Source organism: Takifugu flavidus, chromosome 1 (assembly GCF_003711565.1).
Source record: "Takifugu flavidus isolate HTHZ2018 chromosome 1, ASM371156v2, whole genome shotgun sequence".
NCBI lineage: Eukaryota > Metazoa > Chordata > Actinopteri > Tetraodontiformes > Tetraodontidae > Takifugu > Takifugu flavidus.
In genome coordinates this window covers 19,631,186-19,764,709 of record NC_079520.1, presented here as the reverse complement: position 1 = coordinate 19,764,709, position 133,524 = coordinate 19,631,186, and the positions used below count along the sequence as shown (strand labels likewise).

The 133,524-nt window shown below is 41.8% G+C and overlaps 10 protein-coding genes across 15 annotated transcripts in view; 5 read left to right on the top strand and 5 right to left on the bottom strand.

The window, feature by feature from the left end:
- Positions 1–22,809: 22,809 nt before the first annotated feature.
- Positions 22,810–66,057, bottom strand: LOC130532628 (ras-related protein Rab-26). The gene is made up of 9 exons (XM_057045364.1): positions 65,566–66,057; positions 64,736–64,846; positions 49,515–49,556; positions 49,066–49,132; positions 40,428–40,480; positions 26,678–26,743; positions 26,163–26,219; positions 25,520–25,596; positions 22,810–24,036 (listed from the first exon to the last, which is right to left on the bottom strand). Exons 1-9 carry the CDS (start codon positions 66,046–66,048, stop codon positions 23,934–23,936), a joined length of 1,059 nt encoding a protein of 352 aa, XP_056901344.1. The 5' UTR covers positions 66,049–66,057; the 3' UTR covers positions 22,810–23,933.
- Positions 29,799–32,244, top strand: LOC130532639 (uncharacterized). Of its 2 annotated transcripts, none has more exons than XM_057045381.1 (3): positions 29,799–29,940; positions 30,501–31,497; positions 32,027–32,244. In XM_057045381.1, the coding sequence occupies exons 2-3, from the start codon at positions 30,540–30,542 to the stop codon at positions 32,083–32,085; spliced, it is 1,017 nt and encodes a 338-aa protein (XP_056901361.1). In that variant the 5' UTR covers positions 29,799–29,940; positions 30,501–30,539; the 3' UTR covers positions 32,086–32,244. The 2 variants fall into 2 exon arrangements, with proteins under 2 accessions (XP_056901361.1, XP_056901354.1); XM_057045374.1 differs by having other exon boundaries at positions 32,024–32,244.
- A 2,365-nt stretch (positions 66,058–68,422) lies between the features above and the next one.
- On the bottom strand, positions 68,423–76,628 carry lmf1 (lipase maturation factor 1). Of its 2 annotated transcripts, XM_057045287.1 has the most exons (11): positions 76,377–76,628; positions 75,462–75,771; positions 75,206–75,216; positions 74,257–74,405; positions 72,874–72,939; positions 71,152–71,319; positions 70,528–70,702; positions 70,211–70,364; positions 69,938–70,121; positions 69,388–69,500; positions 68,423–69,283 (listed from the first exon to the last, which is right to left on the bottom strand). In XM_057045287.1, exons 1-11 carry the CDS (start codon positions 76,588–76,590, stop codon positions 69,097–69,099), a joined length of 1,731 nt encoding a protein of 576 aa, XP_056901267.1. In that variant the 5' UTR covers positions 76,591–76,628; the 3' UTR covers positions 68,423–69,096. The 2 variants fall into 2 exon arrangements, with proteins under 2 accessions (XP_056901267.1, XP_056901276.1); XM_057045296.1 differs by lacking the exon at positions 75,206–75,216 and having other exon boundaries at positions 74,257–74,416; positions 76,377–76,626.
- Positions 76,629–77,225: 597 nt separating this feature from the next.
- Positions 77,226–81,189, top strand: LOC130532592 (transcription factor Sox-8-like). The gene is made up of 3 exons (XM_057045319.1): positions 77,226–77,742; positions 78,466–78,707; positions 78,793–81,189. Exons 1-3 carry the CDS (start codon positions 77,354–77,356, stop codon positions 79,545–79,547), a joined length of 1,386 nt encoding a protein of 461 aa, XP_056901299.1. The 5' UTR covers positions 77,226–77,353; the 3' UTR covers positions 79,548–81,189.
- On the bottom strand, positions 81,125–95,547 carry LOC130532601 (arf-GAP with dual PH domain-containing protein 1-like). Of its 2 annotated transcripts, XM_057045330.1 has the most exons (11): positions 95,223–95,547; positions 89,144–89,271; positions 87,209–87,300; positions 86,348–86,430; positions 83,945–84,057; positions 83,719–83,865; positions 82,767–82,850; positions 82,574–82,636; positions 82,315–82,386; positions 81,928–82,156; positions 81,125–81,848 (listed from the first exon to the last, which is right to left on the bottom strand). In XM_057045330.1, exons 1-11 carry the CDS (start codon positions 95,317–95,319, stop codon positions 81,820–81,822), a joined length of 1,137 nt encoding a protein of 378 aa, XP_056901310.1. In that variant the 5' UTR covers positions 95,320–95,547; the 3' UTR covers positions 81,125–81,819. The 2 variants fall into 2 exon arrangements, with proteins under 2 accessions (XP_056901310.1, XP_056901317.1); XM_057045337.1 differs by lacking the exons at positions 89,144–89,271; positions 95,223–95,547 and adding an exon at positions 87,644–89,107.
- Positions 95,548–96,563: 1,016 nt separating this feature from the next.
- LOC130532695 (cytochrome c oxidase assembly protein COX19) lies at positions 96,564–98,576 on the top strand. Its single transcript, XM_057045470.1, has 3 exons — positions 96,564–96,760; positions 97,248–97,359; positions 97,444–98,576. Exons 1-3 carry the CDS (start codon positions 96,679–96,681, stop codon positions 97,535–97,537), a joined length of 288 nt encoding a protein of 95 aa, XP_056901450.1. The 5' UTR covers positions 96,564–96,678; the 3' UTR covers positions 97,538–98,576.
- A 941-nt stretch (positions 98,577–99,517) lies between these two features.
- On the bottom strand, positions 99,518–102,880 carry LOC130532613 (RNA-binding protein with serine-rich domain 1-like). 2 transcript variants are annotated; one of them, XM_057045348.1, is made up of 7 exons: positions 102,571–102,880; positions 101,394–101,540; positions 101,116–101,277; positions 100,908–101,010; positions 100,413–100,566; positions 100,180–100,321; positions 99,518–100,110 (listed from the first exon to the last, which is right to left on the bottom strand). In XM_057045348.1, exons 1-7 carry the CDS (start codon positions 102,861–102,863, stop codon positions 100,011–100,013), a joined length of 1,101 nt encoding a protein of 366 aa, XP_056901328.1. In that variant the 5' UTR covers positions 102,864–102,880; the 3' UTR covers positions 99,518–100,010. The 2 variants fall into 2 exon arrangements, with proteins under 2 accessions (XP_056901328.1, XP_056901336.1); XM_057045356.1 differs by lacking the exon at positions 102,571–102,880 and adding an exon at positions 101,934–102,058.
- LOC130534052 (solute carrier family 2, facilitated glucose transporter member 11-like) lies at positions 102,862–104,013 on the top strand. Its single transcript, XM_057047925.1, has one exon. The coding sequence runs from the start codon at positions 102,862–102,864 to the stop codon at positions 104,011–104,013; it is 1,152 nt and encodes a 383-aa protein (XP_056903905.1).
- Positions 104,014–106,574: 2,561 nt separating this feature from the next.
- On the top strand, positions 106,575–108,433 carry LOC130532586 (solute carrier family 2, facilitated glucose transporter member 11-like). The gene has a single exon (XM_057045306.1). It carries the CDS (start codon positions 106,617–106,619, stop codon positions 108,120–108,122), a length of 1,506 nt encoding a protein of 501 aa, XP_056901286.1. The 5' UTR covers positions 106,575–106,616; the 3' UTR covers positions 108,123–108,433.
- Positions 108,434–131,501: 23,068 nt separating this feature from the next.
- LOC130532675 (transmembrane protein 100-like) overlaps positions 131,502–133,524 on the bottom strand; it is a 2,589-nt gene continuing 566 nt past the window's right edge. For both annotated transcript variants that reach the window (XM_057045441.1, XM_057045448.1), the window contains exon 2: positions 131,502–133,524. This exon is cut by the window's right edge and continues 264 nt beyond it. In XM_057045441.1, the coding sequence (XP_056901421.1) occupies positions 133,139–133,524 (386 nt within the window). In that variant the 3' untranslated portion in view covers positions 131,502–133,138.

Here is a 133,524-nt window from a genome sequence, read left to right as displayed (position 1 = left end):
TGTCCTGGGATGTCCCCTGGACTCAGTGGAGGTGGTGGGAAATGGGAGGATGATGGCTAAGCTGTCATCCATGTTGAACAACACGTCCCACCCCCGACAGGACACCCTGACAGCACTGGGCAGCTCCTTCAGTGAGCGGCTGCTCCACCCTCGCTGTGTGAAGGAGAGGTATCGTAGATCTTTCCTGCCGGCTGCTGTCAGACTGCACAATAAACAGAACACCCGCTAACACAATCTGAATATTATATATTCTGATATGTATATTGTATTCACCCTCTGTACTATGTACAGGTACACAGAGGCCGAGTATCCATTTATCTGGATTATTGTAAATATACATCCTCTTTGTATATTCCATTTGATTTCTATTTGATTTTATCTTATTTTTCTCTGAGTGCTCTTGTTGCTGTTGTTGCACTGTAAATTTCCCCGTGTGGGACAATAAAGGATCTGAATCTGAATCTGAATCTGAATATATGCATATTTATTAATAATATTGTGTGTACTTCTAAAACAAAGAATTTGAGCAATTTGCTGTGGTTAGATAACTTGCTTAACAGTGACGCATCATTGATTTCCTAGTGATAACATTTGTGTGATTTTACAGTTTAAAAGAAAAACAGTGTAAACAAACAAAACAGCAGCTTAGCCACATAATTTCCTCCAGCTTCCTGTTGTGCTTGTTTAGTCCTTCCTCTCTTTTTGCTATCAGATGATTTAGAAGATGAGAGATTGAAAAACAACCAATAGGAGGCTTTTTGTCTGGTTTCCCATGATGCCTTGGTCTCTGCTGAAAGCATTGACACAACAGAGAACTAGAACAAATATGCTAAAAGACTGTGGCTGTCACGAGAGATGAAAAACATCTGATTACATGTTAGGAGAGAAAACTCATTCATTCATCAGAGGATATTGCTCTGAACATAACAGTATTTGAAATTAAAGTCAGAACAGTGGCATAGCACGGCAGCTCCAGTGAGTAGGGTACAGATGCATTTAAACTTGTGACATTTTAAAGAATGCACCTTAATGGGGAAGTATTTAAATTGTTTGTTACATGAGACTTAAGATCAAATGCACAAATGATCCTGGTGTTATTGTTGCCAGTACTACCATGTTAGTATTGTTAAGTGGGTCCCATTGGGTTCTGCACTGACATAGATATACAAGTGGGTATTTCTTCCAGATCTTGGCCTGTCCTGGACTTTAGGCACCACCGGCCATGCTGCTGAACCATATTGACGTGTCAGCATTTCAGCCTGTCCCGCTGGACTTATTTAACAGAAAGAGCAAAAAAAAATTTGTTTAGCTCTTTATTACCTTATACTAAGAATAAAAACACAGAAGAAATTAAAGGATGGTGTCAGAAAAGAAGGATAAATAAAGAGGAAATGACAAATGTTACATATAAAGTGAAAACACAGGCAAATATGAAGATCTGCCAGGACGGGAAGTTTGGGGACATGTATAAAGGTGGGGGAGCGATGCTGCATAGCATGAGCAGGAAGGAGACACAACAGTACAAGATAAACATAGATAAACACAAACCACAGTTCCTATAGTTTATTTTATGAATTGTGGTTTTTGCAATGAATGCATTGCAACATTCACCATCTTTTATAGGGGAGAGCTAACAGAAGTTCATGCACTCATGAAGCCTCGGCCTGTTGGCGTCTGAGTGATTACTTTTAGCCTGTCAGAGTCAGACAGGAGAACTGCAACACAGTGAAATCAGATAACACAGAACAGGAAATTGATAAGAATAGCATATTTATCAGGGGAAACAATGAGGATGTTCCTCTTGTTTACATCTCGGAGAGACGCTGCTTGTTGTCATCACAGATGACCAGACAGCACTTTGCACGTGTCACAAGTCGTCAAAGTGGCTGTAGCTTACGTAATAAGCCTGTTTGCATCAGGAATTAACCCACAGAACACAAGGATCCCCACTCACAAGTGACGGTAACAATGATATTCGAATTTGTGGTATTTCCCAAAGAGATGTACTGATAGCATGTGCATTCTGGAGCGTATGCTAATTATAGGAGGAAGGGCGTCATTGGCTTAAGCAGATCCTGATTATAATGTGTTGTAATGGATGTTGTTGTTGTTTGATGCACAAGGTGGACGCACGTGCTGCCCACTCCGACGCTGTTTGGTTGGCAAGTAAACAAAGGGTTCAAGTTGGGTTTAAATTGCTTCTTGCAATTTAATCAGCTTTTTAAATTTATTCAGAGGCTAATTCATCTTCCCACTTTCAATTTGAGGAAACTCTCATGTCAATATCAGTAGTAGTATCCCTTTCACACAGAGGGCATGGAGTGTTGACAACAGTTATTGCAGATAAGTATAAAGATGTGTAAAAAAAAAAAAACTGCTACTGTTGAAATAATTTAAATACTATTCTAATTGTAAAATGATCCATCATAAGTGTAAATTGCAACATAACTGTGTATCTATATTTCAGATCTATTTGCTGTAATAATTTATTAACTGAATTAAATTCAGCCATCAACATGTGATGAATGGGTGGACCATGTCCATATGAGGACATCTGAAGATGCACCTCTTAATGTGACATCTACTGCACATCTGTCCATCCAAGGAAGAGGATCCCTCATCTGCAGTTAAAAAAATGGTTTCTCGATGAAAACTTAAATTAACTGACTTAAAGCAAGAAAAATAAAGTTTCCCTCAACTGTTACTGATGCATCTCTGAACCAAGCCTGTGAGTAAAGAAACCTGGACAGAAAGTCTATATAGTTTTTTAAAATCATTTTTTAAGGAGAGATTCTCATTAAGAAAACTTTTGAAAAACTTTTATCTATTAACAGTTCTCCTAAAAAAAATGACAAACCTGAGAAATCTGAGATTAAACCAAAGTACTAAGATGACACTTGGCTATAACCAAGTGTCATACAGTACGTATATGTATACATGTACACGGAGATTAGGACCAAATGTAAGAAAAATAGTGACTTTTCCATTCTCAGCTTGCAACACATTGTCAGCAGAAAACCTGCGTCACCCCACTTTTTCACTCTCCCGATGAAGGGAGATTAACACGTTTTTTTTTCGAATATAATCATAGTGATCTTATGAGTCCGTCAAAGTCTGTCAATAATAGATGTGACAACAAAGAGGCTCTTTAATCTTGACTGCCAATCTGAGATGCAGAATGAGTCATACCAAGCAAAGGGCAGCATTTTTTATTTTTTTTTATAATGAAAGCTTTAGGTAATTTGAAAGTGAGGCGATGGCACTTAGAGCAGACACAATAAATTAAACCTATATTTATGCTTACCATAATCCTCAACATCAAATGCATGTTTATCAAGTTGTAGTATAAGTTTTGTATTATATTACACCTCCATAAGCCTTAATGAGTCAAACTGAGCTGCCTGTGCGCTGCAGGTCAAAGCCACTGGTGACATCAAATCAAATCAATCTTTATTTATATAGCGTCTTTTACAATCAAAACTGTTTCAAGGCGCTTTACAGAATCCCAGGACCTAACCCCAGACAAGCAACAGTGGCAAGGAAAAACTCCCCTTTAACAGGAAGAAACCTTGAGCAGGACTAGGCTCATGTAGGGGGACCCTCATGCTAATGGCCGGCTGGGTAGAGAGAGAGGAGAGGGGGGAGGACAGGTAGAGGATAGAGAGAGAGGAGAGGGGGGAGGACAGGTAGATGATAGAATGGAGAGGAGAGGAGAGAGGAGAGGAGAGGAGAGGAGAGGAGAGGAGAGGAGAGGAGAGGAGAGGAGACCATTTCCCAGTGGGGTGACAGAGGCCTGTCAGGTGATCATGTTTCTGGACCCCGGCAGCCTATAGCAGCATAGTTAAGATGTTAACCTAATGATTAGACGACCCTTTAAGTATGATAATTAGTCTGTCTATGATAATCACTTGAACTACAGAATTAGTAACAATAAGCTTTTTCAAAGAGGAAGGTTTTAAGTCTGATCTTAAAAGTAGAGATGGAGTCAGCCTCCTGTACCTGGACAGGGAGCTGGTTCCATAGCAGGGGGGCCTGATAGCTAAATGCTCGCCCCCCCATTCTACTCCTAGAGACTCTGGGAACCACAAGTAGACCAGCATTCTGAGAGCGGAGCGGTCTATTGGGCTGGTAAGGTGTCACCTTACATGAACAGTTGGACACTGTATAACTGTGGTAATGTTGCATTCTACTAGAGTGGGGTTAAACACTCACAGCCACAAAACACACTGATCACCTTTGCGCAACAACATGCCCTCACTTGCTGAGAGAGAGAGAGAGAGAGAGAGAGAGAGAGAGAGAGAGAGAGGGGGGGGGTGGGTGGGGATGAATGTCATTTTTGTTTATTAAAAATAATATGTGATAAAGTTTGAGTCCCCTGGGGGTGAGTTGAAGTTGCATGCTCTGCCTGTGCCCGCACAAGGACCCTCTAGGTTCTCCGGCTTTCTCCCACAGACACTAACTTGTCCTCAGGTGTAAATGTGAGTGGGAATGCTCGTCTGTCTGTGGATGTTGGCTTCTGACATGACTAACGCCCACACACTGCCTCATTGTTAACACAATCTAACACAATCTGAATATTATATATTCTGATATGTATATTGTATTCACCCTCTGTACTATGTACAGGTACACAGAGGCCGAGTATCCATTTATCTGGATTATTGTAAATATTCACCCTCTTGTATATTCCATTTGATTTCTATTTGATTCTATCTTATTTTTCTCTGAGTGCTCTTGTTGCTGTTGTTGCACTGTTAATTTCCCCGTGTGGGACAATAAAGGATCTGAATCCGAATCCGAATCTGAATTGTTAGATGTGCAGCATAGAAAAACCTTAAATATGAATCCAGAACAGATCAGTGAAGTCTGATGGAGGACTGCGTAACAACTGCTTTAAGGGATATACTCATGACGGGAAACCACACTTCTTATGATCTGTTGCACAGTGTGAATATTGTCATCAAAGCCTCACATGCCAAATATACAAAACAGCATATCATCACACTGTATCCTCAAGGGAAACCGCACAGAGTGAGCCATCACCAAACACAGATAGAATAAATGTGCAAGTCCACAGCGTTGCAAGTAAAACTTACATGTGGCAGAACTGTTCGGAGCTCAGCCTGTGTTAGCACAGTTGACCACCTGTAGAGCAGGGCCAATGTGAGATGAGAACAACAAATATAAAAATAATGATGTGGTCTCAAGAACAAAATGGAAAAAACATAATCCTTTTTTTTTCTCTCCAACAATATTTATTACTATCACAGACACCATTGTCTTTAATAAGAATAGACTGAGAAAGCCAGACATAGCACACACACACACACACACACACACACACACACACACACACACACACACACACACACACACACACACACACACACACACACATTCCTTCTTCAACTCTCAAATCAACAGGCTGATAACGAGTGCTTATCTGACTCCATGCAACAATTTGCAATTGGGAATCTGCAGTAAATTTGCAGCTTTGATATTAAATAGGAAAAGGGGAAGCTGTGGCAAAGGAGCTAATTGGTTGTGAATGGTTACTGATTATTGCAATGAGAAGTAAATTATGTTAAAATGTGCTCTTTTCCTTCCTAAACTTAAGTGATCACATCTGCTGACTGATGCTGCAGAGGTTAGCTTTACATTTAATATACAGTACCTGCAGCCAATGATTAAAATGCCATGATGACTAATTATCTCATTAGCTGGGAGGTCACACCATTATTACTAAAAACATGCTTTGAAGTGGACATTTCTCAATTTTTTTGCAGTTCTACAAAACTGTGGGAGAATAATTCACATGCAATATTCTTGGAGGCGCTACATTGGCTCTCATTAAATGACAACATTTTCACCTCGCTCTAAGTGTTTCTTTCATTACCGCAAATTCCAATGGGAAAAAATATGTTAGAATGCTAAAATGTCTGATCACTTACAATAAAAGAACTTGATGTCAAGCCTCAGCTTGAATGTCAGCATTATTTTTCCACTTTTTCTTATTTTTCTTGTGACAAAGCTGACTAGATATCTAATCATCGGGATGACCTCAGTACCTAGATGCAATATGTAATTTCTTTGTTGATTGAGTTTTCTTGAATTCTATTCGGCCTTCTTTAATTCTTCATGGATAATGATGTAATAACGATTTAGTGCTGGAAAAAAGGTTTCGTTTTAAAAAAAAAAAAAAGACCAGACTCAGTGTACAGTTAAAACAGAGAGGTTCCTGGCTGGTGGGATCTGCTCAACATGCACCAGTGTGTTTACCTTAACATGAGTGGAAACAAATCTTCAGCAGGATCATCAGCCCCAGTTACTGTGGTGCGCTGCCTTGTGGAAAACTGGTCCTGCACACAACTCTGACCCAAATCACTGGGACTAGTATTGTTGAGTGTTTAGGTAACAGAATCGTAACAAGTTCTGTTAAATTGGGCTTAGGTAAGAATCATTTCTACATACAGCATTTTAAATGCATCTGATGTCATGTTTAAAGCCCTGAATGCAAGAAAGCCAGTTTCCAATTTTCTGAAAACAAACAACAAAAGACCCTCTGCACATATCTCGTGTAGGGCGACATAAAAGGCAGGACAACATAAAAGGCAGGACAACATAAAAGGCAGGGCAACATAAAAAACTGACACGTAAAGCACAGATTTTATTTATTAAACTCCCCTACAAACCTGAATACCTATTCAGCGAGTCAAGGGCAAGTTTAAATGTACCACAAGAAAAGACTTGGGCTTATCATCAATAATTTAGACTTCTAATCATGCCCACAGTCAAGGATGGATGGACAGACAATTTTTAACTTGTGTTTAACAAAACACCACAAAACCATGAAAGAATAAGATAAACTGTTGCAAATTTAACCTGAAGTGTGTTTTTATATTATTTTTGAGGAGTCTGCTGAAAGCTAAAGTTTTGTGGTGGTTTTTGTGGTGGGAGTCTAATTACAGCTCACGCATTATGTTCGGGTTTGACTGTGTGGGTGTATATTTCAGTTCTATTGTGCAGATGGATTTTTCTTTTTGGTTTGTGGGTGGCTGGGATGCAGTAACACTCTCGCACAGACCCTGCGTGAACGTGAAATCCAGAAGCCCAGCAACAGAAAGGATTTTGGTTTGAGGTGTTTGATCGGGCAGAATGATGTCATTTTCTCAGATTATTATCCAACATCGAGCACTTGTAACAGAGGTATGGCGTCGCAACATTAGTGATTCTCTCCAAATGCAGAAGGAAATGCTGAAAATAAATTTTACTCAGGTGCAAATACACAATAAAAAAAAGCCTTGTGTTTACTTTGCAGTGCCATTAACATACAGTGCAGTTTGCAATGGTGCACTGGGAAGGGGATTACATTTCCTCTCTGAAGAGTCAGGGTCAATCCTCAATAGTTGCATCAGAAGCTAGTCTGATATCAGAATGTTTCATAAGGTGGCCTCCAGGAAAAAGACACCAGGGGAGGTCTTCCTGGGCATTTCACGCTACAATGCATGTCTACCTCAGTCTCGCCAACAGAAAGAAAAAAAAATTCAAGAGAGAGGCATTGAGTCCACTCTGCAAACATGAGCTGAGAATCATTGATCATTCACCACAGTGCATGGTGTCACCTGAAAAACCTGTTGCCAGGATCTCCTTCCAAAATTTGGCAAACCAGGGAATTGATGTTTTTGTACATATTCCAACTTTTGAGACCAAAAAATAGCTAAAAGTCTTTGTTCCTACAACATAAGATGCATTCTATGAATGCTGTCTTTCACACAGGCATAGTAAAAGCAGAAAGCCACATCGCAGAGAAGAGGTTACTGTTGCCACAATTCCATTAGGTTTTCATCTTTATTTGACTCCCACGTTTGGCTCATTTTTCCTGGCAAATGACTGGAAATGAATAAATATTCAATAGAAAAGAAACACTCTTATGGGTCATGAGCACATTGCATATATGTAGGTAATTATGTTCAATGTATTCCACTTTGTTCTCACTCCTGTGTTCTCTGTGTTCTGTATGAATATTAGTTTGGCTTCAAGACTGACCGAGCTGCTTCTGAACAGTATTATCATTGGCACATAGACACGCTTTCATTCAGGGACGTGACCGGAAAAGCATCGCAGACAATTTGCTGCATGTTAAGTGATCATGTGTCCATCAGTCTAGCCTGGTGAACCATTCTTGGTTTGAACAGTATTGTATTTTAATTAGTAACGTTTTTTTGTTGTTGTTGTCATTGTTGGACCAATGGAAAGAGTGGGGATTAAATAAATAAGAAAGTGGCATTAGCGCAGATGCAGCGCATTTATTCTTCACATGTGTTTCGAAGTACCTCATGTGCACACTTAGTCCTTGCTGGTAATTAGGCAGGATCTCGTCACTTCTGTAAAATGCTTCATGATTCCACAAAAACGGCAGTCAGAACAATGATATGCCGGTTCATTCCCAGAAAGTTCAGTGCAAACAAGACCGTCAAATGCAGTCCATGGAATCCACAGCTAAAGCTCCACAGCTGTCCTCTGTGAAGCCCAGCAGACCAAGCGTGTCGGCCATAATGGTTGCGCACAATGCTGCATATGAGAGTTTTTGCACTCGCTGATCTCAAAGAATAAGCTTCTGCCATGATGCAATAGCTGACCGCTGGAAAGTCTGTGAGTGATTTATATTCAGTTATGTGATGGACACATGAATCAGAACAGCGTTGTTTTCCAGGTCAACAGGTTTACTGTGTTCTCACAGGGTAATCCCTCTCTGACTGTGTGGCATCTTCTCTCTTAATATGAATGCAACAACCTCCAGTTGTGATGTCCCTGTGATACACACTTTCTAAGTGACCATCTCACATTTATAGTAACGCTCCTGGATAAATGAATCCATTCCATATTTATACCACTGGTAACTCCAGCAGCTGTTACACTGTGTTTTATTTTATGATTTAGCTGCAAAATCAGCAAACAAATTGCCAACCTCCTTCTGGTAATTTAGTGCTTTAGGACCAGCAGAAGGCAATTTCCCGTAGTGTGGATTATTCCTTGTTTGCTGTGTCAACTTATCAACTACCAACAAAACAGAATCTAGAGTTGTTATTTTACCAGACATACCATGCAGATTATTGAACTAGGTGATATCGCCTGGGCAAGATGAGAAACTAAAGCCAATGTTGCTTAACATATAGTATAAAACTGTTTTAGGAAACAGTCATATATAAAGTTTTAAAGTCAATCATTTTACTGTGTATTTGATCCTTGTTACATATTTAGTAATTATTTTCTCTAAGTAGATGATGATAAGCTCTATCCTGCCACAAAAGAGACACAATAAACATCATCATTTATTTGGGGTTTCAAAACGGCAGACACAAAAATGCCAGACTAATTACCAGAATGACTGACAAAAGCTGGTGCCAACAGGTGTTACTATAGCAACTGTTGATTTATTTATATCTGTGGCAGGGTGAAAGCAGGAGGTTTCAAAAAAAGCGGTCACTACCTGCGTGAATCAGAAGCAGATGTGTGCAGCCGCCATGTGTCTGTCCTAGGTGACTCATCTGAATCAGATCAGGCCTGCAACCCAAGGTGAACATCACCTTTGCGTCACCTTTCGACTGTGGTTGACCTGAAGACACGCCGACTTACGAGGCATTCATTTATCGATTCAGGTTTTATCTTTAAGTGTTAATTCATTTTTTTACGTATTCTGATGCAGTTTAAACATTAATTAGGTGAAAGATTATTGTTACTTGACCGCTTTATCCCTATTTGGGTCATGGGGATGGTGCTGGTATCCAGCAGCATATGGGAAAAGGCAGGGTAATAAGCTGGCGACTCATTCAGGGCCATATGTGACCATTTTGGTGGTTTGGCACCTTGCTCAAGGGTACCTCTGCATTGCCCTGAACATTGTTATTGTTATGTACAAGATGGCAACAGACCCCCCCAGGGCTGAGATGGAACAATACTGGAAGAGTATCTGGGAGAAAGAGGCAACGCACAACACTACTGCCCAATGGCTGCAAGACCTACAAGATGAGCACAGCAACTCCCAGAACAAGACCCAGACCCATCACCTTAGCAGACATCCAAACAAGAGTGTCCAAAATGAAGAGCTGGACAGCACCAGGGCCCGATAATATCCACGCCTACTGGCTTAAGAAGCTAACTGCACTCCATGAACGCCTGGCAGCACAGATGAACCAGCTGCTAACATCAGGGGACCACCCAGAGTGGCTAACCCAAGGCCGGACAGTCCTCATAATAAAGGACCCCCAGAAGGGCAAAATACTGTCCAACTACCGGCCCATAACCTGCCTCAGCACCACATGGAAGCTCCTATCAGGCATCATAGTGGCTAAGATCAGGCAGGCACATGGACCAATACATGAGCAGGGCACAGAAAGGCATAGGCACTAACACCAGAGCCAAACACCAGCTACTGGTCGACAGGGCAATCGCCCAGGACTGTAGGATGCGGCACACCAACCTGTGCACTGCCTGGATTGATTAGATTGAGTGCCTAAAGCCGTATAACATCAACAGGACACTAAGAGAGTTCATCCAGAACTCCATGAAGCTGTGGAACACGACTCTGGAGGCCAACTCAAAGCCAATTGCGCGGGTGAGCATCAGATGTGGCATATATCAAGGAGGTGCTCTGTCCCCCCTACTGCTCTGCATAGGCCTAAACCCCCCCAGCCAGATCATCACCAAGAGTGGCTATGGGTACCAGTTCAGAAGTGGAACAACCGTCAGCCACCTCCTCTACATGGATGACATCAAACTGTATGCCAAGAACGAGCGTGACATTGACTCTCTGATTCACCTCACTAGGATCTACAGCAAGGACATTGAGATGTCATTCAGACATCCTCCAAGAATACATCAAGAAGATGGCCCCCACTGACCCACTGCTGAGTGAATGCCTCAGGCAACAAAAGCCCATCAAGGAGGAGGAACCTGAGGGGCTATCATGGAAGGACAAGCCCATGCATGGAATGCACCACTGACAAATTGAGGAAGTGGCTGAATCAAGAAAACATACCAGTGGCTGACAGGACCAGACTGAAAGACAGCATAGAGACACAACTCATGGCTGCACAAGAACAGGCCCTGAGCACCAGAGCAATAGAGGCCAGGGTCTACCATACCAGACAAGACCCCAGGTGTAGACTGTGTGGAGATGCCCCTGAGACAGTCCAGCACATCACAGCAGGGTGCAAGATGTTAGCAGGCAAGGCATACATGGAGCGGCATAACCAGGTGGCTGGCATAGTATACAGGAACATCTGCACTAAGTATGGACTGGAGGTCCAGGTGGGAGACACCCCCGAAATTGCTGGAGAACAAGCAGGCCAAGATCCTGTGGGGCTTCCAGATCCAGACTGACAAGATGGTGGTGGCCAACCAGCCTGACATAGTGGTGGTGATAGATATAGCAATCCCAAGTGATAGCAACATCAGGAAGAAGGAACACGAGAAGCTGGAGAAGTACCAAGGGCTGAAGGAGGAGATGGAGAGAATGTGGGCCATGAAGGCAACAGTGGTCCCAGTAGTGATTGGGACAATACGGGCAGTAACACCCACCCAGTAAAACCTGAGTAGATGGCTCCAACAGATACCAGGAACCACATCAGAGATCTCAGACAGACAGACAGACAGACAGACAGACAGACAGACAGACAGACAGACAGACAGACAGACAGTCTTTGTTCTGTCAAATTCTTAAAGAAACTGTTCATTGGTCTCTTTTACAATTTTCTGTCTGAAAGTCTTACAGTCAGTAATAGAAATAGACCACATTTCATCCACTAACTTTCATCCACTAAATTTATGTCATTATTAATATTTGGCTTTTTATCTGTTTAACTGATGATATAGTTTTTAAGATATCAATTAAGAACATAAACTTGATCAATTAAGTACATAAACTTCATTTTTTAATAAAACTTTCAATTTAAAAAAAAAAAAAGCCAACTACAATTCGAATAATAAATTAAAGGAAATGAAACAGTAGTGTTTGTAACAGTCATCGCTGTTGTCTCCCTCTCGGTTACATTGATCATTTTAATTCCTCTTGAGAAATTCATTGGATTCTATTTATTGACAGAGACCACAGAGGAGTGTTTTGTGGACATGAGGAAATGGTGATAAGCATATCAACATTTAGATGTTGCTTTTTTTGGATTTTTTTGTATTCAAATTGTGTGCATTGACAGCGCATACTATTGTTACCTGTGTCAACGACTTCAAAAATTGAATCAAGATGAAAAGAAAGCATTTAAAATGAAAACCTTACGAAGGATAATTTTGTGACGTGTTCCAACTCTGTTTTCTGTAGCCATGACGATAAAGTCGCCTGTTAGCTGAGTATGAATTTGGCTAGCTTGAATTACAGAAAAGATACAGCACAGCAGAAAGTTGAAACACTATTTAACATTTATTTAACATTGGCAGGCAGAATACTTCCTTATATAAGGGAAGACATCTTTATACTTTTGGGCTTTGAACATTTTGCAGCCCCCCCACAATCAATTACACCATATGTTCAGCTCTTGGTGACCAATTCTCACATCCTGCCAGCACTTCACAGCAAGACATATCTCGACCTATTTAACTTTAGCTGCTGAGTCTTGACGGCGACCCTGACAATTGGATGCAGCTGCTTGGAAAAGAGGTCAAGGCTCTCTGCAGATTCACTCCCCGCTGGTGTGTATCCATGTAACTGGAAATTTCGGCCAAACACATGTGACATAACAGAGATTCTGACTCAAATAGATAAATCCAACTTCTGTTCCACATTACAGGAAGTGCTGGAGACCATCTGAGCTTTCAGTGGGTGAGAGGTAGTAATATAGGCCAGCCAAGTCAGCATGGAGCAAAGGTGAGTCAGCAGTTAGGCCTAGAAGAAGCCCTAACAGACATCATAAGAAGATGTACGCTCCAACCAGAAAGAATTCAGTCAGGACAAAAATACTTATATTTCGATATACAATTCGAATCAATGTCTGTTTAAATAGTTAATTGATTTAAAAACTTATGGAAATGTTGAAACCTACTGCTTCTAAGGTCTTTGTAGATGTCCTGTCATAACTCTCACGATCACTTTACTTAATATAATGTATTTCTGTATGTATTTTCTATGATCTATGCCTATTCTCTCCTCTCCTCTCCTCTCTCTCCTCTCCTCTCCTCTCCTCTCCTCTCCTCTCCTCTCTCACCTATTCTCTCATCTACCTGTCCTCTCCCTTCTCCTCTCTCTCTATCCAGCCATCAGCAGGAGGGTCCCCCTACAGGACCCTGGTCCTGCTCAAGGTTTCTTCCTTTTAAAGGGGAGTTTTTCCTTGCCACTGTCGCTTGTTGAGGGTTAGGCCCTGGGATTCTGTGAAGCGCCTAGAAACAATTTTGATTGTAAAAGATGCTATATAAATAAAGATTGATTGATTGACCGTAAATATGATTATTGCAAATGTTGACATCCTGCTGAAGTGAATTTTGACATACTCTCTCTGTATCTGTGGTCTATGTCTGTCTGTCCATCCCATGGAGGGAGACCACTCGTCTGTAGTTCTCCTTTCTTCTTTAATCAAAGGTATGTTTTCCTGACCTCGTTCAAGGGTCTAAGGACATCTGCACAGATTGGCATACATATTGATAAATACATGTATGATCCTACCCCTTGCTGATGCATTTACATCCTTCTCCATTTTTAACTTGTAAATTACATGTAAATAATGCACGTGGAACTTTATGTTCAACATAAAGGTTATTAGGCAGTATTCATGACTATAAGTCATGAATATTTGATTTTCTTGATTGAAGATGCTGATGCTTCTCCCAAACTGCAGTTTACAATGGACACCTTATGCTTAAATGACGGAAGCATCATTGTTTTATTATTTCTATTTGTTTGTTTGTTTTTTGTAAATGCCATAAGTATTTGAAATTAATTAAAAAGATTTGAAGACAACCTCTCATGGCCCACCTGCAGAACCATCAGGGGGCTGTGGCCCAAACTTTGGACTCCACTGTCTTAAAAGATTTAGTTGAAGCAACTAAGCAACTACAGCCTTCATGGCTGTGATGCAAGAACTGGACCTGGAGATTCTGATATGTTTCTCTGCAGATTTTCCTAACTTCTGTCTGGTCAGGTAGAGTTTGTTAGTGTTTAGCCTTTTTCAGGTCGAGATGTTTGGAGTCAGGACACTGGCTGGGCCACTAAAGGGCATTCACAAAGGACTGTGACCTTTGCTCAGAGTCATGACCTTGATGGAAGACAAACCTTTAACCTAGTCTGAAATCCTGAAAACAGGATCAGCTTTCTTTGAACCCTTACCACTTACCTCGCCCTGTCTCTAAAAACACCCCCATGTTCCACATTTAGTATGTGTCTGACAGGCGTTGATCTGTTCCAGATTTTATTTCAAAAGTGATGCTGACAATTAGGCCAAAATTACCGTATGTCTGTCACGGGTGCAGTTAGGACCCAAATGCAGCACTCTGAAAAGCTGGACCGTAGTAAAGACTTTTATTAACCCACGGGCAAACAGGAACTCAGGCAGACCAGGAAACACAGAAAATAGTCCGTTCCTCCGGCTCTGGGCCTGCACAAAGTCTAGGAGTTGCAGGCTCGGGGAGTGGGGCGAGCAGCAGCCAAGTCGGGGCCGGGCGGAGAAGTCTAAACCAGGTGAGCAGACAGGAACCAGAGACGCTGAGGCAGAAGTCGTAGTCAGGGGCAGAAAGCAGGTAGGTTGTCCGGGGAACAGGCAAGGCAGGCAGAACGAAGACAGGCAGGGTCGGCAACGGGCAAACCGGCAGAGAAACAACGCTGGAAAGTCTTGCATGGACGCAGAGGAACAATCTAGCACCGAGTGAGTGTGAGGCTGGAGAATATATACACTGGTAGGTGAGCTGATTGATGAGTGAGGGCAGGTGTGTGATCAGTGACTGAGAGCAGGTGTGTGATCCGTGACTGAGAGCAGGTGTGTGATCCGTGACTGAGAGCAGGTGTGTGATCCGTGACTGAGAGCAGGTGTGGTGATCAGAGGGTGTGGTGTGAGCAGGGCAGTGGAAAAGTACTGGGACAGGAGGGAACTGGAGAAAAGGGGCTGTGACAATGTCAAGTAGTAGGAAAACTTAATTAACCCAAAAACTACTTTGTAATTCTGATGTATTTTGTGGGGAGAGATCAGCCCCCTTAAGCACAGTTTCTTCAATGAAGTCTGAAGGCACTGATCTATCCTTTCATGCATGACTCATTATCTAAGAAGACGTGTGTCAGTATTTTTCTTTTGCCTGTTTTATTTTGCTTAGGAAAGCAAACATCTGTGAGGCCTGTGAGGCCATATTAACAATTATTTGCACTCAATGTGCAAAAAGAATTCCAATTATTGAGAACATATAGTCAATAATTGGAATTTTGTTATACCGAGAGAGAATAGAAAAAAGGAAGCACCAGGCACAAAGACGCATCATCAGTCCTCAATTATCAGGAGGCCAAATCAATCTTGGAATTCAAAGAGAGCTTAAAATAAAATCCTCAACCAGAAAGAGGGTCTCTGTAATATCACTGCACTGTTAGAACCACAATGGCACAATCAATCTCTGAATGGTGCTTTTAAGGTCCAAGCACGGCCCTTTTTTTCGCTACGGCTACAAGATATGTTAAATGTAATCCCGATTGGTAGGATCGTCGACTGAGCGCAGCAGGGTGGCTCCATCTTTGGGGGACTGGGGGACAGGTACTGTCGTTCCAGAGAGGAAATCAAAGGAGCCAACTGGAGCTGATTCAAAGAACAATTTGAACTGCAGCAGGTAGATTTGATTTCTTCTTATTACCGCTCATCAACGTTTGGAAGCAGGAAACATCTGGCAGCCTTGTTCCCATCGTTTTGACTTTTCACTCTGGTAGTTTGCTTTACCAGTCAGGGTAGATCAAATGTCACTCTCACAGGTGTGTATATAACATATTCTAATACTTCTTTAGTATTATTCTACTGTTATACGTAGATGGGTGGTATGTATTTTTCACTGTTTTGTTAAAGTGGAATTTATTGATTAATTAATTAATATTATGAAGTACTACTGATGTCGTTAAAAGGATCATGCGGTATTTAATTTGGTACGAAATTACAATATTATTGATAATTTATTTACAGAATAATGGTTTTGCCCAAAGGTCCCCTGTATGATATTTTTATTACCGGTAATCTCTTTTCAGTAATATAGTAGAGGTACTTTTCTTTCATGGTGTAGATATTTCAGTGCTAACTTCTAAATACAGCCCCAAAAAATGAACCCTTCCTAGTTGTAAAAGAGAATTTGAATGAATTAATACAAAATCAAAGGTCTGAAATAATGATGCTGGGGCTCTGACATAACTCATGTATTGTTTAATTTTCTGTTGATTATGGAAACGTGGTGAATCCCAGGAAAATATCTGAGGCAAAATGTGATGTGCTGATAAAATACTTGCTCTCGAAGGTTTGTAGTAAATACTGTGCCGCCCTGTCTGCTCAATTTTACCTTTTTTTTACCCATTATCTTCAAGTAATGTAAATGTCAGTGAGGGTGGAACCTGTAGATGAATCCTCCCAATACAGCTCTCACACATGGCTTATTATGTCTTCTCAGAAAGGTAAACAAACGTGTGTGTGTGTGTGTGTGTGTGTGTGTGCTGTTTGTTGACGTTTGGCTGAGTGGAGAGCAGGCTTATCTTAATGGGGCTGCATAACTGAAAGGCCATCCGTGTCCACAACACAAAGCACATGATGACTGTGCACGTGCAGACAAGGATACAAACTGTGGAAAGCTAGTGCACTATCTGGACAGCAGAAGGCTGGGCGTTCATTGGACAAAGATTAGCCAAGGAAATATTTCCAATATTAAAAAGTAGTGGTCACCTGAGTGTCGTTGGCAGAGTCGTTGGTAGGGTGACTCAGATCATTAACATGCCAATGGTCCACAGGGGCTATATTTTCAAGTTCTGTCCCCAGTGAGTTCAGAACTGAAGAAGCCTTCTGGATAGAAGGCGAAACATCTTCAAAAGAGAAAAAACACAGTCCAGTTGACAGAGAAAACTACCTTGAATACGATGACCTGGATGATTGAGACTCTACATAGAAATTACATGACAAATCAATTCATCGTTCCCTCCTTTACGCATAAGCAAAGAATGTGAGAAGTGCTAGTAAGGGCTTCAATCCTAAACCAGAGCAGAGATTGAAGTAGAAAAACTAGATTGTTCCAAATTTTCTTATATATTGTATATTTACATGGGGAAAAAAATGTAAAGTATATACTTTTGTTATTTGTTACATATTGGATACAATCTATATTTACACAAATGCCTATATATATATAATTTATTTATATGGACACTGAATAGAATGTTGCAAATAATATACAGATGTATCGTCATCCAATTAAAACAACACACGAGCACACATGCTCAAACCTGCTGATCCCTGTGACAAAGCTTCTCATTGAATTTAGAAAAGATATTGAGAAACAGATTGTTGCACAATTATCACAGGCAGACAATATTAAAAAATAAGTCAGACAGCTAGCAACAGCACCCAAACAAAAGGATAACAGCATCCTTTAGTCATACCATGTCTCATATTAGTCAACTCCAATCTGTCATTGTTCCAGGTTTCATGTGTATCAAACTCACTTTTACTGAATTAATGTGTTCATTAGTCAGTCTTCTGCATGTGGGGTCCGGCCTCCAGCTGGACAACCCATTACAACTTTTTTTTTCGCAGACAAAAGAAAATGATGGCACAGATGTCAGCAAAAGAAATTTGCATTTCTACACATGCGTGCACACGTGGACATTTACGCTTTGTTTGGGGTTCCTGCTGACTTTATCCCCGTGGAGTGGATTGCTTGGAAACCAGTGACAGATGAACGCATGGACACACAGTCATACACACACAACCTGACCGCTAGAGGAGGGCTATAGGAGTTATGGTGCCCTCAGGTTGGGTTAATGACACACGGAGCAAGTGGTACGACAGATGGCCCCTCGCTAAGTCATATGAGGGCCTGTGCTAGCAAGCGTTGTGAATGTGAGTCTCTATTATTTGCTTGTTCACGCCATTGCACACATTTACACATATCCCTGCAGCATGGGCACTCTGGGAGCCATTCTTTGCCCTTGCAATTGTTTCTTTTTGTGTCAGTGGAAAGAAAAATGAACCATGTTAGCAATTAGTGTAAAGCTAATAAGAAGCTCAGTGAAAAGCCCAATATCAGTAGCTACAAAGCTACAAGTAAGAGATCTAAAAAGTTTCATTTTCTTTTTAGATTTAAATCCCCTTCTCCTGCACAAGGTTCAACCTCTTTGCACCCTGTCACCTCTGGTTTCCATTATGTGCACCCACCAGATGGCACTAATCCATAGAGAGCTAAAAATGCCCACCCCCAAGCAGTGTTTTATTGTTCTTTATTGAACTCTGAAAATGACAACAGCATGTGTCAAATCAACAAAAGCACTTAAAACTATTGTCACATGCCCTCATGTTAGCGTCATTCACAAATGAGTCATTCAAGTCACGTTTGCAGGGAAGGTTAGAATCAGGAAAGTATTTATCCAGAGTATTCTCCACTCTGGTAAATAGAGTTATTCATTTTTTTTAAAAAAAACAATTACTACCTGCATCCTCCAGAAAAACAACTCCAACAACCCAAACTTGTGCCATTGCATTTAGCTCTATGGGCAGCAACTTCATCACAGAAGATAAATGTTCACATCATTTAAAAACCGATGATGCAACATTGGGAGATAATTGCCCGGGTGACCTTTCACATGTGGCCACACTCAGCTACTTGTCTTGCTCAAGTTTCCTACTTTGCTAAAATAAGTCTTGACAAGGCAAATGACCCCATCCCCTCTGGAGCTGGGGTCAACCTGAAGGTTCTGCCCTCTAGAAGAAGCTTTACCCTGTTGCTCTTTGTTCCCAATTGAAGACCACAAAATATATTTTCTAAAATGATGCCCAGTAAAATAAGCATCAACCCCAAGCAACAAATGTATTACTAAGAAAATTTAATAACATTTTGCACATGAATCCAGTTTTGCACGAATGGAGGCACACATTCCTCTCTTCACAAGCAGATGGCCAAAAGTCAGGTTGGTGTGTGAAGATCCTTTAAGATTGCTCTTTGCACTTTCAGCACATGACTTGACGTTTGCAGACACGTGTCTTATTTATACTGAGGCACATTCACAGCACTCAAGTCATCCCACCCTTTGCTCATAACAGCATTATACAGTCTTCTTTCTTCCCCCCTCTATTTATTTGTTTGTTTGTTTGAAATTCAAGTGACATTCAAGCTTCAAGCCCAGATAAACGCAGGAGTGATGGATGGATTCAAACAATCATACGCCCATCTTGTAAAAAATTAGACCGTGTAGAAACGGAACCTGTGAACCATCTGTATCATTATTTTATATTTGCATATATGCTTCCATTGCATATTTTGCCAATATGCAATGGAAGCCTGACACCTGCTGGTTATAAAAAGACCTGCTTAATTGTAGAGACAATATATTTTGTATGAAAATTGTTATATAATGGATTTGAAAGTACATGTCAATTATATGATACATGTAATTGTTTATTATGTAATGTGCTTATTCTGGGTCTTTTATTATGCACTTTTTGAACAAGCAGAAAGTTATGGATTCAAATAAAAAGTTCAAAATGCGGCTGTGTAGCGCTGCGTTTTCATTGAATTATCTTTCATTTGATACCCATGATTCAATATGTAACCTTTTCAGGTCAATTCAAATGAAAAGATGTAGCAATAGCTCCTTCTTCGTGTGGTTATTTATTTATACATTTATTGAGCAAGGAGATAGCAATTGTTTTCATAGCCTGTTCTGTTCCAGATTTTTTTTAACCTTATAAGTAGAAATGATCACTTGTCATCATTTGCATCACAGCCTGCCATGGTGGACACTGCAGATGTCTGTATTACAATGCTTCCCACTCGTGACATGGGACGCTCTAGCCCGAAAAGAGAAGACACAAGATTGAGTACAAGAGGAACAGAACATAGTGTAAACTGCCTCTGTCTGCATCATCTTCTGTACCAGCATGGCAAGTGGAAAAAAGCACTTCCAATCAAAACCTTTGTGATTATTTCATTGGGTTCTGGGCACAGACATTCTTGGACAAAGTCTTCATGAAAGAGTTTGTGCTGTAAAATATATAAGACCTAAATTTGAAAGAAGAAGAACCCAAATTCTTAATTCACATGCCAATATCTGAATATATACTCAAATCATATGTTGGATTCCACCTCACAAATCATGTGTTATTTTAGAGTAACAAAATTATCAAGTAAATTTTGCCACTTCACTTTGGTCATTTCCAATTTACATTTTGCTATAAATGTACACTTTCTTTTTTGGTGATTTTTTTTTTTTTTTTTTTGTCAGTTGCAACAATGTCTGATAATTTTCTTTGGATAACCTTTGAATTAATTCTCTTCTATTGGGAGAGGCAGGATCTCATCTATACAGCCACACTGAATTCCTTTTACTCATATCATCATATAGAAAACATTGGCATCGTAATTTATCAAAAACCTTTAAATAGCTAAAAAGGTGTGACAGCAGCAGTTTCACCAATTGCAAAAAAAAACAAAACAGGTTATATCTGAGCTTTAATGGATATATATTATATGTTATATCCACTAACTTTGTCCTGTGTTGAAATTACCTGTGGATGATGGAAACTAATCATCCAATTGCCTTCATTACTGCGGTAAATGATACTCAACAAGTTTATGTTTGATTATATTATTTTCTTGCCTTGCCAAAAAGCTTAAAGTTGGTTTCTCAGTCACTCCCACATAGTTCATGTTAATAATACCAAAATGTTCAGATTCTGATTTTGATGCCTCGATAGCGCCTTCTGCTGGGAACAGGAAGTGTCTTCTTTCATCCTGGAATGTATTATTCTTATATAGATGATCCGATATTTTTAATTTTTCCTCTCAAACATGCTCAACAAGTTGTGGAAGCTACATTATGAAGGCTGTGTTTGCTGTAATGGCGTCGGTGTGCAGGAGCCTCATATGCCATAACCAAACCATTTTGTTGTTCCTTCAATTTGTAACACTCTTATCATCATGACAGTTCACACATGCTTGAAGACTGACAGTACTTCCATCTGATATGAGCCGGACACGTGTCTAAACCGCATCCACCAAAAACAAAAAATCTTTTTTTTTTTCTTTTTGAGTAGGCAGATGAAAATGAGCAGTTATAGAACATCTCCAGACACATCAAAAAGTCTCTGGCACCGATGGTATGAAACAAACAGGAAATATGCCATTTTGATTCAAGTGATTAATCAATTTGTAGATCATCAGGTTGTCATTAAATCCAGGCTGGGGCCTCATTGATAATCAGTTGGATATTAATTTGGGTTTAGGTCTATTTTAGGCAGTTGAAAAATGTCAGACATTGCACACATAGAAAAGTCTTTGGAACCCAAATAAAATAAATAATATAACAAAATAAGTAAAATACAAGCACAAAAAAGAAATATTTATAATTGAATAATTCCTTTACTTTTTACACTATGTATAATCTATACATAACAACAAAAAGACCCAAAAAGAAAGATTTAAGATTTGACAGCGCAACACTTTAAGAACAGGACTCACACGACTCCTCCACAGAGGCACATGGTGATGACCTCTCTGACTCCTGATTGGTTGACTTTGTGGTACATTTGTAGCTCTGTACCATGTGGAGCCAGTGTAAAAGCAGATTTGAGTGAACAGGAAGCGAGAGCGAGAGAGTGTTTAGTATTTACAATCACTTTATTTTGCATTTTGCTTGTCATTAATAGGAATATTTCTCCCATCTTATCGGTTGCTGTTATTTTTCTCCCTGCTAAAGTCACACTTGACCTGCTCCAGCATGATCGGCTTGTTACTCAGTCCTGGACCTGCTGTCCACACTTTTCAAATCAACATGTCTACATGTCTGTTAGTAAAATGTAATCAGAGTGAAGCTAAATTGTAAATTGGAATTCCAGAGCAGGGATGGGAAGATAAATCGATACGCTCTGATACATGGACACATGTCGGAATTGGTAAAACTCGATATTTTGATCTTTGAGTGGATGTTGTATGTGCGCCAGAAGCATATTGATGGATGTTGGGATGCACTGGTTAAAACATGCATGGCAGAGAAACACAATCATTCATACTGAAATTACACTGGGGAACAATTTTTTTTAAAAAATCTGTTGAGTTAGATTTGTATGATGATTGGCATGCTGAACCCAAAATTTCTAGCTTGTCAAGTTTTTTCTCCACAGCTTACCCTTCAGATAAGCAAAACTAGTGATTTTACAGACTTGCCAGCTGATTACAATGGAACTCATTGACAGCTATGTGGCAACTAGTTTTTGCAGTTACAATTGAGAAAGGGTGGTGAGGTGTATGCAGCGCTCACCACACTATACGATATCCCTATAGATACTCTCAAACCATCAGCTTTTCCATCATGTTTAAGCACATACAGTGGCGTATCATTTTTGACTGTTGCACATGTTGACTCAGCTTTTACGTGTTGCTGGTCATTAGATTGTCTTTAACTGTTTCTGTCTCGACTGTCGCTGTACACCCTAGATTGTCATATTCTATTTATTATTTGTATCGTGGTTTCTTGATTCATATTGTGTTTGTTTTTTGTCTTTTTGCTGGGACTTCTCGCCTGGTCAAATGAGATGCTTGTCAACTGCTTTAGCAGAATGAGGTCAAAATAAGGCGAGTGAGAGCATGATATCCGAAGTTTGAGCTTCAGAGACTGGCTCTTTATTGGGAACACTGAGACATTTCACAGTACAAATGCTTTCTATTTTCATACAGCAAACAGAGCAAAAGTTGATAAGTTTATACAAAATAGACTTACAGCAGTTTATCACAACAACCACCAGAATGTAGTCTCACAAAATCAAAACAACCAAACAGCATTACCCTGCAGCGTTCCTGTAGTGGCGCTGCACAAACACCTTCTTGACGTCGGCACAGAAAAGGAAATGGCATGTCAGGTATCCGTGGAGTCCCGAGGATTCGTTTAGCTGCACCGTAGAGCTATCCATCGGTATTAGATGACATGAAGATGGCACAAATTTACATGTGACAGTGATCAAATCGAACTGACTCTAATCTAACTTGAACGGCACAGGTCACAGATATCAACATACTTTATAAACACGTTATTATAGTGCCAAACTAAACATGTAAAATTCAGATATTCATTTTCAATTTTTATTTTTCAAAATGCTTCCTGACCATCCAGAAATCAATATTTTCCAATCATAAAAAACAATTATTATTGATCTCACATCGGTAAACCAACTGCATGCTGCCAGGTTTGACCATCTTTTTCTGGACATAAAGCTGATCACAGCTATGTACAAGAGCGTTACAGCCACCAGTTTTAGCTGTTGAGGTGCAACACCGTGCACATAACAGGTAAAGAACTCGACCCTGATGGCAGAAACAGAGGCAGTAAACAGCCATGCTCATCTACGAAGAGCACGCAGGTGTAATACAGTGTTTAACATTCAGCAGGTTTTGTTTTCATATAACACAAAATCAGTATTACAGCATTTTAAATATGTACAGCACATTTATTATGAAATGGATCACTCAGGTTTACAACAGCATACAGTTGTACAAACCCATGTGTGGTTGTGTCTGTCCATGCACGGACAGGTGAAATGATGTCATAGAAGAGATATTTTACATTCACAGTTGCAGAGAAGAGGTGGGCTGGCAGAAAGAGCAAGTCAGACACATTTTTGGGACAGTTGCAAATCTCTTTCTCTGAAAGAAACACACACACACACACACACACACACACACACACACACACACACACACACACACACACACATGCTCATCTATGAACGGCAGCAGCCGGCCACCCTCATTTCCCTGTCAACATACTCTTTCAGCTCAAACTTTGGCTCGTCGGGTTCCTTCATGGTCCTGTGCTTCAGCTCTCTGACAGAGAAAGAAAAGACAAAGTGGACTGTGATCACAGGCAGCCAATAGATGGCGGTATAACATCAATATTTCTGATTTGATGCTCTGGCAGCGTGTGTGTGTGTGTGTGTGTGTGTGTGTGTGTGTGTGTGTGTGTGTGTGTGTGTGTGTGTGTGTATATATATATATATAAACCATCAAAGGCATCCTGGCAACTGTACACTATCTGTGGGTTTCTGTGCCAGACTGCGGCTCTATTCCTGTCAACGTTCCCACCATGCACACCCGTTACCATAACGAAGCGTTGACCAAATCCCACACAATCTGTCCAACTCTTATTTACCTTAAGCATAGGCTGAAAATAGCAACCAGGATGTCCAAAAAAAAAAAAAAAAAAAGGGAATTTTCATATTTTAGGATTATGTGCCGACATTGACGACACCTTTTTGCGTTTTCTATCATCATGTTGTGGCAGAAGAGTAGGCACATAAAAAAGCCTCAGGAAAAAAGAAAATGACTTTTCAGTGTCACTGTCAAGCAAACAACAACAGCCCAGTTATTGTCACATCTGTGAGCGTTCATGTTCTGGGACATCCGTGTGTCAGAAGCTGGTCATGAGTCAACAAAAGAAGTGGCTGAAGGACGTCAATCACGTCTTTGCTAACCTCTGAGAGGACAGGCTAGGTTCTAATTAGTGATGCAAGATAAGAAAGACTATTTTTGCTTTACAGAGGACTATAATTACCTGCTCCTGGGGGCCGTGCCACTAAGAATGCAGAAAATATTTTATTCACATTGATAGATTGGAAAAGAAAGGTGATAAAATGTAGTAACATGGCTTGAGGGTAAGAGACGCTATGATGTGCTGAGCATACGGGCATGTTTACTAACAGTTCTAATCATTATAAATAGTTCATTTGACAACAAATTTCGTTGGAGGCTGGATTGAACCTGTACAGCACTGACCGACCTGATTTTAATGTTTTTCCAATTCCTCACGTTACATAAACTCTAGAGAGTCTCTAGAGCGTCTTAAAGACTGACACCTACAGTTCTTGCAGGTTGAAAAGATTAAGATTAATATTTTAACATAGCAGCCAATAAGAGAACTGGAATTTCAAAAGAACCCCGGAAGACCTTGCGGGGTCCTGAAATATCTCTGATGTACAGACAAAAGATGGCAGCACGACACAGACGTCTCCTCTTAATTGGGGCGGCCGAAGCTCAGTCTGCAGGGGACTGAGTTGGGGATCGGACAGTTTCTGGTTGAAGTCCTGGTTGCTGGCCAAAAACGTAATGTACACTGAGGATCTCAGTTATATACTGTATACTGGCATGCAAAAAACGAACATCAAGGTGGAGTCTATATTGGTAATTGTTGGCTAACTTTAAGGAGCATTGTGGACGATGTATAAGGGTTTAATCCCAGCCCAAAATGTACTGACGCCTAGTCTTTTTTCCCAGAGACTAAAGCTACAGTCAGGCGTGCTGCTTGACTCACTTGGCCACCGCAGTGAAGGCCAGCTCCACGTTCAGTCCAGACTTAGCACTGGTCTCCATGAAGGGCACTCCAAACTCCTGCACAGAGGGACATTTTGTTACCACGCATACTTGTCATGCAGATATGGACGATGGTAACTTAGTTTTATAGCCGAAAAGGTCGTGATTGTTGGAGAAGGTTTACATTCAGAACAATAAATGTCATTCAGCTATTTTCTCCCTTAATTCTTCCAATTTATAGCATTGAAAGATATATTAAGATAATGAAAGGTACCCTCAGGTATCGCTAATGTCATTCTGTGAGTGTGTAAATGTCAATGTTGCTGCTGTGTATCTCCACTTTGACAGTTGCTGTGGTTCTTCTGCATTTCTAATCACCACTTGTGCTGCTCTAACACATCTCAGAGCTTATCTGTGAGAAACGGCCTGGAAAATTGAGTTAGCTTGCCCTAGTCATCTATTCAAAATAAAAACTATGTGACTGTGTGATTACAAACACTAATCAATGAGAGGTGCAGCAGGTACATGAGGGGACTTTGAAAGCCCGTGTGCGAGCTTGGGCTGATTATGTGCAGTTTGTATTTCACCCTTGTTAAATGTGTAGAATCGCAAGTAAATGTGTTTGTTGGTTTTATGTAGCTTACCTTTGCCAGTTTCTCTCCCTCCTCTCGCCTCACCACTCGGTTATGAGTGGAGTCGGCCTGAAAAACAACGGACAGGCAAATATGCATTAGGCTCACTTGCCAACCCCCCCACCCCCCCACCCCCCAACGTAAGTGGAGGTTAGTGCTGACTAATGAGGAACTTGGAGTAATTTGTGTTGTTTTTTTGTGTTTTAAATGATTGATAACATGCTAGCAAACAAAAGCTAGATTTTACCTTTAAAACATTGATTTTCTGATTGTTGGAACCCATTCACTTATTACCTGTCCAATAATATCTTCAGAACTGCCATGGATAGCCACTGTTTCATCATAGGTTTTGTTATTTAATTCTGTTAAAACTAATTGTAGCATCATGTGTTTTGTTTTCTAATGCATAAGCCTAAATAAAGGTAAATAAATGTTGGCTTTATCCAAAAACCACAATGCCTTCTTTCTCTCCTCCCTCTGAGTCCATCTGTCTGTACATCTGCCCACTTTGGCGAGAGGGTCCTCACCTTGTTACCCAGCAGCATGACGACCACGTCCTGCTGGGCGTACTCATGGATCTCAGTCAGCCATGCCTGGAAAAAGCACCAAATTGGTGAAGGAATGCAAAACATGGACGGGAAGAGAAAAAGATAAAGGCTCAGAAAACATTAGCAAGAGATGTTGCTGATATGTACAAAAATACACTAAAATTTTTAAAAATTGAATGTAATTAGTTAAGAACATTATACTGTTAGAATCCTCAACACAAACCCAAATCCCAACCTAAAACCAATTTAGAACTGTTTTAGAATCAAATTGGGGGAAAATAATTACATGAAAAACTTCATGAGAACTTGCATTTTGTCACGACAACTCCTAGTGGTGCTCAAGAGTGTTCATGGCCCCCATGTGCCTGTAAGCCTTCTATAAAACATCTGGGCACCTTCCTGGTTCTGATGATGGATGGGCCACCGGGGGCTCTCCTCCCAGGGATGTAAGCGTACCCACAAGGATTTTGGATCCCTCTAATGATAGCCCCCTTCCCTTGCAGTGCTGATGTTCTTTAATTAAAGTAATTCTTTAATTACATCAAACCACAGAACCAAAGTTTCGATTCTGCATTTCCTCATAATATTTCATTAAAATTACACATTGGAGTAAACTCATTTTCTTATTTAGCAGTATGCAGCTCTGAAGAAAGAAAAAAGTCACTGCTTTGTTTATTTTTCCTAATCAGCCCAGAACATGAAGGAAATTATTATATATCTCCATAATCAACAATCTTTCACGTTCACTGGGCAGATATTGACACATCTGCTCTTGTGTCTGTGATTGGAAGATGGAGAGGACACGAAGAAACAACTCCCATCTAAGAACTTTCTACGAGCTCTTCAGTCGACCATTTTCTTGTTTGCAGGGTACCGCGAAGGACAGATTGGCTTTTCTGGGATTCCATTTAATAAGCCCAGAGAAACGCGTGGAAATGATGGTGAAAGGTGTGATGAAATGCAGCTCTTATGCAATCGCTCCAAAAGGGCGGTTCAAGGTGGTGTCAACACTCTCACTGGCAGGAAGGTGTAACAGGAAGGCTGTGACATAAGCTAACAAAGGCTCGACAACCAGGCTCTGAAACGGGAATTGTTATGCTAACGACAAGAGAAATGGCATCACGAATGGTTCTTCACTAAATAAAAAAGTCCAAAGCACAAATGCAAGATGGCAAAGGGCAGCTGTAATTATACATCATTTGTGATTAAGCCATGTGACATGTGAAGCTTCCTGATATCCAACAGCACTGCGTAACTAATTCAGGAGCGCAATATGCATCCCTGAACAATAAAAAATCCATCAAATGCTAACTATTCACAGCACGGACAACCAGAGCTCAGTTTATTAGATTAGCCGTGAAGCATTTATCATTTCTAGGGATGTGTCCTTTGAGACGGGAACTACTGTGAGTTACCAAGCTCACACAGGAAATAAAAAGAATTCAACGCAGTAGCAGTAGGAAGGTCAATTTTGGGACCGATTTAGCTCTGAATGGAGGATAACAATGCCATAAACATAAAAACAATCCCACTTCCACAGAGCTCCGCATCTCTAGATTTGTGAGCTACCCATTATGAGCATATCCACGCGCGCCATCTGAAAAAGAATCACAAGGCCCTCATCTAACATTTACAAACCCATTTCTTGAATTGTAGCACTACAACAGAACCTCTGCCACGTGGACACAATCTCACATGTACAGATCTGTAACTTTCTTCTTTAATTGATGAAATCGAAGCATGGATACAACAATTTGCAGGCAGACCCAACTGAGCTGCTGTCTCATGCCTCAATGAGCACACATCCATCGATCAATCCGACTAGTGTGGAGCAGAGAGATTCTTTAATACTTCTGAATTAAAAATGGTAGAACGATCATTTCTCTCCGACACACATGCTGTCTACCTTCCTTGTATTGCCAAAGACGCTCAGATTAGCTGTAATCCCATTGTGAGGTATAAAAGTTAACAGTATTTAATGCTCCCACCCTTCATTACAAGGAGAGCGACATAAATCCGCCAGGCAGAGCAGCACCAGCAGACCTGCCAATTAGGCCGCCTTGACACATCTCATGTTGTGGGTGGATTCATGAGGGAAAAGGAAAGCTGCTGAGTTCAAAGGGTTCCCAGGCCACACGGCACTGGGAGCATGGTGGGAAGACACGTGTACGTGTCTGCATGTGGCAGCTGGAGGGGGGCGCGTCGAGTATGTGCGCAGCAGCGGGTCCTCAGTGCCTCACCACATCCTCCAAGCAGTATAACAAAAGGTTCCACCAGACAGATGTGCGCACCTGAAAGGTCCCTGAAGAACACTGGGGCCACATTTACACAACAACGTTGTCACCAGAAACGCAAAAGAGTTTCCATTTCAAAATCGTTTCAAAATTTGTTTACACGGAAACAGTGTGTAAAAGATGTGTGTACAAAGAAAAGACTGTAGTGAACATGCCGGGCCACTAGTTGGCGTTGCTGGACGGAACGTTAGTCATTGACTATATAACAAACTGGTCAGAGTATTGACACGGCAAAGACACAATTTGTTGGAGGAGTGTTTTCATCACTACCGTCTGCTACTACTGTTTACCAAAATTATATAGTACAAATGAGATAATAAGATGGTTTTTGATGCTTATTTGTCAAATTTATGGAACATGACACATCATCCACATCAAAACTGTATTCTCTATCTAAAAAAAATGAATAAAAATGCACTCAAAAACTGCCTATCCTGAGAAGGCACCTTTTAAATGCTAAAAATCTGTGTTGTAATTATGAGGAATTAATATGTAGTTTGAAGGAATTTGTAACTATTAAAATTAATTTAAATTAATTGCCTGAAACAAAGTAGACACAAATTCATCCAATTTGAAAATTGAACTTTAGTTAAGTTTGCATGCATGTTAATTAAAGTATGAAAAAGTTTCTAGAGTTTGGGGCAGTTTAAAATGTGAGATCGGCCAGCACTATTTAAAAATGATCAAAGTTATAGTTGAAAAATAATCATGAGGGTTTCAAGTGAATCTCACGGGCGGCTGAACTCGGATGCTCTGCTGAATCAGGGTTTATTCTCTCACACAACGTTCACACTATTGTGAAAACAGTTGCCAGTTTATGGGTGTTGATTTGGGGAAGCTGTGGTCAGATGAGGCGGGGTGGGTGTTGCCTTTTGGAGACATTGACACATGGTCAAGGGAGACCTGAATCCAGTTTGAAAGAGAAGTAAAAACAACTCTGCAGTGAAGGTAATAATGTTCCTCTTGGTGTTACAGATTTTGTTTGTTTGCATTAAAATGAGAATTTAAGGAAGATTTAGTTTACAGTAGCAGTTAGAGGAGGTTTTAGGAACTGTATGATTGAAGTACACATTCTCTTTAAGCCATGTTGTCAATTGAAATTAATAACAATAATAAGGGGGCATATTTAAAACTTTTTGCTGTGTAATTCACTGCAGTCATGGACTGGGAAACTGTTTAATCGGGGTTTGATCGAGTCAGTTATTTTGTTCAACTCATCATACGATCAAATGATGAGAGCCATGTTTATTACACATTCATTAAAAGCTCTGATTAACAGATTTAAGGTGATTCTGCTTCCCTGCCAGCATCTGCAGGGTATTGCTACCTCAGCTCGCAAATTTAGCAATTTACAATTAAACTGATGTTTGCTGAGTCTTCTCTCTGTCTTCACTCTCACCTCAGTGCCTCTGTTGTAAAAAGAAGTCTGTCAAAAATGTGAATTTGGGGGAAGTCGTCTGTTCCTCTTTTACTCCTTTGACCCTTTGATATTTCTCTACCCTCCCCAGAGGCTTGACAAAAACACAAGTTCCACTATTTCAGGAAAGATGGAGACAGGTGCAGCATGCAGCTGCAGCAGCGCTGCCCGCAGTGACCTCATGGGTGGAAGCGTGTCCGACATCCCAAATATCTACACAGCACAGAACAGAGGCCGCAATAACAGGCAAAGTCTGAGCCAGGACCCTGGGGAGCACCCTGGGGTTTCGCCCTGCTCTAATCAGCCGTGGTGTTCAGCAGAGTTTTTGAAATGTGGGCCCTCCCCCACCATCACAGTGAGGAAGAACAAGAAGCAACCACAGCCGCCTCGGCGCAGCACATCCCTCACTCAACCGACATCAAAACCCTGCCCGATATTCAAACGCTACTCCTGCCCGCCCATTGGGATTGGTCGCTCAACGAGTCGTCTGTACTCCCACTCATCCTCCTCCTCCTCTTCCTCCACATCCTCCTGCTCCTCCCCTCTCCCTGTCCCGACGTCTCTCATCACCGGTCCCGACCCTCTCGGATGGAAGTTGCGTCCAAAGTCCAGATCTCGCCATGTCAGCAGACTATCCCTGCAGATTCCTCTCCCTGTCATCGCTCCTGACCCCTCAGCCAGAGCCTCTGCTAACTCTCAACATACTCAATATTCCAAACCCACTGTCAAACCATTCCACCGCCGCCACTCAGACTCCTCGGCCCTCCTCACTTCGCTGGCGACCCAGAACCCCGCTGTGACCCTTGAAGCGCTCCGCGCCCTGCATCTCCGGCCAGTCACCGTTCCTTATGAGACCGATGACGTCTTCAGAGAAGTGAAAGGCAGCGGCGGCAAGGTGAAACAGAGCAAACAGCCGCGTAAAATACCGCCGCCAGTTCCAAAGAAAACGTTGATGGCAAGACGAAAAGCTAAGATGATTGCTCTTTCCCAGCGAAGCGCTAAAGCCAACGAAGAACACATTTATGCCTGCGTTATAAAACCAAAACAGTTGGGTCAGACTGAGCTGAAAGAGGATGAGACACACACTGGTAAGGTAACACCTGTGAAAATACAATAAATGTAACCACTTTCTGTTATACTTTTTCAGAACCCCCCCCACTACTCTATAGCTGTGAATAAAAAAAGAGCATTTGAATGTCAGAGGATGCATAAATTGAATTCATGAAGTAAAAAGTCTCTCTCCCAGTGATAAAGCTGCTATACTGCTGTTGGTGAATTACTATTTCTGTTCTTATATCGCTTCATACATTGCTAGATTTGATTTTTTTAGTTTTAAAATTTGTCAATCATTAACCTGGTTCTTATCATATGCCAATTATAGTTAAAGTGTGCCTAGTCAGAGAAAAAAGTGTTGATAATCACAGACAACAATGCTAAGATGCACAGCTAAATTGAAATAAAAATGGAAATTGAATCAACTGTCAAAATGGTCAGAAATTTTTTTTTTAAAAGAGTGGGAGCTGCAGGTGTTTATATTGTTACTGTTGTTTTTGTTTTGAACTAGCATTAGCCATGTGATGTGGTCGAGGGTAAAAGAATCACTTCTTGTTTCAGCAGGTCTGCATCGTGTCGCTCACTCTAACTGGGAAAGGTCCACTGCCCATTTCCCTGGCTGAGGAGCTGGACAGGATGCTGCATTGAAGACTTTGGTTGTTTGGACATTTTCCGTAAATTATCTGCATAATTAATGGAAAAGTGGTCCGTGGTCCTCTAATCTAAGCACGCATGCAGGATGTTTCAGTTTCTGATGTTTCTAATAAACCCAATAAATCACAGAGCTGCCGTTCCATTAGACCCCTCAGGATCTCAGGACTGTTGGTTTTCTGGTTATTCCCCAGAATAAAATCAGGTGCAGGGAAATTTGCCATTATTTCCTCCTGTGGGATCGTCTCCCTGATTATTTTGCTTACTGAGCAGAAGTTAAGTACATTTAAAAGTAATTTTGAAAAAAAAAAAAACAGTTCTCTGTTCTCCCAGGCCTCTGATCAAGATTCGTGGGCTGGTACGTCATGGAAACCATGGAAATGCCACTACACTGATAACAAGCCACATCCTCGCTTTGTCAGCATCAAATGAGAAACGCTTCACATTGCACAGGCAACTTTCACATAGGAGAAAGCCTGTTTGACTGATCCATCAGGAAGCACTTTAATTTCATCACTTATGTGTAAAATCTGTTCGAGAAAGGAACAAATAACACTACAGCTGGTGAAATCTGTAGTTTCTCAGGCAGTTTCATGATATTTCAGCAGGGTGGGGTGTAAAGAAATGGATACGACGCAGACTGAGATCTACGTATGAGAATCTGGGTTTAGTCCTTTGAGAATCTGCCAATTGTCAAGCAGTGAGAGACGTGCGGTGTAGGCTGCAGGCAATGCTGCTGGCAGGTGTGCACTGGGACCAAAGCAGAACATCACACAAGCAAATCAAGCACACAGAAGTACACACTCCATATCCCAACCAGAGTATACGTTTTCAACAGTTTAACCCTAATCTAATCCCAGTGCTCAAGTCCAACTGAGTATTCCAGAAATACAGCTGCATTTTAAAGATCTGAAACAATATAAATGGAGCTAGATAAAAGCAAAAGAGTTCTTCCTGCAGCGTGGCAAACAAGATTTCTATTTTCTAACAAGTTTCTATTTTTCCCCCAGCATCAGCACATGGGAAATCAAATCTTTTTGTCTTTTAATAAACTCTGTGCACCGAGGAGGAGGGTGTAGGATAAAATCCTCCTCAAATATGTAGCTTTTCATGCAAACACTGCTGGATCTACTGGAATAATATAGTCAAAAGTGTAATCATTCATATAAAACATTTTGTAATAAAAATCCTCCTGCTTTGCCAGGTTCTTTCATTGGGTTTTTATTTCAATTAAAATCCATCCTTGTGGAAAACGTGATTGAAGGCTCAAGTCCAATTACAGGGAGGACAGATAAATGTCACCAGAAATAACTGTAAAACCATCCTTACTATTCACAGTAAACCTGTCGCTACGAGAGGAAGATCGTAGGAAGGAGACAATAATGAACACAAGGTCAACACCTATATAGCCAAAATAAGGACAAAGGCACAAGAAATTAAGGATTAGCAATCATTAGACAGTATATAAGTTGCTCGATCTACACTGAACATGCAGTTGTTGCACTGGTAAGAGTTGGTTGCCACTTGCAGCAGACATTCGGCATCTGAAAAGCTTAGGGAGGGAAAACGCTGCCAAGTTTTACCAGAAGTCATTTAATTTGGCACCTGCAAAAATATTGAAGGAATACAAAGCAGCAGATGCCAAGAATGAGAAATGAAAACATGCTGCAACCTAAATTTTCTCGTCTTTCTGTCATTCCCTTAGATAAAATCCCTGCTAAAGGGTTCTTTCTGCTTAGGTTTTTGCTTGTTCTAAGTGTGTATTAGCACTAAAGCAAGCTGTTTCTCTACCAGGGTTTGGAAAGATGCTACAAGGACACTTGTCTTGACTGAATGTCAGCTGTCAGGTCTCACAAACACCGATGACTGGAACTGGAAGAATGAAAAAAGTCTCTGAATCCTGGGAGGCTAATTGAGATGAGATGCCTGGATGATTCGGAGGAACAAAGAGACTGGGATGAAAAGGCTGAAAAAACCAGAGATCTTTTCATCCTTCAGAGCCACGAGAGCAGAGGAGGCAGAACTGATACTTATTAGCTTGCTGCAATCTCTCTCTCTCTGTTTGGAAGTGTGTGTGTGTGTAGAACACAGTACTCAGCTCAACTCTCTTCATGCCTCGACCAAAATACCTCTTGTTTACGACTTCATCAAACAAATTCCAATTACATCTCTTCTTTAAGCTCCTTGTGTTCTCCACTGAGCCCGGAGTAGAAGAGCTCATCCACCAATCAGAGGGTCCACAGGTCCATCGATTAAATGTTGACATGTCCTTGGATTAGAGTGTAATGCACCCACTGTTGGTGTGTAGGTGTGTGCGTGCAATGTCAACATCACTGATGTCACCTACAAGTCTCTGGAGATAGAACGTGAAGGTCAGGTATAACTCTGGCTGTCTTTCCAGATGATCTGAAAAAAGGGAGCCGTTTTGTCAGATATTGACATGTCACCATGGACAGGGCACGTCCAGATCCAAGAGTTACCAGCTGCTGAATCTGGTACAGTCAGGCAGCTTCAACTATAAGCTGACTACTCTTCGTGGCAAAACCAGTGTGCGGCAGCTGTTGGCACAGGGACCATCTTGACAGATCCTGGCAGGGTTGTTTGCACACTGGCAACTGGCTGAGCTCAGTATCAACAGTGCACCGCAAGTGGACGTCATGTGGACCTCGATGGCAGCATTCTGATGTGTGGGAAACAGAGTGTACACTCATCGGCTGCGTCTGAACTCACACATTCATTCCCTTTTGACTACTCACTACATACTGTAGGAAATCGGCTTCGGTGAACTACTGAGCGAACTCACTGATAAGCTGAAATTCCAAGTCGAAGTGGTGCTTCAAATGGCGTCAAAGCATCGCATAATAATCACGTGTCAGATTGACGTCAGCGTCGGTTGAACATTTTATTTTTTAATGATTATTAAAAATAAAACAGTGGTCATTTGGTTATTGATGTGCTATTATGTCATTAGAATTTGTTTGAATTATTAATGAATAATTAGTGCCATGTCTAGCTTGCATGCAACTGCAAAGGGTTGTGGGATACATTGCCTGGCTAGGAGGCATCCACTATTGTCCACTATTTTTTACAGTGCATTATGGGACAGAGTGCACTACAGAGGGTACAGCAATCCTCACTCATTTGGACAACATTTGGACCCTCCTTCAGAATAACATACGCACTATTGAGTGCACACTATAGGGTACAGGGAGCAGTTTTGGACACCGCTTGATTTTGTCACACTCAAAAATGGCCATTACACAGTCTGTTAGCAGGATTGACTTGGATTGCACGCTAGAAATAGTCCCTTTTCTAACACTTTTACATGTGAGCAACTTTGTATGTGTCCTGGAGACATTTTCATTCTGTGCAGAGTGTTGATGAGCCTGGTCTCAGAAGAACATTGAACTCAATATAAACAGTATTATTAAAGGGATGTTCCATGCAAATTAAACCAGCAAATAATTTTGTGTATTAATAAAGGAATAAAGCAGCTTTCATTTAACACAAAAAGAGATTATTATTTTTTAAACAGAACAAAGTTCTGTTATTGGTAAAACTTAAAAAAATATCTTGGTGTTTGAGAGATAAAGCCTTGACTGAAGGTTTAATGTGTGATAAGAGCCGGAAAGCTGGTGGGAAATTGATGGAAGGGAAAACAGCAAAAAAAAATGTGCAGAAACGAGCATCTTTTTTTCTCTGTTGAGCGGCTGTTTCCTTGACAAAAGAAAAGGAGCATGTTGAGTAAACCATCAGAGCAAATCAGCAACAGGGTTCTGCTTTCTGTTTACCCCAAAACCGCTTGCTTCCCCTGCAGCTCATTTAGGCAAAAATTGGCACAGAGATTCATCATTTTCTCTACTAGATTAACCAAGCTGTGCCAAAAAAAACACAAACATGTTTATCATAGAACCCTGTAACAAAATTGCTACTGCATTCGTTTGAAATGTTAATTGTTTAAAAAGCACCCTGTTGCTTTAGTAATGTAATAACAGCTCACATGTGAGCTAACGCTAACAGTAACGCTACTATAGGGAGGTCAACATGAGAAATGCAATCACACAAAGGTCATTGGTTCAATTCCAGACCCTTGCATATTACAAATCCAGGGGTCCTTGGGCAAGATTTTGAAAAGAGGTCTTTTTTCAAGGGTAAATACATTTATTAGCTGCAAAAATATTTTAATTTATAAAAAACAAGTTTAGACTGTTGGCTCCTCCTGAGCAGATGTCACCATAGCATGAATCGACAATCTGTGCATGTGTGTGTGTGTGTGTGTGTGTGTGTGTGTGTGTGTGTGTGCATGAATCAAACAAATCAAATCAGTCTTTATTTATATAGCGTCTGTTACAATCAAAATAGTTTCTAGGCACTTTACAGAATCCAATGTGAACGTGGTGGATAGCTTCAAATGTTGAATACATAGATTTTTGGCTTTAATCCCTGCAGAAGAGTTAACAAGTCCAGTCCACAGTGCTGAATTACAACCTGCTGCCAATCACCAGCACCACATACACGGCCAATTCCACTCAGCTAATGGCTCATTCTCTCGACATACTAAATGCCACTTTCTTCTGTTCCATCCTTTGTGAGCAGATAGATGCAGATGATTAAGCCTGGTCTTGGTAATGTTTGCCAGTCCTAAATATCCACGTACATTGAAGGCTACCACAGAGTGGAAATCAATTTGCAGCGGAGGCATGGAGTGAAGACGATAAAGTGCCATGATACAAAAAATCCAGGCTACTCAGTACCCTGAGTACTGAGTAGCCTGCATTTTATGCATTTTATCTGCTTTTTATCAGTCTCTTTTCATTTATCTCCCACATTTTCATTCACTTCCTCATTTCACTTGCTACCCGAGCGAAACGTACCACTCCTGAATATGTTATGAGCTTGATTTAAATTCAGTTTCTGAAACTTTGAGGTGTGTTGGAAACACGAATCACACAGGTTACAGATAAATGTTCTGCAATGTGACAAATGTCCCCAACTCAGTCATGCGTTATCATGTGGGGGTTTAAAGGAAAACATATGGATTCTTAGGAAGGCTGCTGGTGAAGCAGAGCCTTTCTCCTGTAGTCCATAATTTCACCGTCTGGTGCTCAGTATGTAGAGTGCAGCCTGCATTTCCGAGCCTCGATCTACTAATAACAGCTGTCTGCCACAGGAGTGGTGAGAGTGGACTAGAACCCTCACCGGTCTCCCTCATCAAAAAAACATTACATGAATATAGACAGCCGAAGTCTAAAGACAAGATGCCGATGAGAATAGACACAGTTGATGGGAAAGACTCCAGCTACGAGAGGGTTTCATATGCAGAATATCATTTTTTTATGTTTAACTGAAGAACTGTCAACACACACTAGGTAGCAACATGTTTGTGTTTTGTGCTTTACTGTTACCATGCCAACTAGATCTGTGCTGACTATTTTTAGAGTGTTTGCCATTATCTTTATTTTTACCACCAATATATTTGATTGGATTGTGATCGTGAAAGTCACATATTCACATATTTGTGAAAATTTGGCTCTAAATTCAGATTAAGGTTTAACAGCTGACTGCTTAAACTGACTAGAAATGCCTCTATTACTCACAATCACAACCACACACACACACACGCACACACACACACCCACACGCTTTTACACCGACTGGTTTTATTGGTATTGACCTTCACTCTCAGGCACAGGAACCAGGGAGAAAAATCAATAAATCATTAAATCACTGAAAGCCCTCTTGCAAAAGTACAGCTTTGTTGCTGTCAAGGGTCTAACAGTTATGAAGTCCAAAAATCAATCTGGAGCACACCTGTGGCAGCGAGGGGTGCCGAATTCAGCAAGATTCAGCAAATGCACACAGTGGAGATTTTCAGATCTGGGCTACTGTGCTTATATTGATTAAAAATACAAACTATATGAGTCTAACATGATCACTATCAACAGGAAATTCACAATTGTAGACTGATTCGTAGTGCTGGAAGCCACTTAGTACACAGTGGTGATCAGAGTTGTTTTAGGTACCACTAAATGGTCTAGGGAACTGGCAGGTCAGCCGGCAGCACCAAGGCAGTGGGTCTGAACTGCTCATTTTAGTACACAGCAGCAATCAGGGTACCTCTGGGTAGCGTGAGGTGGTCTTTGCAGCCCCACAAGGATATGTCTCCCCAGGTCATCACTGATCTTCCCTTTAAATTGCTCATTCTGGTGGATATGCACGTTTCCATCCCCAGTAAATATGGGAGGCGGGAAATTTACAAGAACCGTTCCTCTCCCTTGGCCCTCTCCATGGTCTCCACTGCAGGGTAGGACCCCTCGGCGAAGTCACGAGTTCCGATCGCCACGTCATGGTTGCTGCAGTTTTTACCGCAATGTCAATGGGACAAGCAAAGAACAATAACAAAGATTCCAACAGTGAGGAAGAAGGGAAACATGGAAGGAGCCGATTCAACATAATATTCTAAGAGAATATGATTTCATACAGCTCCATGAAGTGTGCAGCTACGTAGTTTCACCCATGTAATACTTATAAAATACAAAACAAGATATGTTTCTGGTTCATGTGTTGGTGTACATGGTGGTGGATGCTATGAAGGAGAAGAAGTGCAGTGTATGCTAGGCTAATGCTTCTCTTCTGCTGCATTCTGCATCGCGCCCTACTCTAGGTTTAGCTAATCAGCGCCAACACCAAGCCGCGTCCAAGAGTTTTCCGGGGCTGAGCTGAGCACCTACCTTGGAGCAGGGACACAGTTAAGCCCCATAAACATTCCTGTAAATGGCTGTTCGGGAAAGGTTCCTGCAGTGGAGACTGCTGCCTGATGTTGCAGGCAGCAGAACGTTCTCATTCTGGTCGAGCTGCACCACTAACCACAAGAATCAGCCAGGGAGTATTTTCACTCCCTATCACCCGCTGCCTGAGATCCTTTCTCGCCATTCTGATGGTTCCAAAGTTCTGACTTGTTACTAAGAGGGACCAAGCCTTTTCCATTGGGGCTCCAGAAGTTTTGATTGTCTTGCAAAAGAATCTTAGGCAGGGAAAACTTAATATTGTCTTCTTAAAACTCGCTTATAGCATATAGTTGGGATCGTTTACTGTTTTATTGCTTAAACTGTTGCTCTTATCTGTAACCTTGACTGCATAAATAACATTTGCATTAGCTGATTTCTGCATAATCATCCACCACTGAATAGAAATGGACTCTTGGTGTCAATTTAGTCCATTATTCATGAAGTGCTGCATATGTGCTATTGGGTAGCTTTTGACACGTTTGTGCCACTTAAGGGAGAGAGACTTTGCTTCCTCCTTCCTCATTGACTTTGCTCTTCATTTCCATTACATCCAGAGTGTCAAATATCCAAAAGTGTGAGCTCATGCTTAAAATTTAAAACATAATGAAGGGTGGGGGGGCTGTTGAGAGAGAAGCCAGCGGTGCCTTTTTACCCTCCTGGGAGGACTCTATCTCCTGATGTAAAGCATTTTACACACCTACACACACCTGAGAACACAGGCACATTTGTGTAATTGAAAGTCCACCTCTAACACGAAGACTCTAAATATAACTGCATCACATCAGCCCAATGGATCCAGAGACACTGGAAGGCCCACAGTTATCTGCTCTTAAATGTGCTCTGCAGTCATTAAAGAAGAGCCACGAGAGATGATGGGAGTGGTGGCAGAAGGTGGCAGAAAATCAACACTGGGAAGTGAGGGCAGAAAAGTGGTGCTGCGACAGACCCCGTGGGTGCAGTATCAGAGCACCCTCACCAGTCGAGCCACTAACCGAGGAACCGCTAATGTCAAATGTACCTGTGGTTGAATAAATATGATGACGCATCTGTCTTGAATCAACATACAGTCAACATTTCACTTCTAGCATTCAAGGACCATTATGTCCTCCAGGAAGCCAGGAAGAATTGAGCACAGAAGCAAATGATGGCAAGAGCTCTTGAATTGTGTTAATATGCAAATTAGCTTCAGTGTTCCACTGTCTAGCTCTTAACCCCAACCCATTCTCATGATGAGATCTATCCCCCAGTGTATCCTGCATACTCCCTGGATTCTTAATGACTGTGACCATAAAGCCTCCAAAGAAAGGGCCAGAGGGCTTTCAGGACTTATTCTTTATTACCAAGGGACCTTAGCACCATTGCCTTCTCTAAGCCTGAGTGAAGTAGATTTATAGGTTCTATCATAATCTGTGCTGTCTCTGTAGGCTGAGCGCCCTGACCTTTATTTAACACCTTTATTTAATATTGTTAATGAAGCAACTTCTCCAGAAATCTCTACTATAAACAAATAAATGGGTGTGTCTTACCCTGATGTTGTCGAAAGATGCTTTGTTAGAGACATCATAGAGAAGGAGGAGAGCTGTGGAAAGAAAAATATCACAAATTTTCAAGTCAGTAATTTATTGAACATAATCGAGCAAATGTTTACTGGGCGTGAGCGCACCCACACAAATTTTAAAGTGTTTTGGGACACACAGTTTCACAGTATTATTACCGGTAGTTTGCCTATGGGTACAATAGATCTTAAATAAAGCAATCAAGATTTATTGTGAAGACTTTTAGCTTCAACATCAGGAGCTTTCTGAAAATAATGTAATATTTTATTTTGTCAAATTTTATGTCTTCTTTTGTTTCGACAACATAATTAATACTTTGATGCAGCCAGTGAGTCATGTCCGGAGCTGACAGACTGCAGCACATCATATTTCCTCCACTGAGATGTTTTCTTAAACTCCATGAACCTAGTCACCAGTCAGTGGTCAGGTATTTTCAGAGCCCAGGAAATTAGATACCATGCTTAAACATGGGGTTAAATCCTGGTTAAAAATCCATACTTCATTCACCTCCTCATTACTTTTCTGGTCAAATCTATTGTGCTACAGCATAGCGAGTGACAAAAACACAAAAGCTTCCCTCCTCCATCCACTGCTCAGGCCAACATCAGCGCTGTCTTTCTTTTCTTGCCATGGAAATGCCACTGGCTGCATGTAAAAAAACTGTGATGGTTATGTTAAATTAAACCCATTGTCATATTGGACTCCAAATGTAGAACTTGTGAGCAACATTTCTCTCTTTACATCCAATATGTATTAGCTTGGACCAAATAAGAGGTCATTACCAGTCTAAATGGCAAATACTTAGAGGAAATGTAGCTGGTTTAATGCAACACTCTTGTAAACCCTCCGACGTGAAGCTGAAAGAATGAATGATGCATCCATTCTCATGTATTAACAGTCTAACGTGCTGTGCAGGTGTCAGGCAATCTGTTGAGAACAACTTCACAACATGCTTTCCTTTAGCTGAGCCTAGCACTTAGGCCTACCATTTAGCAGTAAATTAGCACTCTCCTGACCCCCAAATCACACATGCGGATTCTAATTACCTCTGAGTGCACCTGCTGCAGCGCTGTATTATGCCGTTTCGAGCATAACGTGGAGGTGTTGTATTTTAAAACCCAGCCAGACAGAAAAACTCATTACACCTACGAGGGAGACACTCGCTCATTTCCTTCATGTGATCAACTTTTACTGGGACAAATGAGCCTGGGGGAAATTATTTCACCAAAAGTGCAGGAGTATAAATCACCGAGATTTCAGCACATTCTTTTTAAATTATGCTGCTGAATCATGGTGCAAGAATATATTTTCTTCTACAGTGTCATTATTAGGGCGTAAGTGATATACTAAGTGCTCAGACCTTTTGTTATGACTCTTAGATGATTAGAGTCCACCCTTGGTAGTTTTAGCTTGAATAAGATGATTTGGAATGACGCACACTTGTCGATAGAAGGTCTGCGATGAGGTCAAGAGACCTGCCTACAGGGCTCAGAGACAGGCTTGAGTTCTTTCTACTGCTGAAAAACCTCCATCATTCTGAAGAAGGAGAATTTTGTAAGAGCCAGGACAAACTGAGTCCTCTGATTCTTGGTAAGAGATGTAACCAAGAATCCAGCATTCAGATTGAAAATGAGGGTATAAAACTTTCAGAGACAGCAGTGAAAGTCCTCTTTAATCCCTGCTCATTCTCAGCTGGTACATGCATAGCATTGCAGGATCTAAAGCAGACGGGAAGAAAACAGCACAAGCATCAGCAATCTAAGCTATAATTAGGTGTCTGTGAGAAACACACTGATACGCTTGCAGTGTTTAAATTTATATGTGTTTGTGTGGGTACAAATATTACAGGAATGTCCACATTTTACAACTACAGGCTACATTAAGCGCTCAGTTTGAGGGACTGAAATGACTCCTAAAACAGCTTTGCTAACATCCATCTCACAGGCAATAATTTGCACCAGTAATCACCAGCTGACCTTGGCCACTGCCTTTCTCTTCCAATTCCTGTTACACCAACATGTGATGGACACATAAATGGGCTCAGAATTTAACATTCTTCACAACTGCTTATTTAATATGAGTTTTGATTACGCCACCCTTAAAAGATCATTCATCTCCATTTAATGGCAGGACGCCAAAGATGGAGAGGATGCTGTCATCTAAAGATTCCTGAGCAGAATTCAAACGAGGGATAATGAAGTTATTTACAGTGATTCGGCCTCGTGGTGCGTTCAACTTCATCTCGCAATCTTGGCGGAGGAATCCGTTTGAAAGCAAACGCACATCGGTTTGGTTGTAATTAAGGTGAACTGTAAATCAAATTGTGGGTGTTTTGGACCCAGAGGTGTGAGAAGCGAGACAGAAAAGGTGACCAGAAAAGGTTGCCTGTTTGAGCCCCTGAACCCTCATAGCCATGATTGGCCTTTGAATAAGGCATGAGTAAATTCAGAGGGTTAATTTAACTGAACAATGTGTGTAAAGTGATGGGCAAATTGATAACTTGGGGACACTTTTAGAGCTGTGTGGTTGTTAGCATTGTTCTTTTTGCTGTGTTTGCCATTTTACACTCTGACTTATCAGAAGATTCCTATCTTTTATAGAAAACTGTGAATCCTGACAAGATTCTGTAAGCTTACTGAGAGCAGATTCCATCGCTGTGTAAAGCCTCTTCAGAAAAGTGTGATATAAAATATGATCTACGAAACAACGTTTGAAGATGACGCAGCAAGCTACATCCCTACTGTCTACTTGTGTACTCATGTCTTAGAATAAAGCCTCCAAAAGAGCTCCAGCCGTGACCTTGCAAATCTAATTCGGTATGCAAACAAGTGCAACATGAATGATCTCTCCCCCATCCTTTCCATCCTTTTGTCATAATCCATCTGACTCTTCCCTGCCCTTTCCTTTACTCCCCAGCTTTTCTCACATTTTGCTTCAATAATTGCCCTCAGCCATTCTCATTAGTGATGGAGAGCTGCAAGCAAAGAAAACTACGCAGACAGGAGGAAGGTATTTATCTGCACGGCCCCAAAACAACTATATAAATATAAGCACTAATTCTAGCACAAGGCTGTGCCAGTTTATGATTTAAACTAAACATGTTTGTTTGGTGATTTGGGTTGATAATCCAGTGAGGAAATGAAAGTTGCAGAGAGTAGATAGGAAAAGGATCGACTTCATGTGCACAGCACTCCTCGCCAGTTGGCCCCAACACAATGACTTTGTCAACAGAATTTGTTGGGGTTCTGTTCCTTGTGCCCTGGAGGGCCGCTCCTGCTCCCTGTTTCCTGGAGGGCCGCTCCTGTTCCCTGTGCCCTGGAGGGCCGCTCCTGCTCCCTGTTTCCTGGAGGGCCGCTCCTGTTCCCTGTGCCCTGGAGGGCCGCTCCTGCTCCCTGTTTCCTGGAGGGCTGCTCCTGTTCCCTGTGCCCTGGAGGGCTGCTCCTGCTCCCTGTTTCCTAGAGGGCCGCGTCTGTTTCCCTGGGTGCTATGCAGTCCTGGAGGGCTGCCCTCGTGTTCTTGTGTGCCCCGTTCCGTAACAGAATTTCTGTTTAGGACATTGTTATATAGACTCCAGCTGATGCTGCTGTTGTGAGAAAGTGCAAAGGACATGTGCACAGGGACCCTGGGATATGGTGCATTTAGGTGAAACTGAATAATTGGGACAGCCACTGCCACAACAGAGGTCTGAAGCCTTGGGGCTTCTAATTAGACGGACGATGCAAGATTACCTGGGTGGTAGTGATCACTCATCTGGGTAAATGTACTGAATATGAATATGATATATTCGAAGGACCAGCCAAATAAATGGAAAGTTAAATTAACCCACATATCATCTTCAATAAATGCTTTTATACAGAAATTTACACTACCTTCTGTTCTTGTGCCTTTTACTAAAATATTGTTAAATTGATTGTGTTAAATCCATAAAGTAACCTGGTGCTATTGTCAAATGTGTCACTGTCTAAAATGTATTTATTATCACATCATATTGCAATTTTATCAAACTTCACAATAAAGCCTGCTAAATAAATGTGAGTAAAATTTTCTTTAATGAAAACAAATGCAATCACTCATCTCGGAGAAATCTGAGATTACAGTATTAAATCTGCTGCCGTCCAGATTCAGATTCTATACAACTTTCACCACCGCTGCTTTAAAGATAAAAAACCTCTCCTCAACCCACAATACTAACACATTGGGCCAGATTCACGAAGCGTTCTTACGAACAAATTTGTTCTTAAGTCCCACTTACGAACAGTTTACGAAGATTGTGGCATTCACCAATTTCTTCTTATCCTGGATTTATTCGTAGGTAAGAACAAATCCTACGAACACTCAGGAGTACTCTTGCGCACATTTCAGTGCCGACATGTTGGCATGGTTGGGTTTTCTTCTCTTGTGCAGTTCAATAAAATTCAATATTACAATGATAATTCTGTCATATTTATTTATTTATTTGTTTATTTCCTATTTTTGGTGATTTACGGAGAATTTTAAAATTACGTAAATGTGCCAATGACTTAACATTAATCAACCAAATTGGAAACCATGCCAAAACTGTCTTTTTATTTTATTTTATCTTGATTTATTTTATTAGGGGATCGAGGATATGCTCTGGTTGTTGACACCACTGACCAACCCTCAGACTCCACAGGAAATTTTATTCAATCAGATGCATGCGCGCAGTCGCTCCACCATTGAACGCACCATCGGCATGTTAAAGGGGCGCTGGATGTATTTGGACACAGAGCCACGACCCCGTGAGGATGTGCGTCCTGACACAATGATGGGGCCAGACTGCAGGCACACGGTTCACGTTCGAGCGCGATTAATTGCCCGTTTGTGAATAAAATGCATTATTGTCACAATCCGAGCACAGCTTTTACACGTTTTTTTTTTTTACATTCTTATTTTTTTTACATTCTCGTTGATTTCTTTAAGCGTGTTGGCTATAGTCATCAGGGTTGAGGCAATTTTATCAAGCGTGTTAGCCATCCTTTCTTGATTGTTCAACACGGCGTCAGAAATCAGGCGTGGAGAGGCAAGCTTTGGGCATTTCGCTTTGGGCATTTTGCTGCTTTTTGCTCTGTCTACAGCAGGGGTGGGGAACCCTTTTCATATCGAGGGCCATTTCAATTTTTACAAAGTCCTCCGAGGGCCATACTATTATGAACACATACCTAGGGATGCAAAAAAAAAAGACAAAAAAAAAGAGTCTATAACCACTGTGTTACTAAGTCTCATGATTGCTGCATTTGAGTTTGAATTATTTATTTAGCACACATGCATATAAAATCACCAAATAAATAAAATGACAAGTAAAATATGTTTTCATGATCATACAAAACAATAAAAAGAGGTGCAGAGTTGAGGCAAGAGACCCGTAAGGGCCTGTTCGATGCCTCTACTCACAAAAACTGCAATACAACAAGATAATCAAGAATATAAATGAAAAGAAAGAAAGATAAAGACAATAATAATAACAACTAGAAAGCACTCGGAGAGCGCAGACCTCCGCCAAGCGCAACAATTCCTGGCATATTGTGATTTCCACCATAAATATTAGTCCCACATATACTTTGACTACATATTTAGATTCCTTGACCATAAAAACATACCGTTAGCCACTGGAATCATAACAATATATGTCCTAGTTCAATAGTTATTCATGAAAAAAATTCACGCTTTGAAACAATTTTACTTTGTCCGGCGCGAGCGCCTCAGCGGCGGCTACGAGGCGCGTTCACGAACTCTCCTTCGGCGTCAGGTTTCAGCTTCGTGGCTATTAATTCACTCATCACAAAACTTGCACGCGTAATATTCTCTCTGTCGGTACATGGTCGTGTGAAAGCTGCTTGTTGAGCCTCCAAACTCCGGCGAAGAGCGTTAATTTTATCCAAACTCATCTGTCCTTTCAACTCGTCGAGTTTAGCGTGTTTAGCTATGCATTTTTCGTCCGTGTCAATCAGTCCAGCCCACTACGTACATCACATGCTGTGTTCACTGACCCTGACCTTGACTCGGACATAACATAACCGTCTGTTTTATCTCAGAAAATGGGAAAATATTTCCTCGTTCCGAAAGAAATTTCAGGATACGAAAGGCAAAAATACGCTACCGCTGCTACTCGCAGCTCGCGGAGTTTAGCGAACGGTCCCACTGTATAAGTGCACATATAAAATATAAAAATCTTATTGCGTTGCGGGCCGGTAGAAATGGTCTCGTAGGCCGTATACGGCCCGGAGGCCAGAGGTTCCCCACCCCTGGTCTACAGGGTCCTGCTGCAGTTCCTTTTATGGGCATTAGTGGGCGGTGACTTATGCTAATCGTATGTTAATTAGACTCACCTGGCACGCGCTTTCAACTTACGAACAGATGGCATTCATCAATCTAAGAACACAGCTGCGAACAATTCTGGGGCTTACGAACGCGTTGATGAATCCGACGTAGGGTTTTCTTAAAAAACTTCTTAATAACAACTTAAGAAAGAATCTAAGAAGATTCTTAAGAACATATTGGTGAATCTGGCCCAATGACCACAGATCCATTTCTGTTCCTCACGGCTTACTATTGCACATGTTTTTCACATGAATGTTGAGTCCTCACTGGGTTTGGCATAGTCTCAAATGGAGCTAGTTTACTTCTCTCTTCGAAGGTGTAGCTGAGCCTGTAGCCATCAGGTCACCCTGCTGTGGAAGCAGCTCCCTGTCTGTGTACCCGAGGCTTGAAGCCTCAATGCAACAGTGCAACCATGACCTACGTAAATAAAATTACTACCTTACAGTCCTAAAATAACTCGGACAAGTGCAACAACTAACTAACAGAGAAGTAAAGAGAGAGAGTGAAGAAGAATAAAGGAAAAAAGGGAAAAGAAGATAGTGTTGTTTTGCACATCAGGCTACAGGAGTTTGTGCACCATTTTCAGAGGGAAATTGGATTTCAAATCTGCCAGAGGCATGTTTATAAGAAAACTTCTCTGTAAAATGAAAAAGCCTTTGTGGGTAAAATAATTTAATCCATAGAAAGGCTGCGCAATGGGGCAGCGCTGTGATTTCTAGCTACGCGCGTACAGCGCAGTGATCCCACCAACAGTGGCCACGATGTAGCCACGATGTAGCCGTGATGTCATCAGTTTTGGAGTGAACGCTGCAGCCAGGTTTAAAAAGATTATGTTCCTTATGAAGGTTTGCCACTGGGGGGAAAAGGAGGAAGAAAAAGTAGGGGAGCGGTTTTCGGACCCAGCCACCTTGGTGGCCTCCTGGCTGATGGACCTGGCAGACTGCTCTGGTCTGCGCCCACTGACTCATTTGTGCTGATTGTCTAATTGGGCTGGCTTGTTTTCTCACTAAGCAGTCCATCTGAGAGTTCTTCTTGCTGCGGCCTGAAATGCCTGATTTTGTGGCAGCATTTCCAAAAAGGCGCCATTTTTCAAGGTCAAAACGAAATGTCCCGATTCATCAAACAGCAGTGAATAAATTAGAAGCACAAAATGAAGCTAACCTATTGAGATAAAAATACCAGAAATGTGACCTTTATTTCCTAAAACTACTGTTTAATCGCCTTTTATAAAGACTTTTATAAGCAGCAGTCTGGATACAGTAATGTCCCCGTGCAATAACACTGGTACGCTGGCTCTGGTTCACTGAGATTCAGCAATGCTTTTCAATTTCACTCCTTATGTGCCTAAATCCTTTCGGTAACTCGGAGCAGATGGCACTGGAGCTGTGTGATGGAAGAAAACAACATGAATGAAGATTTCCAAATGAAATATCAAAGTGGGGGAGCAGAGTTCATCTGTTGTGTGTCGAGATGAAACAGAATCAGATAAGGAATCCAGTAGGATATTTGGCGCAAACTGTCAAATTATCAATTAAATTGTGATTATTTGGAAGAGCTGGTCGGTGGACGCCCGACTGTTGACCGAAGAGCTCCAAAAGCAAACCTACCACCTGCTGCATTATAAACAGCATCAGTTGATCCGCAGGAAATGAGATGTTCCATCACAACTGCATTGTGTCTTATCCCAATCTGGCCTGCCAAATCTTTTTAAAAACTCGGAAACAGACGGAAACCTCAGAAGAGCTGCTGGAGCTCCCTGGGAGCCTTGTTAAAGATCAGCCAGGGTGAAGTGTTGCACTGACAGAGCAGAACAACACGGAAAAGCTGGCCAGCGCACACACACGCACATAGAGACACACACAAACAGAGAAAACCCTTACATAAATGAATGTGTGCAGGAGCCTTATTCACGAGCGAATACATACATGTGGGCCCCTGTGTGTGTGTGTGTGTGTGTGTGTGTGTGTGGTGTGTGTGTGTGTGTGTGTGTGTGTGCACAACACCTGTCCGTTCAACATGGCCTGAGGCGATGCTGTCAGGGGAGTCGTTAGAACTGCTACACACTCTCAGAAACACACAGAGGAATGAGTTCCTGCAGTACGATGCCTCATTTTCACTATTGCCTCCCTATTGCCTCCGTCGGGTTTTGTATTTTTTTGCTATCCCAACACGACAGGGTGAGCTCTTGCGTTAGGAGAGTAATGAAGGCATAACTAAGGGTTTCAGTCAATATATAACAAGCCCAAGTGGACTATCAGAGGAGTCCTACCGTTGGCATCACGGTAGTAAGCATGGGTGACGCTTCGGAAGCGCTCCTGTCCGGCAGTGTCCCATATCTACAAGGAAGCACAAGGACATGATTACTCCCACTGCTTACTGGTTTAATTGCAAGGAGCTTACATTTGACAAACAGGCTGGTAACAATGATAAAGGACATGCAGGTTAAACGAAAGGGCATAGAACACTATGCTAATACAAATTTTGACACGGACTTATCTGCACAATTCCCAGACTCTAATCTGTAGGAAACATCTGCTTCTCCCTGCTGCCTTAAGACACAGCAGCAGCACAGGATCAAGAGATTAATGAAGACCTCATTAATTCATCCCTGGGCCTCTATCATTAACATGGAGGTGGAAATGAAGACATGTGGGATGCAGTTTCTGCATGGGAAACAGATGATGGGGATTTAAAGAACAAACATAAGCCAACTCATACCTGCAGTTTCACCTTCACAGCATCGATGCTCATCACTTTGTTCTGGGAAAAAAAAGAAAATACTGAATCAGATCTAGAGGGAAGATGAGCATGTGAGTGTGTGACACAGTAGCAGCCAACTCTACTCTGGTGTCAGTATCTGAAAGCAGAACTTTTGGGTGCAGCTAAATTGCACCTGCTTGCACGGCTTTCTTGCAGACGCTCCTAATGTCACACAAGAAATTGGAAAACCTAGAAAATGCAGTGCAAAAAAGCCCCACTTCAGTGCTTTAATGTAGTCAGCACATTGTTTCTTCAAATGCTCAAACACAGCTTTTATTATCACGGATCACATTGTTTCAGGGTGTTGCATCATTTACCACCACCATTATGGTTCCCAGGCAGCGTCAACACACACACACACACACACGTGAATCAGAGTGTGAACAAACACGTATACACAACTTTGCCTGTGTTAAAATTATAGCTATGTATATTTGAATTTAGAATAGCCACAAGTTAACTATTTTTTTCCAATGCATCCTAAGAATATTGCCAAGCAGATCAATACATGTTTTTTTTCCTTTCAGGGGATGCAAAAAAACCCAGTAACCGAGGTGATAAAGCATAACTGGAGTCTGGAGCTAGCAAGAATATTACATATTAGCAGAAATATTACAACAGCTTTTGTTGTTTTGTTGTAAACAAGGATTAGGGCAGCAGTGGTATTCCTGGTTAATTACAAGACTGGATTTATGATTCAGAAGCATGCTGGTGTTCTCTGTGGGATGAGGAAGATGTTCCTCGCTGCATAAGCAAAAAAATTATATATAAAAAAATAATAAATAAAAATCTGTTAAGCTGCGTAAGGCAAAACCAAAGAAACAAAATAAGTTTATAGATGATATAACATCTTGATTAACGACTCCCCTCAAAATGTGCACAATTTCTTCAAATCGTTCAGGAAATTGATCTTTTGAGAAACATTTTTACAGCTAACATTTTGACGACTTGGGCAAAAAACCCACTCTTTAATGATCTGTCAATCACAGCCCTCAGATTAGTCGATTCAGCAGTAAATAGACTGAATTAGTACGGTTCTTGCCTTGTCTGCTTTGGTCACTTCAACAGCAAACCTGTGTTCATCCCCTCACACACACACTGGTAGCGGGGCGCCACCTGTGCATCGTGAAAAATAGCCTCTAGCGCACAGCTTCGGCAACAAATCAGGGGTTGGCGTCTTGCTAAAGGATTTTGATGTGAAGATGGCCGGGGTTTAGGATCAACCCAATGACCTTCGTATTCCAGAAGAGACTGCTCCAACTCTTCACTTCCTGAACCACCGCATGCTAAAAACAATCACACAAACTAGCCAAAAACATACTGACAACACACCCAAAGCCTGGTCGGCGGCTGCTGCTGCTGCATATGTACACATGGAAACCTGCTGCAGGATTAGAAATTTGAGGAAACCATCCTTGCAGGTACTTTGCAGCCTGTTGCTAAAATTAAAATAATGCTCTTCCCCAGGCTTTTAAATTATTTTTCTTCAGCTCTTGTCCCTGATGTAACCTGACTACCACCAACACAAGGAACTGAATATTTTCATAAACAATGACTCTGTACAGCTCTGGGACAGAAAATCAGTTTTTGCTCAGGGTGTGAGAGTGGAGAACCATGTTCTTGTTTGTGAACATTTTAAGGCCAGCTGAGCAGGAAATAAAATCAGCGACCATGACCATATCAGTGAAACCAGGCAAAAAAAAAAGGGGACAAAACAGATCGATATGTCTGCAGGGAACGAGCAGGCAGATTTAGTTTAAAATTTAGTTTCATAAAACAATAAGAGCAGAGGTGAAGATACGATGTCTGGGGCTGAGAGCTGTGATTGGTTTTCATTTCCCAGATTTAAAACCAAGAAGCTTTTTACTGATGTGCTATCTGCCTAGTTATCCGCAGGCTGACGTGCCAGGTCGACAGCCCACATGACAACTGGTAGAAAGGTGAACCACAAGGGCACACATAAGGGGGGGCGCGAAGTCACAAGTCATGTCACTGTTCACACAGCCAACACAAAACCACCGTCATTAAACTGGGCAGAAATAATGCAACATATTTCACGTGGGCAGGTGGTTCAGACGCTGTCATGACAATAACGATAATTACGCCTTCGCCCGCCTCCGCAGGGGGCTTCAGGTGGAGCCATTCCAAAGCCCGGCGTAGTTAAGAACATTTCCTTTTTTCCACCTTTCCTCAGCCATCCAGAAACAGACGCTCCAAGGTTTTAAACCTTTATAAGTAACCAAGTAAAGGCAGCTGGAGCCTCTGAAGGCTCGCTGCAATATGAAATCTACTTGGCGGCGTTCTGCAGGAGCAACAGCTGGAATAAACGGATCGCTCTCGCCTGTGACGGCTGCGGGAGAAATGTGTGACATGGCGTCAGTCGGCGATGCAGCAGGTTGTCTAAGAACACGTTGGCGATTATGGGAAATGGTTGCTTTTGGCATTTTTCAAGTATCTCAATGAAATAAAAAAAAGGGGGGAAAACCCCGATTTTCTGAAACCGGCTAAGACACCGGTGTGTTCCCAATCCAGGGAACGCTGCACCAGCGTCTGTTCTGACGAGGCGTCTGAGGGTCTCACCCTGGCACGGAACAGCAGTGGGGGGAACTCAGACTGTAATAAAGCTTAATGATCCACTGAGCGTGGCGTGAGAACAGCTGGTGGAAACACAAACACTGCAGATCTGCTGATATCAGATTGACCTGTGCCTGCTGGAAAGTTTGGATAAATACTGTGAGTAGGCTCCTCACAGGGGGTCTCCTGTGCTCATAAAGTGGGCTGCATGAGGAAGTGGACACTAATGAGAGAGGACAAGAGGAATATCGGGATTTACAGGAGTTCGCCCCATAATAATCCTTTTTCAATAAGAAGCCCTACGGTCCTCTCATCTGCTTTTCCGTCAGTTTCATTTTGACCTCTATTTTTATTCTCCAGCGCCTTCTTACTGTCTTTGGTCCTATATGCCCATGATTTCCTACAGCTGCTCAATAAAGGCACCCCAATTAGATCCAGAGAGGGTAGGAGAATCTAAAGAAGATCAGGGGGTGGTTATGTATGGAAATATTTAGATAGGATATTAGATATAATTGATCAAACAAAGGCAAAGCCATTACATAATGCTGCTGCTAAAATAGATTGTGATGGATGAATGGATGGATGGATGGATGGATGGATGGATGGATGGATGGATGGAAGAAGTGGCATATTCATGTTCCGCCAGCACATCTAACCTGCTCAATATTCCACTGCAGCCTCAAGCATCAGAGGGATTTAAAACTGTCAATCAAGCTGCGAGTGACCAGTCCTTGATTATATGAATAATGCTTGTGTAACAAGGAGTACAAAAGGGCTGTGAAAAAATCGTATCTGTGAGTCATCAACAGAGTGAACAGCAGCTTTTCAACTGGCACTCTTCTTTTTTTGGTTTGTTTTTTTTTCCCCCACGAAAAAATCACGCTTGACAACTACGGCCGATAGCGTTCCACTGCAGAAACTAGCACAATGAGCGATAACAGATAAACATCTCCACAATGACGCTGGCGGCATTGTGATTGGAGCACAGCAGCACGTTCTTTGTCATCACGTCAAGTTGCCGGGAAACCATCAGACGCTCCAAAATACAACACACCGAAAATAGTTCCCTGCTAAAAAACAACATCAAAACATTGTAAAATGAAGGATTATTCTGTAAATTCATGGGGCTGAATGAATTTCTGTGGCAACACAAGTTATGGAAAATCAATTACGCAAGATGTATCTTGTTTAAAAGCTCCAGTGAATGAGATTAAAGAGCATTTAGAGTACATGGGAAGGATTTGCATCAGCATTAAAATTAATGATTACTTAGCTTCATACAGAGAAATGCCAGCAGTTCTTGTAAATACCGGTATATGTTCCTCCAAAAGTTATTTTGGAGAATATCTCTCCCACTTGGTAGCTACGTGGTAGCTCAGCCATATACGAAGGCACAGAGTCCTGCACATTACAGCCACCCATGTGGTAATCAGGTAGAACTCACTATTAGAAGATTGGCAGGTCTCAGATAACAAGGTGCTTAGTTTTAACTTGACTTTCAGAATTTCAACATTTAGCGAATGTGAACCAGGCATGTGTGACAGCCAAAGAATTCTGTCGAAGTGAAGCAAAGGCTTCAGAGTTGCCCATCCCAACATGCTCGGGGTGGTGAAGCAGCCAGGTGCTCTCTGGCAGCGCATCATCTCTGGCAAATTTACGCACATAAATATACCTGTCAGCATTTGGCTCTCGCTTTATTTATTTATTTTCAAAATCTCCTCAACTTCTTCTCTGAAGCTAAAGGTGAACTGCTAATTCTAAAAAGCTTTTACAGCAAACAAACACACTGAAGTCATAATGTCTAATTAGAGCCGACTTAATGAGCGCGTATCCCTTAAACATGCTAACTCTTCAAGTTTAGAGGAAATGTAGACAAACGGCCAAAAAAACAAGCTTCAGATTTGCTTCAGGGCCCTTACTGAAACTTTAAATGAATCTTTTTTTTTTCTTACTGACCCTGGGTTCAAACAGTTTGAACACCCACATCTCCTTGCTGTCAGAGGCACCACGGCTGCACAGAAATGTCATTAATGGGAGAGACTCTTTCAATGGCAAGTTCAAGGGAACTGATGAACCGCTCCCTCAAACGGGATAATAACAGGACTTCTTTTTGGAAACAGACCTGTCATTGTAAAACTTTTCTTTTTCCTCTTAGCTCTCTCGCTGTAGTGCTAAGTCAGAATTCAAATACCAAACAGGGATTGTGACACGACTGATGACATCAAGTATGTTTACAAAAGCAATCAATAAGATGCATGCTAGCACATTTGCTACAGCTTTTGTTTAGAAGTGTGCTTATCGTTTTATTATACAACCTCTAAGTCCAGCTCTACACCCTACATGTGGAATTATGGAGAAAGTTGAGGTTTAGAGTAATTTCTTCTTTTCCTTATTAGCTTTCTAGACACCTCTCCTTGCCATGTTGCTACCGTTTGCCACAGAAAGTCTCATGCGCTGCATCCGCTAACCAGCTAGCTAATCCTGGATTTGTCACCCTCTGTGGCTGCTCCCTCATCCGTTCTTTCCCTGCTTGTGCCGACCCTATTTGTCACAAAGCCATCCAATCCAGCCCTCCCCTGCAGATTTCCATCGTCTTTGCTTCTATGTCAGATTGTTGACGTCTAAAGTCTCTGTCTTGTTTTTTTTTTTATATCTGCCAAGTCTTGAAATCACTTCAGACCTCCAGAGACAAGCTCTCACCCTTCAGACATCGTACAGTCAACGTCTCTTCCGATGTGCCTCTCTATCGACTAACATTAGAGATTCTTCTCATTTATGAATATCTGTTTTAGACCATAATGGATTCATTTATTCTCTTTTATTCTCACATATGTCAATAAGGACTAAGATTTGTGCGGAATGGAAGCAGAATGCAAAGTTTGTCCAGCTTGACTCTCCAGAGTCATACCTAACCTCGGCTTCCACAGAGGCTCCCAGGAAAAAAGCCGCATTAGCATTGTGAAAGAGTCGGGTTGGTGATTCACATGGATGCTAATTTCAATTGTGGTTGCTTCAATTGACTCTATTCAGTCAAATCGCCCATTTTTGCATCTGTGAATAATTATCCTCATTTTTTCCCCCTTTTACAAATTATTGTCAGTGTTTGGCCATGTACATAAAATAAAAAATCTAAATATGAAAAACAAAAGGTATTTCGGTTTCTGCAGAATGTTCAGCCATCAGAATTCAAACTCTTTCTGTGTCGCTTTTTTGGGATGACTCAGGTTATTGTCTTGGGCCATTAATTCGAAAAGCAAAGAAGCTACATAATAATTTCTGTAACTTGCTTATTTGCAGTAGAAATACTGACCATGTATTCAGCTCACATTCTAGGCACTCGGGTGATTTCCATTTTCTTTTGACAGTGAGAATATCCAATCAGCTGGATCTCTGCTGAATTGGGTCACATCATTTTTCACATACGTTTTATCAAGCGAGAACTAATGGAGGATGAGTGCACGATGAGTCAGAGCTGGACTGCTAAAAACAAGGAGGATGAATGTTGAGGGCGATTTAAAAAGGCATTGGGTGCTTTTAATGTACACAGCACCCTCACAAAGCCTGGTGTTGTGCTTTTGGGGAGCACTTTGAGCTTCAAGCAGTAAGCATTGCTAAAACGATTAGCATTGCAGAGCACAACTTGGTTCAAAACCTTGCCTATGCAAGCAGAATCTACTGCATGACTCTATAACTACCGTTCACTGAATATTTCATTATACTGGACTTTTCTAATGTTCTCTTCCTGCAAAGCAGCAGTTTTCAGGCATTCCTGTTTGCCTCCAAAGTCCCGTCACAGCGGTTTTTCACAACATGACCATAACAGTGTAGTTGGGCACAGTGGAGGGGAGCGCCATGTGATGGAGGATCGCTCTGTTGGCGTCCTTCTATTCATTTAGGTGTAGATTTAGATTTGCAGTAAAACTTGTTCTGTGCTGGCATTAGACTCTGGTGCAGCATGTAATGCCCCATAGCCCAGTCAATCCTCTGCTGGACATGATGGTTTTATCCCAACAATAGGTTTGAAATCCTATTAAGGCGTGGCTCAGCCTTTCAGCAGTCCTGTGGGATTTTAAGGGTTCTGCTTAAGCCCAAAAATTATCCGTGTGTGAACGACACGGCGTAAATGCTCTTGTTAGAGAACTTTGCTGTGGATGTTGATGTTTGGATGGATCTAAAAAAAACAAAAAAAACCCAAGTTCTGGCAGTTTAATGAATGCTTACCACGGAGGCCCCTGTTCTGACAAAGATAAGGGGGCTTCGGGAGGGGTTGCTATTTTCTAGATGGAGCCCGTTTTCCAAGTGAAACGGTTTATATTAAAAAGTTGGAGCACAGTCTCAGCCTCTCTGCTGCAGGCTCCGTGGTTAAACTGAGCAGTGATGACAAATGGCAGCACAAACACCCAACAACAAGGTGAAGAAAAGATTAAGCGAGATGAAGATGCGAGGACATAAAAAAAAATACAAACAGCTTACTGGAGGCACCGTGAGTGTGTTTGTGTGCGTGGGTGTGTATGTGTGTGTGCGTGTGGGAGGGTAAACCATGTGATAAAAAAATGATAATGGTAGTGATGGAATGATAGAACAGAAGATGGAAGCGGCGTCTTGGGCATTTGTAAGGCTTTGTACTGTTTGTGCAGTCATGCAGCTCATTGCTTTCCCGTTAGTTTGTGCGCGCACAGGTGCGTGTTTGTGTGTTTGTGTACATGGGCTTGTGTGTGGTAATGTACTGCCTCTCAGCCATTGAGCTTTCTTCTCCTCCACCCTGACGCCGGTTTTCAAAGGCAGCACTTTGATGCGATGAAGGCATCATAGAAACATACCCCAGTAGCTAGCTTAGCCTTCACCTTCGCTCTGGGTGGTCACATGACAACATCCTGAAACAGAGACTAAACAATTAAGGTGTGTGATGTTATCTGCAGGTCTGCTGAGTCAGCGGCAGGCTAAACATGGTCACTATTTAAAATACTAATAAACTCATTGTGAACTCAGCAGCAGGGTATGCCTGATGTTAAAGTTGTATAAATGAGTGTCAGATATCTCCTGAGACTTATCTTGGGTATTTTCGGCTTAAATTAAAGTATTAAAGTAATAAAGTAATTAAAGAACAGACATTGTTACAGGTGAAAACAAAGTAAATGTGACACAATAGATTAAATCTTTGCATATTCTACCCACTTGAGTGACTTATGTACAGCAGGGGGCGCTCAAAAAGGTAAAGACTGTTTTTCCTCTGAACACGGAGTAAACTATTTTCAGCAGTATGCTGATGTGCTTGTCAGAGCTCCGGTTGGCTTTGTTTAGATCAAACACCTCCACTTAGTTCTTCCCGTCTCCTAAAGCTCTTTTACTACAGACAGTGACAGTCTTGTCAACGTACAATGTCTTTAAATCATTGTCTCGAGCCCAAGCTCAAATTTCAGCCAGCCGATATAATCGTTTCTGAGTGACGGCCAGACTGCGAGTTTCTAATTGATGTACTCTAATGTCACTGACTTCAAATGAAGTGGGTTGGATTTGGACTCGGGCTTTTCGTTGTGGGGTTGTCATGTTCTTCTCGTGATTTCCCTTAAAATGACCCAAAAATGATCTTCGAAATCAGGAACTCGAATCAAAATAGACCAAAAGAGGTGAACTCAGCTGCGGTTTCTCAAATCGGTCATAAATTACCATCACCATTCAGTCCTAAATGACATCCATCTGTCTTTTGGTAACTCACAGTGTCAGGAGCATGGTTTTGTTATCCTGAGGTCAATCCTCATGCTCGTCTTAAGGAACCGTTCTTTTGATTCATATAAGTGATGGATCTGTTCTTTACTACCGACAGCAGCAGCCTGAGTGGCAGCAGCCTGAGTGGCAGCTGAAGAAGTCGCATAGTAACCTTCACTGTTTTTAAAAACACGCTTCAGACAAAAGACAGTCGGTGCAAATCTAAACAAGCGGGGGTGCAAAAAACAGTCTGCTCCGTGTCAGCCGGAGAGGAAGAACTGTTGTTTTCTGACGGCACGAGTGCAACCGATGCATTTATTCAAAAGGAGCTTTGCTTGATTTAATTCGGGCTTTATTTCTTCTCTTTTCTGCTCCACTACAGTACAAAAGCAGGGCCGCGAGAATTCGGATTTCCAGAGACTCTCTGGGTGCTCGAGTTTCTCTCACAGCACATGAAGCTGGTTCTCTGGTACAGATATGTGAGTGGCCTGATACCCAACTAGAAATGCCCAAAACACTAAGGTTTCCATGCTCGTGGATGCGTAACATAACTTTTCATATAAAGATATGTGATGTACATGCGGAGGCCTGTACGGTGAAGATAAATGGTTTTTCCACTGTGACACGCTCCAGAGGAGCCGCTCTGCGGCCTTCAGCCGAATGTTGTGAGGACAGTGGGAAAAAAACCCACAGCGAACGAATACAACTGTGACATTCTGCATACCCCCGTCTCCATGTCCAGATCTTCAGTGTCAGCAGAAGAAACTAAACCTCGACTCTCTGCAGCTGAGGGCTGGCGTGATAGAAGGCCATCTGCTAGACAAACAAGTAGAATCTGGTCATTTCTTTCCCAGGGAATTATTGTGTTACATCACTGTCACCGTTGCCGGTCAGTAACAGTGGTCTCCTAGGAACCAAACAGGCACTTTAGTCATTGTGTGCTGCAAATTGATAAGCACTTTTCTGACCTCCAATCTTGAATCCTACAGAGGCAATTGACTCACATTGGAGGTAGATGTTAGTGTGCTTTCACTTTTTCACTCTTTTGATGTTGGCGTCCTGTGGCAATTTATTAGCAGCGGGGCGTTTCATTCTGCTCATTGATGGATGCTAACTGCAGGAGGGATGATGATGGTGCAGCTTTTTTAATGGTTTTATTTTGGATAAAAAAGCAAAAGTAACCAAAGGCATTAGAAAAACATCAACACCAGGGGGAAAACCACACTAAATTACACACCAAAAATGATCTGCAGATCTGAATATGCAGAGCAGACAGAGTATTTTGGTCTGCTGCAAATGTGTTTGCATGTTGTATTATGAACCACGTGGGTCTTTGGCCCTCAGCTATATGTGTGAAAACACCCTGAAATTTAAAAGGAGGTTGATGGAGACTGAGCTAAACGGGAATCCAACTATTAACACTGTTGCATCCGAACAGGCAAATATGACACTGAAATGTCCAGAACTTCATGGCTCAAGAGGAGCGAAAGTGCCGACAGTGGCACAAAAGCTAAGCTATGAAGCACAAGTCGACATTATGAAGCACTGAAAATAGAAAGGTTGAATTCTGACTGATCACATCAGGCTATCAGAAAAAGGCTGAACACGAGGGTAAAGTTGGACAACCTTGTCTCCACCTGCAGGTGCTGACGTCTACTCCCGTCTCCTTATCTTGACGTTAACAAGGTTGTATCGCTGCACATTCTTGACACTTTGGAAGACACGCATTTCTTTTTATGGTTTGCTGTCATATAAACAGACAAATCAAACAAATGCAGCACATTTCTCGGGATTTTGGCCCTTCTCAGTTGCTCTAAAGGCACGATTCCACTGCAGGAACGTCAGGGTTGATGCTGTGTCTCTCTACTGCACAAATATCTCTGCAACAGGGTAGGTACTTAGATCAGCCCTAAAAAAAAGAGGTTTACCCTGCATTGATTGGGAACAGGATGTAATGCGATTCGAAATTGCTTTTTTCAAACTCTTCTTTGTGGCACCTTCTGTTGTTCAAAGCATCCACCATCGGGTACATGAATGCACAAACCAGAAATGTGGCAACCGCCTTTGAGCTCCTTCCATGTTTACCTCCTCCCTCATTAGTTTCACAATGATTTTTGCTTTTGTCACATCGGCTGGTCACAAAATGGTCGAAACTGTCGCTCAATGATTTTGTGGCGATCGAAATTCATGATGGCGCCGATGGAGACATGACCATCGAGAGGATCAAGTGAGAGAAAATGGTGCCTGTAAAGATCCCGACCCCAGTATTTACCAGGAATTCATACGGTGGAAAAGCATCTTAAGTCATTCTAAGTTGAGATTCCCCTATCAGGCATCAGGATGTTGGTGCACGTAACATAATAGTAACGTGCCAGTTCTGTGAAACATAGGCGAGCATTAGTTAGATCAATAACTTAAAAAATCTTGATGACTCAGATTTGATTCTTATTTAAGCAAAAATGACCTGACATGGGCTCTTGCTGGCAATTTGGACTTGTGATGACTCAGCATAGACATCTCTTTGCTGTCTCTTCAAGCATGTTTTCAACATTAGTCACTCAACTACTCAAAAAAAAATGGCATCTTGGATGTGGCGACTTGGAAAATGAAAATCTAAATGAAGATTTGAACAAATCCAAACCTTTCAGGCAATATTTCTTCCTTTTTTTGCAGCAGAACAATGATGGCTGGGGTGAGTATTTTGGAGAAATTTCAAAAAAGCTTTGGCTGTGTCACATTGACATGCATGGAAACGAAGCCAAGAGCCATGATGAGATGGATGGCAGGCACAGCAGCGTGTGGAAACAATCATTTTTCCGTCTTTTTGACAATTCATGAAAATAACCATTGTGCTAGCCGACACCATGGCAACTGAAGCAAAGAACAGAAAGATAGGCCTCGCTGACATATCCTGGGATTAAAACTCAATTCTATTCAATCGCACACACTTTATTTCACACATACACTATATTTAGAAACTTTTAAGACCATTTCACTCCATCACACCATTTTGGGGCTTTTTGTTTTGTTGATCTGGTCATGGTTTCCTTCAAAAGTGATGCTGAGAATTAAAGCCAAAAAGTTCGGGTTTGGCTTCATCAGACCCGAGAATTTTGTTTCTCTCAGTCTTAGGGTCTTTTAGGTGGAGAAGCTTCCGTCTGGACACTCACAATGATGGAGCGCTGCAGTCATGACTGACCCACTGGACCTTTCACCCACAGGCACACAGGACCTCTGGAGCTCAGCCTGGAGATCATTAGCCCTTCTGCCACCAGCCAAAAAAACTGTTTCTACCCCTGTACTAATGGCATTTGTGGACATATAAAATAAGCATTTAGACCCGGATCATTTAGTGGCACTATATCATTGAATAATGAATTGAGGACCAAACCAGCCGCTGACTGAACAGAGACAATAATGTCTCATGGTGATTTAAAAAAAACAAAGAAGGCAGAAGGGTCACAGAATGGACACAGATGAGACACAAGACACACTTGATCTCAATGGCTGCCTTCAAAATAATTACGAGTGAAAGCATGGGAAAAACAACACCAAGCAACATGACGGAGCCGTGTAGGCCTATTCGGTGTTGCTTTTTCTACTAATCTCTATGGCAACACAACCTCTATGCAGGAAATGTTGACGTCATAGAAGATAACACTAGATATTCCAGCATGGACATGCAGCTTTGGGACATTCAAAGTGCATTCAAGTGCAACGTTTGATTATCACTAATCAAAGTGTGTCAATCCTTAAGCAGTCTTGAAAGTATGAACATAAACATCAAACAACAGCTCCACTTGAGACCTTCTGAGAAAATAACATAAAATTTCCTCTTTATTTTCCTTGACCACTATATCCTTTTGGGGGTCACACGATAGGCCTATCCCAGCTGCATATGGGTGAAGGCAGGGTACACCACTGAATGAGTCTTTAGCTCATTGCAGGACCTATTTGAGTATTTGGGGGTTCTGTACCTTGCTTCATGGCTCCTCTGAGGTGTCTTGAAGGTGTCCTGGCACCTCCTCCTGCTACTAGAACACCTTCCATGTTTTCTTTGCACCGAGCCTTGAACTGACAACCCTCCGCTTCTCAAGCCAGTCCTCTACAGACTGTGCTGCCTCCACCCCTGAAATTCCTCTCTTTATTTTTTGTTTTGCCTTTTGTCTCATGAGTGCAGCTTTTCAAGCTGCTATTAATAAAACCTCCTGCTCTGCTTTTTTCTGAACATTCACTGATTTATTTATTCAGTCCTTATTTTCCCATTTTACATGTTTTTTTTCTATTTTAATACAAATAAACAGAACCATATCTGTGTGGATCATCACAAGACTTACATATCCTTGTACATTACTGTGAGGAGTGCATTCCCCAGCTCCTTCCCCTAACCATAACCATCCCTACTAATCCTCTGACCGTATCCTCAACCTCAACTTTAAAACCACAGTTTAACCCTCAAACAGTCCTGTGAAAATGTACTTGACTCCCAAAATTGTCCTCACTTTGCTAGTAGAATGCAAGGTGTGTGTATCTGTACTTATAGCAAGTACAAGAACAGATACACACACCCTGCCCCACCACAGTCCAAAAACACACACATTAGTTAAGGTGGTGACTTCACCTCAGCAAAAGTGTAGTTGTATGTATGTGTGTGTGTGTATGTGTATATGGCTGTGTGTGTGGCTGTGTGTTCGTAAATAGATTAGATTTGATCAAGGCTGCTGTGTTTTGACAGCTCGACACTCAGCGGGTGAAAATGAGGACAGAAATAGATAAGGAATCAACGCAAAACCCCAAAACAAAAATGAATGTAGTCAACACCTCAGCCATCTTCCCTGGCTGTCATTGAGCCTTTTGATGCAGAAGCTGGGGGGGAGCTGAGCTTTGCTCTCTGTCCCAGAGGCAACAGTGACACTGACACAAACCCTTTCTCAGTGCAGACTCATAGCGCTTTCTGTTTTTACTCTGGTACCGGTTTTTTGGTTTGCTAGTTAGGGGTACGGGTTAGGGTTTCGTTTAGTGTTTGTTAGGGTTGTTAGTTGTTGGTTGTATATCGGAGTGAGATGTTAAGTAAAATTAAGTAGGGATAAAAGGGGTACAAGATTAAGAATGAAGGTGATAAACAGGTTTTAAATGAACGTGTGAAATTAGGTAGATTAGGGTTACGTTAAGGTTAAGAAAAGGTATCCGGGTTAGGTTATCAAAAAGAGTTGGGGTTAGGGTTAGAAAAAGAAATAGGATTAGAGTTTAGGGTTTAGGGTTAGGTTAAGTGTTCGGGTTTAGGGTTAGAGGTTAGGGCTAGGTTTGGGGTTAAAGTCAGGATTAGGGTTAGTGTTAGTGTTTATCGTTAGGGTCAAGGTTAGGGTTTAGGGTTAGAGTGAAAGAAAGTTAATAGGGTTGGGAATAGGGTGACAGAAAGTTAATAGGTCAAGTGTTAGGGTTTAGGGTTAGGCTTTGGGTTTGGGCTTAGGGTCAAGGTTTCTTGTTAGGGTTAGGGTTTAGGATTAGTTTTAGTTTTAGGGTTCAGGGTTAGGGGATTAGGGTGAAACAAAGTTAAAAGGGATAGGGTTACGATGAAAGAATTTTAATCAGGTTAGTATCAGGGTGAAAGACTAATAATAGGGCTAGGGTTAGGGTAAAAGAAAGTTAATAGGGTTCAGCTTAGGGTTCAGGGTTAGGGATAAGGTTTAGGGTTAGGGGTAGGGTGAAAGAAAGGTCTACACCTGATCACCAGTAGGTGTGTCATTTTTATGAACACAAATAAACACAGGTGGTTCCACATTGCAACCCGGCACTGTGGTAAAATAGGTGGAATCAATCTCTTGCATGTGCACTTCCAGTTTATTAAAAAAAGTCTGTGTAGATTCTCAGTCATCCAGGTCATCATTATCCAAGGTAGTTTTCTCTGTCAACTGGACTGTGTTTCTTCTTTATTAAAAAAGCCAATATGAAAAATAAACTTGTGTTTATATGCATGAGAACAGGGTCTAAAAAGGTTAAGTGGAAATTCAGGTACAATAACACAGCCTTGATTATCTTCAATTATTTACGAGGGTTACAGCAACTTTTCAAAGGCGAACCAACAATTTCTATACAATCTAATAAAATCCTATTAACATTCTGGCTAAGACTGCCCCCTTTGGGAGGGCTTTATTCTGCTATGGGTCTTTCCTGAAGGGGAAACCAGTCAAAAAAACAAAAACGCCTCTAATCTGGGGCTGTGCAAGTGTCCGCGCCGCTCACAACTCCCTGTGGGCAACAGTCGGAAAATGCCAGCACTAAAAAGGGATTAGCTTGTCAATAAAGACATTAACCTCCTTTTGTTTTATGTTTTCAGTGTGAATGTTCCTGCTCATTGGGCGAGAGATTTAAGACTCTGCGAGTGCACAGTGGGACAGCACAAGTGAAACAGCACAGGTGACACACGGAATGCAAGCAAGCCAAAGAAGAAGTAGCTTGTTATGTAACTTTGAGGTTTTTTTTGCAGTTGTAGCAACGCTTTATTTACTACCAGGCCGGCCGGTTAATATTGCAATGGTGATGTAAACTGAGCCATAGTTGATATCATTGTTACTTCTCCAACAGGATTTGAAATGATAAAAAAAAGTGTCTGATAATTTCCTGAGCTTACATCATCATGTTTTATCTTATTTAGATAATACTACCGTTTAAAACACTATTGTAAATGTGTGATGTGAGCTGGCATATTTGTCCAACCGTCTCTAATATTCCCTTGACGGCAACAGGGGCAACAAAGTCAAACATTCTTGGCAGCAAATATCTGAACTAGGTGCAAATACTGGAAATTTACCAGCAACAGGTGATATTTTAAGTGAAGTAAGTGTGTGTGTATGTGTGTGTTTGTGAGAGAGAGACAGAGAGACAGAGAGAATTTGTACCCTGAAGTCAATGCCCACAGTGGAGATAAAGCTGCCAGCTAGAAAGGCTCCATCTTTGAATCGAACCAACAGACACGTCTTTCCGACTCCTGAATCCCCCACCAGCATCACCTGAGACAAAGAGAGAGAGAGAAGATGAGAATGCCATCTCTCTCACACACACGAGCACATACACATTCACTGTAATCAAAGTGTTACACCAGTAGGAAATCGCCGACGCGGGACGGTGAGGGAGAGCTTGGAACCGAGTTTTTTCCAACGTCCCTGTCAGACCAAAATTCCTGTTCACATTTTGCATCGTGCTTCATGTTTGAATGACCTTTGATGGGAGCAAACATTTAAAATAAAGAACGAGATGCAGTGATCCCCTGTTACAACACCTTACATGATAAGAATATCAAATCAAGTAGGGCAACAAAAAACTGTTACCTCCTTCGCCTCAACACATGGACATTCTACTGCCCTCTCCATGCTCCAACTCCACTAACAGACTCCTCCAAGTGAAGACAGTGTGGGCTGGTTTGCTAGTATATAAAATAGTAGTTTGTTTATTATTTCAATGTCTACATGGATGTGTGTTGTGGTCTCGACAACATAAATCTCCGTCCATAAAACCTCTGTAACCTTTACAACATAGCTGAAAAGAAGAAAGAACATTTTGTTGATAAAATAAAGAGAGATTAGATACATTTAAGCTCTATTTTATGCTGTCTTCACGCTGTGAAAACGATTTGCTTTCAGCATCTCTTACCTCCGCGCTTCGTATCTGTTTAGTCACATGGGTTCATTGATTGATTGATTGATTAGTTTTGCAGTATCTCTCTGCTCACCTTGAAGGCGATGTCATAAAATTCCCCGCTGTTGCTCAGAGACGGTCTACTGGGATAAACCAGTCCGGACGAGGGAGCGGCGGCGGCGGCCAGACCTTTCCCCGTCCTCCCGCCGTCTCTCCCGCTGCTCGGCGAACCTTTGGGGCTCTTGGAGCTCACTTTACCTTTCATCGCCTTCTTCCTTGACATGGTCACCTGTTCAGCTGTGGGTGAGTGGAACACTTTTTCCTCCCCAACACTTTTCCCCCCGTGGAATTCCGCGTAAAGGCAACAGAAGTTCAGTCGCGCGTCGCGAACATAACTGCGCGTAAAAAGGGCGTAAAGTAGTGACGTTTCCACCCGTGAAACTGAACCGGACGGGAACGGTGGACAGCTGTTATCCCGCAGGAGCAGCTGGATGGCTGTGAATCCGGGCTCTGCTTCACTGTGTAAACACCTCAGTCTCCTCCCTCCCTCTCTCCGACTGAGATGTTCGGAGCGCATGAAGGTGCTGTTGTTTCCGTGCATTTAAAGGGAAAATCCACCGAAATTCCAATGATAACCCCACAACAATCGAGAATCAAAATGTTCCATCAATTTTTTACGAGTCTGTTGTCTGATGTTGACAGATTGTTCTTTTCTTCAGGTGATTTCGGCTGCAAAAATGGAATAAAGTATCTGTATATAGCTGCGATAAATTAAGCTTAAATTTTAAGTAAAATGTAGTCAATCCATTCTTCAGGACGCAGTCCTTCTAGTGAGTAAATGCACTGTCTAGGTTACCAAACAAGCGATCCCATTGTCTTTGTAAACATGATAAACAATATCCCTGTAATTCTTCTGCTATGATGTCTTTCCGTCCCCACCAAAGTGAACCAAATTATAAAATAAATAAAGGGACAGATTTCAGACAAAATTATCACTGGGCTGCCGGCCAGCTACATGTTTTAGTAACCTCTAGATTGCCCTTCCAATGATATAGTGTCCTACTATAAAACCAATGGAATGCCCTCCCTGTGGCCAAAACACAATAAAGTGCCCTTCAGCTTTTTTTAATTTTTAATTTTAATTATTCTACACCTGTTAATAAGGATTTATATTTTCCTATAAATCAGGATTCACCTGTCAGTTTTGGTGCTGGATGGGTTTTTAGTTGTTTGTCAAACTCTCCCCCAACAAACGCTGAGAGCCCAACATAGAAGCTGGTCCAGTCCTAATGCTCCAGATGTTTACGGCACCTGAAGATTAGTTGTGCGACAAAGCTACCTGCCACCAGGGGCTGCTCCACATTCAAAAGCTACATGAATCTTGCAGTTTTCTCCACACAAAGTACCCGAGTGTCTGCAGTGGACGTTTCCAGGGAACGGCGGCTCAACTATGTTCTAGTTCTAATTTTTCTTCCCATGGTGATTCCAGATTCATTAAATAAAAAAAGCACAAAATAGGAAAAGAAAGAAGGAGAACAACAACCTGAGTTGACCTTGGATGGCGTCAACCCTGTGAAATGTCTGTGCCTGCGGACAAAGTCCAAGAGGACCGTGGGAAAACTGCTGACAACTGGGACAGAGGACAGGTGGTGTCCAATCAGTCTTTATATCTTAAGATTTAAACCAGAGGTTGGAAGGGAAGGACTGACTTGGGCAGTTAGCTCTTAATTGTCTGTCTGAGTGCAAATTTAGTAGTTGTCACTACTAAGTTCAAAGCTAAACTGTCAGTGTTGCTGCTGTATGACTCGTTCCTTATGTTGACCTATGAGCGGACACATCGGCCATAATTCAATTTAGAAATAGACCCATGTGCTCTGGTGACTCACTGACTGCATTTGCTTCTTGTGGAGAGGGAGGAGAATAGTCTATTTCAGTCTGAGGTATTCATACCTGAAAGTTGTCCAGTGCAACAGTGTGTCAGTGCCCAGTGTCCAAATCAACCCACACCACTTAGGGTCTGAGTCACTAAGCGTAGCCACCGCCATCATTTCACAACCCCTTCACAGCAGGACAGGGCTAAAAGAGACAGAAAGGCACAAAAGCTGGCAGAGCTAATGTATTTACGTTCAGAAAGTTGGAAGCGCAAGACTCGGGATGTAGGCGTGTTCGCTGGGGATACTACTAAGACTTGCCATGAAAAGCAGTAAGATGGAAACAAACGGAGCACATCTTCTGTTCTGATGAGGAACCCCAGCCCACAGACGCACCAGTGGGACAGATCATCTAACTCTTGTGATGGAGAATGCTAAAAACTCCACCACACATAAATAGATGCGATGAATTATAGATATTTTACCATCTTTGACACTGCACTGTAACTTAGCTGCCACGATTCTGCTTTATTGTACATGGTCATCCATCCATCCATCTATCCATCCATCCATCGTTTGTCCAATCAGAGTCTATGTGATGGACAGGTCACCAGCCTGTCACAGGACACAAAGACAGAGACACTATACCACATCAATTAAAATATATTGTTATATATTTGGATTTTGTTATATATTTGAAATCTATTTCAAGTTGAAAAACAAATCACAAAGATAAAGCCAAGTTTTTCGTTTTTTTAAAGTCATTTTTCTACATTAGAATTAACCAGCGTATGTTCATTTGTTCAACGAATGAGTGCAAACGGCTAGTGCTGCAGTGACCTCTAGTGGGGAACCATAGACATAACCTAACCTACATGCAGAAATAATGGTACATTTAAAGAGGTGAAAGTCCTAAATCTATTTAGCAACGTGCAATAAACAGCTGACGTTTATCACCAAAATCATACAAGTAAAATATGGTACACGAGGCGACCTTTTAGAAACACAAAGGAAATCATCTATGAACACATTTTTTGAGAGGGTTATGTAACATGATTAAAAAAGTGCACGTAAAAGTACTCGGCGGAGAATATAATTTTTTTTTTTTTTCAACAAATAGCAAATGCAAGTTTATCTGAGGAACACCGCCATCTAGTGGCTGACGTTTGATACCACAGGAAGCTGGAACGCTTCACTAATTGCCTGTATTTAAAAAAAAAAATCGCTCTCATTCAAGAGTTGATGTTTCCTATCTCATCTTGTTTATCAATTAAATGATTAATTCACATCAACAAAATGAATTGTAGATTTTCTTTTCATTTAGTGTATTAAATCTGAAAATGATATGTAACAGAATAACACATAAAAGCATTTTTTTTATAAAAATAGAATTAATAAAAAGCAAACCTCATATCTTGATGAAGAATCAAAGCTTTTGTCCTTACAAAATGGAAAATTTAGATGTTTCAACAGGACACCCAAAGATTAATCATTTTTTTTTTTAAGTGAAGCTATTTGAATCACAGCCACACAAGTCATTTTTAGCTGTTTTACATGAACATTTTTAATATTAAATTTACATTCAATATTTTTTGATAAACAATATCTATAAAATGACATCAATCCATTTTCAATTAAAGAAAAATTTCTGAGGGATCACTGAGTTTGTCAAAGTAACATTAACACCTGGAATTCTGTCCTGTGTGTCCCTTTCTTCATCTCTGCAGCACCACCAGGGATACCAGGGTATCTTCTCAGGTCCTTTTCGGGTGTGTGTGGGGGTGGGGCCAGTTCCGGGACTGGAAGTAGCCCCTTAACCCCTCCAGATTTAATGGAGGGAAGTAAGCACCAATGCGTTTTCTCAGCCACCACTTCCCCTGTGCTGCACTAGCGCTGCCCGGCTGACTGAATTTGTACCTGAAATGTTCTCCCCGAACCCACCTGAGGAAGAAGAGGGTTCATAGTCAGTGAAAAGTGTGTTTTTTTTTTAATTGAAATTCCCAGTGAGCAGTGTTGTCAAGAAGGATGAGGACTGCTGTGCTTACCTGGGAGCTTCTCTGCCTTGAAAAGGATTTTGGTCGAGCAGCGAGAGAAGTGTGCTGTCATTGGCCAGTAGACGCCCCGCAATGTGGATCACCCACTCGCTCTGCTCATACGTCTTCATGTAAACACAGAAATATTGCACCGAAGAATGAACACTCAATCAATGAACTGTCAACTGATCTGAAACCCACTGATTACTCCATTACAACATTCGTTGGGTCCCAGTATTGTTGTATATATGTGGTACGAGCTGGTTCTGTTTGGTACGATACACATTTGTCTGTGTTTTCATTGTCAATCGTTGCAAGTTTTGATTAAAATAACAAACCAGTGTTCTCATTTTCTGGTGGGCTTCATCTGGGGAAAACTGAATTCTGTCGTTCTATATTTAACAGCACACAATGGAGGCCGGCTAACCCAGAAGACTTTCAACAGATCCATCCTTCATTCTCCTTTAAGGGTACAGTGAGTCATGATGCCATGCTCCTCAGGCACAAACCAAACTGTTCAAATGCGAGTGATTTGTTTATTTTTTTTGCTTTTGAAACTCACCTGAAAGGCAGCGAACCACATTAGCCAGTCCAGGCGATAGTGGTACGGCGATATGAGACACGGTCGGCGGTAAACATCTCCTGGTTTGCACCGAAACTGGTACTCCTCCCAAACCGCCTCAGGGTCCTTGGGATCCTGGCTCGAAGTTCCTTGAAAAATCACCTCCGTCCGTTCCTTTGTGATGCTTACATACAAACGCAGATAAATGGTCAACTGAAAGGTGCTGATGGGAAAAGTCAGAATGATTTTGAACCCAATGCCTCCTGACTGTACCTGCCAAAGGCCCCGTAGGTGTTCACAATACGCAGTGGGTCAAAAGAGGTGTTCATCACCTGCTTGGAACTGAGTAGATTCATCACCACAGGAAAGCTCAGGCAACCAATCAGAATGCCAAGAGAAATGTTCACTACGCGGCGAGTCAGCATACCTGCAGTAGTCCACAGAGATAAACAGAGATCACTGTTTATTAAGAATAAAAACAAACAAATCCATCTCTTGGCTTTAGAGGTTAATCTAAAAAACTAAATGATTTTTGGTCAATGAACAGGTTGAACATGGAGGAAACACGGGAGGAAATACAGCATGAATACCTTTGGTGGGTTTGGGAGTGCGTCCTGCTGCAGCCTCATGCTGGATCTCAAGAACTTCCTTCCTGGCTCTGGACCCAAACAGAAAGCCCAGCGATGCATCATCGAAACAGGCCAGGCTGGGAACAATGGTCAGCCAGTTAAGGAAGCTGAGATTCCCGCTCACGATCAGAACCACCTATCGAGGAAAGGAAAAGTCGTGCTCAGCTTGACTGTGTTTCAGACTAAAACTTACATGTGAATTTATCACACAAACATCAATATGTCCTCAAATATATCCTAATGGATTCACGGTAAAGTGAAGTTGGCCCTTTCCTGGTTTCATTCTTTAATAATTACAAAACACAACAGAGAAAAGTGTTAAAACCCTTCCAACTAGTTGTAAAGCCTGTTTTGGTGTTCCACAGGAACTAGTATCAGGCTTCTTCCTGGTATTTCAATGTTACTACTGTCTAGTTGGTGCTAAAACAATTACAAACAAAAGGATGCAAAAGTTAGAGTTACAAAGCATTTTTCAAGATAAAGAAAACATTAATCCTGTCTGGAGATTTTTAAAGACTAAACTCAGTAATGACAAGAAAAGGTTCCATCATATCCCTTTAGCTTCTCTTCCAGCCATAACGGTACCTGGAACAAGATCTGCATCACTCCATTGAACATACACATCCGTCTGCCTAAGAAGGTGAAGAAAGGGAAGACGAGCTCAATGAGGTGGTTGGACAAGGTCTCGAAGCGATGAAACCACCAAGGGGAGTGGTGCATGTAGTAGGACATGGGGTTTGGAACTGGCTGGGTCTGGGGACACAGTAAAAAAAGGGAAGATTGATTTTTGCCACAGACACAGAGATATTTCAGATGTTTAAGTTGATAGCAACTTTACATTTTTCTTTCATGAAATGTGAAATGCTGGGACAGAAAAAAAAAAAATCGAACCACACGTCCATGTGACTTTTTTTTTTCTTAATAAAAGCGACCCTTTCAAAATAAAATGCACTTAAATGGTTTAGTGTGTGTGTGCATGAGGTGTTAGCATGGAAACTGTCAGCAGAGGAGCTGAAAAACAAACAAAACTCAAAAAAATGTGGGTAGGAAAATGAAAACAAACCACGCTAGTCTATGCTCTCATTGTTTTTATCCAAATAGATGGACAAAAAGGGGATTATTTGACCTACAGGGGGAAAAAAACACAGGAAACCCACAGGCAATGAGTGTGCCACCTCATATAACCAAACAGCCCCACCTGGTCGGCAAACTAGTTGCACTGCGAGAACGTACCAGAGTAAACAAACACCGACTAGTCTCGCACAGGCGACAGCTTCTGCAGCTCCTCTGAAAAGGAGCACTGTGTCTGGGGGTGTTAGCAAGGCTTTACCTGGCGCCAGTGGCTTCCAGACTCCTGGACGTGTACGTCTGTAAATCTAAACAGCACCATCGTGACAGTTACATTTGAAGCAAGGAATTAACCCACTGCAGATAAACCTCCACACTATATTGATTTCTCCAGTAAAATATTGTAAAACTCTGTTATATGGCCAGAAATGAAACCCTGTCAAGTTGTTTCAGAGTCTCATCTAAGGTTTTAGCAGTTAATTAGTAACAGTAACTAAACTGCTATGACTGACAACATGAGATATTACTGTATGAGATCCTCTCTTGCAAGCTAATTACAGGTCTGTGAGAGCACTAAATCACAAGAACAGAGCAGTGAAACTGGAGAAAATACTTCCTAAACACAGCAAAGCTGTATTAATTATTTTATTCTGGTTTTGTAATCGTCCAATTGAATACAGTGACTAGTCCCCAGCGAGTTCAGAACTGAAGAAGCCTTCTGGATAGAAGGTGAAATGTCTTCAAAAGAGAAGAAACACAGTCCAGTTGACAGAGAAAACCACCTTGGACTAGGAGCCTTCTACCTTTTTATCAATATCCCCAAGTCAGGAAGCGAACTACAAATATAATGAGAGTGATATTAATGATGCGGTGGAACTAATGAAAATAGAGAAACTATAGCTCATTCCCACTATAGTTCAGAATGTGTGAGTATTAATACTGTATGTTGACAATACGAGCTTCATCTCCAGTCACTGAGTCTCTAAAGGAGCTAGTGTATTCCCATCTGTGCCAATTACAGGAGATGGACTGCAGAGATGCTCAATATCCCACAGTGGAAAATTAACAGGGACTGTAGACAGAATGATCTATGTCAGAGGCTGACTGAGGGAGTCTCTACACACAGCTTCAGGTTCCTGTAAAGAATCACCTGGTGTGAAGTCCTCTTTTTACTTCACAGGGTGAAAAAAAATATTTCATTATAAAGCACAAATATTAATAATCTGGGCAGGAACACACCTCATAGTGGTAGTCCATGCAGGTCAGTTCTCTCCAGCATTTGTCACCACGGATTTTAATGAGGCCCTGGAAAATGACAGAACACACTAAAATGTGTTTACTGCACTTCATCACACAAGTCTTGTCATAAGATGAAAAGGCTAAAACCTCAGACAAGAAAATAACAGGTCTTTGAGAATTCTTTAAGTGTTGCTTTTTAGCAACTGAGTGCTCAATTACAAGAACATTTGTTCTTTGTAGATCGAGCTATTGAGGAACATTCTGTTTCTCTGAGTTTACAAAGTATCTGGTTTCGTTTCCTGCAGTCTTGGGCTGAATGTGAGCAGAGATCCTCCCGGGTCAGATGTCGTCCTGTTGCTCCTGTCAGCTGTGAGCCACTTCTGCTAGCAGTCATGTCACATTAATGTCATAACCCTGCCTTTGCCATGTTTGAACCGGAATGAAATGAATGAATCCCTTTTAAACTTTTCTTATGAAACAATCTTATCTTGTGTCAGTCTGATTCCAGGTGTACAGAGGTACTGATGCACCTCTCACCAGAACAAAGACATTGATTTCTAAAAAGGATGTAATATATCTGTTTACTCAAGCCAGACTAAAACATAGATGCTTCTTCCATAAGAAAAAACACACTTTCACGTATTAAATATTAAAAAAAAATACACTAAACTGATGAAACCCACTAAAAAATAAATGTGCCTTCTGTTGTGTCTCAGTCTGTTTTTCACCAAATGAGCTAAGTAAATACTGCTGCTATCCGGGGCATGAGACTGTCAATATTGACACTTCAGACTGCCACGTGGTTGCGATGGAATGTGGAAGGAATTGACTGCCGACCCCTCTAACCAGATTTAGGAAAAGCAGGACATTTCATTATGATAATGAGCTTGGCTATTTGCTTCAGCTGCTGGCAGTTCAGATGATGGCAAAAGTTGCTGATCGAATTCAGTCATGAGACCCTGAAATGTTAGCAATTCCAAGCAGAGCAAGACACACTCAATATTCCAGGAGGATCTGATTAACAGCCGGTCAAAATATATCTCAATATATTGGTAAAACCCTCTCTTGCTTCAAAATCAACTTATTTGGTTTCTTTGTTTGTTTGATTTGCTGGTTCAGACATTCTGCATCTGAATCCATCATCCTGAATGTTCAACCTTCCTACCACCATTTCCAGTTCCAGAACACCTGAATCATTCCTTGGTCGGGGCGAAGCTCCCGATTCCTCAATATTTCAGGTGCATTGCAATAAACATTAGACTCTGACAGGTGAACAAGTTACATGCACAAATAAATGCACTATTGTAATAGCGCCCCATTAAAATTAACACTTGAATGATCAGGTGGTGATTAAGTCTGGTATCTGTGAATGATGCTACGTACCGCTCCTAACATGATCCGAACAATGAGCCACCTGAAAGTCCAGATGCTGATCAGGGAGGGGGAGCAGCGACGGGGCACCTTGGACAGAGTCCACAAGGGACACAGGAAAATGGCGAGAAATCCGGTCTCCAGCAGCTGGCTCTCCCAGCCTGAAATAAAACTGGATCATTAGTATTAAAGAAAAATACATTCCACAGAAGAGTGAATAGTTTAACTCCTACTGCTCAATCAATACCATCAACCTTTAATTCATAAAAGAAAACAGACCACTTTGACACATAATAATCAAATAAATGATCCAAGGGAAAGAGCGAGATGACTTGTCGATGGTTAATTGAACCTCAGAGACACTAACGTTAAGTTTTTTTCTTGACAGTAACAAATGAACCACGGAATTTGGTTCTTAGTCTAGACTTGTGAGTAATCAGAGGTGCTCAGGCTGCTGTGTCAGCTTCAAGGTCCAAAACAGAGCTAGGGAGGAAGCAAATAATGACTAATAGAATCAACAGCTCCAAACCACAGACACTGGCCTGGCATCTCTACCAGCTATCCCTGGGCAAAGCAGCCCATTTATATTCTTTCTGACCTCCTTTTAGACTCACGTTTGGATAATTTAGGAAATAGTAAACAACGGAGGCCGACAATATAAAGCTGAAGTTGGCTGAACAGAATGTGCGTCTGATCTGGCTAAAAACCACTAAAGCAACATTAGAATACTGAGATTTGTCCGAGTCTGAACGTTTAACATGATTGAATTTACTATACTAATTCCACGCTTGACAACTTAAAATGACAGCCAAACCTGAGTGGCTCTTCACACAAATGCTTTGCCTCAAAAGTATGTCTTCTATGTGATGGAGGTGAACGTTGGAAATCGTTGGAATAATGAGGAATTCTTGAATAGTTGGAAATCAAGAAGCTCTGGTTGTGGACAGTGGAGTTCACTTACCAAAAGAGTACCTAGAATTAGAGGAATTTAGAATTAATTTTCAATATTTGACACCTAGAGTAATGACGTTGAAAGGAAACCAATGAAATTAATGAAATTAGAATAATGATTTGATAGGAATTACATGTGGCATTTAATGGGCAGCAGGACAGTCCCAATAGCAATTAGTTTATACAGTAATTATAAAACAAGCATTTCTGATGAAAACCTTACGCTTGTTTGTCATGGCCCTCTCTGTATACAGTTATAGACTCACCATAGCTGTCCCACGTTGACCAGGGAGTGGTAAAGTACCCACAGTGTCACCATAATCACCATATTTGCCATTCCAGTCAGCAGGACAAACATCGACAGCGCCATCCCCACTAGGGCGATGCCGTCTAGGTTCGCATCCATATCGCTCCAATCTAACAGCCAGAGGATGGACGGCGTGTATGCGAAGGCAGCCATGCCGATCTTGCCACCCACATAGCGCTTAACGCTGTTGAGGTAGCTTTTGGAGGGCATCAGACCGTTCTCGCCAATCAGCTGCTTGTTCTGGTTGTAGGCGACACTGAACGCCACCACTGCAGAGGAAAGTAGAATTTACAATGCAACTGAATGCAGAAAAGTGCCATTTCACTATGTCTCTTTAAAATGTAGTCACTCTTTTTGCAGATTGTTAGGGAATGAAATGGATTTTGTCACAACTTGCAAATAGTTCTTGTCTAAAGGTTTGCACTTTAGAGGTTTGCTTTGTAATCTATATTCTGCAAAATATTACGATACAGGGGTAATATTATGATACAGGGGTATTTTAGACAAATATTTTGTAGCGTGTCGGGGAGGGTCAGAGTGGAGATTCCCCAGCATGCTTTGTGGCAGTGTGTCTGTGGGCTCAGGTTGGCGTTAATCCTGTTTTTGTTCGTTGTAAATGTTATCTTTTGCAACTTTCAATGTTAGTGTTTAATAAAGTGGCTCTTTCTGTAGTCGAACTGCAGAATAAGTTGGCAGAAGTCTGCGTCTGAGTTCTTCCGCAACCTAGAACCCTAGCTCGCCACAATATAAAACAATTGTATCACCTACACTAAAGCTTTCCAGATAATATGAAAGTCTACAATTACCTTTTTAAAACAATAAAAACAATTCCAATTCCAAAATAATTGTATATAAAATAAATTGAATTACTTACAGTAAATGAATGCAACAGAACGCAGAAGAACGATTCGAGTAAGCCAGTAGGTGCCGGTCTGTAAAGACTGAACTGATGTTTCTTTCCTGTCTCCGTTTTTGCTGTATTTTTCTCCACGTCCATCACTAATACCACCTTGCTTCTCCTCCGTTTTACTGCTGTCGACATGTCTTTTCCTCACAGTACCGTCGGTGCTGTTACAGGTCACCGCCATGTTCCCGGAAGTTATGGTCACGTGACAAATACATCAGGAAGTAGAGCTTCTAAACCATATAAAACTAGAAGCAGTTAATAAAAGTTTTGACACAACTATGATTTAAGTTTAGATGTAAGTTTATACTAATTATTTTATATTCTATTATTATTACTTATTTTTTCCTCCAATTCCAAAACAAATTTTCAATTTTTCTTTTACATGGACATCAGGTATAGTTTAATATGCCTATAACTATGAAAAAGTAACAGCCATTCAATTTAACACAATACTACTACGTCTCATAATGATAGTAAGAAAACGAATATTCTAGTATTATCATCAGTATAATTGTTATTTTGATTGATTAAACTGTCTTGCTACTTTGGACCGTGAATGAAATGATCACTTTATTCGTTGTTAGACATTTATATATAGGCCTATTCTAATAAAAACTGCATGTTATATGTTTATACAAACGGTTGTATAAAATCAATTAGAATGGGCATGTGCGTAGCTTTTCAGTGTTGATATTAAATTATAAATTACTTCTTCATATCAAATGCTTAGCAAACGCCAATAGCAAATAGGAGGCGGAGAAATGCGTGTCCTGAAGAGAGTTCCAGTGTTGTCAGACTGCTCAAACTGTGCCTGGCTGCGCAGGGGCGCCCTGGACAGGGATGGCAAATTTAGACTACGTAAAAACGAGATTACCAGAATTCCTCTTTTTGGAAAGACATTTTTTCAAGGAAATCCTATTCAGATTTGTGTTTTGCCTTCTAAAATGAAAGAAGAGTGTCACTCCCTGACATACAGTCCACCGAGTCCTGGAACTAAAGCCTCCATGTCCCAAAGTGCATCTGATTCCGAGTTTCCCAATGATAAAGACAAGTCGGACTCCGCTGGAGTTATTACGCAGAGGTCTCCGAGCAGCGCAGAAGATCGCTTCCCAGTCTGCATCCGCGACGCGGTGTCGCAAGTCCTGAAGGGTTATGACTGGTCGCTGGTCGCCGTGTCCGCTCCCGGGGAAAGAGGGCTGAAGAACAAACCTCATGTGAAGCGACCGATGAACGCATTCATGGTGTGGGCACAGGCTGCGCGCAAGAAGTTGGCAGACCAATATCCTCATCTGCACAATGCCGAGCTCAGCAAGACTTTAGGGAAACTGTGGCGGTGGGTACCAATGCAACTAACCCAAATGCATGTTGGCTCCTATACAAAACATCCTTGGACAAGAACAATTAAAGGTTATCCAGTGTAGAAACCGAATTTCAGAGGCCAAATTCGTCACATTTGAATTCAAATTGAAAGATTTAGTAAAACAAATGAATACAGGATTGCCTCCCAAATTGAAATGTAAATCCTAGACTTTACACATCGACTTTGAAATTGAAAATTGTTTCCCTTGCAACCTTCAACAAAGTTGGGGAACGAGAATACTTAAAAACACTTCAAATTTGGGATAATCATCCCAAATCCGACATCTTTGGTGTAAGAAAACGCAAATGCCGCAGTTAAATTGTTCCATGGGTATAAATATTACAATCAAACGTGTTTAATTGGATTATAGAAACTTAAATTTATTGGATGAGCAAGCTCTTAAGTCTGAATTCTAAAATGTGAAAAGTTAATGTGTACAAATAATCTTCTTCATCTTTAAACCTTGGTACAACAGTGTCTTCCTGAAAATATTAATTGTTCCAGATTATAAATAAATTGGTGTAGATTGGATTCAGAAACGCGGTGACGTCATTAACACTTTTGACAAAGAAAACACTATCTGCTGGTCAGCCCGGGTATTAAAAGTAGCTGGAAATCCAAGGGGCTTCAGATGACTTGGCTCTTAGTGGACATTTTCTACATCTATCACTGGCTCATTCCTCTCTTTTTTGTCAGACTTCTCACTGAAACAGAGAAGCGCCCCTTCATTGAAGAGGCTGATAGACTGAGGATGCAGCACAAGAAAACCTATCCGGATTATAAATACCAGCCTCGGAGGCGTAAGGTGACCAAAGTGGGTGAAGGGGACTGCAGACCCGGATCAACACAGCAGCAGGATGGTTTGTGTAAAACAGAAACGACAATGAAGCTGCCATCTGCTGGAGAAGTACACAGCTATTACCATCAGGACAGGGCCGGTAGAACCACAACCCACGGTTTCTTTTAGAGGCAGCTCATTGTTATTTTTGCTTATCAGTTGATTTCTGTATTTCTGGTTTCCAGGTCAATCTAATGGACCTCCAACACCTCCTAGTACACCAAAAACTGATGTTCACATGGGAACCAAACGTGAGGTTCACCGACCTTCGGACGGTGGCTCTATTCCTCCAACCAGCCGTCAGAACATTGACTTCAGTAATGTAGACATCTCAGACCTCAGTACTGACGTCATCGGGACCATCGACGGATTTGACGTGCATGAGTTTGACCAGTACCTCACACCAAACAGCCATGGATCCACAGCTCTCCCTCCATCAGATACCGGCCACGGATATCTCAACCCTCCTGGAGCATTCATCTTACCCAATATCCACTCTCACTCCATTCCCACTTGCACACGAAAAAGTCCTACTTTGACTGGAATGCCTTCTTGTGACAAGCCAACTCTTTCCAAGGACACCACCACCCGAAAACCTCAGGTTAAAACTGAGCAGATGAGCCCAGATCACCACAGTGGCTCATGCACATCGCCTCCTCTACCCCTTCAACCTCAGTGCACCCCAGGTTCATCCGTTTGTCCCTCTTCCGCTTCTTCCCCATCCTCCACCCGCCCACCTGACTATTCTGATCTACAGAGTTCTAGTTTTTTCAGCGCCATCTCTGGTTACGTTCCTCCTCTGTATCAGCACCCGTACTTCCACCCTTCCTGTGTGTCCTATGCTACACCGCTCATCAACAGCCTGGCCTTGGCCCCACCTTCGCACAGCCCTCCATCTGGTTGGGAGCAACCAATTTACACGACACTCACTAAACCCTGAACGTCAAAAACCAAAAAACTAATTCTTTTTACAAAAACTGGATATTGGATCAGAACGTAACCTGTTTCATTTTTTGGGGAGGGGACAAGTTTGGGGAGAGTTTGACCTGTACAGTATAGTGTTCTAAAAGAGTGTAAATGTGTCCAACACACTTGTTACCCTTATCTCAGGTTTGCACCCCTTTATTTAAAACAAATTAATTATTGGAATTTGTGACAACATCAGAGTCAAATAACGTCTGATTTAAACAATGTTGTGTTCCACTGAAACCTACCCATCCCTCCATCCACCCACACAACCACCTATCCATCCATCCATCCATCCATCCATCCATCCATCCATCCATCCATCCATCCATCCATCCATCCATCCATCCATCATCCATCCATCCATCCATCCATCCATCCATCCATCCAACATCCACAGCCCATGTCTATTTATAAATGTGCCTTAACAATTTTAATTATTTACGATAAATGAACTCATTTTGATTACCCAAAATCAGATTATCAACGAAGAGGGTTTACTACAGTCAACAAGACACCGAAGAGACTGTGATCAAAAATGAGGGCTATTTCTTCCATTTGATTCGCTGCTCATTCTATTGACCTGTAACTGTCTGATGTCCCATTTCAAGTTTAACTCCAATCCAACAGCTGCTCCTGAAGTGTTCTGTCAGATGATTATCTGATTCCAGTGATTATCTATTCCCTGCTGCTGCACAACAGCTGGATATCAGTGCGTATGATGCAGGAGATATCGTGTTGAGGATATTTTAGATGCTGAAATGTGATTTCTCCATTACCATGCTCACAACACACACCAGTACCTTATTGAGCACATTAGCTTCACCGTTGACTAAAGCTCACACCCATTTCCTGTGTGCATATGAGCTGCCAGCCACAGCTCAGTGGCCCACAGTCTGGGCTGGTTAACATCACAGCCTTGTTGCCAAGGGCAACAAGACAAACAGAAGCAATAATGATTTGCCTGTATTTCTTTTTGAGGCGTTGAATCCAGCGCGTCTATGTGGATGTTTGTGTAAGAGTGATAAGGTCATCTGGTTCCTGACCAGTTCAGACTGTACAACTCCCAGTGAGCTCTGTCTCCCTTTGGCCAAAGAGCGCCATCTACCGGTACTTTAATGATAATGCAACAACATTGAACAGCGTTTAGACAATGATTCTTTAATTTATAATGATGGAATTTAAAGCAAAAACTGATTTTTGAAAAAGAAAATCGTGATACTTTTAGAAAACTCTAATCACTTGTGTTCTTTCAATTCTGAAATCTTAATTACATATTTCCTAAATTGTGGCTGCTGGATAAATTAATCTAACTACACATTCAATATCACCGAAATTTGAGCAGTTAAAATTTGCTTGCATAATTATGAAAGAGAGGGTATAAAGTTTGTTATTAAAGCAGGTTTCTTTTTTTTTAGAACACTTGTTAAACCATCCTAGGGAATCACAATAACAGTATACATTTGAGATTGACCAAAATGATAACAATTGTGTGTAATTCGCAAGAAGACGGATATCCAGTGGGAAAAAAAATACTCCCAAAACATTCAATTTTCATTTCAAGTTTGTCTGTATTGTCTTTTGAAACAAACGATATGATTAAAAGGTCAAAGCCAGTGTCTTTGTAACAAGCTGCTTTCAAACCAGTACAATGACACAGAATACAGAAACAGTCGGACTGTGAACCCCACGAGAACTCAGTCTGGACCTCAGTTCGAGCCCTGCTGCTATGCTAACGGTCACTGTGTGTTTTTATGCATATCTATTGTTAACAGCACTTTGAAGGCTTGACAGGTATTCAGTTGATGAAGTCTGAACCTCAAGTTATCCTCCATGTAAACGGTATGATTCCACAAACACACTCACACACGCACATAAGCCACTGTCATTGAAACTGTACATTCAATAAATTAACGATGCATTGTCTTTAACAACCAGTGAAATGGCTCTAAATTACATAATTACATTAGATTACAGGGAGAATGAAACAATCACAAGACTAAGGGAAGAGCCCACATGGATGATAATGCATGACAGAAAGGGTAGTAGGCGCATAGTGATGACATCATCTACCTTTAAGCCTCTGATCAGCGATAATTCAAGCCACAACTGGACTTAAGTCCAAGTGAAAGTTCAAGTTTTGCACATACAGATAGACCTGAGTCTGTCTACTTATGCTGAATCCATCCCAAGATCCTTCATCAGGCACCTCCCACCACAGTCTGCTGAGCTGTGGCTTCCTGGCCTCAGGGTTTGTGTTTGAAATGTGCTTCCACTGCAAAAACAAATACAGTAGGTAGACCGTGCACTTTCAGATACATTTTAGTAGATCTAAAACAACTTTTTCCCCCCACCTGCATATTCCTGTGGCCTCATTGGCCGATTGATGACCCTCTGAAAGGCAGCTATCCAATCGCGTTGCTCAGCTTCAGTCTCGCAGGCAAACAGAAACTTCCTGTCTGGCGTGACGATGGTGATGCCGTGATTCCAGTGGTAACCCTGGGTGGATGGAGGCAAACCTGACAGCACGGTGTAGCTGTTCTCCTTACTGCCGATGAAGACCTCACCAAGAGCGTACGCATCCTGGGATAGAGGGAAGAATGAGAGGTGGCTAATGAGAAGGTCATCAGTAGTGACAGTATTGATCCCAAAAGTCTACAGAATACCCTAATGACATGTGACGCTATGCTCTAGCATTTTTAACATGTTAGTTGGCCACAAGCACATTGGGCTCTTCTCACCAGAGGATCTTTAAAGTACATGAGCCTCCTGTCATCCATGGTAAACCATCTCTTCTTGAAGCCTTCTGTGTGCTGCAGAATAAAAGTGGATCTTTATTCTCAGAGGTATAACGAATATCAAATATGTGCATGAATGTCAAAAGATGGTGGCTACTTTACTAAATTAAAATTCAGTACTATGAGGGGTATTTTTTTCTGTTTAGATCCAAGAAACAACTTAATTACAGAAGATTCCCCTAATCAAAATCATGATGCAAACCTTTGGACCTGTTTTCTCCATAAAGCCTTCCTTCATGAAGTTTCGAGTTAATTTAGGCACCAGCTGCAGGAGAAAAAAAACAGCTGTCAGAAATGAGTGCATGCTTGTAAGGTTATTAATGATACACTAAATAAAGACTGGGGTGTTGCAAAAGGCCATCACAATTTCCCTTCCAGCCTCTGTCTTTCCTAACCTCCTCGTCACTCGCCCCGGGGAAGGCCACCTGTAGGTAGTGGAACCTGGCTGCCCTGATAGCGTTGAACCAGTCGACCATTTCCTGTAAACAAAGACCCACCATGACAACATGTTTCCCAGGGAAGAACACAGGTGTCTTTCACAGTTTCTGTCCCAGATGTTGTCTTCTCTGACGACGGTGAGATGAATTTGAATGCATGTGTGCTGATGTTGAAGCACTTGATAACAGGTCAAAAGCCACACTGGAACTAAACGAACCCAATGAACTCCTCTGACAATGACAAGATTCATCCAGCAGAGGGCGCGCCGACTGAGGCCGTGCTGTACTTGTGTCTTCTCCCTGAAACATACTTTTATTTTGGAAACCTATGAATTATCATTAATTTTGATGTAGGGGATCTGTATATAAAATACCATCATTAAAACCTAAATGTGGACCATTGTGAGTTCAGGAAAAGTATTAGTATTTTCCAGTTAATTCCTATTTCCCATGTATCAATGATGTATTGCATCATGTTTATCACTGTCTCATGTTTCACTGAATTTCTTTTAACTGCTAACTGCATTTAAAATGATATTTAACTAGGCTGAAGGATTTTCACTAAGCAGGGACCTTATCATTTTTGGGGCTTGATATTTCATGAGATTACCACCCTTCATTTCCACCAAATGTAATTGGGGCACGCCGTAGCAACCCTGTGAGAAAGGTGAGTGGTGTATCTATGGATTGTGCCGCAGCGCGGTTTCAGCAGCTTGGCACTCTGTTCTGTTCTGTCTGTTTTTGACAGAAGCTGCATCAAGCTGTAGATCATGCCAGACAGGAGCTTTCCTCAGACACGAGTGGGAGCCCAAGTTACATGCATGAGTGAGCAAAACTACAGCCTGCGCAGCCACCTGGTGGCGGTTTTGGGGTTATAGCGTCATGAGGAATTCTCCTCTGTGTCTGGTACCTTTGCATCACTGTGGTAGACAAAGATGTTTCTTGTGCTGTTGTCTTTCAGGTAGGTGATCTGCAGGCCGCAGGGGTTGCCGATCTTAGCCGGCTGGAAGGTGGCATTGAGGGTCTCAATTTTCATCACCGCTTTTGGGTCTCGGGCCTTCACGGAGGGTGGGAGGAAATTTTGTTGTCAAAGTGTCTTTAAACGTCTTTAATCTCAATGATATAATGTAACTTACGTCCTGTTTGTTGAAGTATTTCAGGGCTCCCTCCCTCTCTGATAGGATGAACTTTCGGCTTAAAAACTGACCATTGTCTCGTCCTCGTTTCCATAGAAACCCCTCTCTGTATCCTGAATGGAAGAGAGACAAAGAGAGAAATGAGCATGCCTGTGTCTATGTGTGTGTGTGGGTGTAGGTGTGGGTGTGTGTGGTTGGTTGGAGGCTGCCTTCAAAGATTCATCAGATCAGGCAAGAAATTAAACTAAGGTGGCATTTACTAAGGCAACATGGAGACGCCATTAACCGGCTCATGAAAGGTGATCCTTCAGTTGAGCAGAAATCAAAGATCAATTGAAATTTTGTTAGAGGATGGGGGGAAACAGAACGAGATCTTACAGCTTTCATACAGAGTAAATGTGCCTCAGGGGACTCGACACAGATATTTAATTCTACCAAAGAACATGCTTTTCTCTGTTAATTAACATAGGATCCATTTATAGCTTGTGTCTTCCTTCTCTTCTTCAATTCTTTGTTGGTTAAAAAAATAAGAAATGCTTTCTCATCTTTGTTTTCATAGTTCAGCTGTGACCCTGAAGAAGGAGCCGTTCACATTTTGGATGTTTTTCTGTCGATGGTGTTTTTGTGGAATAGAATACTCCCGTGTAAACAAGAACAGGAAAAGCGAGCTCCATTCTAAATCAATAATTTATTATTCAAATAACAATCCAGACAGTTGTCTTCTTCTTCAGTTTAATTAATTTCAAATAATTTTTCAACTCACAGAAGTAGTTTAAACATTGTTCCTTATTATCTATCCTTTTTGATTAAAATTTAGTTTTTTCAAACCAAGGCTACTTACAGGGTTGTTGCTGTGCTCTTGACTAAATATCGTATCGAGGAAGCTGAGATGTAAAGGTTTATGGAATCAGCTCCCAATGACCTAGCAATAAGATCTCATTCATAACAATGATGCAGATACATTTAACTCCCACCATCGGCCGCCTGAGAGGAATCAATGAAATGGAGCTTTAAAAGCCGTACTCTGAATTACAGATTGTAGATGACACCATTACGTTTTCCTCTTAGCCATCTTGCGCTGCATCAATTTCCTCTCCCCTGTCATCTGCTCCCTCACCTCCACATTTGTGTGTCAAAGCATTCCTGACACCAAACATTCCCCAATACCACCATTACCTCATCAATCAATAGTCCCTCTCATCCGCACTCTCGCCTCCTTCCTTGGCGCTCCTCTCTTTTCTCCCACCCTCTTGCGCACTGGATCAATATATATGCATGGCCACCGCGGGGGCCAAGTCCCTGTAAGCCTCTGCCACACCCGCCAGACAGAACTATTGTGTCATCTGTTTGCATTTGTGCTCCCTTCACCGGTGCAATGGCATCCATGCGCCATACCGGTGTTACCTACCTGTGAACCCTTCACAAAAGCGGTGCAAAGAATGAGTTTATTTAATAGTAATTTACAGGTAAACTATTAAAATATTGATGCTCTAGATTTCATCATCCATTCTACAGTTTGTTGAGTTTAGCGTCGCCACCATGTTGTTGGTGGTGTGGACTCTTTATGTGGAGAGCACAATGTATGTATGTGATGTAGATAAGTTTACTCATCTACTATTTACAGGCTTGGGGGACACAAACCTCCCCATTGGCTTGTAATGACCTCATCTGTGGAGCTGCATGAGAGTTGGCCGCCCACTCGCAAGACTGTGCAGATACCTTTATGCCTCCTCACTGACTTTGAACAGATTAATCCCAATCCTTACCTTTAATAAACACATACCTAGCTTCAGCCACCCACTCAGTCATACCTGGCCCTGAGCAAATCCTTCATAGAGGAGGGGACATATGAAGTCTGGACCATATTTAAAGTGTAGATGCTCCAATGTGGCTTCTGAACTGCACATGTTCACTTGGCCACTTAGGATAAAAACAATATTTGAGATAAGGATGTTTCAGGCTAATTGAATTCTGGCATCTGCAGTGAAATTTCTGCCCAAAGAGATTTCAAGATTTTGATGATTGAAGCTTAATATCACCATCAGACAAACAACCCACCCCGACTTTAGTGATGATAAGAGTGCACTCTAAACACAGGAGATAATAATCAGCAATTTGTTCAGAGTTTAATGGAGTGCAACTCCATGGAAGTGTACTCAAAATTGGAGCATCTAACACCACACATTTTGTTCCATTTGCAGTGTTTCAATTATATATTGCTCCTCACAGCTACATCTTACATCAGGCATGTTTTTAGACTTTGTCGAAAAGGGGATTTTTTTGGACAAGGAAGAAGCTATCTGCGTTGTGTGTCCAATTTGGGTGCAGGAATGTTTCAGTCAGATCAAATGAAAATGTATGGATGAGGTGCAACAATGCAGGCATGCATCAGTCTTTACGTGCCTGCAGAGTATGGTTCCTGTTTCTCAATGAACTCAAACTCATTCCTCTCGTACTTGGCCCTGATCCACTGTTCTCTCAGCAGCCTGCAGGTGAAGAGTACAGAACACTTTTAGTTTTCACCTTTGTACCAATAAAAATAAAATAATAGATATGAAAAAAGGTTCCCCAAGTTAGTTAATATATAACATCAGAGTATCCTGTTGTACTATGACCTCCTGAGGAGATAGAGAAGTTAATGAAAAGGCTGTGAAGTTTACAGGCTTTTTTTATGTACCCATATTAAATTATATTAAATACACTTTCCTGCAAATTTGACAAGCAGAAAAGGACAGATGAGCGCAAAAGTCATAAATATCAACCATAAAATTGATATGAGGTTCCTCCACAATAACAAAATTTGATAAATTTGTATTTATCATCATTCAACAATGTGCTGAACAAACCCCACTCAGGTGGGTATATCATTAATTAAAGTTCACAGTGTTCTGTCAAAGTTATTTATCAACCTACATGGCCTTCTCATGGGCTTTCCGCAGAAATTAAAGATTTTAATGACATCTTAGAAGTTCCCAATACCGACGTAAAACAGAGGGCTTTATTGGACTTGTCAACAGGGATCTTTTAAAATGTTCACTTTCTCTGTTGCTTTACTTTAACACATCATCATAGGATGAAAAAAAGTCCTCTATTGCAGGGGTGTCCAAACCAAATCCAAATTTATGCATAATTCTCGCATCAGTCGTTGGTTCTAAAACATAATTATGCATGTGCTCCATAAAACCTGTGTCTTTTGAAGCGGTAGATTTGTGAGGATGCTGCATCTGGAGAGCATGTTCTCAAAGTCAAACAAGAGTGGCTTACTTGCAGTCGGTGTGTGTTGGCCTGTAGTAGAATGCTGGAACTTTCTGTTCGTACTTGGCCCTGGCTGCACTGTTTCCCACGGCGGCCACGAGCTGAGAGAAACACAGAAGAATGAAAAAGACAGTACTTCAGTAAGCGCAGCAATAAACTAGCAGGAAAAGGGCTAAAAACACATGTTGGACGGCGCTGAAGCAACTATTCAGGATGTAGATATTAATTTAAAGATTTCTACTCTCAGCAAAGGCCATAAAAATACAAAACTGTCAAGTAGTACTGTATTTAACAAAAAAAACACTGACAGTAGATATGACTGACAGATGATTGGGACAAGCAATTCTCAACTAAAAAAAAAGGTTCCTAAACCGATTAACCAGGAAATGATGCCACGCCTAGAGAAAAGTGAAAAGAAATCTTCAACAAGAAAGAAAAAATAACCTTCGGCTGAACCTGGAGAATCTCCCATCTGATGGGACTGAGATTAAAAATGGAGCTATTTGCAACATGCCAGCTTTTTGCCTTCATTTGCTCCATTCAATGTCTTCTCAGAGGATAATCCCCGAGTCCAAATCCAGCCGCCTGCTTCCAGTAACTCGCCTTCCTTGTCCTCCAAAAGATGCTCTACTGGGAAACTTTAATGTGAAGGTCAAACAGCAGCAGGAAATTCAATCACAGCCATGACTACTGATGAGGAGTCATGGAGATGAAGACATGAGACACCAGCTGCTAAAATCCAGATTACATGACAATCCAGCAGTGCCATTTTGGAACACGGCATTATTATGTCCACTGTTCATGAACTAAACTGTTTAGCATTCACATAGACAGCATGGAGAGAGCCTGCCATTCTATAAACATGATAAGCATACCACATTATTTCCATGGCAACTGTATTTCAGAAATCTGATATGCTCCTCTCTGCTTTGGTATCATACCAATGAGATTTCATTTAATAACTGCACATGCACTGACATGTAGGAAGAACTCTAAACCTCATTTGTTTTTCATCCATCTGCCAGATACAGATAGAAGCAAATTGAGTTAAATTACCGAGGACTCCCTGTTGGACAACTACCCAGAATGCAGTGGGCCAGTGGCTTTCATGCCACTCACTGTGGATGAAACAACATGTCCATTGATAAATACAAAAACTGTGCTAAAATTCTCTTTCTTTTCTTCATTTAGTTCTTGTTCAAAGAAAGAAATAAAATTATCTTGAGCAAAATAGATACACATGATGATAAATAAAATAAGACTAGATTGTGGGGATATAGATATACTTTGATGCACCTATTAATATCAGGTCTGAAACAAATCAGGAACTTGAGACTTTGATTAATAAAATAATTAAGGCTTTGGTTAGTGGCTTGATTTAATCCTTTTCTATTGATGTGTATAATATGCAACAAACTGTTTCTAGTTGAACATTTTTGCTGTTGCACAGTGTGCTTAAGTGGAAGAATAGATCGAAGAGAAGAGAGTGAAAAAGAGTCAGAGGGAAACGAACATAGTTCAAACAAACTGGAAAAGTTTTTGGGCTCTTGAAGATGAAAGCTCAAGACACACATGCACACTGATAGCATGCATTATTTATGTTGAGGCATGATGAAGGCTAAAACAGCTATGAGAAAATGTTGCCAGGTGAGCTCCAATTTCACAGTGAAATTAAGTTCTGGAACTTTGGAGCATCCATATTTATGCCTTGTGTCATGTCCAGTACCTGCTTCCCCCAGAAGACCTGTACTAATTGAATTCACCGACTCATAATCAAATAAATATTCACTATCAGCAGCATGATTCTGTATCGATTAAGACCCAAAATGATGCTGCACTGAGGGGAACAGCTATTTGGAGATGCAGGGAGGAACTCAAATCCTTGCAGTGCTACAACTTTGCTGGAATGACTAATATCAGTTATGTGCACTATGTGCGACCCACCTCCACCTGACTGGCATCCCACGTGTCCTGGACAGACTTGACCTGGCTGATGTGGGGGATGCTCCGGTGAAGAAGCGAGCAGGCCTGGCAGATAAACACGCCCAGCGTGAGTGATGCCCAGTCTGGCTCTGCATCAAGGGGATAAGAGAGACAAATGGCAAAATTGTGTCATAAAATTGTCTCAACCGAGACAACGCCAGTTTAGAGATGTCACAGCAGCAATGTAAATGCAGAGTGTAATAGGGAGCGGGCCATTAAAATGTGATTTTAGAGAACTCCTATTTAGCCTACAGACAGGAAAGAGGTGGGTTTTCCCTAATCACATCAGGCTAAGTTACAGTACATCACCAAAACCCTAAATACACACACCCGCACATAAATCCTGCACCATATGTAGCCACAACCATGCTCATAACCTTTGAACAAACCATCTCCTTTGTCACCAAACGTTTACGTGACCTGGTGAACAAAAGAGATAAACTAACACTCTTACACAGAAGTATGGAAGAGTAGAAAGGTTTTCTGTTGTTTGTTTTCAGGCTATGCTGAGACATCCGTGGGTGTTCAGCAAAGGTACATTTGAGTCAGAGTATCATCCAAAAGAGGTTTTGATACTTTCCAAATAAGGTTGTACCAGTCTCAAAAAAACTGCTGCTGTAGCAGTGACAGAACAATGGAAGTCAACAAACTGGGTTTATCCCACATCAGGGAGAATCTACTGTTATAGCACCTTGGCACCGTGCTGAAATATTGCCGTTGAAAGTCTTTGGTGATGACACTGCATCCTTGTTAAGAACAACGTAATGCCAGAACAACCCGTCAAAAACTCCTAATAGCTGACCCACTGGGGACTGGATCATGGGTGTTACTTAAAATCAATGTGGAAAAAACTGAGATGTCAGGCTGATTCAGCATCTGTGAATTCAATTATATGAAGTGTGTATGACCTGTAAGCCCTCCGTATAACATCTAGGCATGCTCCTGATCATTTCTAGGAGAATCTCCTCCCAGACCTGGTCAGTGAAAAGGTCCACGCTGACCGCACTCTACTCATTGTCTCCCCCCGACACACAACCAATAATGGTAGTGTCTTTTGAAGAGGACACAGGCCCCTGGAATATCTAAAATCAGATGTATAAGAGGTGAAGTGGGGAGTACTTTATGTATGGGGAGTGGCTCCAGCACAGCTAATTCTGTCTGTTTGGAGAGAAAGGTGATGGTTCATGTAGCCATTTGCTCCTGCTCTCTCCATCTTACCCCTGAGCACTGACGGCTGGATAGCTTTAACAGCACTGGCGAAATGCAAAGATATGACCCTCACCATGCTTCCAGCATTATCCAAGTGATTATCCATGCATCGGGTAGACAACAGTCTTCCACTCCAAAGCCAGAAGTGAACCGTGATGACAAATAAAACTGTTGTTTCAGTTCCTGGACACCTGAGTGGCATTCCTCCTGAGACAGTATTAGTACCGCTTGACTTTCTGCTCAAAGGGGATTTAGTTTTTGATGATCGACATTAGATTTTCTCACAAATAACATATATAATAATATATAGTGATATTTCCTTACAAATAACATTCACCAGATGTTAAATTTAAAGATACCGGTAAATCACTTCAGATATCCCCCATTTTAATGTGCATGGGGCAGATTATCTGAGTATGACTTCAATAATATGGATGAACAGGAAATATTATATTTGGCTGTTTGTTTTACATGGTAGCAATATACTACTACTATTACTACTACTACTACTACTACTAATCATCATCACTACCATTGAAGCAGTGCTTTTTAAACTGATCTACATACTTTCTGAGCAAGTAACAACATTGCTGCTTACTCAGTTTAGTGCTGAATTATATTGGTCTGAACCCTAGCGGTGTAATAGCTGACAAAAAAGGTAAATTAAACTCTGAGATAGACACTAAGTTCAGACCAGCTGCGTCAGACATTAACAATGCTGGAAAATGTGTTTCTGCGTTACATATTTACACAGGCTGGCATGCATGTCTGTAGTGTATTCAGTAAGTGTAGCGTGTCCTTGTTGCACAATAATCAAATGTGACTCCTGCCACTGGGGCTACCATTTTTTCCCCCTAATGCGCGATGTCCTCAGTATGGTCTACTGCAAGATGAAGACACACACAGAGAAAGAGGGAGAGACAAAGCAAGAGCTATGCAGACATCTCCAAGGAACTGTGAGCAAGCATTGGAGGGAAAAAGGCATTACTCTTACAATGCTCCATGAGGCTAGAACAAGACTGTGAAGGGGAACAGCAAGAGAGGAAATCTGAGAGTGACAGAGATGAGGAGGAAAGAAGGGACACAGAGGAAGGAAGGAAGAATGGGGGCTCTTCAAGGTGCAGAGATGTGTCTTACCCCACCACATAAAGGCAAGATTTGAATAAAAGTCACCTCATCTTTTCATATTCTGGATTTGGTCATACACATATGCGCAGGCACGCACAGCCTGCATTGGCACATAAAAAGACATCCAGCCTTTCAGTGGTGAGGTCACCGCTGTCTGAGTCAGGCTTTACAAAGAAGACATTGCTCATGGAGATTAGTGTGCGCTGAATTGATTAGCGCGCGCACACATACACACACGTAACCGGGCTTCCCAGTCTAAAGGTTGCGCATGCGGGCAGATGTTCTCCACAGTGAGCGTCAGTTGTAGAACAGGGGGTGGAGAACACCTGCTGCACTGTGGCTGTCTTATGTGTATGAGATGCGATGAGACAGCAGCTTTTTCTCCCCCAGAAAAGCGAGGCTTTCGTGAACGCTGAATAAAGAGGCACATTTGTTAGAGGCGGCTGCGCAAGAAACAAATGTAGACACATTTACAGCTTCTGCAGTGGTTTCTATAAACATTAAGGTCAGTCAATGCCTGAACCGTGTACCCTTTTGCTGGGACAGCAGCTGAAATGTGTCCTTTAGGGTTGACCCTGTGATAAGTATATTCCACCAGTGTCATGCAGGCTCAGAGGAAAGAGCATACACGAATGGTGCCCTGCAAACATTAGTCTGCTTTCATCATTCACGCTTTATGGGGCGTAAATCTAATCTCTAATTTAAACAAAGAAGTGGCAGGAAATGTTAGCATCTAATAGCTTACCTAATGGGGAGCTCATGGGGGTTTGCTATGTGCACACCAGTATGTTAATTGTGTTTCCTTTTTAAAGTACAAATTAAGCAAAATAACTGTAAAGGTAGGACCCTACACATAATTCATGAAAGTAGGCTGATGTGCTAAACAGGAAACTTTGTCCCCTGGTCTAGTCATAGTTCCTACTGTTTGACAAATAATTTACCCACACCTGTGAAGGCTGTCGAGGCTTCTCTCTGAAGGGAAATAACTCATTTGTGCATCCTCAGCGAAGGGCAGGGCCTGTGCCCTGCTGAGCCAGAGAAACCCTGTTGACCACAAGTTCCCCCCAGAAACAAGACAGAGCAGGAGGATGGAGGAGGTATAGATAAGGGGGGAGAGTATGAATAAGCACTTAAATGATGCAAAAAGCCTCAGCACTTTGTGTGTTTGCAGACCAATTACAGGAGGTGAGCACGCTTCAGGATGTTCTGTCTGCACTGGGAGGATGAGACACAGACAGCGCGGGACAAGGCTGCATTTTTGCAGGCTCAAATGAAGTTTACGGCATTTGTTACTGTGCAACAAATGAATATTTATTGACAAAAGGTTTTAGGGTTGACATATACTCGTGTTAATTTAAAGTGCTATGATAATATCCCCCATTCCTCCATTTTAAAGAATTACAAAGCAATTTCAAAGACTGCGACTCCAAGGACACAGAGTTGACAAATAAAACACTTTGGGAGTGGCCAGCCTTTCAAATTTCTCAACTGTCACAATTTTACATTACAAAATAAAAAAGCTAAAACAGAAGAGTCAAAAGTAGAAATGCTGCCTGTGTGGAACATCAAGTTTTCCCAAAAAAACAAACTGCGTCACACTTAAGTAAAAACTGGCATTAACAATTGATGTCTTGACTATTAAGAAATGTAAATAATCACACTGGGAGGATGCTTAAGAAAGAAAAATAATTAAAAAAACAGCCTACCGAGAGTGTGTCATTGACGCCATCGCCCTATATATATGGGAGACAGCTGATCCTTGTCTCAAGAAAAGTAGACTCTTGTCAATCACAAGTCATCAAATAAGGAAGATGTAAATGGATATACTCTTCCCAGGATTAATGGCATGTCACACAAAAGAAAATCTATGGTGTGACATTTGACGGCCATTGCACCTACATCCACCATAAGACTGCATTTCAAATAAGACAGTAAATGCAGAACATGAAACTTAACAACACAAAGTTTTGATGCTTGATGGTCCATTTTGGATGCCCTATTCCTAAATATATGCCTAATCTAAACACTACCTAGCCTACATATAGTATGTAGACATTACTGGTGCCTTCATTTTACATTTGTCAATAATTAATTGATGAGCTGACAGGTGGATTCTGATCAGTCTTGAGCATTCACAAGTCATAAAATCTTTCTAATGATTGCAAAAGTGAAAGTCACCATAAAAATATGATCAAGAACCGACTTTTGTGAAGGCATCAAATTATTTTTGAGCTCATGTAAACAGCATAACAGAAAAACAGATGATCAGATTTCCCTGCTTTGTGCAATTTACATAGGTGTAATGGAGTGCACGTAAACGAGTCCGGTCCAATTATTCCAATTACCTGATTTGTCCCAGTAATGACAGCTTTTGTAAACAGGTTAAATGTTTAATGGCCAAATACACTGAAAGTATAGCCTCAATGTTTAGGAGAGGCTTGGTAACTTAAGTGCATCATACGTATATCTGGTTTTCTGTCTCTGCAATCAGATGCCAATGTGTATGTGCAATACTAGAAGCAGAAAATACAAAACGGACAGAAGGACCAGTTTCAAAATAAGTTAAAGATGGTCGTACTGCTGGATGTTTTAAATAATGGTTAAAATGATGATAATCCAGTGATGAATGAGGATAAACTGGCACCGAAGAGAAATGGACTCACTTTAAAGCGCAACAAAAACTCTGTGAGCACCAGAACCCACCACCCCCCTCCCATTTTCTGACAAGATACCGCTCTTCAATCAAAATTAAAACCCTATTCAGGAGTGTTTAAATTTGTGAGAGCAGCTTCTAAAGCAGCCCGTCCTAGGGGAGCCGTAGCCAGAACCAAGGAACAGGCAGTGTGGGCAGGCCCAGCGCCAGAACACTGGGCGCCGGGCCCGTAACCTGGAGTCCCTGCGGCCAAGCCTTTCAATAAGAGGAAAAAAGAGGGAGGAGGGAGAGAATGAAGAGAGGATGGAGGATGGAGAGATGAACTGTTTCCATATAAAAATCAGTCCACCTTGCTAACATATCATTGGAAAAAGGAACAAAGCATAAACCGTATATAAACTGTAAATTCAGAACAGAAAATTTGTCAGTGTTGAAACCAAAAGATCTCTGCAGCTATGTACCAATTTTAGAGACACCCCCCCCCCCCCCCCCCCCAAAAAAAAAAAAGCTGTCAGTGAAAAAAATAAATAGCTGGTTTGCTTTCAGTTTCATTCATACATTCTGTTCTTTATGTCAAATTTCTACTGGAGGGGGTGTTGAATGATGGTTGGTTTGAAATGAAAGACATCCACTTTCAACATGTAAGATGGAATAATAGTGTACTACAAAACAAAAGATTCTAGAAGACAGTTTGATTCAATTATAGCAATATGTGAAACAAAGAATTCAGACAGAGCAAGTGGCATAGAGGCTGCCAACACTATAAAACATAGCAACACACACTCACAGAGAGAGAGAGAGAGAGAGAGATTGAGAGAGAGAGAGAGAGTAACAACAGAAACAGGCAGAGCATATAGGTGGAATGCCTTCAGTGACAGTGTTTTATGACTCACACTAAGTCCAGAGTCTTCTAGGCCTTCCTCGTCCTGCACAAAAGGCTGCGTTCAAGTGAATTATGGCTGGACCCTGACTGCATTCACTCGCAGCTGTATTTCAGAGCAACTGTTCTCTAGTTTCTCCACTTTGGCTGATTGTCTTTTTTTTTTTTACCTGGGTTGCCGCAGTCGGCGCAGGTCTCGTTGCCCGGTCGCGTCAGCACGTCTTGCAGAAGCCGGTTCTTCCCGTCCGCCTCCACCAACAGCGCCATGGTGGGTTTATCCGTCCAGCTTCACCGTGGTACGTGGGGAGAGGCTTCAGCAACATCCGCTGCCGACAGACAGATGGATCACCTGTCTGCCTCCTCCGGTCTGATGGAAGAAGAGAAGCGATCCGATGATGGGAATCTCCCTCTCTCTCTCCCTCCCTCTCTCGTTCTCTCTCTCTCCCTGTCTCTGGTCTTCTTCCTTGGCTTGGATAGTACCGACTACCTCCTTCACTTCCCATCCCTTTACATAAAAAATAAAAATAAAATAAATAAATAAATCCCTCTTTCAACATTTTCTTGTGAAAGCGAGACATCCAGCGGTGGGATCTTATCCAGGAAGCAAACCAACTGGGGAAAAAAGGAAACCAAATATTTAATAAAAACAATAAAAACGTTTTTTAAAAGCGACATTTTTTATTATGTTAATTTAAATGTCACAGCAACGCGTCCAAAACGCAGTGTCAATACAAGTGACTGCGCAGTTTGAGCCTATATAAACTGAACATTAGCGTAATTGTTGTTTATTCACCTTTGTAATTTTGACGCGCACAACTAAGATTTATTTTTATATAATAGTCCAGGAATTTACATTTCCTTTAAATACAAAGTGGGAACTGAAATAATGGAAATATTTCTCTTTTACCCATCTCATATAAAACCAGAAGGAACTTTTGCCACACATTAGTTTATTGAATTATCAAACAACAATCAAGTGAAATACAGTATATAGAATAGCTAACTCAGAAGAAAACCCATAAAGAGAAGGCTAAATCCCTAAAATATCTTGGACATTTCCATTATTTGACTTACATGTGAGGTGACCTTAATAACATAATCGGAATTATAAGAATGAAATAGGAGATGTGTCGGAATTCAACTCCTTTCAAAAGAAAACTACAATTCAGGAAATTTCTGATTAACATAGTGCGAATAAAATCAGCATTACTTCAATTAAGGCTGTTTTAAAATACCATTATAGAGAAAAGGAGTCTATTGTTGGATCAAAATCCGCTCAATGTCCCTTTATTGCCCCCTAGTGATCGGATACAATGGCAGAAAGGGTCCTTTCCCCCAACTATGATACTACTCAGGCCAAAGTTAAAACGAAATAATTGACTATAATACATAGAAAAATTGATTCAAATTGATTCCATGCGTTGTCTATTTTAAGGAGACATTCTATATACATGAGATACATGATAATTTTAACCAGGCACATATGAGATGACCTACTGGAGGGACCCAATTCGCGCATGTGCAGATTCCAGCAGACGCAGGACTGACCTGACATAATAGTGTTGGAGTCAGTAAGTTTTAGGGTTTTTCTTTAAGACAAACCGATAATTGTTTTTTTTAAAAAAGATGTCGACTGCTATGAACTTCAGTTCGAAGAGCTTTCAACCTCGACCTCCCGACAAAGGATCGTTCCCTCTAGATCACTTTGGTAAGGAAAAATTTCTTTGTGCACGGTCAACGTAACTGAAATGAGCAGATATTAAATTCAAAAATGTGACAAAGTAATTTATCCAGTTATTCCAACAAGTTACATTCTACCTTTACTCTGTACATTTTCTGTCTGTCTGTCTTTATTTTTAGAATGTTCAATTCATGGTATGAATATATTAGCATTGGGCAATAGCTTAGCACTTACCCTGTGATCATTTCGATTAATATTATAATGATAAAACTTATTTTAAGTTGTTGTACTGACCAAGTACTTCCCAATTTGAATTGTAGTTTTCTGTCTTTATTCAGCTTGTGTGTGGTAGAAAAAGTATGTTATTACTCTTTTGTTATTATTACAATTTGTACTCTTACAAAAATTGGAAGCAACCCAAATTCTAGGACACAACTTAGGACACATGTTTAGAACCATACATATTTACAAGAACTTGGTTGAACCTCCATGTCCATTGTTATTTCTCTTTTAGGTGAGTGTACAGCCTTCAAAGAGAGATTCATGAAGTGCCTGAAGGAAAAGGGCTTTGACAACTCCAAGTGTCGGATGCAGTCCAAAGAGTACTTGGAATGCCGAATGGACCAGTAGGCGATCTTTTAAAAAATACAGTCTACAGTGTGTCCCACAATCTTCAATTCTCTTCATGTTAGCTGTGTTTTCTGTTACAGTCAGCTCATGACCAAGGAGCCCCTGGAAAAATTGGGATTCAAGGACCTAAAAGATTCATCTCCAAAGCAAGCAAACGGAAACACTAAACTCTGACATCCTGCTGTAAAGGGTGGAGGTTCCCCAATGTGACAGGTCCATCAATGTTTTAATTGATGAAACCATAAAGACTGCTTCATGAAGAGGGGGAATAATTGTTACAATGAGGACATTGCAGTTTTAACAGGGGCTTTTAAGGCCGCGGTGGCCTGAAAGCTATTTTGTAAATAAGCTCAAATGGGTTGCACATGAATATATTTTGTCATGTCCATGCCTCACCAATTGAGATTGATAATTAAAGCTATATATATAATAGGGAGTTCTGACTGTGTGCAGAGGATTGGGACTAGGAAGAGCAAGATAGATACAATAATCCAAAATCTGATGAGATGCAGGAGAACATGCTTGTTTACAGGATTTGTCACATTTTGTAAGTTTTAGTACACAATAAATTGTACCAGGTATCAATTTTATTCAAAGGCATTTCATCTCAATTAAAAACTCATTAGTTTGAATTAAATGCAAATAAGAAAAATCGAAGTACACAGGTGATTACAAAAAATTAAATAAAAATGGTTGCATCAGGAAGTCTGCCCTGGTCCCATCAACATTTTGCAGTATATTCCTCTCTGAGGAGAAAAAGAGCCATATATTACACATGCTCCCCAACTGCATCTGATTAAAGGGCAAGAATATTGCATTGTCTTCCAAATATGGCATTACATTAATAGAAGGTATGGATACATATATATTTTTTAAAGAATCTCCACATAAACATAATTGATGATATTACTGATTGAGTTTGACTCACTCTCTCTAACTTCTTGAGTCTGTTTGGAAGCCACCAGGCTCTTGGATCCACACAAAAGGCATTGTCTTTTGTCATCAAGCTGAAAAATTGTGAAATTAGACACAAATCAAACGAAGAAAAACAATTCTTCGCCACTGTAGTTATGTAATGAACAAAAATCCCTGTCCATACATAAAACTACAAATTGTACTTTCATTGTCTTTGACTTCATCTTGTTTACTGAGTGAAGCTCATCTCTGTATCTTATTTCCTGCTCCAATGCTAAAATAAATGTTTTTTATGTAATTTTGGCCAATTGTACTTGACAAAATGATATTTCCTAGGATGAATGTCTACATTCATTACACATGAACTCAAAGCAGTTATGGTAACATGATGCAAAAAAGGGGCTGCTACATACAAGGAATGAAGTGTGAGCAATTAATACACTTACATATAAGCATGTATTTTACAACGGTCAGATGTATTTTCCTGTTGTTCAAAGCAGGTATGGACTGGTTCACGGATGAGGGCATCCGAGGCCCTCGGACAGCAGCATGGGTCGATAAAACCCCTTAGATTTGGCCTGTTACACTGAGGAGACACTTACAAAGCACAGAACACAGCATAATAAAACTACTGCCAAGTAAAAAATTCCTTTTGAAATGATGTAAGACAAGACTCACCTTGAGTGATGAAGAAAATGGTAATGAACCACACAAGAGTTCTCCTATAACTAGTGGAGGATGTCATTGTGGATGCTGGAAATAAAAATGTCCTCTAATCCTCTGATGCTGGCTTCCAAAGCTTGACTGTGAGTGAAGCTCTGAATTTAAGAGGAAACCCCATCTGTGGTCTAAATATATTCAATAAACCAGATACACGTATGCATGCACACACAAACAACCACTCCTTCATTGCTCATTTGTGAACATCCAATGAACATGCACCTTGTGACTCCAGCAGTCTTCATAAAAAAAACTCCTGTCCTAACCCTCTAAAAATGAAACTATTTATGTTGGTTTTTCAAACAGGCATCTAATCTTCATGATTGAGAAATAGTGGTGTCATTTTACTCAGGAACTTGAATTCCTGTTTCCCATTAACTGTCATCATCCACATTTAGGCTGGCTGCAGCCGGCTCAAGTTATCTGAGCACAAGTTTGAAGCATTTAGAAGACGACACTCAGACAGGACGTGAATCACTTGTAACAAACACCCGCATCTTTTTAAAAAAGCAGTACAAGTTTGTTTGTCTTATTCTTTCTCTTTTATTCAGATTTAACACCTTTTGATACCCAAACTTTTGTCAGGCTTGACAAAAGGATCACATGAGCTCAATGTTACCAACATACAAAAGAGGAAATGTTTGCATTAAAGACAGTTTTTAAGTAACTAAACTGATATTGCCCTCAGATTAGCTCTGTTAAATTAGCTGCTAAACTGCGTGGCCTCTTACTAATTGACAGGGTTGCAGAAGGGACACTAACAAGTTTAAATTCTTAGATTTAAAAACAACAAAAAAACAGATTTAGACCAATTTATAAACCTTATCTAAATTTGGATAACAGATTAATAAAAGCATGTTGACCTGCTTTAACCACTCAATCAAGACATGTGGAGGCCACTCATACTTCTGCCGTTAACAGTCATATCTCGAAAATGTTTTTTAATCACACATTTAGTCCCTCTGATGAGCAAGAAATGGAGGAGTTGGAAAACAAAGGGGATTTCTAATCACTAGCGAGATGAGTTGGAGCTGGATCGTGAGCGATGACGGCGGCGTCCGGGAGACCGAGACCTGCGGCGGATTGGAGAGCGTCGGCGGGGTGACCGAGACCTATGAGAAAATGTCATGTGTTAGCATGACACAGCTCAGACCAGTAAAGCATGATTCACACCACATCACCTTCTTCTCATGCGGGGCGGGGTGCGTCGCCACATGGGTGGCGGGGGAGGTAACCTGCGAGGCGGGGACAGCCTACGGGGAGGGGGGCGCACGGTGGGAGTGAGCACAGCCGTGACTGTGATCTCCTGACCGTCAATCTGACCTGCCAAGAACATTCACACGTATTACTCGTTACTTGTATTTAAACCAATTACCTTTTCACACCAGTGCTACAATTATGTCCATTTCCTCACCTCCATCCATGTGTTTGAGCGCCTTCTCCGCCTCCTCCGGAGTCTCATACTCCACATACGCATAGCATTTGGACAGGTGAGGGTAGATGCGGTTCAATGGCATGTCGATCATCTTGATCTTACCATAAGTGGAGAAGATCTCCTGGATGTGCTCCTTTAAAACATTCAAAGCAGGAAATACGGTTCAAATGTATATACATATTAGCAATAAACAGTCATGTAGATCCACTTTTTCCATAGACAGCCTAACATTCAGCCTGCAGTGTTCCAATTAGTTAGCAACATTCATTCATTAAAAAGATCTACATTACTGACAGCACGTAACACAAACAGCTCTGCTGGTTACTGGTTAAAAGGTTTGTAGTGTGACAGCATAAGGTGGTCATTTGGTTTATCCACATTATCCCATTTAAACACTATACCAATCAGGAGGAAAATCAGTTGATTCTAGAGAAGAGCACACAAGCAGCAGTCAAAATATGGGGAAATATCCACCTTTATAACATTTCTGGTCAAGCGGCCCAGGTGGATCTTAGTGGGTTTGGGTGTGGGGCTCCTGCGTCGCCGTTCTCTGTCATCCCTCTTTGCTGACTTTGACCTGGGAAGATATTAACTTTTCGATGACCATTTTCTCAGTGAATGATTATGTAGTGTCTGAGTTGTGAGACATTGTATTAAAATGTATGCGGTTCAGGTCACCTACTTGGAACGCGAGCGTCGCCTGTTGTGGCGCTGCCGGCTCGGGCTGGGCGAGGAAGAGGATGAGGACGAGGAGGAAGATGAGGAGCGAGAGCTCGAAGAGCTTGAAGAACTTGAGCCACTGGAGGAGCCTGAGCTGGAGCCTGAGCTGCTGCTGGAGCTGGACCTTAATGAGAGCAGATTGTAGGAAATGTCCAGCCAACTATAGAACTTGTAGAAGCAGTAAAACATCGTGCATAAGATGTAAAAATGCAGACGTGCAACGTGACAGCATCCTCTGACCTGCTGCTACCACTGGAAGCACTGTGTCGAGTGCGAGTCTTCTCCCGGCCTCGGGCCTTGTCAGCCACTTCTTTCGCACCTGCCGACTTCTCTTTTCCTCTCAGTTTATTTTTCTCCTCTTCTTTCTTCTTTGTTGGGGAGGGCGCCCTGTCGGACAAGTCGAACACGCTAAAGTCAGAATTTTCCCGGCATTCACGTCGGAGGCTAGCTGCTCGGATAGCTATTAATGCTATCAATAAAGGTCCCCCCCCCCAAAAAAAAGGGGGGAATAATCAAGGATAAACCACAAAAATGTCCGCAAACTACTGCTGAGATAAGAATGATGGCCTGGTTTAAATCGAAGCTATCCACCGAAGAGCGGAACACAACAGATACTAGCTAGTGAACGATCATAGGCTCGCTATAAATTCGCCAATGAGCAAATGCAGGCGTATAAAGCAAACCAATATATTTGTTGAATTTAACTTACTGACTAGATTTGTTTTAGCTACATATAAGCGATTTATAAATACAAAGAAATTATGGATATTAAATACTTACATTTTGTAACCTGCAATCGATATAAAGTCGCAAAAAGATGACGTACTTAGAAGTTGACGTCACGAATATTTAGCGGATACTTTATTTACCGTTTCAAGTCTGCGAGGCAAGTAACTACCTAACCGCAAACACTAATTAAAAAGCAAGCTATAGCATTCACTTTGCTGTAAACATACGTTTTAGCTATTTTATTATTTATTATGATCTTATAATCTGATTAATCAGTCTAAATACAAGGATTTAACGAAAGGCCATTTGCCTGCCAGTTTAAAAAGGGGGAAAATTTGCCTCTCAATCTTCAACGTGGGTCTTCAATACTAAATGTAAGTAAGAATATCTTGTTTCTGCAATGCAGAATTCTAATGTCATCCATGATATGTTACATGGCTTACATATTTAAGCTACAGTTAATATCCATGTAAGGAGATATGGTCTAAAGGCCACAAGCTGAAGGGTACAGGCTGTGACTAATGCTGGGACTTCATATGTCAAGATGAGATCCACCGGTGACACCGAAGGAGCTGGCAGTCGGAAGGGCACCAGCAGGACTCTTGCCTTAACCATATGCTCCGCTGCCATCGGAGGCACCTTCCAGTATGGATACAACATTTCAATCATCAATTCCCCGACTACTTACATCCAGAATTTTATCAATTCCAGCTGTGTGGAGCGCTGGGGTACCGCTTTGGAGACCACCCAGCTGACCTTCGTCTGGACCTTTATTGTATCAGCTTTCTCCCTGGGGGGCTTCTTCGGAGCCTTGCTTGGAGGACCGATGGCAGTCCGCCTCGGGAGAAAGAGCTCTCTCCTCCTGAATAACTCCTTCCTCGTGATCGGTGCTGTATTGGTGCTAACCTGCAGGCTCGCCAAATCGTTCGAGATGCTCATCCTGGCTCGCTTTCTGGTCGGCATCAATTCGGGAGTGAGCATGAATGTTCAGCCCATGTACTTTGGGGAAAGCGCTCCCAAACATCTCAGGGGCGCTGTGGCATTTTCCTCAGCTGTTTTCACTGCGTTTGGGATCTTCTTGGGACAAATTGTGGGTCTCAGTGTGCTGCTGGGGACTGAGCCCCATTGGCACTATCTGCTGGCCAGCAATGCTCTGCCGGGCCTGATCCAACTCGTCACCCTCCCCTGGTTTCCCGAAAGCCCGCGATACCTCCTCATCGACCGGGGTGACAGGGAAGCATGCATAAATGCACTTAAAAGGCTCAACAATGGGAAAATTCCGGTTTCGGAGATGGAAGAGATGCTTCAGGAGCAGGAGCAACTGAACTCTACAGCTTTGAAATGTGGTGTGACGATCTGGTCTCTGTTCAGGAACCGTGACCTGAGGCCACAGCTCAGGACAGTCATGGTTGCCAGCAGCGCGATGATGCTCTGTGGAAACGACTCCATTTACTTCTATGCTTCATACATCTTTCTGCAAGCAGGGATCCCTCCACAAAATATTCAGTACGTCACCATTGGCACTGGCGCGTCTGAACTCACTGCCTCCATCCTGAGCAACATTTTGATTGAACGTGTGGGGCGCAGGGGGCTTCTTGTCGGCGGCTACAGTCTCATGTGTTGCTGGACCATAGTCTTCACTGCAGCCTTGGTCCTTCAGAGTCAGAAGGTGGCTGGAATGTCCTACCTCAGTATGGCGTGTGTTTTTTCATATATCCTGAGCTTTGGCCTCGGCCCCGCAGGAGTCACAGGGATCTTACCAGCCGAAATCTTCGACCAAGCAGCCCGGCCGGTAGCCTACATGGTCTCTGGCTCACTGTTGTGGCTCAGCCTGTTTGCAGTGGGAATGCTGTTCCCCTTCATCGTCAGTGGCCTGGGCAACTTCTGCTTTCTGCCCTTCTTAGCCGTCTGCCTGTCTTCGGCTGTGTTTTTGGGACTCTCCTTACCAGAGACGAAGGGCAAAACTCTGGCTGAAATCACAGCTGAATTTGATCAGAAGAACGGGCTGAAGAAAGAGAAGCAGGATGTGCAGGAGAACATCCCCATCACACTCAACGGCCAGTTGCATGATGGCGGATCTTTTGGTGAATCTTTAACAGAACCCGACTGCCAGGCTAACGACAAGGCTTAGGTTGAAATTTGACCTCTTCGTACAATGGAATTAAAAATCAGATCTGAGTATTTAAATTCACTTTTAATGAGTCTATTACGCAATTAAGTGTCCTTTTATTAGAATGGAAAAGCAAAAATTTGGGCATTAAACTGCAGGACAAAGGTGGCTGGTATTCAACAGGTTATTGCAGATTCGAAAAGAGTCCGAGTCGAAGTTCCTTATAGGAGAATTCAGAAATCAGATGCAGTCGGTACACAAATACTACTATATGGCTTAAAAAAAAAAAATATCCACGAGCATTGTGAAACTTGTGGCAATCAGCGAACTAATAAACACTATCTATCAAAGCCTCTAACATCCTAAAACATCCTATTGTACTCAAGCATGGGGGTTGAAAACTAGAGAAATGCTCTGCACTTTAAATTTATTTCAATATTAATATTCTATTATATACTATTTATATTATATAAATATGCTATGTGACCAAAACTAAAGTGATATTTATGAAAAACCTCACAAAATGCACTTTCTTTATCATCTCCAGCTCAGTTTGCTGTTTGTCAACTGCTGTATTGGTCCCCTCAGGGAGACGGTAAACCGTTTAAAAGAAAAAGAAAGTTTCTTTAACAATGGGAATGTTAATGCCTTCGGCTATGTACACCTTTAGCTAATTATTTGGGAATGTTTGCCTCTCTGTTATGAATCGTGTTTCATTCTGTACTAGTCTTCAACAGTTTTGCATAGAGATTGTAAATAATCTATAGATTGTTCAGTATGTGATTTTATAATGGCTAAAATGTCCATGGTGGCTTTTCCTATTTGTAACTTTAAGCATGGATGCCATTCAAACAGCAGATGAACTGGTGCAGTGTCCTCATTGGTCTCTCTGGTCTTCGGCTGCGGTTCTATGAAAAATGGCCGCCAGATGTCGCCAATGTAACATATTCATATTCAAGCCGTCTGTTCAGTCGCATCAAACCCTCTGTGTTATCTATGCTATACAAGGTGCCTATTCTATAATCGATATTTCAATGTAATATTATTTGTCAGTTATAATTTATTGTCCTATTACTTCATTTTAATTGATCCTGAAAGACCCTTATCTCAGGGGTGTTATCATCATATTGAATATACTGTTTGTTCACCAAATCACCAATGTAGTGTAAGGTGTTGCTTTTCCAAGCATGTTTATATAAATACATCACTGCATGATGCCTGCACATCAGAGTTATTTATATTTTTCCACAATATAATTATTCCTGCTTTAATAGCTCTGTATAAACTAAAAACCACTGTACATCATCAATAAAATCCAAGTGCTGCACCGGGCTGCTGAGTTTTTGTGCCATTTGTCAAATTAATTCTGTTTTTGTAATGATTTTGGTTCTATTATTTCTTTAAACATGAAGCTCTCTGTTCCCCTCACCAACTTGTAACACAGTCTGAATAACCCTATCACTGATAATAAGCCCTCATTAGGACTTTGACACGCTGCCACTAATAGAATTTAGCAATAATACTGCCATTAGCAGTGTTAAACAGGAATGCTGAACAGCTACTTGTTTACCCTTCTCCACTGTGTTGAATTGTAGTGAGCGGGTTACCTGGCAGCAAATTGGAGCCAAATGAGCGCCCAAATCTTCTAGTTTCCAGGTTAATTCGCATTCACCATGCTGCATGACATGCCCAAACAATGCAGACTCCCCATACTTTTTAGGCTGACCTGATCCAAATCAAATCATTTTTAAACAAGTACATTCATTTAACATACCTTTTAAAGACATATAGCAAAGCACTATAATAACAGTATGATTTAAACAAACAAACATAATATTCTTTTTCTATTAATTTAGTAGTAGTTGTTTGTAAGTGAGCCACCAGTGAGTAGTTCAAAAGCTACAGCAGCAAAGCCTCTCCCCACCAGTGAGCCAAAGTGATGAGCCCCTGCACAGACAGAGTTCCCAACAGATGTTGCAGCAAAAAGAGCAATAGTATTTGCCCCGGTGAATAGAATCCTGAGACAAACATGAGCTCAAACAAAGGATTGGTGTTCAAATACACTCATCATTAGCATTAGTGCCCCGTGCATTCTGGTGGAGTGTTTTCACTCCTTGTTTGGTGCAGTAGTATTTTTAAACCCATCACTGTCTCTAGTTTCCTACAAGCCTTTATTGTGGAAAAATATGAGCTTGACTCACCCAAGTATCCCGCTCTGCCTTTAGGGGAGTCTCTATTAAAAAAATAGATCCATAGGTACTTACACAAAGTTCTGATCCCCCCCCCCCCCCCCCCCTCCCTTTGTTTGTCGTAGCTCAACTCAACTGTTAGTCCTTGTTTTAATAGTGGCTCCAGAAATTTCTCATCATGGATCCTGAGGGTGGAAGAAAAAGTCTAAATTAACACAGTGCAAGTCAAACCCAGTACAAAGCTGAAATAGCTACTTTTCACAATTGCTGCAATTATGCAATGAGCTTGTTGATAGCATCAATAAGTCTAGGATGTTACGTATCTGACAAGCAAAACAGAACTGACAGGTATATCTGGGTTGTGAACATAACCAAACAAATTCTGTCCTGAGACAGAAGCTGAAGGGAACAGAGCAGGAATCCAACACTAGTAAGATGTTTGTCAAGATGTGCTCCGGCAGTGCTGCCGAAGCAGCTGACACCAAGAAGCCCATGAGCAGGACTCTTGCCTTGGCTGTATGCTCCGCTGCCATCGGAGGCACCTTCCAGTATGGATACAACATTTCAATCATCAATTCCCCGACTACTTACATCCAGGATTTTATCAATTCCAGCTGTGTGGAGCGCTGGGGCACTGCTTTGGAGACCACCCAGCTGACCTTCGTCTGGACCTTTATTGTATCAGCTTTCTCCCTGGGGGGCTTCTTCGGAGCCCTGCTTGGAGGACCGATGGCAGTCCGCCTCGGGAGAAAGAGCTCTCTCCTCCTGAATAACTCCTTCCTCGTGATCGGTGCTGTATTGGTGCTAACCTGCAGGCTCGCCAAATCGTTCGAGATGCTCATCCTGGCTCGCTTTCTGGTCGGCATCAATTCGGGAGTGAGCATGAATGTTCAGCATATGTATGTGGTGGAAAGCGCTCCCAAACACCACCGAGGCGCCGTTGTATTTATCTCAGCTGTTTTCACTGCGTTTGGGATCTTCTTGGGACAGATTGTGGGCCTCAGTGTGCTGCTGGGGACTGAGCCCCATTGGCACTATCTGCTGGCCAGCAATGCTCTGCCGGGCCTGATCCAGCTCGTCACCCTCCCCTGGTTTCCTGAAAGCCCGCGATACCTCCTCATTGACCGGAGTGACAAGGAAGCGTGCATGAATGCGCTAAGAAGCCTCAACAATGGGGAAGTTCCGGTTTCAGAGATGGACGAAATGCTTCAGGAGCAGGAGCAGCTGAAATGTGCTGCTCTGAATTCTGGACCAGAGACATCCGCTCTGACAATGTGGTCCCTTTTCTGGAATTGTGACCTGCGACCACAGCTCATAGTAATTGTAGTTGCTGGTAGCACTGTGATGCTCTGTGGCATCGATGCTATATACTTCTATTCCCTGTACATCTTTTCTCAAGCCGGGATCCCTTCTGAGAAAATTGAATTTGTCACCATCGGCACCGGAGCATGCGAGCTCCTTGCTTCCTTATTTAGTATTCTCCTTGTTGACCGCTTGGGCCGCAGGGCCCTGCTCATTGGTGGGTACAGTCTTATGACCATTTTCCTTATAGTCCTGACTGTTGCTCTTACCCTGGAGACCAAGCACGTACCTGGGATGCCTTATGTCAGTATGGTGTGCGTGTTTGCCTTTATTATCTTCTTTGGGCTTGGCCCAGCCGGTGTGACGTGTCTTTTACCCGCTGAGATTTTCGATCAGGTTGCTCGGCCGGCTGCTGGTATGATATGTGGTTCCCTATATTGGATCTGCCTGTTCCTGGTGGGAATGGTATTCCCTTTCATGATCCACACTTTGGACAGCTTCTGCTTCCTGCCCTTCATGGTCGTGTGCTTATTGACAGCCATATTTTTTTGCCTCTTCTTGCCAGAGACTAAAGGCAAAACACTGGCTGAGATCACAGCAGTGTTTGGGAAGAAGGCTGAAAAAGGATTGAAGAAGTAATGTGCTGGAGCCCGGAGCAGCACCTTGGTAACTCCTGCTTCAGAGGACAATTGCAAGACCTGAACTTTTGTATTCAGCGTGATGTTGAGAGAAACACGAGCCACAGTAATGAATATGCTATTTGCTTCTGTCTATGCTATGAAAGTAGGGGTTGCAGCTTCAGTAGATGTTATTGATGTTATCCTCTTTAATCAGCTGAACTGTAACTTTTAGTGTAGTTTAAAGTGAGTAGACTGTGCAGACTGTGTTTTATTTTTGTAATGCATATTGTATTGGCAAAAGAATTGGAATAAAATCTGCTGATAACTCTCGCTGGAACTGCTGTCCTTAATAACTGTCATGGAAGCCAATTCATCATGATTCAAGTCTTGGAGTGGGGGATGACAGTGACCAGGAGAATGCGATTTTAGGACTGCTGCCTTTGTTTGCATCTTCCTCCTCAAGTGAGGATCAGAAGTTTTACTTTACTGCAGAGGGTTATAAGCGTTCCCTTCCAGTCGCAATTTGCGATCATTACCATGAACATTGCGGTGTTGCTGAGCACTTGAGGATAAAAAGACTGAGGAAATGTCCTCATTTATCTCAAGGAGATAAAGCAGGTGTGGTTCCAACCACACTAGAAGATATTCACCTTTGTTTGGGATGGCAGAAGAAATGGAGTTTCAAAATCCAAAATGTTCAATGATGCGTCATGTGTGTGTCAAACAGCTTTGTTATTTATAGCTGCATACCTCTGAAACAGGTGTGAGGTGGAGGAATCAGGGCGGGTTGAAACTAAAAAAAGGGGCCAAGGTTTAAAGACAGATAGGTGCACTCGTTAACAGCGCATCAAATGAAGCCACAGTTGTGAATTACCAACAGGCTTCCAACTGCAAAGCTCTCTGTGGCCTCAAGCTCGGTGACTTTGAGTAAGTCTGCTCACATCACTCAGCTCAGTCTCCATAAGCTGGAATTGGATCCAGACAAAACAATGCTGAGACCGAGAGGAAACCCAACCAAACAAGTCATTTAAGCGGGAGTGGTGAGTACTGGCGGCACAACAGATAAATGTAAGAGAAGAGACTGCAGGCAAGAACAAGTAATGAACATACAAAGAAAGAAGCCACGAACATGATAATACATACAGCATGTGAAGTTACAGTCCACATAGGTGCAGTGCTTTGTATTGGCTGAGTTTGTTACGGTTTAGTTCAAACAGGACCCGGATGCAAACAGGAAACAGCCAACTCAAAAGGATTTATTTTAAATGAAAGAAGCCTCGAATCCCGCTTGGCATGAGGAAAACATCCTTCGCAAAAGGCGTGAGACAGTGACAAAAGCACAAAACCGATGGAATGATCAGACGTTGGTGACCAGAAGCCTGAGGCCTAAATAGCCAGTCTATTGGTAATTGACAGCAGGTGTGGCTGATACCAGTGCAAGCTCTGGGAAAGTGGGTTCGCCTGGAGGCAGAACAGAGAATAAAATGAGAAAACACACCAAAGAAACCCAGTAGTTCTAATCTAAACGGGGAGGCTTTAAAATTATATTTTGAAAATGCAATGTAAACAGTTTACCCAGATTCAATATTAAAATTAAGCCATTACTTTTGAATTCAAAAAGGGGGAAGTGGCAATCCCCATAACACGACGACTAAAATTAACCAGAAAAAACAAATTTGCTTGAACAAATTAGACTACAATCACATTAAAAAAAGTAGGTCCTTTTTAAATGGAACCAGGTAAACACGACAAAGTTAGTTATGTTAAACTCTTCCTCTTATCCTCATTCAAGTTAAGAGTTATTTCACTATCATCTTTTTGCTGCTGCACACCCTTTTTGTTGTCTTTATGTCTTGTGCTGCGGCTTGTTTTCTACAGTGGGAAATGTTATAAAATAAGGAAATGACAATAAAAATGGGTTTGGGGAGAAATATAGGGATCACTTCTCATAATGAAATAAATGCTGTGATCTAATAAAGCCAATTATGATGTTTACATGATCACTAAAATAAGCCATTAGCTCCAGAAATTGCATTAAAAAAAGAGAAATTTTATTGCCATGGAAACAGCCTCAAATATACTGAGGGCGGGTTTGGTCTAGCTACAATAAGTCCACGACTGGCTTCAACCCTGGGTGTCAAAAACAAACAGATGTTATAGGAGTAGAAAATAAATAAACACTTATACCTCAACAGATGTGATCAACTTTTAAATGTCTACTCTGGGGCCGCATCTACACCAGTTACAGCAGAGGTTTAACTTCAGGGGCACGGCCCCCTCCTCCTGGATATCATCAGCAGAAGTGAAATCGCTCTCCCGCTACCTCTAACTCAGAACACACTGAAGACTTGAGTCAGAGCCATTTTGAACATAAAGAGGCAACTGGAAAGCACATCAGTGGCAGATTGTCATCTGGTCAGACCACTGATGTAATCAGTGTGTTGTCCTTACACTGTCATGACATCGTTTTGGCATTTACATTCCAGCATGTATGTAGAAATGTATGATGCAACCTGAAGAAAAGACACAGTGTTCTGTCTCAGCATTAACAATGCTAGTAGCATTTGAGCAGTGTAGGTTTGAAATAAAAGAACCCACTGTTTGCCGCTACAGTGTGTTGCTTAAACTTTGCCACTCCTGGTGTCACAGTTATGGATTTGTAGCAGAAGAGTCACTAAAATGTGTGAAGATTAATGACGGACGCTCCAAAAGCCTCCCTCTAAAGTACTGTAAAACCTTCTCACGGCACTGAAGAGATCTGAGAGCCATTTCTATCTGAAACGAGTAAAAAGGTCTGCTGCCTTCTCACTGGTCCCAGGTAACAGTGAGAACACTAAAACCCCACAGCTACTGCTGAGTTTAAAACTAAAACACATCTGTAAACCACTACAGGGTGACAAGACATAAATCATTTGAGTGTGTTTGAAAAAGCAACCGGTTTTGTGGTATGAAAAGTTGTATCAGTCCTTTGTCACTTCATCTTTAGTTATGTAACATCTCTTACAGTCAAAAGTGCCTCTAAGCCTGTTCACTATCAAAGAAAAACTCCCTTTAAACAAGAAGAAAGATTGAGCAGGACCAGCCTTGTGTGTCAGGGGGACCCTCTTGCTGATGGCTGGCAGGGTGAAGTAGGATGAGAAGCAGAAATAACAGATAGAGAATAGACATACATCATATATGCAAGTACAAGCTGAGAGGGTCAGTAGGACCTTATTCTTAACCCTTTTGGGCCATAGACCATACAATGAGCCTGCACAGATCATTTTTACATGACATAGTGCCATATTCAGCATAATTTCTGTTGTTTTTTACTAAACACACTGATTTTTACATACATAGCTTTTGCATTACATTTTAGATTGTAGATATGGCAATTTCTATAGCAGTAACAAAAAACCTTGAAACTAGAGCAGATAAACACAAATGAAGTGATATTTTCTGTCACAATACTAATGAAATAAGGCATGGTATATACGAAAAGCAAATTTTGTCATATATTACATATGTAAAATTTAATAAATAGATTTTTATAATAATATAATAATATAATTCTCTGTTCTATACCTATTCTCTCCTCTCCTCTCCTCTCCTACCTATTCTATCCTCTACCTGTCCTCCCCCCTCTCCTCTCTCTCTACCCAGCCGGCCATCAGCAGGAGGGTCCCCCTACATGAGCCTGGTCCTGCTCAAGGTTTCTTCCTGTTAAAGGGGAGTTTTTCCTTGCCACTGTTGCTTGTTTGGGGTCAGGCCCTGCGATTCTGTAAAACGCCTAGAAACAATTTTGATTGTAAAAGACGCCATATAAATAAAAATTGATTGATTGATTGATTGATTACTCAAGTGTAAGTCTTACGGTTTTATATGCAAAAAGAATTATTGTGTTTCTTTTGTTGAAATTTTACAATTGGATTTATTTAATTTTTACCACAGGGTTGATGTGTAAGCGAGACTTCACATTAAACCAGTCTCAAGTATGTGTTAACCACAATGAACTCTGATTTGGTAGTCACGACCGCCACATCTAAAATGAATCCTTTTCCACTGTTGGCAGAATTACTCATCACTGCCACCATTCCAGCAGCAGGGAATGATAACATCTATGATGGAAATGAAATCGAATCTTTTATTGTAATTATTTTTCACCTATAGTGATCCACTGTGACACAATAGAGATCCTCTGACAGGCTGTAAGTGAAGCCAAATTTCAGGAGCTCCATGACAATGAAGCCCGATCATCTTAACCAATGGCGCACTAAAGTCAGACAATAAGTCCCTCTCCCTTTCCAAATGATTTCATTATTACATTCACATATAAATCAACAAAAAAGATTAATTACTCAACCTGAGATAGCTGCTTAAGGTAGCTGGACAACAGTGTCCGGCCTCTGTTTAGCACTGCGTGTCATGGAAAGTGAGGAAATGGCTGATTAGATTTTTTTGTTTCCACTGGATCAATTCTGAGCTAATTGCAGAAACTAAACAAGCAAAGGGGTGTGCTGGTAGCCTTTTACCATTTGCAGGCTCACATATCCTTCTTACTTTGAGGGCTTGACTGATTTTTCTCAATAACAGGATGCTTGTCAGTCTTTACTGTCTTTACAAACATAGACGCCAAACAGCCAAACAGCTAATGACGCACGCAATGCTTTGCTAAACCATTACAAGATTCATAAAAATTGTTTTTGTTATATTTTTTAACTGTTGCATTTCCAAGGTTTTTATTTTATTCCTTTATTTTTTTTTTAGTCCCAGTGCTGGTTGCTGGGCAACTGTATACTCACAGACTGTCCTTATTTTGGCCAGCCATGCCAAATCCATTCACCCTTGACCTCATCTGCATAGTGTAAATAGCCACTGAACAAAACTGAAACAAGAGCAATGATGACACATTAAAAAATAAACACGTTGGATTTCAACACAAAAAAAGACTGAAATATATAAGATAAAGATGCGATTGCCTGCTTAATAATGAAATCAAGACCAGTGAGTGGAAGGTGGAGGGTGAGCAGAGGTAATAAAGTAAATAGTGCTAAATGGACTTTTCATACTCTCTCTAATTTACTGATTTACACTAGTGTATTATGACTAAAGTGAAATTAATTTCCTGTCTGCATCCTAGCTGCTGCTGCAACATTGAATTATCATTTCTGCATTATTTAAATGCTCTGGTCTGTTTGTCATCCTTCCCTGCAGAGACACTGGCCAGCTGGTCCTGTTAGGGCTGCTTTGCATCTCCAATGACCTCGCCCCAGCCTATCACTCAGGCTGACAGAGACAGAATGATTTCACATTTAAAAGAAGTAGGGTGGAGGAGAGGCCGAGTCAGACGGCGGCGTTAAAATGTAAAGAGCGATGGTCCATGCAAGCAATGGCCAAGGAGGCCCTGTTCTGTGGAGCATCACTGCAGATATTGCGGAGAGGACTCGACGGCTCACAGCTCTCCTGGAGTACCGATGACTCACCAGATTCCCCTTTATGCTGCGCTCTCTCTCTTCCATTCGGTAGCGAGAGGTAGACACACTGAGGGCTTTCAGCATTTTCTATTTGTGGAAGAAAAACTGCTGCCAGGTGCATCACTTCTGTGGACGGTGAGAGGCATAACTAGAGGCATCACTAATGTGCAGGTGGGGAGGACCAGTAAAAACAAAAAAATCCAATCACATGGGAGAAGACGTCAATGTTTAGAAAGTGTGGCCATTCAGGTGAAATTAGCATCATCAGTCAGAGACACACATGTCAGGGATCTGTCCATTGAGAGATAATGTTATTGAAAAGTTCTGCTCTCAGAAATGCCTGAGGAGGGAATTTAACATCACACAAAACGCAGCTGCAGCTAACAGAAAGCATGCTAATGCGAAGAATGCATGTTTGTAGATATTCTTCCCAGCGCGGAGTTTGAAAGGACCTGTTAAAGTGTGCACCTTCCTGATGCAGGCTGTACAATGGCAATGCAGGCATTTACACATCATATAGGACAAAACCCAGATGATTAGTATATTCATGGGGCAATTATCCCCATTATCAGAGCACCTGAGAGCACCTTTGATGTAACACACTCCTGTAGCTGACATTTTTGAAATTCAAACTTCAAATATTCCCAGTTAACATTAACAAAGAAGGAAAAAAACTTAAATGGTTTCGAGCATGTTGTTTGTTTGAGCGAGTGGAAGCAGCTCAAGTGTGAAAGCTGGATTATCAAGTGTTTCTGCTGCAACCTGAAAAGCTGGAAATTATGCATCCTATTCATGAGATAATATTGAGATTGTCCCCAATTGGATTGCAAACATTTATAACATTGGTCTCTTATGGCAAACAAGCAAAGAACAAGCAAAGAGGAAACAAAGTCACATTACATATGTGCAGAATTTAATAATTAATTAATTGAGGGCAGTTGGTCGCCCTTTCAGCAGGTGGATGACAGTGCCGAGAAAAGCAACAATATACCAGTCTATCCACAAAAGAAGCCCAACTCCCCTTTCCCACAGAACTGTCACTTTTTGCTTCCTCCCTCTGGATCAGAACACGAGCTGACGCCACCTCACTCTGTGTTAGAAAGTGCATGTTTCCTTTGGCTTTGTAGTGCCGAGAGCCTTTTATCGACCACTTGTTCTCCATTAGTGTGGCAGTCGTCATGTTGGTATTGATGCAATGACTGTCTTCTTATTTCTCTTTGATTTGCTATGAGCGTTGCATTAGTATTACAATTTCAGGGCATGTACCCCATTTACCAATTAGTAATTACAACAAATTGTTGCAGAACCCCCCGAGACAAGTTGCCTATATGATCCGTTTTGTGAGTGATGGGTAAAGAAAAGTTGAATTGGTCCATTTAAAGTGTGATCTCCAATGCAAGCGCTTAAGAGTTGACCTTCAAATGCTTTCTACCCACCCCATCTCTTGCCTGAAGGTAGCTCGGATAGGTTCTATGTTACGATACTTGGTAGTACAGGACCCGAACGCAGGCCAGGACACCATGGTGGAATGGTCAAAACAGTTTTATTTACAGGGAAGGGGAGCACACACTGACGACAGGAAACAGTCCTCCTGGACCGCAGGGGGATTGGGAGGCAGCGTCCGCCCGTCACAGGTCCATCGGCGAGTCCCCCACACCAGACGCAGTTCCCTTGGACTGCTGGGAACTCGGAATACTGGTGAGTCCACAACCTGGAGCAGTCCCCCTGGACTGCAGAGAACTCGGGAGTCCGGCATGACACACTTACCAGTCCAGCAAGCGGCATGAAGACCGGGAACGTGCCCCACACTCTCCCCACACGAACAGACGCACTGGCAGGCAGGCACACCCTGCTTAAATAGGCAACGAGATGCAAATTGCCCACAGGTGCGCCTGCCTGCCCAACACTCTACCCCCCAGTGGCTCTGCAAGGGAACTGTGGCTGGAAGATGGATGGATGTTCTCTAACGGCCTCTGAAAAATGGAGGATTTGTGAACAAAAAATGTATTTGTACTGAAATCCTTACAACTGCCACTTTGATTATTTTTAATTTATTAGCAGCGTCAACACAAAGCACCATCTTCTGTGTCACCATAGTTAATATTTAAGAGTAAACACAAAGATCCTAATTGAATAAATCTCATAGATTCTTAGAGCAGCACGTACATCATCTGCGACATTAAAATGATTTACGTTGGGGGAATATTCATGATAAAAGCTTCAAGCTAAGGCTGCCATTTCCTCATAAATCAATCTGTCTAAAGATTTTTTAAAAAGCCCTGAAAAGGCACATTTTCATAACCAGACAACCAACGATGAGTAGCTTTCTTCTGAAAATGACATTTCCACAGCGTCTTCTCAGATGGACAGATTTTCAAAGATTGCTGTCTTATTAATTTTTCAGAAAGAAGTGCTTTCCTCCAGAGCCTGAAAAGCCTTTGCTGTCGAGTTCTCAGAGGTCCTGCTCCCCGACAAAAGAAAGGGGAAGAGTCTTCGGACGACTGCTGAAAGGGTGACTGACAGCTGTTTAACTCATATGCAGCCGTGACAAAGTGCACTTCAGATAACCGCTAAAGTCAGGTGTGGACTTCCTGATCTGTGGCTGACTGAAGGCTTCTGCCTTTATATCAGTTCAGGCATGCTGAACGAAGGCAACCTTTTCCCCTTCCTGGCAATCCTTCCTATTATCTCATATATCCCTCACACATCGGCGCACAGCAAACCACAATGATGAATTATTCAAGACATCAGAAAATGTGCAAAGATATGGCAAAAGGACATAGTTCATTTTTCTCATTTGTAGGCCAAATGAAGGTCAAATCTGACAGAAAGTTTTAGCAGCAGCCCTATTTAGCCCTTGTTAAATTTATTAAATGAATGTAAATTACATTAAAGCAGCATTTCCATACATATTTGCCAAGCAGTATTACATATAAGACTGATTAAATATGACAAGAACTAGTCAGAAGTGAAATCAAACACAATATTACGGGAACCTCTATATTATTCACACATGGCAGCAGCCATCTTTGAAAGTGGTTGTGAGAATCTGAGTAGGAAAACCAGTTGAAACATTAGATTCAGACATGGGAATTTCGACTTATAAGTTTAAATGGAATGCACCATTAGTCTAGATATGCCGTCTCTGTGTCATTAAACAAAAGAAAGTAGTTGCTTCATTTCATTTTCTTGACCACTTCTTCCATCTCAGGAAGAGGGTGATGGAGCCTATCCCAGCTAGGTGAAGGTAGGGTCCACCCCTGGATGGGTCACCACCTCATCGCAGAGCCCTTTGTGAGCAATGGTGGGTTAGGTACCTTGCTCAAGGGTACCTCAGAATTGCTCTGAAGGTGTTCTGGCACCTTCCCTTAGTACCAGAACACCTTCCATGTTTTGCTGGCACCAGATCTTGAACTGAGAACCCTCCACTTCTTAGCCCAGTCCTCAATTGACTGAGCTTCCACCGGCCCACATGCAAAAGAGTTGCATTCTGGTGTAATATCAAGATTGCTCTATGAGAAGCAGAAATGCCTCTATTTTGCTGAAAAAATGAAATCATGGAGTATTTTGTTCCTACAATTTCTTGAGATCATAATTAGTCAGAATTGTTGGAACAATCCCTTTCAAGTGCAATCATACACCTCCGACAAGCCAATGCATCTGCCACAAATGTGCACTGGTGTTTAAGGTGTTTATGCCCCAATATCCCAGTGCTGGTTTGGAACAACAAGCTTGCTATTTTCACTATTCAGTCAGGGTTTGCCACAGTTGTTTCTCAAATATCTTAAATTCCTCTGATAGGGAACCACAAAAATCTCACAGAATGTGGCACAGTGTGATGCTGCCTGGAGATGCTAATTCACACATTGCTCTCAGTGGCCGTGGGTGGATACCCGAAGTGGTTATGAGATCTGAAGTGGGCCGTTCAGAAACAGAAAAGATTACTTGGTGGCAGGTGCAGAAGAGATTCTTTACGTGTGTTTGTTTTTTTCTTTTTTCTTAAATGTATCTTTGGACGCGCAGCCCCTCGTAGAGCCTGCAGACACTCTTGTAGAGGGCTCCAGTGAGGGCAGTCTACGCCACCATAAGGAAGATGATGAAAAGAGCACAATGGTGGTGATGTGAACTTCCATGCTGGGTTGAAGGTGAAGTGAAACCTCACTGGGAACATTAGGGATGATTTAAAAATTCCATCTAAGGCAGATCGGATCCATACTGCACCCACGCACCCCACACCCTTCTGCAAGTGACAGAGTAAAACCATATTCATCTACACAGGAAGAAGATCAATGTCAGGCTCTTGCATGTTTTTTCCCCTGATGTCCTTTGAAGGAAATCTCAGCATGTGGAATCCATCCACGTGCACCGAGGAATTACCGTATTTTCACAACTATAAGGTGCACCTAAAACACTGAGATTTTCTCAAAAATCGACGGTGCACCTTATAATATGGTGCGCCTTGTGTGTGGACTGAGTTCCAAAATCGGCTGTGTGCCTTTGGTAGGTGCACTACGGTAAACGCTCCGCCCATCGATTAGCGGCACACCTACGCGTAAGGACCCCCTAAAATGGCGGCGGTCAAGCGACACGCGTATTATGCTTACTTTAAACTGCAGACCATTGAATATGTGGCTGAAAATGGCAATCGAGTAGCTGCAAGACATTTTAATGTAAATGAGTCCATGGTCAGAAAGTGGAGAAAACAAGAAAGTGTACGAAAGTGAGGAAGACGAAGCGGGAACAAAGCAAGATGGCCCGAGCTGGAAGACTGAGTGGAACAGTTGGTTGTGGAACAGCGAACAACTGGAAGGGGCGTCTCTACCGTCACCATTTGACAAAAGGCCAAAGCGATTACTGACAAAATGGACAATGAGCACTTCCAAGGAGGTCCGTCTTGGTGTTTTCGCTTTATGAGGAGGCGGCATCTCTCCATACGTGCAAGGACAACTGTTGCGCAGCAGCTGCCCGTGGATTACCAGGAGAGGGTGGCCATCTTCCGCACCTACTGCCGCGACAAGATAACCGCGCCCAGCCACATCTATGAGGCGGCGGCGGGCAAGTTATGCCACCATATGCGGGTGGATTGTAGACGCATGGGCTATGATACCATCTTCATGTATTGTAAGAGCTTTCACAAAAGCCGGCATCAACGCTGAAGCGGAACCGGTTGGTGAGTCTGATTCAGATGATGAAGAGGAATTCGCAGCTGTTTAATTCAGATACAGAAGATGAAAACTTTGATGGTTTTGTGGCGGAAGAATGAATATTTTGTTCAATAAATGTGTCGAAACTCACTGTTTTACTTCCGTTGTCATTTTTTACTGTTTTAGCATGCGCCTAATAAAACGGTGCGCCTTATGTATGTTTTAAAAACAGATATAGCACCCATAACTGAGACTGCGCCTTTTATTACAGTGCGCCTTATGGTCGTGAAAATACGGTATTTTGATAACCTGCCTGCAGGAAAGGAATCTTTTAACATACTGATTAATATCAACCCTCTGTATTTACACACCCATAAAAGTAAATTTCAAAGATTTTTCTTTCGTCTTTGCTATTTTGTTCTCACATTTATATAAACGGGTGACCCTAGAAAGCCTCCAGGAGCAGACACACGAAATAATGCCTCATCTCTGACTAGTAAATTGGTTTCTCAAATTTTAATTAAACATTTCATTAATCAAATAGGTGACTGCACTCTGCACGGGGTGCTTTTAGGCCAGGTTTTGATGAATCCCTTAAATCCTTTGTCATCTATGTCTCATCGAAGGTTGACCGGCATATGCTCAGATTAGAGGACTTGACTATAATATAAATTTGCGGCCCCACAGAGGTTTGCAAGGCCTCTCTGATAACTGGAGCTAGTTACATGGCCAGATTTTTGCCTCCAAGATACCACAATATAGATGAGCTTTAGTTTGTTCTATTTAATCACTCTTCTTTGATTTGAGAGATTTATAATAAATCTCCTCAACATGTGCTTTGGGAGACATTTCACTCGCAGTCTAATGTGATTTCACTATTTTCACAATGTTCAAATGAGCTAATTTATATGTTTATGCATCTTTTTAATCAGAAGCTCCTTGAGGTGGGCTTAGGTTTATTTCACAGAGATCTAGCGAGGGGAAAAATAATAAGGAGGGTAAAGAAACCACACAGTGAACAGCTTGAATTCTGTATTGGCATGTGGAGATGTGCAGCGCTCGTACGCTGACCCCCAATGGCCCGTTTAATGGGAAGCTGTCATACTGAGTTGAAAGCAGAGGACAGCTTGAAAAGAAGCAATCGAATGACGAAAGGTGCGCATGTGGAGAAAGAGGTCTGTGAATCAGAGGATTGAAAACAGAAAAAAATGGGGGAGAGATTGGATCTCTGCTCAGCCGATGGAGGCAAACTTCTCAGTTTCGCATTTTGAAGAGCCCTCCGGTGAGAAAGGGAGCAGATGGTCCTTGTACAAATAACAAGCAGGCTTTTATTTTAATGAAATGATGTCATCAGGAGAAGAGTAGCATCTTGTTTAAGATGAGCAGCACTCCTACACAAGCACTCCCAAAACCCCCAGAACATTTGTCTTTTTGCTAACTTTTCATGGTGAGCCATTGCCATGGTAACAACCTCAGTAAAGTGTAGCAAATTTGGAAATAGAAAAATAAATGTGGCAGGTAGGGTATTCAAAGCATAAAAGAAATTTCAGTCTGACCTAAATTGTTAACAGAACATTGATTTTATTTTATTTTATAGCCCGACCTATAGGCTTACAGAATGCATTCACCTGCAAGAGGGGTCGACAACCAAAAATGTTGAAAGAGCCATATTGGACCAAAAAAACAAAATCAAAAAATCTGTCTGGAGCCACAAAAAAATTAAAAAACTTATATAAGCCTTATAATAAAGGCAACACATGCTGTAAGTGTCAATATTAGCTATATTAGCATATTTTCAAAATGATAAGTAGGCTACAAATACATAATGAGCATTCATGATTAAATGTTTATTTTCCCTGCAGTGCATCCTGGAGAGAATTTAAGTTTAACTTCCATTATAATGAGATGTTGCAAAAGTGTTGCAAATGTATTATACATTATTTTACAGCATTGGAAAACCTTAAGAATGTTTGTCATGTTTTTCTTCCTACAGAAACTATACCGGTATTAAAACAAAAAATATATTCACACCATCTTTTTCCGTTTTCATATTTTTGAAAAAGCTCCAGGGATCCACTCAGGTTGCTGGCCCCTGACCTAGAAAAACAAATTCAAGTAGAAGTTGGAAATTATTTTGTGTCCTGCATGGAAAATTTAGTCAACCAATCAATCAATGAATCTTTATTTATATAGCATCTGTTACAATCAAAATTGTTTCTAGGTGCTTTCCAGAATCCCAGGGCCTAACCCCCAACAAGCCACAGTGGCAAGGAAAAACTCCCCTTTAACAGGAAGAAATTTTGAGCAGGACCAGACTCATGTAGGGGGACCCTCCTGGTGATGGCTGGCTGGGTAGAGAGGGAGGAGAAGAGGGAGGACAGGTAGAGGATAGAATAGGTAGGAGAGAAGGGGAGAGGAGAGGAGAGGCCTCTGAGGACCTTGTAGGTCAGAAGAAGAATCTTAAAAATTATTCTAAATTTAATGGGGAACCAATGAAGTCTGTGTAGATTCTCAATCATCCAGGTCATTGTATCCAAGGTAGTTTTCTCTGTCAACTGGACTGGGTTTCTTCTCTTGAAGATGTTTCGCCTTCTATCCAGAAGTGGACTATCTCTTCAGTTCTGAACTGAAGAAGCTCTTGAAGACGTTTCGCCGGCTTCTGGATAGAAGGCAAAACGTCTTCAAGAGAAGAAACCCAGTCCAGTTGACATATAAAACTACCTTGGAACCAATGAAGAGACGCCAATACAGAAGTTATGTGATCTCTTTTGTCAATACTTGTCAGAACTCTAGCTGCAGCATTTTGGATCACCTGGAGGCTTCTTAAGTAATTTGTATCAGTAATGTGGTAAATTCTTGTTCTCCCAGCAATGTGTGCTTTTATTTGCATTTTGGTCTGTCACAGGCTTAGGCTCCACTCTTGTACTTCCTGTCTTTGTTTTAGTTTCCCTCCACATTGTTAGCGCTCCTGCTCCTTATATAGTTCAAATAGCTGGTGGGTATAAGCTAGCCTACCTTTCAGCCTGTGCCAGATTGTGCCTGAATGTTCCCAGTGCCTTCCAGAGCTTTATAGCTCGTTTATTTCTTTGCCCAACTATTTTTTGTCTTGTGTTTTTGTACCTGTTTTTGCAAATGTCAGGATTGATTTTGACGATTTTGTCTGCCTTTGATTATTGGTTTATGGACTGCGGCTGAAGACTTTATTAAACCTGTTAAAAACACAGAAGTTTTGACTGTGTTGCCAGCTAGTGGGTCCTACACTACTTAAAACCTAATGGTTTCCATCCACAGCATGCATGAAAAGGCCTTCCCAACCGCTCAGTCTTCACATAATGATTTTGTGCTGCCCAAATTTGCAGCTGACATTTTAATCACTAAAGAGGCATCGTCAGTGTTTTGTACAGCAATTTCCCGACAACATTAAAGTCTGGATTTAAAAAAAGATAGAGTGCGCTCACAATCGTGTAGAAAAACATTGTATGTTTTTCTGCACTTTGCTGCACATCTGTGGGTTCATTCATGCAGCAGTGTTGAAAAATCTCCAATTCCAGCTCCGCTGAGCCGCCCCATGAATGAGCCATCCTGAGTGTGACTGTGTAATTGAATGGCCCCTGTGTGTGACTGCAACATCCATGGAAGTGCTTTTCATTAAACAAACACTCAACATTCCCAGAATTTCAAATGCAGAGACAGAAATTAGTTGTTGTAAATATGCAACTACTGAACCTGCTGTGGAAACCAATATGTCCTATATTTGCCTGTCTTCTCTCAGCAGATTGTAGCCTTAGGCCCTTTTCTGACCACCTGAAGTTCCTGAGGTCTACCTTCCCAAACTAGCTACTTTATAACCATGAAACAATAATGTTACAGAATGTGTCCCTACTTCTTCTCAATATTAAAAGTGGAATCAATCACTTGCACCACACAGTTAACATACCTAACAGAATGTTTTCTATGCGGGTGGTGTTCTCTGTTACTCAGTTATTGACATTTCAGCAGCCTCTGACCTCGTGGTTTATAAATAATTCTTCACTTCTCAGACACACCAGGAAAACATAGAGCTGGGACATTCACCTTCATTTGGCTGCCTTTACTCAGATACGCACTTGTGAAAGCAGGACAAGTGCGTTTTTTTTTTAACCAAAAAAGAAGCTGATGAAGAATGAAAAACAAAAACTCTGCTCTTCTCTTGACCAGGACCTACACAGAAATCCATCCCCATCAACTGAATTCACCAAAAAATATTTTTCATAACTGCAGTTCTAACCCTAGAATAATATTAGCGAGGTGTCTCACTATGGGATGTAGCTTCCTGCAGCCCTGATAGAGGCCAATCCTGATTGGCCAATAAAAAGTGTTTATCGCCACACCCAGTAGTCCCATCTACTATAAGAAGTGCATGTGGATAAAACCCCCTCAATTCACAAAGCAAACTTCTCACCACCCAGCAAGAAGTCTCGTCCAGTGAAACAATGGAGTGATGTTAGATAACCAAATGGTTTTTCTTCACAATATTCACTCGGTGTCTTGCTATAGGATATGGTAGCTCCCGTATTGACAGCTAGCTTAACGAACAAGTCCTGGCCAGGAGGGAGTAAACCTATGGTCAACGCAGGACTCCAGGACTGCAGTAGCCACACATAGCCCTGACACATCAAGCACTCGCTGCTGAATAAATGGCCTTCCCTAAAAGAGCCCAGTACAGACCCATCTTGTGCGTAGATTGTGCACGCAAATCCACTAGCGGTTGTAAAGGCTTAATAGTGAAACATGAACTGATCACCTTATGTACAAAGATGAGAGTGGGTTTCAGAACCAAATGCGTATTTCCCAGGGTGACAGTATACAAGGCTCATAGAGAGTGCATGGATATTACTCACAAGCTTGCAGAGGTGAGAACCACTAACAGCACAATCTTAAAAGGCAGGTGTTTGAGACTTGCCCTCAGAAATGGCTCAAATGGGAGGGGGGAGCCTTAAGCCCTCCAGAACCACCACTAAAACCCACGGAGGAATCAGTGGTCTGGAGAGAGGGAGATGCCTGTACGTGCCGCTCATATAACGACAGCTCTCTTTGTATTCAAGATTTCTTCCTAATGTGTATCCTCTTCTCATTTGTTCTGTTTCTTGTCTTTTTTTCCCCCTTGTCTGTCTATTTCCAGGCTGGGCGGGGCTGCTCCTGAAGAGAATTGTCTTTATTTTATTATCATGTGCTGTATCATATGTTTCTGTTTTCTGTTATAAGCACTTTAGAAGTTAGGAATAGTAGAAGGTTTAGTAAGTGGAATAAAGATAAGCAGTCAGTTGACCCTTCCTTGACATTAATACTGCTTAGACAGTTGGAGACAGTCAGACGGAAAGTGGTAGACCCCCATCGTAAAACATGACAGAATAGTTTACTGGTGTGGATAAGTTCCTCGGCAGGAATGACCTCTGACCTGGCTATCTGGGAAGAAAATGGAGAAGGACTGCACCAACACCAAATGAAGCGGGAAGAAGAAGATGAAGTCATCCAAGAAGAAGGACTGGAATGGACTGAATTAGCATCAATAATTTACATATATTGTTCTATAAAAGACTGGGCCAAGGGATAGTTAGGGGGTCAGACTTCATGCCCTGACAATTGACTTTGTTGTTTGTAGGGTTATGAACTGGCCCAGGGTTCTGTAATATTTGTATCTTGAATTCATTCTATTGTAAATACATTTTGAAATTGGCATTTGTTTACTTGAAGTCTTCATTTAAAGAACACACGGATTGGCAGTGACACACGAGAGGTATTGCAATCCAACACTCCCCAGTTTCACTCAACTCCTGAACTGCACACCTGAATCTCACCTCCATTCAATCAACTCGCCGTCCTTCTGCCATAAAAGCTTGGTTCATGCTCCTATCTTTGTCAATTTGTTGTTCAAGCCTCTGTGGTATAGCCTGGCTCCTGAGTTCTCTGGATTACATGTATGCTTTTTGATTCCTGTTTCAAGCTCTGAGACCATTGTCTGTTTGTCCTGCAGAATGTCCTTCCAGGTGCCTGTTCTTGCTGCCCAGCCTGCTCTGGCTGAGTTTCCCCACCTGAAGTGTTTGTAGATTGTTAACTGCTATACCTTCATTAAAACAACCTGATTATCTTTAACTGTCGTGTGTGTCTCTGCAATGGGAGGTTCATTGTGTCTGCAACTCATAACAGTTTGTTCCCAAAGCCTATATGTAAGATACTATAGCTGTCAGAAACCTTAATTATGGAAAAAGCTTTTCCTTTATCACTCAGCTCCTGTAAAAACAACAGTATTGCCATTACAGAACACTGAAAAAGGTGGTCACCACAGCTCAAACACTCCCCGTTTACACACACACACACACACACACACACACACACACACACACGCACACACACACGCACACACACACACACACATCTAGTGCAGGAAGCTGTGGCATTTTGGATAGTCTTAACCACACTCTGACGGAGCCCAGCAGTGGTTAAATTGAGCCACTGGCAGACCAAGCTGGTCTGTCTATGGGGGTCCCTGCCAAGGCTGGGTGCACAGCATCCGATATACAGTATGCCCACCAGCCAGTGCAACTAAGGCCACTGTGGATCTGTCAGAAAGGTTGTATCCACTCACACTGGCGAGTAGGAGGGGGTGCCAAGGCCAATTGGGGAAACATGTAGAGTAAGTTGTGTGACCAAGCATGCGCTAGAGAGTCTACACTCAGGGAAGCATCCACATTTACAGAGAGAACAGCTCACACGAAGCCTTTACTAAGAGAACAGATCTACCTTGGCGCAGCTGTGGCCTGCCCATATCTGCTTAATGGCCTGTGGGTTCAGCATCCATTCCCCAGTATATCGGCACACCCCTGGACAACAGGTCCTTGGTGCCTGACATGCCCAAAGCGCACGCTGCTCCAGAGGATCAGTTTTCATGCTGTCATGCAATCCGCTGTACCAATTATCCACCTTGCGCCATGATGCATGGGATGCAGCCTGAGTGGAGTGACGCTGCACTGAAATTCCTACAGCTGTGAAGACAGCTAAGTTGGGTCATGGAGATGGCAGAAACCATTAGACCCACCAGCTGAAGACACAGTCCAAATTGGAGGGACCAGTGTCAACGGAGGTGGATGACGTGAGTTTAGAAATTTTTGACTCTCCTGAGAGGTGAGCTGGGAATCGCACAGAGTGTAGGTATAATCCTATGAAGATGTCTTGTGCGCTGAAGTTTGCTCTACTTCATTGAGTTTTATCACAAAACTCAGGTCTACTATGAGTTTCCTGACAATGTGTATATGAACCTTGATGTTCTGCTCTGACTTTTAAACAGGAGCCAATTGTCCAAATGCATGGCCAGCCATGTGCCCTGGCATCTGAGCTGAGCAATGGCAGCCTAGGTGGACTGTATGAAAACCCTTGGGCCGAGAAACAGGGCACAGTATTCGTACAACATCCCCTGAAAAGCTAATTTGGAGATATCATCTGGGGGTTAATGGGAATCATCCTTCGGATCCACAGACGAAAAGCAACTTACTAGAGGCAGCAGTGCTGCTTTTGTCAGCATCGTGGACCTTTATTTCTGCAAATCCAGAAAAGAATGGATTCCTCCCCCCTCAAAATATGTGGAGTAAAAATTTGACAGAAAGTGTTCCTTTTTCTTACAGAAAGAGCACTTCCTCCTGTAAGACTTGAGCTTATTCTCCCTGTGCCTGTGACTGTATTATGTCAGAGAAGCGACAAGGGAGATGGGTGAAGGTTTTATTCGTGCAGCGATAGAGCTGAAAGTTTTTCCTGGTGTGAGGACCAGTAGCAGTCTCGCTCTCGCTGACAAACTGGAGTATTAGCAAGGAAAGGGCCATGGCTAGCTGGTATGCTAGTGTTGGGTCGAGAGAAGTAGCTGGTGTGCTAGCTCAGCCCGATCGAGGGGGGACCCTGGAGGAGCTGAAAGGAATTCCACTGTGGATGGAAAAAATACTCAATAGTCCGGTCTGGAGTGTGCGAGATTAGCATCTAAACGGAAGGTTGCAATGATCGGTCTGGTGAACAGTTAAGCTAGCAAAGCTCCAGCGTGAGATAAACAGGTGAGAAGAGGTTTTGAATTTAAGGATGGGGGGGGGGGGGGGTCCCCTAATTATAGTAGATGGGACTACTGTGTGCAGGGCGAATGAACATTTTTCACCCACCAAACAGGACTGGCAGATTGAGATAAATGCTTCTATCAGGGTTGCAGAAGGCTGCAACTGGGTCCCACTGTGAGTCACAGAGTGAATAGTATGAAGAAGAACAATGTTCCTCTAAGCATCCTCTGAGGCAGCTCCATGCTGTGCCACATCTGCTCATTGGGCATTTTCTGACTTTCTTTTCGGTTTCTCTGTGTGTCTTTCTCTTTAAGGTTCTGCCCTTTGTTTGCTGGATCGTCCAACATTAAGTGAACCGCACCAGGTTAAACCAGTGTCAGGATGAGCTTTCACTCTTGTCCAAACAAAGTGGGCTATACAAGAAGATGAACATTGGACAAAACAGCTCTGGTGTCAAAGGACTCAAACAGCTGTTTTTGTGCATATATTAGGTCTTCCAATTTGCAATATTTCAATTCTTTGCAAAATGTGGACAATTTTAGGCACACACACAGCATGGTTACATGGATACGTGGTTTTTATGTTTCTCTCTCCCTTCTCTGCTCTTCCTCTCTCTGTATCCATCTACAGGTATTGATGGCCTCAGCTCTGCACTGACCTGCCGACCTCTGACCCCACAGACCTGCTCATCGCTTATATTGATAGCTTGTTATACGTAATGCTTTTGCAAGATTTATCTTTGCTCTGTCTGTTGTTCCCCCTTCCCCTTTTCTGTCCAGCTGGCCACCAGCAAGAGCTCAAGGTTTTTACCTGTTAAAGGGGAGTTTTTCTTTGCCACTGTTGTTTGTTGGGGGTCAGGCCCTGGTTCTCTGTAAAGCACCTAGAGACCATTTTGTCTGTAACAGACGCTATATAATTAAAGATTCATTGATTGATTGGTTGACTAAATTTTCCATGCAGGACACAAAATAATTTCCAACTTCTACTTGAATTTGTTTTTCTAGGTCAGGGGCCAGCAACCTGAGTGGATCCCTGGAGCTTTGATTGATTGGATTTGTGTTAAATCCGGGAAACCGCCTGTAACACAAAACCGCGTTGTGTGAACAGAGTTGTCAGATAGCCAGTTACTCCTCTTGATCCTGTTTACAGGATCAAAAATGCATTATTTTCACTCATCTCTATGTCTGCTCAGCTGATGATTTTGGCTCTTGAGAATTAGGATGCAAATCACCTGCAGCATGAATACAGGAATACAGCAAATCACAGTAAATGCAGACTTATGCAAATCCCACAATAAAAAGAATAAAAACACAAAACCTGAAAAATCAAGTCAGAAATGCTGCTTCTGCTGCCAATGGAATATGAATCTCCAAATCAAATCCAGGGAGACATATTATCTGTCTGCGTGTGTGAAAGAAGGAGCGCGAATGCATCAATGTGCAGCAGCAGGATGTCAGTGAGATTCCTGCTGAAGGGACGAACTGGGTTCTACCAGCTGATTGAAAATTTCAATTCAGAGCAAATTTCCTCCTTTGTTTTCAATTTCAGCCACACTGTTAAGCTTCTATCCATCATTCACCCCGATTTTCAGAATGTGACTATAGAACACCAGCATAATATGTGTTCTCCTACCTGTAGAGTGCTTTCAGGAGAATGGAGAGTCCTGTGCAGAAAGCAGGCAAAATAAATCAAAATGATGTCATAGATCTTTAAATGCCATTTAAATACCTGTCCTTGAAGAGGCATTTAGTTTCATGTCTCTTCAAGGACACGTTTAATTTTACTTTCATGCAGCTACAGCTGTGACATTTACATTCACAATACTACTGAGGAATTCAGTTGGCTGATCAGAATGCACTGATGCGCAGATCAATCAGGACACGTGATTTAATGACACTCTGTGATAATTACAGATGTGACGCCCTGGCATCAAACCAGCCAATGACAATTCTGAGGGAATCCTTGGCTGGCAGGAACAAAACTCGTTAATGAGACGATTTGCTCATGCCAGCAGCTGCACTGTGGAGATGATGAATGCACCAGGTGAGGGAGGAGAGGAAGTAATGAAGGCGAGTGACAATTAAATGTGATTCAAACCACATTTATCCTTAGCGGTTTTGCAGGAAACGGAGGTGAACAAAAGAAATGACTAAGTAAGTGATACTGTAGAAGCAGAGTCAGAGAGCTATTTTAAAAAATATAACTGTTGTTAAACCTGTGACATTTGTTTGTTTTAGGCTTTTTATTTGGGTGTAATTACCTTCTTGACACAGAGCATCACAGAACCCCTCATCATGACCTTTACCCTGACATTTACATGTCATTGAGATCCAATTACTGTTTGATGATATTCCTGCTACTGCACATTTCAACATCCCATTATCCTAATATAGTCCTCTGACAAACATTTATCATAGACAATCCTGTCTACAATAAATACCAGAACTGTGGATTATTGAACTGGTACTTAATGCCAGTTGGCTACCAGGTGAGACTGGCAAATGTTGGGCTAAAAGTTATTTCTGTAAATTGGTTTTTAAGGTTTTCCAGCACAGCTTCATCATCAAGCATAGCAATGACTTCCCCAAAAGAGTGACAGTTAATTTCTGAAAAGATGTCATGGCTGTATGGGCTGAGGAAAATGACAAAAATATTTACATTATCACATGCTTTGAAACCCAGTTTCCACTGGAAACCACGGAATATGACCTTTGAGGAAGCGTCATATGTGGCCTCTTGCTCTGTGTACAAGCATGCCATGAACAACAACAAATAACAGTTATCAACTGACCCACAACAAGGTGCTCCAAGCAATCAGAGGGCAGAATTGGGGATCTGTACCAGTATTATTTCAGGCTGATGAAGGGAAGTGGCCAGAGGGCTCTCTGATGATTTTTGTTTCAACAATAGTGATGCCATATCACTATACAGCCTTTAAAGGTGCACTCTATGATCTTGCAGTCAATGGACATTGCATCCATTGCCATTCAAAATAAATACAAAACAAAAGAGAACAAGCCCCCAATATTTCTGTAACTATCTTGATTGTCTCTCAGCTGGCTGAGCTAATTTCAACTGTTCGGTAAGTCAATTTTTATTTGTGCATTGGCTGGAACGTGGTTTATTATCTTTTGGTGCGCTCATGGTTGTTTTTTTTTTATGTCTACCATGCCTGTGTTGTCTCCAGAAACCGGGCTTTTTCACAGTGTATTCCGGGGCGTAGGTAGTTAGCAGTTCAAGGGAAGACGCTAATGATTTGAGATAAAATAGAAATTGTGCTGAAACCATGATCTACGACCTTTAATTGTGCATCTTGTGCATCACTACTACTACTAATGTATTACTACTACTAAGCACATGGCAATGAGAAATCTGGGGGGTGGGGGTAATTTGGTTATTTGTCTAAAGCAAGTGTAACCCAACCAATGAAAGAAAATGTCAGCGATGATTACAATCACCATTCTTTTACTCGTTTTCGTTTCAATCAGCAGCCCACCCTCCCCCCTTTGCTATTTCTCTGTCTTGCTTTTGACATCATCCCGAGTTATTTTTAGCTCCATCCAGGGGGAGAGTGTGGTAAGTGGAGGAAGAGGAGAAAGCGTGGGCACATTCAGGATGCGCGCCCTTTTTAATATTCATGGGAAAACAGCTGCGATCACAAAGGTTCTGCGGTGACGGAAAGCACGTATGCGCCAGCTTCAATTGCTAAGAGTTTTTGATGATGCGCTTCATCATAAATGGAGCACACTAATTAGAAGTTATGTGGGACATGTTAATGTGATTGGACAATGACAGTAAAAACAGACGCAACAAAAAGGGGGGGTTTATTTCACTGGCGTACACAGAAATTGTACCACGTTCCCAGCAGTGTTTGGAAAAAGACATCTTTATCGCCTGCATCTCTCCATTTCTATTAATTACTTTGTGTTTGTTTTCAAAAAACATCATCATTTCCACTCCCAGTTCTCATGGGCTGTTTTCAGATGATGATTCTGATTACCTATAGCTGACGATCAAACAATGCATTGGAAGCGATTCACTATAACGCCACCACACAGTGCTGCTTCTTTCACACAATTAACATCAATCAAGGATGCAGCGCGGCAGATTGCAAAGGCTAGTTATTGCAACTGTGTGAAAATCGTTTGACCTTTCTTGGAATGTCTTTTTCAACAAAACTGCTCAGCCAGTGACTGTGCTGACTAAATTAAAAATTCCAGAAAACGAGTGTAACCACCTGAACAGGGTGTCAAAGGCAGCTAGCTTGCAGTGCAACAATGAAGAACTGACTTTTCAAAAAAGAAGCCAATGTATGGATTGAAAAATAACACCAAGTCGATGTGAACCATAAGAATAAAACCACCTTTGAAAAGGAGATTTTTGGAATTTTTTTTAGTTCACATCCTAATAATGTCATGGAGGAACCACTACACTTACCGACCACCAGGGGGCTGTCAAATTGTTTCTGCTTCACTTCTGTAATTCCTACTCTGCATTCCACATTTGTCAGAAAAGGGATTAATCAACTGTATGACCTTGGCTGAAAATAGTTTGTAGTACTTGTAGTAGTTAGTGCAACATTATTATCATGCAAATTTAAAGTTGAAAACAGTGCGCAGAAATCATGGTAATTGATACGGCTGTATTGAAAGATAATGGATCCCGCTGCAGTCGCAGAATAAGTGGTCAGAGAAAATTGCTCTTAGCAAGAATGATTTCCCTCATTAAGTGGTTTTCAAAAGCAACTGATTGCGTTTAATACAGCCAATCTACAGCAAACAACAAACACATACAGTCTCACAGATTAAAAATAAACCTGATGAGTTTATTTGGCCTTCTTGATACTGAATGTGGGACCTGTTTTTGTCATTTTCTTGCACTCACACACACTGTAGGTACTTTTATGACAGGCTTGCACGGTAAATACATATGTTGCTAGTCAAAGGCACTCAGTCAGAATAAAGTAATGACTCACCATGAACTGGAAGCATACTCACATCATCGGTTGATTCTAAATCCATATTCAGCAAGTACGTAAGTCTTTTACAATACAATAAAGGAACTTTTGCACTCAAAAATAACTGGCAAATGTGCGTTAGTGCCACTTTCTGTCTCGCCTACAGTGGGTGTGAAACTATTTCACATGCAATCTGATGGCACGTGGAGTCATTACAACCAGACAGCCAGAGAGAAAGACCACCTTCTCAAATTTACCATTTCTAATCAAAATAGAAGCTACAGAAAGAGATTTTACAGGCTGTACATGTTTGATAAGACACTCACCACGAGCGGTACATTTAGGAATGTGGCTACAATCTTCAGACACGGCACCTACAGTTCTTGTGATATGTCAATAAGAACAATACACAGTATTTCAGTAATACACCCACACACCCACACACACAAACACACACACACACACACACATATGAAAACAGCAGGAATGGATTATCTCATTCAGGGTTTTGTTGGCAGGCATTGAAGGCTCCGCGTGAAACTGGATATTCATCCGATTGAAACGCATGTGCGCGGTGCACGGTCTTTAACTCCATGCCTGATCGTTCTGTGATACCCAGTAAACACCTTGTTTAAGGGAGAGGGATCTAAAATAGTGACGTGGCTACAGCAGCACAGAGGCTGCTCAGGAGGCCCAACATATTGCTACATTTCAACTCCAGATGTTTCAGTCAAGGAATACATTTAGGAAGAGCCTTCTGGCAAAATTCTGGCTCTCTGCGCGTCTTTCAGGTCAGACAATGCATAAAGTGGAGGTTTCCCACCGCTACAAATGCTACCCTAATAAGCAAGAGTCGAGTTGAACATTTCCTCCTATGCGGTCACCTGTTCAAATGCTCCTTGTTGACCACAAACAAAGGTGATGGCCCAGGCGGTTCAGCATCTGTTAGGTCCGACTGGAGACAGGGATCAAGGGGGCCAAGGGAGGTCAGGACAAGGCCATTAGGCAGGCGTGGGCGTGCTCTCAGTGGCACGTCTGATGAGGCTTCATGGCCATGCAATAATAAGACTGCTGGGGAGCAACACTTGGGTCCCAGATACAGCACATGCTCACATTAACGCAGGAACGACACCTCACTTCCATCTGTGATCTATGTTTATCAAGCAAAAAAAATAAAATCCTGGTTGCACCAAGGAAACTAAAGGAACCCCTTGCCGTCACCTATGTCCTATAGAAAGAACAGAGCCAGCCTATCTATCAACAACAATAAAACCAACTATAGATGAAACACCAGAAACAACTTCTGACTCATATCATATCCCATCTGTTTGTCATGTTTGTCACAGTGCATAGAGGAAAAGTGTGGACGTGTGTCCATGTCTGAGCGTCTTTCAGTAGGTCCACCATCATCACAAGGTTCCCTGCTCAGTGGAGAAGAATCCACTCTCCTTTTTCTTCCTCCTCCTCAGTCTGTGGACCCTCCAGCACACGGCTGCCACGATCAGCATCACGAAGCCGGCGCACAGCAGAGCCACTGATACCTCTTTGGTCCGGTGCGACGTGTTGAACGTAAAAGTCACTCCGGTGCCGGCCATGCCAATGACTAAAGATATGACGCCGAAAGGGAACACGCAGCGGTACCAGGACTTCTCTGTGCCGCCCGTAGCCTGTGCCAGTCTTTCCAGGGTGGGGAGGGATTCTGGATGCCTTCCGGCATCTCCTACTTCTCCGTTCAATCCCTGGTTCTGGTTCTCAGAGTCCAGGGCTAAAGAGTTATTGGCTTCAGTGCTGTCGC

Excerpts from the sequence above, each read along its gene's own strand:
- LOC130532639 (XM_057045374.1), top strand. The coding sequence starts at position 30,540 with ATGGAGACAGGTGCAGCATGCAGCTGCAGCAGCGCTGCCCGCAGTGAC. Across the intron at positions 31,498-32,023 it reads AGAGGATGAGACACACACTG|CAGGTCTGCATCGTGTCGCT; the intron begins GTAAGGTAACAC and ends TTCTTGTTTCAG.
- LOC130532613 (XM_057045348.1), bottom strand. The coding sequence starts at position 102,863 with ATGCTCACTCCCGAATTGATGCCGACCAGAAAGCGAGCCAGGATGAGC. Across the intron at positions 100,567-100,907 it reads TGACCAGAAATGTTATAAAG|GAGCACATCCAGGAGATCTT; the intron begins GTGGATATTTCC and ends AATGTTTTAAAG. Across the intron at positions 100,322-100,412 it reads GCTCAAACACATGGATGGAG|GTCAGATTGACGGTCAGGAG; the intron begins GTGAGGAAATGG and ends TGTTCTTGGCAG.
- LOC130532592 (XM_057045319.1), top strand. The coding sequence starts at position 77,354 with ATGAAAGAAGAGTGTCACTCCCTGACATACAGTCCACCGAGTCCTGGA. Across the intron at positions 77,743-78,465 it reads ACTTTAGGGAAACTGTGGCG|ACTTCTCACTGAAACAGAGA; the intron begins GTGGGTACCAAT and ends CTTTTTTGTCAG. Across the intron at positions 78,708-78,792 it reads TTACCATCAGGACAGGGCCG|GTCAATCTAATGGACCTCCA; the intron begins GTAGAACCACAA and ends TCTGGTTTCCAG.
- LOC130532695 (XM_057045470.1), top strand. The coding sequence starts at position 96,679 with ATGTCGACTGCTATGAACTTCAGTTCGAAGAGCTTTCAACCTCGACCT. Across the intron at positions 96,761-97,247 it reads GTTCCCTCTAGATCACTTTG|GTGAGTGTACAGCCTTCAAA; the intron begins GTAAGGAAAAAT and ends TTTCTCTTTTAG. Across the intron at positions 97,360-97,443 it reads TTGGAATGCCGAATGGACCA|TCAGCTCATGACCAAGGAGC; the intron begins GTAGGCGATCTT and ends TTTCTGTTACAG.
- LOC130534052 (XM_057047925.1), top strand. The coding sequence starts at position 102,862 with ATGAATGTTCAGCCCATGTACTTTGGGGAAAGCGCTCCCAAACATCTC.
- lmf1 (XM_057045287.1), bottom strand. The coding sequence starts at position 76,590 with ATGGCGGTGACCTGTAACAGCACCGACGGTACTGTGAGGAAAAGACAT. Across the intron at positions 72,940-74,256 it reads TTCGGATCATGTTAGGAGCG|GGCCTCATTAAAATCCGTGG; the intron begins GTACGTAGCATC and ends GTCATTTTCCAG. Across the intron at positions 70,122-70,210 it reads ACCTACGGGGCCTTTGGCAG|CATCACAAAGGAACGGACGG; the intron begins GTACAGTCAGGA and ends TTTGTATGTAAG.
- LOC130532628 (XM_057045364.1), bottom strand. The coding sequence starts at position 66,048 with ATGCGCTCCGAACATCTCAGTCGGAGAGAGGGAGGGAGGAGACTGAGG. Across the intron at positions 49,557-64,735 it reads CTGTGGGCATTGACTTCAGG|AACAAAGTGATGAGCATCGA; the intron begins GTACAAATTCTC and ends TTTTTTTCCCAG. Across the intron at positions 24,037-25,519 it reads GCCTTCACTGCGGTGGCCAA|AGAGCTGAAGCACAGGACCA; the intron begins GTGAGTCAAGCA and ends TTTCTCTGTCAG.
- LOC130532601 (XM_057045330.1), bottom strand. The coding sequence starts at position 95,319 with ATGGCGCTGTTGGTGGAGGCGGACGGGAAGAACCGGCTTCTGCAAGAC. Across the intron at positions 82,851-83,718 it reads TCTACCACAGTGATGCAAAG|GAAATGGTCGACTGGTTCAA; the intron begins GTACCAGACACA and ends CTTTGTTTACAG. Across the intron at positions 81,849-81,927 it reads GAGGCCACAGGAATATGCAG|TGGAAGCACATTTCAAACAC; the intron begins GTGGGGGGAAAA and ends TTGTTTTTGCAG.
- LOC130532586 (XM_057045306.1), top strand. The coding sequence starts at position 106,617 with ATGTTTGTCAAGATGTGCTCCGGCAGTGCTGCCGAAGCAGCTGACACC.